This window comes from Schistocerca americana, chromosome 4 (assembly GCF_021461395.2).
Source record: "Schistocerca americana isolate TAMUIC-IGC-003095 chromosome 4, iqSchAmer2.1, whole genome shotgun sequence".
Taxonomy (NCBI): Eukaryota; Metazoa; Arthropoda; class Insecta; order Orthoptera; family Acrididae; genus Schistocerca; species Schistocerca americana.
The window spans coordinates 290550862-290695040 of record NC_060122.1 but is presented as its reverse complement, the minus strand read 5'-3'; the positions used below and the strand labels follow the sequence as shown (position 1 = coordinate 290695040).

Below are 144179 nucleotides of genomic sequence, written 5' to 3'. Positions count from 1 at the left end.
TCTAAATTTTTACACTGTGGAAGCTTTTGACATATATGGAAACTCCTCCTCTCATCATATTAGCTCTACTTACATGTGCAGCTAATTTGTACCCATTGATGCTAACCTTTTGCATATCAATGACAATGTGATGCTCAGACAGGCATAGTATATCTGTTACATTCTTAGTTTCTATATGTTCTAAAGAAAGCAGAAGCTCATCAATTTCATTCTTCAATCCCCCAATATTTTGATGAAATATACGAACATTATTTTTCACTTTATTTTTGTGAGTATCTTGAACTTTTTTAACATCTTTATTACTTGCCTGGCTGAGTTTCCCACTGGACACTGATCTTACACTAAAAAAGAGTTTCCACCATGAGATGTCGTTCCTCCCCCCTTTAAATTTCCTGCTATCAGCCCAGCCAGTTTACCCTTCCCTTTCTTGTTGAGGTGTAGGCCATGTCTAGTATAGTCCCACCTACAGAGTGAATCAACAGGAACCACACCAATGTGTGACCCTGCACCAGATCCAAGTAGCCGTTCCAACTCCAAATTAACTCTCCTGACAGAAGAGCTCAAATGAGGTCGGTCGTGGCGCTCCAGAACAGACACAAACCAACACTGGTATGACTCGATGTTGATGCAACCTTTGCCAGGTCACACTCTATGCTGTACCCCGGATCTCTGTCAATACTGTTGCCCGGCCCACCCACAATAACCACGGTATCTTCCTTAGTAAAGCCTCTACATAGTGAACCTAAATCCTCTGTAACCTGCCCCAGTCCAGCACTAGGTTTGAAAAAACTTGTGACCTGGTATTCTGACCCTAATTCATCCTACAGAAGTTGGCCCACACCCCAAGTTGCGAACTACCTAGCAACGAGACTTTCTTTGTCTTTGCAGACTTCCCTACGTTCTTATTCAATCTGCTGCTGAAAGCTTGTTGAGCCCTGTCTAAATCTACTTCTGTGAGAGGCTCATCAGTTTCTGACGGAGGCAACAGGTCAAACCTATTTTGTACATTAATAACAAAGCTGTCAGAAGAATTTCTTGGCCTGTTCCTTATGCCTGTTGCCACTTCCCACCCCTGTTTACCCTTCTCCCCCCTTAACCTGCCCAGTTCTCGCCTAGCCTCATCTAACTCAGCCAGAAGGGCAGCAGTTTTTCCCTCCTGTTCCACAATCTTTCTATCTCTACTGCACAGCCTACAGAACCACTGATGAGTCTCGCTCATTTTCCCAATTCCCACGTCACTACAATCGCCCCAATGAAAAAAATTACTACATCACACCAGACCCCGGAGCTAACGATTCTACGGCACGGTAGGCACTTTACACTCGTGGTACAAATCGATTTTAGTGACAGAAAGACAATTAAGTTACAGGAAAACAATGAAAATACGCGTACGAAAAATTAGGCCTACTCGTGACTATGTAAACAGTGTTTCAGAAGTTTTTTACTGGAAATTACTTAAGAGATGACGATACTCTACAGATATAAAGGGGCAGCAAACGTATTTGGCACACTAAACTATCAGTAAATGCACTTAAAATTGCGGAATGAGGTTTAATCTGAAGAATCGTAAGTAAAACCTAAAAACAGGAATACAAAAGGCCGACGGACTTCTATCCTCACTATGTGCCACTCTAAACCGTTATGGATTCGTTAAGATAATGAAACAGTGCTTCATTTCCTGCATCCATATTACTACACTCCTCGCACGACGTGTTCCATAATCATCTGCTGTCTTTAAATTTCTCTAGAAACTCTGTCCTTGAAGTTTCGTCGGCCTCGCACCCCGTCGTGTTTATCAGAGCAGCATTTAATCCCGCTTGCAGTGACAAAAGACGAACTTTTGTCAGGCGATCGGCGCGATATAACGAAAGTTAGTTAGTCGGTCGGTCGGTCAAAACACCAATATACGTCAAATTTGTCGGTCGGTTAGTGCTTCCGTGGGGCCCTTCTTAGGGACGAAGCCCGTACTGCTCACCGCTCACATACCAACTGCCACGCTGCTCGGAAAACGCTACCCCTTACCCCCATGGTTGTTGGTTGAAGGAAAAACTCCAAAGATTTTATCTATCACATAAGGAAAACCCTAACAAACGACAATGACAGATCAGTGTTGATCATTACGGAGAAAGGATTACTGGCACACACCAAAAATTAGACGTCGTCTACCAAATGGAAAGGTGGCCGAAACAGCAAACACCTTCCAAAATCCTCCTTTCAGAGGCACTCGGCGGCGTCTTCTGTAATGTCAGATTATTGAAAATATTATTTTGCGCCGGGACACATAGTTACTCAGCTGTCTAGCGGCACCCCCTTTATGTCGTCATTTTTTTGAGTCGATCACAAGGGTCATCCGCTTCTCCAAAAGGAACCAAGGGGCGTCACTTAACTGCTATTCAGACATATAGAACACTTATTCGTTGAGTTACTAACTCGTCGACCTCACTTTCCTTAAATTCACTATTAAATACTGGTTATATTTACAGTGTGCAAAATTCCGTTCATTACCTGCTTTATAAATCTAGAATACAGATTACTAAGTGCTTAACGAAGCCAATTACCACAGGTACTGCTTTGTAATTACCACAGTTCCTGTCGTTTCCTCCTACATTTTCATCTCTACCAATTTCTCTCTCCCTGTGATCCTTTCCTTTCCTGAACCCTGATCTCTCCCTCACACATGTCAATAGCATCAATTGATGCGACGCTAGGGTGCGTTTCAGAAACTAACTTCAGTCTTATCACTTGAAAATAACCTCATTTGCAGCTCTCTTAACTCGAAGCTGCACAATCTGTCTTATCCATATCAGTATAAGATTAGTGACTGTAATAAAATTTAGCTGAAATGGAAGGAATCAGATATAAAGAGGATCTGTAATCTTATTGAGAAAATATTAGCCCTTGTGTCATTGACCGTGTTATTTGAAACTGTAATAATGACAGAATAATTTGAAGGCATCTAAGTTTGTAATCAGCGAACTAAACGTTCGAGAAAACGAGTTTCTTACACCCAAACCTCCAGATGTCAGACACTCTGATGGGTACCAAACGTTGTTTGTCGATAGAGTATCAAGCAAAGCACCGATTTAGTTCGTGCTGTGTCTGTCGTCCAGTACAAACTCCGAAAAGTCGTTTTACATGTCAGGAAAATGTTGTCCCATATAACAGATCCATGCATAAAAAGAAATGAAGAAAAAGAAACTGTCGTCAGTGAGTTTCGGACTCAGGACTTTTGGTACGACCATCCGACGCTCTACCAACTCACCTATCAGTGATGTTCAGAGCAATAGCTCACAGACACTCTTTTTCTACACTTCGTAGTTCTGCTGTTACTTTTAATTTCCGTTTACGCATGTTCTACTGGACGAAAGACCACTGCACGAACTAAATCGGTGTTTTGGTTGATAGTCTATCGATACACAACGTTTGACACCGATCTGAGTGTCTGATATCTGGAAGTCTGGGTGTTAAATATTTTGGCCGTGAAATTTGTGACGGCTAAATGCATCTCTTTGTCATCGACATATGGCGAGAGTCCCACAGGCAATCTAAAGCTCTAATGAGAAAAATGGATAAATATGTTAATGAAATTACACTACTGGCCATTAAAATTACTACACCACGAAGACGACGTGCTACAGACGCGAAATTTAACAGACAGGAAGATGATGCTGTGATATGCAAATGATTAGCTTTTCAGAAAATTCACACAAGGTTGGCGCCGGTGGTGACACCTACAACGTGCTGACATGAAGAAAGTTTCCAACCGATTTCTCATACACAAACAGCAGTTGCCTGGTGAAACGTTGTTGTGATGCCTCGTGTAAGGAGCAGAAATGCGTACCATCACGTTTCCGACATTGACAAAGGTCGGATTGTGACCTATCGCGATTGCGGTTTATCGTACCGCGACATTGCTGCTCGCGTTAGTCGAGATCCAATGACTGGTAGCAGAATATGAAATCGGTGGGTTCAGGAGGGTAATACGGAACGCCGTGCTGGATCCCAACGGCCTCGTATCACTAGCAGTCGAGATGACAGGCATCTTATCCGCATGGCTGTAACGGATCGTGCACCCACGTCTCGATCCCTGAGTCAACAAATGGGGACGTTTGCAAGACAATAACCATCTGCACGAACAGTTCGACGACGTTTGCAGCAGCTCGGAGACCATGGTTGCGGTTACCCTTGACCCTTGACGACGACGAACCTGGGTGCACGAATGGCAAAACATTTTTTCGGATAAATCCAGGTTCTGTTTTCAGCATCATGATGGTCGCATCCGTGTTTGGCGAAATCGCGGTGAACGCACATTGGAAGCGTGTATTCGTCATCGCCATACTGCCGTATCACCCAGTGTGATGGTATGGGGTGCCATTAGTTACACGTCTCGGTCACCTCTTGTTCGCACTGACGGCACTTTGAACGGTGGAGGTTACATTTCAGATGTGTTACGACCCGTGGCTCTACCCTTCATTCGATCCCTACGAAACCCTACATTTCAGCAGGATAATGCACGACCGCATGTTGCAGGTCCTGTACGGGCATTTCTGGATACAGAAAATGTTTGACTGCTGCCCTGGCCAGCACATTCTCCAGATCTCTCACCAATTGAAAACGTCTGGTCAATGGTGGCCTAACAACTGGCTCGTCACAATACGCCAGTCACTACTCTTGATGAACTGTGGTATCGTGTTGAAGCTGCATGGGTAGCTGTACCTGTACACGTCATCCAAGCTCTGTCTGACTCAATGTCCAGGCGTATCAAGGCCGTTATTACGGCCAGAGGTGGTTGTTCTGGGTACAGATTTCTCAGGATCTATTCACCCAAATTGCGTGAAAATGTAATCACATGTCAGTTCTAGTATATTTGTCCATTTCTTCTTCGTGTGGCAATTTTAATGGCCAATAGTGTAGTAGAACAACTGACTGATTTAAATTAAATATATTTTACGATATCTACGTAAAATGTTATATATTGCAAAATGGGTACCGCACCTGTAGAGGACAAGACGTCTGATTATAACTAGAGCTAAAAGAGAAGTGTGTCTCCTGCAGGACAGCGAGGCAGACGTAAAGCAGTTATTCATTTATTTAAATAAAACATATCAGAGAGATTAGTTAATGGTTCTTAAACGCAGCTCACCGCTGCTTTATCGATGTGGGTGTGTTACACTAGCTCCCTCTGGTTGTCCACTAGACTCAGTAAATACCGGCGTACAGGCTGATGCCGCATTCCTTGATTTCCAGAGGGCGTTTGGTATAGTGCCGCCTAAAGAATAAAATACAAGCGTATGGAGCATGAGACCAGGTTTATTGCTGCATTGAAGAGTTCCTAGTAAACAGAACAAAGCGTGTCTCTCGTAACGGAAAGAACACTTCAGATGTAAAAATAATTGCGGGCGCACTCAAGGAATTGTCAAAGGCCCATTAATCTTCGCAACATACATAAATGATTTAGTGGATAACGTCTGAAGTTCCATGAGACTGCTCCAGGACTGTGCTGTCGTGTAGGCCTACAGAGAGGTCACAACGCCATAAAATATTGTAGCCTAATGCAGGAAGACCAGCAAAGAATCGACACTTGGTGCAATTGGCCCTCAACATAGAAGTGTTGAGCTGGTCATAAATAGGCAGAAAAGTCCATTATCGTATGATTACACTATTGCAAAACGATCCTTGGAAACAGTCACAGCCATGACCTCATAAAACTAACTGCAGGTAATGCAGATGCCAGTTGAGTTTCACTGGAGGAATCCTTAGGAACTGTAGTCCACCTACGAATCATGTAGCCTACCAATAGCCTCGTCCGATCAATACTTGAATATTGCTTGTCAGTGTTGGATCTGTACCAGATAGGAATGATGAAAGAAAGAGAGAAGATCCAAAGAAGAGTAGCATGTTTCGTTACAGGTTCATTCAGTAAGTGCGCAAGCGTGATGGAGATGCTTAGCCAATTCCAGTGGCATACGCTGTTGGAGACTCTTTCTGCATAACGGTGTGGTCTACTATAAAAATCCCGAGACCATCCGTGTCTAGAAGTACCAACCAATGTATTGTTTCCTTATATCTCATGAAAGCATTATCAAAGTAAAGTTAAGGAAATTCTAACTCCCACGAAGACTTACCAACAATTGTTCTTCCTGCGGACCTTTCCTGACTGGAACAGGAAAGTCGGGAAATGATGGTTTTTGTGTCATCTCGTTGTCACTGTATGCTGGCACCACGGGAAGCGAGGGGAGGACGTTGTTTGGCGGTCGGTATTCTCTTTCTATAAAACTACTGCTCGCGTGTATTAACAGGGTTCTTTATTCATAAGAAAAAGAAGTTACTTAACGAACTAAAAATGGCTGACATCGAAATAAGTGTCCAAGGAATAGATAAGCAACTGAAATCACTCAACAGAGGTAAGTCCACTGGACCTGACGGGATACCAATTCGATTCTACACAGAGTACGTGAAAGAACTTGCCCCCCTTCTGACAGCCGTGTACCGCAAGTCTCTAGAGGAATGGAAGGTTCCAAATGATTGGAAAAGAGCACAGGTGGTTCCAGTTTTCAAGAAGGATCGTCGAGCAGATGCGCAAAACTATAGTCCTATATCTCTGACATCGATCTGTTGTAGAATTTTAGAACATGTTTTTTGTTCGCGTATCTTGTCATTTCTGGAAACCAGAATCTACTCTATAGGAATCAACATGGATTCCGGAAACAGCGATCGTGAGAGACCCAACTCGCTTTATTTTTTCATGAGACGCAGAAAATAATAAATACGGGCTCCCAGGTAGATGCCATTTTCCTTGACTTCCGGAAGGCGTTCGATACAGTTCCGCACTGTCGCCTGATAAACAAAGTAAGAGCCTACGGAATATCAGACCAGCTGTTTGGTTGGGTTGAAGAGTTTTTAGAAAACAGAACACAGCATGTTGTTCTCGATGGAGGGACGTCTACTGACGTTGAAGTAACCTCTGGCGTGCCACATGGGACTGTTATGGGACCATTGCTTTTCACAATATATATAAATGACCTAGTAGATAGTGTCGGAAGTTGCATGCGGCTTTTCGCGGATGATGCTGTAGTATACAGAGAAGTTGCAGCATTAGAAAATTGCAGCGAAATGCAGGAAGATCTGCAGCGGATAGGCACTTGGTGCAGTGAGTGGCAACTGACCCTTAACATAGACAAATGTAATGTATTGCGAATACATAGAAATAAGGATCCTTTATTGTATGATTATATGATAGCGGAACAAACACTGGTAGTAGTTACTTCTGTAAAATATCTGAGAGTATGCGTACGGAACGATTTGAAGTGGAATGATCATATAAAATTAATTGTTGGTGCCAGGTTGAGATTCATTGGGAAAGTGCTTAGAAAATGTAGCCCATCAACAAAGGAGGTGGCTTACAAAACACTCGTTCGACCTATACTTGAGTATTGCTCATCAGTATGGGATCTGTACCAGGTCGGGTTGACAGAGGAGATAGAGAAGATCCAAAGAAGAGCGGCGCGTTTCGTCACAGGGTTATCTGGTAAGCGTGATAGCGTTACGGAGATGTTTAGCAAACTCAAGTGGCAGACTCTGCAAGAGAGGCGCTCTGCATCGCGGTGTAGCTTGCTGTCCAGATTTCGAGAGGGTGCGTTTCTGGATGAGGTACCGAATATATTGCTTCCCCCTACTTGTACCTCCCGAGGAGATCACGAATGTAAAATTAGAGAGATTCGAGCGCACACGGAGGCTTTCCGGCAGTCGTTCTTCCCGCGAGCCATACTCGACTGGAACAGGAAAGCGAGGTAATGACAGTGGCACGTAAAGTGCCCTCCTCCACACACCGTTGGGTGGCTTGCGGAGTATAAATGTAGATGTAGATGTTATGGTATAAGCTCTTCCGTAATATTCCACGTTAACCACATAGCTGGTGAAGTACAAGTCCCGCTATGTACATTACCATGGACGCAAGGTACCGACTGACTCTGAGCTGGAGGCTGAGCTAAGTATGACTGCGACTCCCACTGTGCTGCGACTGATGGCTCGACTCGTTGACTCACTGGATGACTGACTCACCTTCCGGTCTGCGGCGGCTATCCTAATACGGGCGGCTAAGAGGGCGTTGGTGGGACGTTTCTTGTGAGTCTGCCTTTGACCTCTTTCCTGATAGACTCGCTTGCTCAGGTGCTTCCTATCGATCTTTTCACAACCCCTTTGCCGCCTGGTGTGCTGGCGACAGCTTGTGCCAGCACAACGGGGGTACACAAAGTGTCATTCGCCACACGCCGCAGGGTGGCTTGAACAGTGTAGATGTAGATGTAATTCAACTGAAATTAATGGCGTTCTGAAAGCTTCTAAAAATACTAGAACATGGAGACTATGTTTTCTATAAATATTTCATTTATTTTTAAAATTGTGTGACTAGTTATATGTTTTATTCTTACATAAATATAACTTCTACAAAACCTGCTTTTATCTAAATCCTAAATTAATACCCTAAAAAATTTTTAAATACTAGCTAGTCAATCTAACTTCAGCATTAATTGGGGGCACCAAGGTAGCCCATTTTTAAAGCTTTTTGATTTTCATTTGTCTACATGTTTGTAGTCAGGAAATCAAGTATTTAGTTTGGCTGCTGATTCGTTCTGGGAAACACTCTTTGCCATAAAAAGTACCCTAAGTAGCTTGATGTCGCTCTTGACAGCACTCTTTCCTGTAAAAAACATCTTGTAAATTCCGCTGCCAAGATAAAAACTCGTAATGGCATTATTAAAAACTTGTGTGGAATGACATGGGGAGTTATATCAGACACCTTTCGCCCATCATCCATTGCGCTGGTCTTCTTAGCAGCCCAGAACTGTGCCTCTGTGTGGGTAAACAGCTGCCACACCGACTTTGTCGACGTCCAGTTGAACCACACTATATGGTTAATAACTGAGACAATCCGACCAACACCGTTTGTTGGCTTCCTTTGCTCAGCAACATCTATGCACTCGCAATGCATAGAAGTGAGGCCTTGCTTAGGGAATATCGCAAGCTACAGGAGAACCTGGAATTACCCATACAGTACGACATACCAAGTCTACGACGAAACTGACTCCGTTCAAGAAACCCATCGTTATGGCAAGCAGACAGGTAGATGCCGCTAAAATCAAGAAGAGAGGTCCGTGAAATCAGAACTGTCAACTTATTGAAAATCTTGGAGAGCAGCATTGCTTCTGAAAGTATAATTGTGATACTGCTGGCACAAAAGTAGACGGGACACTATGGGTCAAAGTGAACAGAGCTCGCACTGGGCATGGTCTACGTGCAGACTCACTTTACAGATGGTGTGCTACAGAGTCTCCAGCTTGTGAATGTGGGGCTCTGAACCAGTCAATCAGGCACATTAGAGATGAATGCCTCCTGTAAGGGGAATTGCAGCTACTTCATGAAAGCTGACGATAAAGCTCTTATATGGATTAGGAACTTAGAGATTCACATTTAGTTACTTTTATATGTAGTTTTGCCTTTCTGTACTCCTGTTACATGCATATACTAAAGTTACATGGGTATTTTTACACTGTATGTGAGCCATATGAATAAATAAATTAGAAAAACCAAAGCAGTGCTCAGAGCATAACTACAGAAAAGGTAGGTCTTTCTCTGGTCAACATACTCGTAAATTAAAGGTAGTAGTATTAGCAATAGTACCTCCAGGAATTGTTCGGTAGTACCTGCAGATGTTTCATCTAATAATAAACATCATGTCGGTTCTCAATCAAGCGTATGTGCTGATCGGAGGATAATACGTTCTCTTCAAAGCACGTCTGGAATCGAGTTCGAATAAAAATTTGTTACACTATGGCTTCGTGCGTTTATATTGTGTCCGAGGAGCGCTATGACACCCGGATCCGCTGACAGAGAGAGCGGGAAAATGGATGTCAGCCCCCCCCCCCCCCCCGGCAGTATCGCCAGTTCTGGAGCTTTGGATGATAAAACGAAATGAGCGTATGGCATAGCTACCCGGGAGACCCCATCTGGGTAAGTTCGGCCGCCAAGTGCAAGTCTTATTTCAGTCGACGCCACATTTGACGACTTGCGCGCCGGTGATGGGGATGAAATGATGATGAGGACAACACAACACCCAGTCCCCGAGCGGAAAAAATCTCTAAACCCGTCCGAGAATCGGACGCCGACCCAATTGCATGGGAGGCGAGTACGTTACAACCCAGCTAAGCAAGTGGTCAGCTGTGGATGATGGCGCATGATTACTAGACTGCTTGGCACGTGTTGTCTATAATTTACGGCAGCATCAGTGGTGGCCTTCGGAGGGACTTCACAAATTAACTGCCCAGCAAACACAATACTTTGCAAAAACTGGTAAACTAAAGGCTATTTAAGAAATTCTTTCATGTAGGAGATTTCTTGGCAAGTGCATTTGTCGGTATCTTTTATACCACAGACGGAAAGTTGCTATCATATATTGCGACTGACAAGATGTAGCAACTGATCTGGCGAGTCCAGTGCTCCTCTCAATTGCTTCAGTATCTTCCTTCAAACTGATCTGACGGAGATCGCGAATACATTTAGATGTACTCTGCTGTGGGTTGCACAAGCATTCTGTATGCGGTCATCTTTTAGTGTCATTACGCTAACCAAAATTGTTTTCTCATTTCGTTTCTGTACCGTAAATAAATCTTCAATCGAGCTCCCTTTCAGTAACCACCAACATCAAACGAAGTATGCATTTAAGAAATTAATAATTTATAATTTTACACACTGCCTTTTAAATATTCTAGTTGTAAACAATCAAAAATTAATAATGTTTTAATAGTGTATGACTGGATAATTTTGTTAGTACAGTATGCAAAATATTAATCACAAAACGCATGTATTTGTAGACAGATTGTGTTATGAAATATTTCGTACTTAAATTGGCAACGATAATTTGTGGCCTGCGAGATTAATGTAGAGTAGTTGTTACTACAACTAAGTTGCATCTAATCTCCATCACGTTGAGCGCGGCACCTGATTGGCACTAATATTAATGATTAATGAGAACCACCTCAGCTGTACTGTTAAGCATTTATTGTGCTACCTCCGGTTTCGTTCTTAGAACATCTTCGTGTTGCCTGCAGTTAAACAAAACAAGAAAATTTGGCTGAAGCAAAGCATCTTAACGATTAAACTAAGCAACTCAAACATCTAACAATCTTATACTAAATCCTCACCGAGTTGTGCCAAAATCATGACGTAAATGGTCTGGTTATTGTATATAATGCTAAACGCCAAATCCGGAGACAGTGATCACAAACATTCTGCTGACCGTCTGACGGAAGAATGGCGCGTGTACACTAGATCACACAGATAAGATCGCTGCAGGAGACGGGTAAACACAGTACTTGGCCACTGTCGATAGCGATAATGGACTGTGTGATTATAATCGCTATAAGCAAAGACGGAACCCTACGTACAGAAATGACATTTAAGTGTAAACAACAACTTCACAATTATTCAAAACAATTCCAAAAATAGATACAAATTAAGTCAAAGAAAACATTTTCTTCAGGCGACTGTTAACAGCATGTATACGCTTGGAAAAATGCATGACACAATGCAGTCTTATACAATTATTTATTTACGACCGGTAACGTTCAATGGAAATCCTCACGGTAGAAAAATTTTACAATGGTAACATCACATGACATATATTTCACCATATTTTAAGTTTAACATGGCCATAATCAAACTGTGAAAGTTTTTAATATAAGTTTCCAGTACCAAAGCAATGGTTCGATCAACAGCAAACAAAATACTGATTGTAGTTTTTTTCTACCATGAGGATGCTCAGTGATCGAAACGTGTAGCAAATAAAGAATTTTATAGGACGCCATTGTGTCGTGTGTTTTTGCAAATTAACAAAACAACCGTGCACAATAGCAAGGGAGCAGATGACAGTGCTTATAAAAAACTGTATCGTCAATCGACAAGTATGACAGTGCATGAATTATTATAATTTACAGGACACGGTAATTACGATCCCATGGGATGTTCATAACTCATGAATAAGGTATTTGCAAAAGATACATTGTCACTGAACACATGAAAGAGCTAAACTGTTGGGTTTCGCCGTATGTTCTTAATAAAATTACAATCAACCTACAATTATTTACAATAGAAGAGAGCCAAATGCAAGGGGATACACAAAGCTGTATCGTTATTACCTTCGAACAGGATGTCGATGAGACTATTAACTTTCTGGATTTAAAAATACGTATTAGTGACGGTATGCATGGCTTCAACATTTACAGGAAAGTGGCCACTACAGACAGTATCATTCTTGCCATCTCGTGTTGTCAGTGCATTCATAAATGTACGTACTGTAGAACCACAATATAGAGAATTCTTCGACTTCCTTTATCGGATCACGTTGTACGTGAAGAATTAAAGTCCCGAAAGTTCGTAGAGACGGAATCGATATGAGTCAACGATAGTCACAAAATGTACAATAGGAAAGTGCGCTGTTTAGTGTACAAGGATTACAGAGAAGTTACATTGAAGCATATTCCACCTCACGGAAGCAAAAAGGAATGTCGCAGACCTGTGCATGGGCGAAGTATCTGAGAAAACAGCATATATCTTTCGTAAACTAAGGTTAATATTGATTTAACTTCTAATAATACATTAAATTCGAGTCTTCTCCACAAATAAGACGTTGTCATTTCATCATTCTGGCAGGCATAAGCTAAAATATAGTCATTGCGAAAGATGTTATATTGGCCAGACGGGACAAAAAGTCGTCACATGGTGCAGGGAACATGTCAGTTTAAGCGAGAATAATACCCCGGCTTTTGGTGTGCACTTATGCGAGAATGATCATACTGTCACTAGTATATAAGATAACCTTAGTGTTCTCCACAAAACTGAAAAATGTACATGTATGAATATATTGAAAGAGCTGAAAGTATACACACTTATAGAGAGACAACCACAAGTGTGCTAATGTATACTCGAAGTAATTTGACAACTTGAAAGGGATTATTAATGACTTTTAATGTGCATGTCTTGCCTTGAACTTTACACACATTCCTTCCCATTTTCATATATGACTTTTAAGTTTTTGCGCTTTCTTCTGCACGTTAAGATAACGTTACAAGACATTGTTTTAAGGGTAGTGTATCTGCATTGTCCTACCGTACTCTGATGACACAAATCATGTAATATATTTGTGAATGCTTATTTGCGATTTTGCTTGATATATTTGATTGTTTTGTAAGTGTACCTCCAATTTATCACTCCTCAGTGTATGTTATTCTACTAAAAGTGCCGTTTCACCTTACTTATCAAGTTTATTTTTCAGCACTGTTTGTTCCTCTGATCGGAAACAACAAGAAACAAAACTCGTCTGCTTTAGAATGTTTAATTATAATTTTATTTCTTTGCATAATGATATGTTAAAATTGTCACTTTTATATGTCAGTTTCCTTTAGACTTTTACATCTGAGTCATGGCTGTCTCGTATGACTGGTACGTACATAGCGATCCGAACAGAAGAGTATGTGTACATGTCTGAATTGTTAAGTTCGTCTAACATGAGCCTTTTAAAAGTCTGGCTTTTCGAGCGGGAGCCATTGAACTCATTTCACCTGAAGTGCCATTTTTTATTCTGATATGTTGTAAACAGGTCTTATAGTGTTATCTACTCTATAATGGCGTCTACTCTAATGCACACACTGATAAAACAAGTTGTATGATAATCAGTGAAACTTACAGCAGGTATGTACACAGCTGAACAGGTGTTGCAGCAGAATTAAACGGACATGTCTTGACTAAACGAAGCGCTGAGGGGTGCTACGCAGAGTGGATGCTTGGTACAGACTGACAGCTGGTTTCTGACACTGAGCCCCCACCACACAAAACTGAGACTTATCAGAAAGTTAACTAGAAGTGATAATTCAAACATTCTTCTGGATGAACTTTGGTTTCTTGACACTGGTGCGGTCCTCTCACAGTCAACTGGAATGGCAATGCGATGATAAACGATTTTTAGTGACAACGACAAGAAACACGTTGGACTGAAGAAGTCGTTTTCACATCATAGTACCAACTACGGAGTTTGCCCTCGTGATTGGTGGAACTAATAGACCCACAAACAAGAGGAATCGGTTAGCTTTCCCGTGTCTTATCTGCATAATACGCACATTACACTTGTCTATAAGTTTGCACTTATGGGTCAGTTTCGTGGAGGACCATGTGCTGCTCAGTAAACCTACTAATACTGACATTCAGTTAGTACTTAATTTCATACGTAAACTTGTTGTGTAGAGCATATTCATTAATGTGCTTTTATAACGCTTTGTAAATGTAGAAGACTTTGTAAACTATCATTGTTTTGATCCATCTATTGATCACAGTGCGTACGCTAAAAGAATCCCCATCTCAGATTATGCTCTGGTTACAGTTCACGTTTAGAGCCTTTAGTATCCCACTTATACGAAAGAAAGATATCGTAAGTCTCTCTCAGAGATCGAGATCTATACACATGAAAATAACGGTTGCACTAGAGACGTATGAAAAAATATACTCAGAAAAATATGACGCAGACTAAGTTCATTTAGATGAGTCACTGACAGAAAGCAAGAAAGGCAATGATCCAAAGCGCCGTGGTTTGTGCGCAGTAGGAACCAGCATGAGGGAGTCTACCAGGCTACAACAGAATTGGTCTTGTGAAAAACTGATTTCTTGTTTCGTGCAGTTGACTTCCGGAAAGCATTGGATAAACTTAAGCACTGTAGTTTAGTTCCTAACATTCCATCCCTGATGACTTAATTGCGAAAAACATCGTGTAAAGTTGACAGAAAAATATGTGTGCCCACTGGAGATATTGATACTTCTATTTCTACTCATCTACGCAAACTATGGTATCCACAGCGCTTGTAGACTTGTTCTGAAATAATTTTTTTGTTTTGTTGTTTGTTCTTTGTACCAATTACGTGCTAGACGCTATCTTTGGTCACTCAGTATTTACAAAGTGTGATGGTGCGTGTGGTGCAGCACGACAGGGAAAGCCTGTGACTACTGGAGGTATTTTTATTTTATTGATTTTACTGTATCATTTATATTTTCGTGTATCACTTCAGTCAAAGACCTCCATAAAATAGTGAGTGATCTACTGAAATAAAGTTTTGTTTTCCTCTACTAGACAGTGCAAGACGTTACTCCAAAATAGTAACATAACACATAGGTGCGATATTAATCAACATAATTCCGTCTGATGACGGGAGGTAAACCTCCGAACCACTTTTTGGAAACACAGAAACAGAAATCGGTAAGAGTAAACGAGTTGCTCCATTCGAAATTTTACTTATGTCGAATTCAAATACAATACAGGGCTATTACAAATGATTGAAGCTCCATTCATTGACATATGGTCACGACACACTACAGATACGTAGAAAAACTCATAAAGTTTTGTTCGGCTGAAGCCGCACTTCGCCGGCCGAAGTGGCCGTGCGGTTAAGGCGCTGCAGTCTGGAACCGCAAGACCGCTACGGTCGCAGGTTCGAATCCTGCCTCGGGCATGGATGTTTGTGATGTCCTTAGGTTAGTTAGGTTTAACTAGTTCTAAGTTCTAGGGGACTAATGACCTCAGCAGTTGAGTCCCATAGTGCTCAGAGCCATTTGAACCAATTTGAAGCCGCACTTCAGGTTTCTGCCGCCAGAGCGCTCGAGAGCGCAGTGAGACAAAATGGCGACAAAAGCCGAGAAAGCGTATGTCGTGCTTGAAATGCACTCACATCAGCCAGTCATAACAGTGCAACGACACTTCAGCACGAAGTTCAACAAAGATCCACCAACTGCTAACTCCATTCGGCGATGGTATGCGCAGTTTAAAGCTTCTGGATGCCTCTGTAAGGGGAAATCAACGGGTCGGCCTGCAGTGAGCGAAGAAACGGTTGAACGCGTGCGGGCAAGTTTCACGCGTAGCCGTGGAAGCCGACGAATAAAGCAAGCAGGGAGCTAAACGTACCACAGCCGAAGGTTTGGAAAATCTTACAGAAAAGGTTAAAGCAGAAGCATTTCTTAAACAGGAGATTGGAAAACCGATGGATCGGTCGTGGTGGAGATCATGATCAACAATTCATGTCATGGCCTCCACGCTCTCCCGACTTAACCCCATGCAATTTCTTTCTGTGGGGTTATGTGAAAGATTCAGTGTTTAAACCTCCTCTACCAAGAAACGTGCCAGAACTGCGAGCTCGCATCAACGATGCTTTCGAACTCATTGATGGGGACATGCTGCGCCGTGTGTGGGAGGAACTTGCTTATCGGCTTGATGTCTTCCGAATCACTAAAGGGGCACATATCGAACATTTGTGAATGCCTAAAAAAACTTTTTGAGTTTTTGCATGTGTGTGCAAAGCATTGTGAAAATATCTCAAATAATAAAGTTATTGTAGAGCTGTGAAATCGCTTCAATCATTTGTAATAACCCTGTATTTTCCCGAATAATTACCCTCAAAGTGATAGTTCTAAAAACTCTTATTGTCTACTTGGGTTGTGACTACACTTTGTACTAATGAAGGTAATCATAAAGTTTTCATAAGTTAATTGTCTGAAACTAAAGGGCCACTAGTTAGACCGGGTGCCACGGGGAACTTTACACGACGGAGCGCGGGCTTTAAAACGTGTGCTCATAAGGGCTGACCAAATAATTACGTCTGCGTCTTTTACAAGTATTAAAGGGCCTTCAGCACAGTTTGAAAACAAATACATTTATTTTGCAAGGGACTTTATTCAAAGATGAACATAATCTCACCTTGAGACCTTGCGAATATGATGCCACTACAGTTCTTTTCTGTCACTGATGGCGTATGCGCTTCGTTATGATTGTTACAGCCTTAGTCATCTTCAGATCTGTTACAGCAGATGTAAAAGAAGAACTACAATCTCTTCCAGGAAAACAAACTTCCCAAGCAGCACAGGTATACTCTCTTATTAAAGCATGGCCGAAGAAAATAAAACCACATACTTAACAACATATAAAAAAGAAGAAAATTTATGTAATTACATGCCTAAATTTATTTTGTGCCGTAGAGTTTGGACGACAGTCCCTCAGAATTATTGATATCCTTGGAAGAGTCAGCCTTGACAAAATTATTCACCCTGATGTGCAAGATATATGAGACAGAAGAAGAACATAACAATTCCAGGTCGAAAGAATGTAGGTGTTGACAGATGTGAGTACTGCCAATCCATAAGTTTAATAAGTCATAGTTGCAAAACACTGACACCAATTTTCTTCCAGTTGATTAGAAAAACTGGCAGAAGTCGACCTCACGGAAGATCAGTTTGGGTCCAGACAAATGCAGGAACACGTGAGGTAATACGCGTTCTACAATGTATCATACCAGATATGTTGAAGAAGGACAAACCCACATTTATGCTATTTGTAGATTTAGAGAAAGCTTTTTACTTTGATGACTGGGCTACAGTCTATGAAATTTAGTAGGTAGCAGCGATAAAATACAGGGAGCGAAAACTTATGTACAACTTGTTCAGAAACGAGATTGCAGTTATAGGAGTCAAGGAACATGAAGGGGAGGCAATTGTTGTGAAAAGAGTAAGAAGGAGTTGTAACCTATCCCCAACGTTCTTCAGTCTGTACATTGAACAAACAGTGAACGAAATTAAGGAATAAATTTTGGAAATAGAAATAAAGTTCGGGGTGAAGAAATAAAACGGTTGACCTCTGCTGATGACGTTATAATTCTGTTAGAAACAACAAGGGACTTCGAGGAGCAGATGGAATGGAATGAATAGTGTCTTGAAAACATGTTATAAGATAAGCATCAACAATTGCGATACAAGTGTAACGGAACGCAGTCGAATTAAGGTGGTGTTGAAGGAATTATATTAGGTAATGTGTCACTACATGTAGAATTCTTGTCTTTTCGGTAAGATTTTCACCGTTTTCTCCACTGTTTCTCACATACTTCGGCACTCGATTCACGAAATACGAAACTAACATTTAACTTTCTAGTGACAGGAAAATGTCATATATCACACTTAAGAACAAATGTGAATATGTATTAAACGACATGTACTTGAACAGATCGACCCACATGGTACGAAATCCATCGTGTAATTTAATAAAACGCGAAAAATTATGGTTGAAGGAGTTTTTATTGAAACTTCCTGAGTAGTAGACGAGATTAGCTATTTGGGCACTGAAATAATCGATGATGGCCGAAGAAGAGAAGATATAAAATGCAGACTGGCCTACTACAGAAAAATACTGAGGACTGTGTGGATAGACCCGACAACTGATGAGGAGGTGGTTCTGCATCGGATTCGGGAGAAGGGAAATTTATGCCGCAACTTGACTAAAAGAAGAGATCGGTTGATAGAACACAGCTTGAGGCATCAAGAAACAGTCAGTTTGGTCATAATGTGTACGCTTTCATGGCTGGCGTCTTCATTAGTTAAAACTTCCGGACTGAGAGGCCGTGGTCGATCTGCAAAAATTCTTCTTCCTGACGGTTCGTTGCCAACTGCGGGCAACATCTTCCGAGGTGAGTCAACGACTGACTGCAGGGCCGTAGAGATCCCATTTATATAGGGTGCTGCAAATGTGAGCTCTATCCAAGTGGGGAGGGAAGTGGAGGAGCCCTGTTTCCTGGGTTTATTTAAAGAAATTGGAAGTTGAACTGAACAATATATCATTATGTCAGCTGACATTTATTTGGATTTCGTGTTGTGGGATCCTTCCACACCAACAGATCAGCACAGATTGAGTCTTTTATCGGCAATTGATCTTCTTGAATTTAAAAGAATCACTGTTACAGTTTTGATTAATGCCACGTTCTAAGATAATGTCGATCGTTGATTCATTGACACACCATGCTGCAGGATCATCACTAAGGAGGTTATTTCTTTTTGTAATGTCTAATTCGACACTTAGTTTTTCGTGAAAGTCGAAATCAGGAACAATTTGCTTTTCTTCATTTTTAATTTTTGTTTCGTTTGTATTTACTGCCTTTACAACAGCCGCAGTGCCAGAAATATCATCCATACTACTTGAACTCGAAGTCGAACCAGCAACATTTTTTGCGAAAAATTTATTTACTCTGCCAAGCGTTTTTAGAACATTGGCTTCTCGTTCTCGTCTTTCCTTCGACAATTTCCGAACTGCCACCCCTACTTAATTCTGCACGTTTGCTTTTTTCACTGTTATTCATGTTAAGGCACTTACACAATTGTCAACCAACAGTCAAAGCAAAAGAAAAAATTTGTAACAGGAAACAAAGAAAGACTGCGTCCAGCTCCAATCGTACTGCACCGCACATGAGCACAAAGCTTTTTACTTTAAATACGGCACACGAGCACAAAGACTTCCTTTAAACACTGAGCGATGAACTGGCCAACTGGGATTACTCGACGTAACTGTGCTATGAAAGAACGACAATGCAGATTAATTTAATTTCATTGTCGCCTGTTTCTCTGTTGTCAGTGAACAATAAAGCACGCCTACCGGCTAGAATTCGTCTCGTAAAGAATGCGGGACAGTCCCTTTTTGAGCTGGGACGCAAATATGTTCTGAATATTCTTGACACTTTCTAATTTTAAAAGTAAATAATTTTTGCAATTTCTTGCAGTGAGGTGTGCTGGATCGACTCTTATCCCACTTATTCTTACAACATTTTAGCGGTTTCTGTGGGCAGAGAAGACAGACTACAAAGTTTAGGTAGTTTTGTTGGCAGTTGATGAGGTTTGTTGACATTTGTGTGAACACTGCTGTTATGTCTACACGAAAATGCACGTTTTGTTCCAACATAAAATAAAAATAACCTTTCCTCGAAGAAAGAAGCTCAGTTAAGAAGATTAATAAAAAATGGTTCAAATGGTTCTGAGCGCTATGAGACTTAACATCTGAGGTCATCAGTTCCCTAGAACTTAGAACTACTTAAACCTAACTAACCTAAGGACATCACACACATCCATGCCCGAGGCAGGATTCGAAACTGCGACGGTAGCGGTCGCGCGGTTGAAGATTAATATAAAATTTGCACTGCCACTTGCGATTCGATTGCACAGACGGAACTCTGGTATCGTGCAGGCTGCAGCACAATAAATGAGACAAACGAAAGTTGGTTTCTTCTACTTTTTCGCCAAAAAAAAAAAATAACAAGGTATATAAATAAATAAAAATTTAAACTGTTGTGAAGTGTATTTCACACATTAATAGGTATTCCGCTTATGCTCCTTTCGTAAAAAATGTGTTTAAGAATGTAAAACATTCCCAGTATCAACACGTTTTGTTAAACGGGTGTCATTAAATCAAAGCTCAGATACTGAAGACCACAGAGCTTTCACATTGATTACAGTAATAGAGGGTTGAGTTGATACTTCCCCGTAATTTCTACAAGAAATTTGAGTAGGGTTTTACATACTGAGGCCCACACATGTTACAGTATTTAAGGAACTGCTCATTAGTTTATCACAGCTTAACAAGGCTCCCGGTATTTTCGCTGGGAAAATATGGTAGGGTTAAGTAGAAGCCGACAACATTATCGGAATAATAACGTTTCAAACATTGTATTGTAGACTGCCGTCCTGACAGCTTACTTCAAAATATTTTGAACAATCATGAAGATCGTACCAGACAGAAACCCAGTGTTAAATTTCCATTCAGCCACCAAGTAAACTACGTATATTTTTAAGCTTCAATTGTCGAATTTCGTTCTTAAGGCTTGTTTAAACTAGCAAGTTGTTTAACAGTATCAAAAAATTTTGTCGTTTGTAAGCGCAGTTATTTTAAAACAATGTCAATGTCCATTTTTTTTTCTTTCTCACTGGTCATACCGGACTCGAGAGTCCATTACCGCAGCAACGTATTTTCGCCATCTGTCCCGGCCTTGGGCTATTTCCTTCCATTCACCTTCAATACCTAGGCTCTTCAATCAGCCTTCACACTGTCCTCCCATCTACGCCTCGGTCTCCCCACAGGACGTTTTCCCTCTAAGTGCCCTCCCTACCAGTATTCTGCTTTCTGTCCTGCCCTCATCCATTCGAGCTACGTGACCCGCCCATCGCAGCCTACGTAATTTAATAATACTGATTATGTCAGGGCTTGAATAGAGTTCGTGAACCTCTTCGTTATGCAGTTTTCGGCACTCTCCGCTAATGTCATCCCTTCTTGCTCCGAAAATTTTCCTCAAAATTTTGTTTTCAAATACTCGAAACGGCTTTTCATTTTTCATAGTGAGAGACCAAGACTCACACGCATACAGCATAACGTAGAATTATAGTTTTGTATATTATAATCTTTAAATTCCTAGACAATATCCGTGATGAAAGTAATCTATTCAGTGAGAAGTAGCACGCATTTCCCGCCCGTAATCTCTTCTTCAGTTCGGATTCAATCTCATTTCTCCAAGTGATGCCCACGCCTATATACTTAAATGTGTTCACTTTTTCAAACTGCATGTCTCCAACTCTTAACATTTCCTGATCTACTGCTATTGGCATTCTAGTAGTAACCAGGTATTTACTTTTATGTTCACTTATCCTTAGACCTACATCTTCACTACCTTTGATTAACGCATTCGCATTTGCTGTTACAGATTCTTTCCTATCGCTAATGATGTTTACATCATCTGCATACCCTAATATCTTAATATTTCCATCTAACGCCACACCCTCTGAATTATCTGCTGCCATTCGTACAATATATTCTAGGATTAAATTAAAAAGTAGCGGAGTCAGGGCATCTCCCTGCTTAAGTCCGTTCTTTATACAAATTCTTCTGACTCCAATTTCCCCACGCGTACTCTACCTTTTGTGTTTTTCAAACTCGTTTCTATAAGTCTAACATACTTCTTTGGTATTCCAAGTTCCAAATGAATTCTATACAAATGTCCACATTAGGTTTCTCAAATACTGTCATCGCCGTGCCTGCAATTACTAAAAAATGGTTCAAATGGCTCTGAGCACCATGGGACTTAACATCTGAGGTCATCAGTCCCCTAGAACTTAGAACTACTTAAGCCTAACAAACCTGAGGACATCACACACATCCATGCCCGAGGCAGGATTCGAACCTGCGACCGTAGCGGTCGCGTGGCTCCAGACTGAAGCGCCTAGAACCGCACGGCCACACCGTGCAGTTACTAAAGGCACCTTTGGCTTTCTCTCCTTGAATTTATTTCTTTGACACTTGTCTCACTTCCTAATGTAATCTTCTACGTCTCGTTTCGTGCCTTTCCACTGCTTATAATTATTTATTCTGTGCATTACTTTTTGGCTATCCCTGCACGACCCACGGCCACATACAAATTCCTTATGTCACCGTTCCTGCGTCACGACCAGTACTCATACACACTTTATATTATTCCTGCACAGAGGAGGACCTTTTAATTAAAAGTCGCTGCCCGATATCTGCGGATAAATACGGCATTGCAATGCCTGTGTTGTTAAGAACAATGCAATGATCAATCAGACAAAATTCATCATATGAATAGTTTTCACATGTAAGCTTATCAAAATACACAGCACCTTCTGAGCTAAATGTTATTCCTTTCCAGAGAAGCAAAAATTTCACTTGAATCAAAGCAGACGGAGAGAGTAGTTTCGCGATCACGCAGTTGTCAGTCAATTAACAGTCATACCAAAGACTCGGATTATAGTTCAGTAATTACTTGTGCAGATCTTCCACCGATTCCGAGATGCAATATCGCACTGAAACATGAGCATCAAACAATTTAATTTTCCAGCATAACAGCTACTCTGCAGGCACGTTGGTTAAGAACTTATCTCACCAATAATAATGTTATTGCAACCTGGTGCGCCAGCTGAAAGTTCATACTGTTTTGAATAGTTACGTGAAACCTTTCACACAAGGAAGCCAATTTACAGAAAAGTTGGCTTAACAATGCGTATAACTTGTTATTAACCAATTGGGGAACTTTTGCAGTGTTGGTCAAGATACCGAGAGCATAATCCTAAAAGCCAGAAAAAGTTATTTCTTTCACCTTTATCCATGTGTCTTAGCGCACATACCTATTCATTTTGCTTTGTTAGAAAACACACGCAGCTGACATTACAAGAAAACACACACATTAGATTACACACTGTCGAAAATTACGTCGTCGATGTAATGTAAACTACTCCCACTCACTATATTTTTGACAGAGTCTTCTACTCTAGTAATTGTAATAATTTCCTCATTCCAAAAGTGTTACAAGAATTAGAACACCTTGGAAGTATGGTGGGGCACCAAGTGCATGACCGTATTATTCATCGTTATTTCGTTTACTTGCTCTACATCCGATATCTTGAATCAAATTTCAGTATTATTTACAAATTACAGTCAAATTTTTGTACGTATAAAGTACCTCAGAATTTTAACATTTCGTAATAAGACGCTTATAAGCATAAGTCATAAGCAACTGCCATTTTTTGTTGTCAGAAGTTGCTCTGCTTTGTACGCGTGCCATCTTAAAACGCGTTGTTTTTATTCAGCAAGAAGTGTCAGAGGCCAGCTTCCAGGCTATACGAGAGCCGGTATCACCGCTTAGTTTCTTTTGTATCGCAAGTTAACTGCTTTTGTGGTTACTGCCAACAGACATCAGTTACTTCAGAAAGCCTCACGCAACAAGTCTTTCTTACGAGATAAACGCAGGAGACCCATTAACTACTCCAGGGCAGCGGAAGTCCAATTAACTTCCATTCATCCTCTCAGTAGATCTATTGTTGTCCGAGGCAGGATCTGATTCATTACAATGGCAAAAAAAATCGTACACAAACTTGTATGATTTTGGGACAACCAGGAGATCACTGAAAAGTTTATCGTGATGGGAAAATGTTACATTAGTTTACCTCTTTTGAAAGTCAGATTACTGTTGATTTCATGACGAAATGTAGATTGGTGACACACGCAGTGGTTACGGTTACTACAAGCCACACCACAATTTGGGAAACGGGGCCAAATTTCTGGCAGTTTACTGTCGAGTTGAGATTTTCACACAAATGTTTTATTCATATCCTAGAGAAACCATTTATAGCAATACAACAATTTTACAAAAATTTATTTAAAAAAAATAGAAGTAACAGTACGGCAATCAACAACCTTTCAAAACACGCCGCTAACGACAATCAAGTAATTTACAGCAATGCAACAGTTTAAAAATTTCTTTTAAAAACGGCAATCAAGTCATTTATAGCAATACAAAAGTTTAAAAAATTAAAAAAAAACACAGAAGCTAACAGTACGGCAATTAACAACCTTTCAAAACACGCCACTAACGGCAATCACGTAATTTATAGCAATACAACAGTTAAAAAAAATTAAAGAACATTAGTAAACAGGCTACTAAAGTAAATACAGAAATGAGGTACGGTGAGGTAGTGAAGCTACCAACACCGCCATTAAAACAAAAAAAATCAAAGGTCTTAGCAAACACACGATTAATAGCAATAAAGGAATGGAGGAATTTAAAAAAGTTTTTAAACAAAAGTGTCCTGGAATATCATTAGAACATAACAGATATGACGGACCCGTGTAAGGCGGCCACAAATCACCCACTCAGGGATGCTCAGGCTAGGCAGAATACTGACCAAGTTAAATACGCCCGTAAACACAATTGCCACTCTCGGGCTGGTCACTGCACCAACTTTTAGCCAGCGAAAACTTGTAATAAGATGGCTTAACTTGCTGACAGAATTAGAGCTAACCTCGTGCAAGGAAACATTACACCACACAGTCCTGAATGAGCGGCCACGTGATCAACGAACAAGAAGCATGAATTTACTCATACCACACGACAGGATAGCGAAACAATTAAAACTGCCAAAACTACACCTCCTATCGGGCAGTAACGAGAGGAGGAAGAAAGATCACTCTCTTCTCTTCATTTACACCGGTTCCAGGGACAGGAAACCCGATTAAGTTTTGCGCTTAGGTGACATCAGCTTCCAGTACTCCTGCCAAAACGTGTTCAGACTTGCAAAACAACTTAGTTGCCGTTCCTGACGTGTGACACGTTGGCTCAAGAGTCTTCCTGGCATGTGGCCAGTTGTCTCAGGAGTCAGCAGAGGTTAAAATCCAAGTACTTTGAGGGCCAGTCCACCTGTATGCTTCCCAATATTCCTCAGCCCAAAGAACTATAGTTTTGTCCCTGTTGTACAGGTGTCTCAAAGGGAAAGGGGGGAGGTGAAGAGGAGGCACGTACTCCTGCCTGAAATGTAGAGTGCAGTGTTTTTACTCGTAACAGAATTCTCATACACTTCTAGAAGCGAATTCCCGTGGTTCCGCTTAAACACTCGTTTTAGCAATTGTTTGACAGTCACAATGTTCATGGAAAGTTATGCGATTTCTTTCGGCGCAACTGAGCTTTTGTACTGACCTAAATTCAAAGCAGAAGTGCTGAAATAGAGTCCTCAAACTTTTTCTTGTCGATTCCTCACACACGTTCTTGCCCCGCTACCGAAACGGTTTACTGTGAAAATAATCGTGAAATTATGTTTATTATTAAAGTATTAAGTATTAAAGTATTTTACTATTATTCGAGTCCCTGCCACGTCGTACAGACGGTGTGCGGACATTTGCCACGCTGGACATTTGCCACGATTTTACCTGCTCCGAAGGGTTGGATCCCTTGTCTCTCCCTCCTCCTCCTCCTTCCCATCGCTTACTGAGCCTTTCCGCTGGTTTACTTAACATAGGACCAGAATCTGCTTGCATTTTCCGCCACATGTCTAGAGAGAGTTTCGTTGTGGAAACTATTAAATGCATCTCGCATTGAAATCCGCACCAAATTTCGAGCCTCAGTAGGACTTCGCCAATCTTGGAGATTTTGCGTTCGTCTAAATTATACGTGCCTTTTTCGGCGCTCCTGCAGCAGCTTTCTGCCGTGTTTTGTGTACCATGGGGGATCAGTTCCGTCTCTTATTAATTTATGTGGTATGAATCTCTCAAGTGCTGTTGATACTATTTCTTTGAACTTAAGCCACATATGGTCTTCACTTACATAGTTTGGAACGATTGGAGACTGTCTCTTAGAAAGACGTCAACCGAATTTTTAGTTGCTTTTATAAAAGATATATTGCGCATTCAGTTCTGGTGAATTTCTTTGTTACGGATTTGAGCCGACACACGACTGTGTGTTCACTAATCCCTGTAACCGTCGTGATGCTCAGGATTATTTGTAGCTAAGAGGTCAAGTGTGTTTTCGTAACCATTTACAATTTGAATGACTTCGTGAACTAATTCTTCAAAATGATTTGAAAAAAAAGGCATTTAGAACAATTACGGAAGTTGTTTTCTATCTACACTAGGGTCTGAAAATGTATTTTTGTCAGCATACGGAAGGTAGATTGAAGTCACTGCCAACTATAATTGTATGAGTAGGGTACCTATTTGTGATGAGACTCAAGTTTTCTTTTCTTTGAACTGTTCAGCAACTGTTTCATCTGAGACAGGGTGTCGGTAAAAGGAGCCAGTTATTAATTTATTCCGGTTGTCGAATATAACCTCTGCCCATACTAAGTCACAGGAACTATCTGCTTCAGTGTCGCTTGTGAGCTGGAACACACATTACATTATTTTTAAGTTGTGCTTCTTGTTTCTGTTGTAGTGCAGATCATTACAATTACGGCTTTTCCCTCCAAAATCTTGAATGCTTTCTCTGTGAGCCTGTAAATACCAGAGCTAAACAATGTAGAACAACAACGTACGTTACAAGCATAGCATCCTGTATTACTTCATTTCCGTATTTCTAACATTTTAAAATTGTACGTCGACTTTAGATGACATGTCAGTCATAGATGTTCTTATCTCTATTTACTGAATGTATTTTCAGCCATGTTTTTAACATTGTCCCGCTACACTTTATTAACTAATGTTTCGCCGCAAGTGATATCGCGTTTTAGAGAGTAAATTAATATGGAGTATGTCGTTCTTCTTTTCAAACGTTCACATACCCATTTCTTCTTTCCTTGTTGTCTTTTGGGCATGCAGTTGTAGTAATTAAAGTAGGCACAAATCCAGTGATCAAAAAGAAATAGTTAGCCTCCATTCGCATTCTCTTTACATCGTTCCTTTCTTGTTGCTCCCATGGCGATAGACTGTTTCTATCGCAATCAGTAAGCGTGAAAGGAAGCTACCATCCAGACAGAGGGATCTATATTTATACTTGGCAGAAATAATTACATACTCACATAATCGTCGGTATTGCTTTCGTTTCCCAAAAGTTATAAATATTTCGATTTCGGGAAAGAAGCTCTATATTTCGGCAAGATGTCAAAAAAGAAGGTCCCTTACGTTCTGGTTGTATCGAGTAAGACGTGGAGACGGCGGTTTGAAAGCGGACAGAAGTACGAGGAAGGGCGTCCCTTACCTGATGGATCGCTACTCAAGCTACCTGGCGAAGATACTTTCCTAACATGTTACTTGATTTCATCTAGGGATCTTTTCACGGTCCGTGCAAACTTTTCTTGCTTCAGTAGAATGCGTTTGGAAATTAGAAATCTATAACCTCTTCGTTTCAACTCGACACGCGTGTAGTATTTGTGTGCTTACTTTTATGCAAGGAAGATGTTCTCGATCTTCTTTACAACTTGTCTGATTTTAGTTACGAAACTAACGAGGAAAGTTACTGAAATGTGTCGTTAATTACTGCAAGTTACATGCATTTTACACTGACGATCCTTCTTACCACATGGCATACTCAAGAGAAGGGTAAGTGCTCTCGGTAACACGGCCTTCATTCAGGAATGTGTGGCTCTTTCGGACAGAGTAGCGCAGACGCTCTGAATGAATTAAACTATGATACAGGACATCCAAAAGTTTACCTGCAGCCTCCTCACGCATGACTTGATTTAATAAGTAGTAAAACGCACTGTCTGAAATACATTAATCTGTAGTAAGAGGGAAATATTTTCGTCCACGTTTCAAGCGAAACTGAAAGTTTAATTTAAAGACCAAGGAATATTTAACAAATATCGTTTTTACAACAAATTGTGAAGTACCCATTCTCATCGCCACAGAATATTCATTACTAGTCTGTAAAAAATACAAAGGAAATGAATAATCGACATTGTAAATATTCCAACTTACAGTATAACCTTTCTGTTCCTTGTGACTACCCTCAGTTACTGTACTACAACCAATTACAAAAATGGTTCAAATGGCTCTGAGCACTATGCGACTTAACTTCTGAGGTCATCAGTCGCCTAGAACTTAGAACTAATTAAACCTAACTAACCTAAGAACATCACACACATCCATGCCCGAGGCAGAATTCGAACCTGCGACCGTAGCGGTCGCTCAGTTCCAGACTGTAGCGCCTAGAACCGCAAGGCCACTCTGGCCGGCCAACCAATTACACAACAGGAAGTAAATCTGTGATGCGTGGCGTACTGTAAATGGCTTTCAAACAGCAAATAAATAAACGAGTAAGAAAACTTGAAATTTCTGATTTTCTTCTTCTTTAATTCTGTTGCGACCAAGAACTATCAGGAAAGCAGCTTTTAAACATTAATGAAAATCATGATAGTGCTCACATTTCCCACTCCCCACGCGTCTGATGGGCTGAGGAAAGGAAATGCCTGATGTTCCCAGTCCACAAATTGTGGATTGTATTCCGTGACAGCTGATAGAAGCTCGATTTAATCTATGTCTCGTCGAGAACGAGACAACAGATATCACAAATCGATATATTTTTTCCGAGATGCTGTTTCACTGATTACGAAGCGCAAATTTAAAATCCTAAGCACGAAGAAAACTCTGAGAGCATGATTGGATCTGTTATGATGTTTTAGTCAGACGTTGGCGGTCTGAAAACGAAAAAGTGTGGTCATCACGAGTTACACGAAGTGGAGAAAAGGTGACAATTGCTTGGGAAAAAAAGCAAGAGAACAGTCGTAAACACCGCGAAGGACGCACTGTTTAAGGTTAATAAGAGAACTTCCGCTGAGTTTGACTACTGGGATAACGACTGCTGATGACTAGCAGGTTTTTCCAGCGAGAAACAAGTACGAAGACATCAGCCGCACATATTTTGAAGCATTCAACAAACTATATTTTGGCATGGATATGAACTCTTTTCGATAAACTTTCAGAGTTCTGTCATTTATCGGTACTGACTGATTTGATGCAAAGAAACCATGATGTCCGTTTACTCATCGTCAAGTAACTAAATTTCGCTCTGCTTGTCACTTCAGAGTACTTCCTTGTAGTAGTGCCCATGTATGTCACATATGAAAATGCGTGGACTATTGGTATTCGCTGTTCAAGATGAATTTCAATGACCCTCTTTCCCTTTCGCTGTGATGCGCATTTGTGTCATCGATGAATTAGTAGTAATTTCTAGGGCCACCTCACAACCTACATATAGGGTGTTCGAGATATACCATATCGGCTGCCCTTTTTGCCGAAAACAGTAGGTCCTGTCTTCTACGGGTAAAATGTGTTTCAGGCAAACCGATAATGACGAATCGGAGGAACTTATATTGCCTTGCAACGCTGAAAAAATGGGGAAAGCGAACTTAGCTTCAGAATTTCAAATTATTCTCAGTACAAAATCAGCACCATTGAAAAGATTTCTGATACTGAACATTTTTACCGAAGAAAGATATGCAGCACCCAGAGCACCCAGTTATTATTCAGATAATCGATTATTTTGTTGCCTTTTAATTGTTTCGAGTGTTTACACATCCATGTGCAGAAGTTATTTAGTGTATTATCTAAAACAAATAAGAGGTCTGGCACTTTTTCCAACACTCGCATATTATTCTTTCTCTTCATAGGTGTGGCTATCGAAATATTAACACAATTAAGAGTACTTTTCATGACTCCTGCAGGTGCGGCTATACTCCGGCAGGAACTGAAATTTATTGTACTATCTCTCTCTCTTTTATTTTCTTTTGACTTGTATGCTTCTACCTGGTTTATTTCAACTTCGTGGATACGAACTGGTACACGAGGGATACTATAACATCTGTGTTCAAAGATTAAGAACTGAAACAACGTATTCAGAGCTCTCTAGGAAGGCTCCTTTGTACCTACACGCACAGATACATCTTTGGGACGTTAGTGTAGGAGGTGTCAATTTCAGCTAAGTAAAAAATCTGCTCATTTTGCACGTTTGTTAACGGGTATAAATCGATTTACAGTTTTTATTCTGTGTGAGGCCGCGTGTGCCAGTTAAGTTCAGTTCGGCATTCTAGACTCTAATATTTTACTGTTCGTGTAATTTTTCCATTACCTTTCATTGATCATGTCAAGGCTTATTTATTTTCAAACTTTGTGAGTACCCTTACAAAATCCGTACGGTACTATACCCTCCGTTGTAAACTACATTTGTGCTTCTTAGAAATGTTGGCAGTAGTATCTTCGTTCAGTTGTTGCCCCCCAATTTAATTGAGTATTTACGTGATAAAAGGACTGAGAATTTTCTGACAGTTATGAATGTTGCCAGTAACGTATTCCGTAGTAAATTGTAAACTACAGTTGTATATTCAAACTTTGACTGCGATGTTGTTGTTGTTGTGGTCTTCAGTCCTGAGACTGGTTTGATGCAGCTCTCCATGCTACTCTATCCTGTGCAAGCTTGTTCATCTCCCAGTACGTACTGCAGCCTACACCTTCTGAATCTGCTTATTGTATTCATCTCTTAGTCTCCCTCTACGATTTTTACCCTCCACACTGCCCCCCAATGCTAAATCGGTGATCCCTTGATGCCTCAGAACATCTCCTGCCAGCCGATCCCTTCTTCTAGTCAAGTTGTGTCACAAACTCCTCTTCTCCCCAATCCTATTCAGTACCTCCTCATTAGTTATGCGATCTATCCATCTAATCTTCAGCATTCTTCTGTAGCACCACATTTCGAAAGCTTCTATTCTCTTCTTGTCCAAACTATAAACTTCCATACATGGCCACACTCCATACAAATACTTTCGGAACCGACTTCCTGACACTTAAATCTATACCCGATGTTAACAAATTCCTCTTCTTCAGAAACGCTTTCCTTGCCATTGCCAGTCTACATTTTATATTCTCTCTACTTCGACCATCATCAGTTATTTTGCTCCCCAAATAGCAAAACTTCTTCACTACTTTAAGTGTCTCATTTTCTAATCTAATTCCCTCAGCATCCCCGGCCGGAGTGGCCGAGCGGTTAAAGGCGCTACAGTCTGGAACCGCACGACCGCTACGGTCGCAGGTTCAAATCCTGCCTCGGGCATGGATGTGTGTGATGTCCTTAGGTTAGTTAGGTTTAATTAGTTCTAAGTTCTAGGGGACTTATGACCACAGCAGTTGAGTCCCATAGCGCTCATAGCCATTTGAACCATTTGAACCCTCAGCATCACCCGACTTAATTGGCCTACATTCTATTATTCTCGTTTTGCTTTTATTGATGTTCATCTTATATCCTCCTTTCAAGACACTGTCCATTCCGTTCAGCTGTTCTTCCAAGTCCTTTGCTGCCTCTGACAGAATTACAATGTCATCGGCGAACCTTAAAGTTTTTATTTCTTCTCCATGGATTTTAATACCTACTCCGAATTTTTCTCTTGTTTCCTTTACTGCTTGCTCAATAAACAGATTGAACAACATTGGGGAGAGGCTACAACCCTGTCTCACTCCCTTCCCAACCACTGCTTCCCTTTCATGTCCCTCGACCCTTATAACTGCCATCTGGTTTCTGCACAAATTGTAAATAGCCTTTCGCTCCCTGTATTTTACCCCTGCCACCATGGACTGCGATATGATTTCAAAAAATCAATTTCCCTAATTGCAGTATAGGTACTTATGTAGTTAGTGCAATATTTCCATATTCCCCGCTTATTTTCTTTTTTTTAAGAATTTATTGTAAAAAAGGCGCCTTCTTTTTGTCTTACAGCGTGTTGTTTTTGAAGTGATAACTTCAGATTTCAGTACATACTCACTACACAGATATGTGGGTTTGATCGTATGCGTGAAATGCATGATATTGCGGTGCAGCAAATTTGTATTATTTCACGCAACATGATAACACATTGAATGAATGATAAGTAAGTATTACTACTAACAGAAGTAAAGGGACAGTGTCTGAATTAATGTTTTTGTAAAGCAGAAAGAAAGTAATCTAGTAAGATGTGAAATGTGTCATCGTTTGTTTACTACAAACGTAGGTGTTCATTATTCTGAATCAGTGTTTGAAATTGTATAATCACTACATAAACTTAGCTCTTACAGAGTCAACTGCAGCAGGGTGTAATATTGTTTTCTGCAAATTACCGTATACGACTATCGTCGTGTAACTCTGTGCTTGGGTACTATGAACGTCACATTTCTTGCAGATATATTTAGTTAGGTAAGTGTATATAAGTGTTACATTGAAGAGCCAAAACATTATGACCACTTGCTCAATAGTTTATTTGTCCGTCTTTGGAACGAAATATACCACTGATTTGCGTACGTGGTGATGGTGCCCGATAGCGACCCACATGGGTTCCATAGGATTCACATCAGTCGAATTTGGTTGCCGAGGCATCAAAGTGAGTTTTCTAAATGCATCTCAATTCACTGTAGCATGGTTCTGGCTCCGAGACACGGTCAATATTAAACTGCTGAATGGTGACAACACCGTCGGGGAAGACATCAGGCATGAAGGGATGCCGGTGGTTCACAGCTGTCAGCGCGTCTTCGATTACTACCGCAGGTCCCATGCAAGCGCAGGAGAATGTCTCCCATAGCATAATACTGCTCGCACCAGCCTGCATACGTGGCGCGCTGCACGTTTCGAGCCGCCCTTCACCTCAATAACCGCGCTTAGGGAAGCGACCGTCGGCCTAGTGTAGCAAAAATGTGATTCATCCGAATAGCCGACACGGTTCCCTTGATCGAAGGTCGAAATCTGATGGTCCCATGCCCACTACCATAGTGACTGACGATGTCGTTGGTTCAACATCCGAACACGTATGGGTGGTCTGCTGAGGTGGCTCCTTATTCAACAACGTACGATGAACGGTGTGCACCGAAACACCTGTGCGTGCACCAGCATTGTGCTGTTTCGGCAGAGATGCCTCAGATTATCATCTACCCTACTTTACACGGCGGACAAGCCTCCGAACCCCACGTTCTGTGACGTCCAACCACTTAGCACCTAGTGGCAGTTTCACTGTCCTTGTCCGCCTTTGCATATATGCTCACGAATGTAGCAAGTGAGCATTCGACCAGCTTCGCTAATTTCGAGTTACTCGTTCTCGGACTCTGCGTGATAATAATAATCTGGCCCTTGTCAAAGTCGTTTCTCTCAATGGATTTCCCCATTTGCAGTCATATCTTGGCGAGGCTGACCCCCCGCCAGTGTCTGCTCCGCTTTCGTCTATTTGCTACTGCGCCACGTGCCCGCAAAGTCACTAGGCGGCATCCAACGAGGTCAAGTTTTAGCATATGAGTTTATACCCCTTTGTTTGCAGATTACTGCCGGGAATACTTACTACTAGCAGCCAGAAGTGCGACGACGTAGGACAACAGTATCAGAATAATGGTTCCCTTTTTGTTGCTGTAACGTCAACAAGAAACGACAGTTTTACTAGAGATTATCAAGAAGCCTAAAGGACCGCCACACACGAGCGACTGATGGCAGCGATCCGCTGCTTGGGCGATTAGTCTCTTCGTACATCACACGTGTGTCGGCAAATCGCAGCAGTCGGTCGCTGATCACATGGAATTCCCACATACGGTTGCCAGACTTTGTAAAACAAACAAAAAAACCGGGGTGACTACTAATTATTTCTTTATAACAATATTTTCAAAACTAAAGTACACATACATATCACACAAAGATTACATGGCCTTTCACATATTTAGTAGAGCGCACAAAATATTAATAGTGTAAAAGTATACACCTAAGAACAAAAAAAATGCATATTTATCATTTTCAAGGGCTATTCAGTGAGATTAAGACTGATTTAATTTATTTCACTGAACTTTTGTCATGTTTCAATAACTGAATATCAGTTTTTCACAGAAGAGTCCTTAATGGATCTTCTTCGCATCAAAATTTTTTATTTGAAACTAATTTCCTAGCGAAGACCAACGGATTAAGAACACACTGCGAACCACACTTGAATCGGACTGGAGATGCCAGAGAAAGCTATGTAAATTACTATCGTTGGTTTAGAAGCTCAAACGTTGCCAACTACATGAAATGCAGTAGAACTAAATAAGCTATAAGGAAGTCATTTTTCAAGAAGATAAGTTTTAAGATTATACTTATTCTATAAAATATATTTGTAATACACTTCAACACAAAAATGGAGAATTATTCACTTTAAAAATAAACTGAGGAAGAAAAGTTGGGCGAAAAAACGGAAGAATCCGTTTATAACAGTGTCTGGTAACCCTAATCCCAGGCAGTCTGATAGATCGCACAAACGATTCGTGTGTGCAGTATGGCTGCCTTGTTGTTTAGCAACAATGTCTGGCGATATACTCAAGGGTGAAATTCATATACGGTCTTCTGATAATACCACCTTGGTTCACTGCCAGGCTACTTGAAGCGCTGCAATTTGTTAATGATTTCAAGTTTTGTTGTAGTGAGATCTTTAGTCTTCCATATATAGTAAACAAAAGTTGGTTTCATCGCATTGTGCCTCTAATTACGGCTTATTATGTGTAGACTCTCTCTGAACATTGTAAATGTGTTGCTCGTATTGTGCTTACTTTTTGCTGGCATCAGTAATATTAGGTGTGGTAAATGATTCCATATTTGCTTTCGTTTCGTATGCAAGCAGCTGGTGTCATCATATGACTATTGTACCGGGTGATTACAATTAAACTTTCCCAATTTAACACGTTATAACGCGTAAACTAATTACCGTACGAGTATCAGAGTTGGTAGCGTTTATGTCCAGAGTATGTGGTGCGTGATTTCCATGCGTCACAGGGTCACCGTCCAGTTCCAACTATGGCCACCAGGTCTCGTGACCAGTCATCGTGATTCATGGTCTCACACACCTCAACAGTCGCATTGCACTTTTGATGAGTCAATATGAGCTTGGAGAAAACGAGCAGGGCGTTATTGGTGAAGCTCTGTTATCAAAACAGCAGTAATGCTGCAGCTGTACTTCTAGAATATAGCCGGCTGAAAGGATTACGGAAGGGTCCTCTTTCTCCACCGGCTGTGCGGAGTATGATGTAGAAGTTTTCGAATCGACTGGAGAACTGGGCGTCGCTCTGGGAAGAGGCCGACGACCGGTTGCACCACAGGTGGCTAATGAAACCGTTGTTGCTATGAAGACAACGCTGCGCGAAATTCCCGATCATCAGGCACTGCGCGTGCTTTGACACGACAGTTGAACATCCCGTGGTCTACTGTACGGAAGGTGCTTCGAACCATTCTCAGGTGGTATCCGTACAAGATCCATATCGTACAGCAGCTTGCACCACACGACACACAATGACGTGTTCTCTCTCCAGTTTCCCGTGACGATTGAAGTTGACGAGGGATCCTGGACGATCCTATATACAGACGAAGTTCCTTTTTCACTGATGGGTGAGGTGGACAAACAGAATTGCCGAATGTGGGGAACTTCACCTCCAGTCACCACACATGAAGTTCCTCTGTATGATGAACGTATGATCGTATGGTCTGGCTTCACGGGTACGTTCGTCATTGGCCCATTCTTTTTTGAACAGGTTGGCGCTCAAAGACAAAGTCATGCAGTGTGACTGGCCAGCATTACTGCGATATGTTTCGCCAGCATGTCATACCCGCCCTGCAGAAGAGAGACGCATTGAACTCAACAGTTTTCATGCAAGATGACGCCCCACGTCACATCGCTCGTGACGTTCACGTGCTTCTCCGAAAACACGTTTAGAAACGATCTAATTATCAACCGATCGTTTCCAAATGCTTGGCCTGCACGATCATCTAATCTCACTCCCTGTGATTTCTGGTTGTGGGGCTACCTAAAGGACAGGGTTTACCATGGGAACATTCACACTTGTGCTGATCTGAAGCGCAGCATTTCAAGAGAGGTACCCACGGACTTGCTTCACTCTGCTTCGCAGGATGCAATCCTCCGCTTTCATGGTATTCTGGACACTGATGATCACCTTTTGAGCCCCTTTTGTAGCAGTAATGCTACAGGTATGTAAAGGAATGATGTACCGTAGTAGTACATTAAAAGTATTTCAATTGAATTGATTCTGCATTAATTCTCTTCCCCAGGTCCTTGACATTAATACTATCAAGTTTGGTCCTCGTACGGTAATTAGTTTCCGTGTTATAATCTGTTAAATAGGAAAAGTTTAATCATAACCACCCGGTATATTTGTTTCTACTTACCAATACATGTGCTCAAATGCATTGTAAGTATATTGGTCGTACTCCACTTTATCTTTGTTGGCGTCTTTTCTCAGCATTTTCTTGCATTTAATGGAAAACTCCACGATGGTAGGTTTAACAGAATTGGTATTCAGGTTTGTTACATCTTGTCACAGAATCAACGGTGTTGCTTCTTGCCACTGAGTACGATTTTGGATTGGATTGTTTGGAGGAAAGAGACCAAACAGCGAGGTCATCGGTCTCATCGGATTAGGGAAGGACGGGGAAGGAAATCGGCCGTGCCCTTTCAAAGGAACCATCCCGGCATTTGCCTGGAGCGATTTACGGAAATGACGGAAATCCTAAATCAGGATGACCGGACACGGGATTGAACCGTCGTCCTCCCGAATGCGAGTCCAGTGTGCTAACCACTGCGCCACCTCGCTCGGTCACTGAGTACGGTTAACTGTCTTAGTGACGAGAGAACTTTTGCTTTCAAATGCTAAAAATGCAACAGTACTTACACAAATGTGTTCACAAGTTGTGAACAAGTACTACAAACAATACACTTTAGCAGAAATCAGTGTACTAGATGCATCCCCTCATTCTAGTGTAAATTTCGGAGTTCTTCATTGAATGCGAGCAAGCACAAGAAACGGATGCGAATAAATCTAAAGCAGTTGGGTGCGGAGTGACTTCCTAACCCACATCTGTGCGGCGAACGACATCTGTGCGGAGGCCACGGGTGAAGAGAAGACACCTGCCGCCGCTCCCGTTATGGAACAGACGGCGGAAGAACACAGCTCGACGGACACACCGAAGAAGAACACGGGTGCCGCTGCAAGAACGCCGAATCCCATCGATTCTGAGCAAATCTGCTCCGACGAGAGGGCTACCAGAGCGATGAAGACGCTCAAGTGCATTGGCCACGTCGTCCGCTACACACGGAAGACTCAACCGTTGCCCCCACTGAGGCTGTCACCGCAGCCAACGAGTGAGGAGTGGTGCCGCTACGCGGCCAGACATCTCCGAGCGCTTGGCTTCGACACTCGTCCACCAGACACGGATGAGCGACCTGGGCCTTCCCCCGCGCTTGACGCAGCGCGACAGGGGGCTCTTACAGCCTAAACTGCAACACACCGTGCTGCAGCACCGTCACGGACTGATCTCTTATGACGAACATACGGCATCACATGGTATCCGCTTGCATGATACCTAACCCATCCTTGCTTGACCTATCGCAGTCAACAAGATTCCGCTACTGCTCTTACTACCCGACCTAACTATCGCAGAGTTTTTTTCCCCCCCTTGGCGCTTGCATTGGCACTTTTTCCCTCTGCCCTTCAAACCGCTACCCTTCCTTCAACTTTCGACCCAGTCTGTCTCCAGATGAGCGCGTATTACTGGTTAACCTTAACCAGACGTACGCAGCCATCGCAGTACCCACATCCTGAGAGACCTCACTTTAGAGAAAACTAATCCTTATTCAGAGGTGGCAGTAGACCTTTCGCGTTGGCAATCATACTGGTGTGGCCGTGGAGGGGCTCCACCTCCTTAAACAAAAACAAAAAAACAAAAACCAAAAAAAATATATTGCTGAAGCCTTCCAAGGGAGCATCAGGAAACGGTTGACTACAGAAGGAGAAAGGAATACAGTAGAAGACGAATGGATAGCTTTAAGAGATGAAATACTGAAGGCAGCAGAGGATCAAATAGGTAAAAAGACAAGGCCTAGTACGAATCCTTGGATAACACAAGAGATGATGAATTTCATATATGAAAGGAGAAAATTTAAAAATGAAGCAGGAGAAAGGGAATGCAAACGTCTAAAAATGAGATTGACAGGAAGTGCAAAATTGCTAAGCAGGAATGGCTAGAGGACAAATGTAAGGATGTAGAAGCGTGTATCACTAAGGGTAAGATAGATATTGCCTACAGGGAACTTAGAGAGACCTTCCGAGAAAAGAGAACCACCTGTATGAATACCAAGAGCTCAGATAGTAGATCAGTGCTAAGCACAGTAGGGAAAGGTAAAGGAGTATATAGAGGAGATGAACTTGAAAGCAATATTATAGAAAGGGAGGTGGATGTAGATGAAGATGAGATGGGAAGTATGATACCGTGAGAAGAATTTCACAAAAGTCTGGAAGATCTAAGTCGAAACAAGGCCCCGGGAGTAGACAACATTCCGTCAGAGCCACTGATAGCCCTGGGAGAACCAGCCATGACACAAGCCTTCCATCTGGTGCGCAAAATGTATGAGACAGGCAAGGAAAAAGTTGGCGTCAGATGTGAAAATTACCGAATTATCAGTTTAGTAAATCATGGTCGCAAGATCCAAACAAGAACTCTTTACAGAAAAATGGGAAAACTGCTAGAAGCAGACCTCGGGGAATATCTGTTAGGATTCCAGAGAAATATGGGGTTACACAAGGCAATACTGAACCTACGACTTGATATGTTAAGGAAAGGTAAACCTTCATCTATTGCTTCTGTAGATGTAGAAAAAGCTTTTGACAATGTTGACTGGAATACTCCCTTTAAAATCTGAAGGTAGCAGCGGTAAAACACAGGGAGCAAAGGGCTATTTACAATTTGACAGAAATCAGATGGCAGTAATAATAATCGCGAAGTAGTGGTTGAGAAGGGAGTGAGACAGGTTTGTAGCCTATCCCCGATGTTATTCAGTCTGTACATTGAAAAAACAGTAAAGGAAACAAAGGAAAAATTTGGAACAGGAATTAAAACTCAGGGAGAAGAAATACAGACTTTGAGGTTTGCCAATGACATTGTAATTCTGTCTGAGACTGCAAAGGATTTGGAAGAGTAGTTGAACAGAATGGACAGTATCTTGAAAGGAAGATATAGGATAAACATCAACAAAAGCAAAACAAAGATAATGGAACGTAGTCAATTTAAATCAGGTGATGCTAAGGGTATCAGATTAGGAAATGAGACACTTAAAATAGTAGATGAGTTTTGCTATTTGAGAAGAAAAATAACTGATGATTGCCAAAGTAGAAAGGATATAAGATGTAGACTGACAATGGCAAGAAAAGATTTTCTGAAGGGGAGAATATAGATTTAAGTGTTAGGAAGTCTTTTCTGTAGGCATTTGTCTGGAGCGTAGCCCTGTACAGAATTGAAAATGGTCAATAAACAGTTTAGATAAAAAGAGAACAGGAGCTTTCAAAATGTGGTGCTACAGAAGAATGATGAAGATTAGGTGGGTAGATGATCTAACTAATGAGAAAGTCTTGAATAGAATTAGGGAGGCAAGAGATTTGTGGTACAACTTGACCAAAAGAAGGGATCAGTTGATAGGACACATTCTGAGACACCAAGGGATCACCGATTTAGTATTTGAGGGATGTTCGAGGAGGGGGGGGGGTGGTTGAGGGAGCCTAATAGATGTATACAGTAAGCAGATTCAGAAGTATGTAGGCTGCAGTAGTTATTTGGAGATGAAAAGGCTCGCACAAGATAAAGTAGCATAGAGAACTCCATCAAACCAATCCTCAAACTCTGGAGCAAAACAACCACAGCATGAGGAAGTGCTTGACCATTACATGAAAGTCTGTTTTACTCAATACGAATAGTGGGCATCACCCTACTCTGACCTGAATGTCCAAGACCATGGGAGATTCGCTGAGATCCTTCATGGTCATCAACCTCATACTGTCATCCATCTCATCGCGTCACAATGCGTTGGTTGCCTTCTCAGTGTCAGTAGTATTGTATGGGAGTTCTGTCCTTGTCTTACACCATGTGTAAGGCCACAATCAAAGCTGTAAATGTCATTCCAATCAACAACCCTTTCCACTTGAAACATCCCCTTAGAACATTTATACAAGACTGTGCTTAAACTGAGACACAGTATTTTTAGTGCAACGCAATCTAACTTTCAAAAATCCCTACAAAATAATGGCCCTGGCTAACATTAACCTATACCTTTCACAAATCACTTACCTCACAAAAATCTTCGTTGCTCGAACTACTGCAATACAGCAAGCGCTACTACTTCCAGCTAAATAAAAGATTCAAACTACGGAAGGCACTAACTACTGATAGGCATAGTTAGCAAATGAAAGATTTTAATAGAGAACAAACAATGTATTTACCTTAATAGTCATCAAAAGTCATAATATATATAGCAGTTCATGACATCCAGTCTTACAAATTTCAAAACTCCGCCATTTCTCTCACCACATCCACCACTGCTGGTGGCTCACCTCCAACTGCGCAACGCTATGCGCTGTTAACATCCAGCTGCCCAACACTACAATGGCAGACAACAATGCAAACTAACCACAGCACAGCCAGTGATTTTCATACAGAGCGCTACGTGGCGTTACCAATAAAAAAACCTAAACAGCCTACTTACATATGTAAGTAGGCTGTTTAGGTTTTTTTTTATTGGTAACGCCACGTAGCGCTCTGTATGAAAATCACTGGCTGTGCTGTGTGCAGTCGGTGGTTAGTTTGCATTGTTGTCTGCCATTGTAGTGTTGGGCAGCTGGATGCTAACAGCGCGTAGCATTGCGCAGTTGGAGGTGAGCCACCAGCGGTGGTGGATGTGGGGAGAGAAATGGCGGAGTTTTGAAATTTGTAAGACTGGATGTCATGACTTTTGATGACTATTAAGGTAAATACATTGTTAGTTCTCTATTAAAATCTTTCATTTGTTAACTATGCCTATCAGTAGTTTGTGCCTTCCGTAGTTTGAATCTGTTATTTAGCTGGCAGTATTAGCGCTCGCTGTATTGCAGTAGTTCGAGTAACGAAGATTTTTGTGAGGTAAGTGATTTGTGAAAGGTATAGGTTAATGTTACCCAGGGCCATTATTTTGTAGGGATTTTTGAAAGTTAGATTGCGTTGCCCTAAAAATACTGTGTGTCAGTTTAACCACAGTCTTGTATAAATGTTCTAAGTATGTAAGCCTTATAGTCGTTACGTAATCGTGCAACTAACAAGCAAGAATGTACAAATAACAACACTGTGTCGTCTGTTCACTATAACAATGCATTCGTAATTTCTGTTTAAATAAGTTCTCTTGGTTCTTGATTGGATATATAACTTCAAACATTGTTGCGTGGTAACAGTTTCTAAGTCTGACAATGCATACTAGAAATGTGAAGTGAAAAGTTTTAAGGCAAAGACAAAGTTAAAAAGCAGATTCTCTCTCAATAAACGGTTTTACATGTGAAATGTGGTGCAATCCTTTACTCTTCCTAGTACGCAGATGTTCAACTTGAACGGAATTATCATGCAGATACGTCGGTAAGGTATACTGGAATTTTTCTCAAGGTTAGCGTCTATGTTATTTTTCTCTGAGCCAGCTGGCGCATGCGGCTGCCTGCGGTGCGAGTCATTGTTCCTTTGTTGGCGCGCGTCGTTATTGGAATTAGGAGACCTAACTTCTACAAATTCACCTTGCCGAGAGGGCCCTGCCCTGTTTGAATCCTGCCAGTTCTGATGAAATTCAGGTCTGTCGTTACGATCATATCGTCTGTCGTCGTCATGTCGGTAGATTCCATAGTTTCTTTCTTCTCGGTCACGTGGTGGGGAATTTCTTCCTGAATCGGAACTGCGCGCTGGGCCATTGCATCTGAAGTTATTCTGTCTCCCTTGATAATAATTATTTTGGTTCCCATATTGTCTGTTTATCTGATTGTCTCTGTGATAGTCATTACTGCGGAGAGGTGAACTTTCCCTGTAATTATTACTACTCTGCCAACGGTTGTCATACGGGTGGTGTCTGTTTTGGTCACGATTTACGTTGTAAGAATAGCCTTGTTGTGTATAATTTCTGTCATCGCGAAATTGTGACAGATGTGACATGTAATTGTTGTGCTCCTGTTTTCGCTTTCCGCGATTGTGTCAATTTCCAGTTCTTCTAACAGTCCCTGAAAAGCTTCAATGTCGTCTTTGCAACGTCCTGCTAAAATAATATGTCGTAAATGTTCAGGCAGTCTGATTAAGCAAATGCGGATGAGTTCTGAGGGGCTGTATGGGTTTGAAAGATACTGATTCTTATGCAACATGTCTTCAAAATATTTCATAAGACTGGAAAATTCAGATTGTTGGAAATGTTTCATCATTATGATGCTATGTTTTACTCGGTCTTGTGTAGCTTGAGACCAACACGCTGAGAGGAAGGCATGGTAAAATTCTCCTTCACTGTGACAATCGTGAATGACTGATCGCATTCTTACAGCTGGTTCATTCTCTAAATAGCCACACATAAATTCTAATCTGTGCTCTAATGACCAGTTGGGAGGAAAACAATGAGAGAATTGATGGAGCCATGCTTTTGGATGAATTTCGTTGTCGGAATTCTTAACTGTTTTAAATTTACTTGTAGTAATGAACAGCTTATAGTCAAAATCATCATGTCGGCGAGTCGCATATCGGTCATTGTTACGTCTTTTCGGCGGTTCCATTTCAAAATTCGGTGCACCTTGCCAATTTCTTTCATAATTTCCGAAATGCGCTGTGTTATTATTTTGCGGCTGTTCGGTATTTCTATGTCCCTCTTCCCGTTTTGGGGCGCGAGTGTCCTCTGAAATACGTAATTCTTGTATTACCTGTGTCAACTGATCTTGTACTTCCCGGATTTCTCTTTTGTGCTGTGTATTGATTTGATTTTGATTTTGTTTGAATTGTCTAATTTGTTCATACTCTTCAGTGTCCGTGAAGGCTACAGGTCTTGTGTCATTCAGATCATCATCTACCATTGTAGATAAGTTAGTGAAATGTTCTGAAAGTTCGGCTACTTTATCCGATAGCGAAATTATTTCCTCTGTGTGTTTTTCTGAACCAAGTTTCAGAGTGTCCATTTGTGTTGAAATCGTATCTACTGTGTCCTTTAAGTTTTCCTGAGTTTTTGCGAGTTGCGTAACCGAATCGGTAGATGCAACTGAGTCAGTTTTAGCTTGCAAGGTGTCGTGATTTTCATGAACAGTAGTTTGCAGTTCTTTTATGGCTGCTTCGTGATTCTGTATGGCATTTTCATGCCGCGAAAAAATAGGTTGAAAATGCTCACAAATTTGTGTTTTTACGTCATTACAGACTTTTTGACATTTCGATTCAATGTTATATAACTCAGTAGTTAAATCTTAACGTGTTTGTTCAAGATTTTGTTCCATTGTGTCTAACTTTTGAAGCTTTTGCTGTGTCTGTCTCTGATTTTGCTCCACTGTGTCTAACTTTTGAAGATTTTGTCCCATTTGTTTCTGATTTTGTTCAAGCGTTGTGTCTAACTTTTGTAGCCTTTGACCCATTTGTTGCATTAACTGTAATAACAGTGCACTGGTGTCTGAAACATGTTCCTCAGTGCTATTCGGCAGTGCATTTGAACCGGCAATCTTCGCATTTTGAAAAGGAGAAAATGTGTCTTGATTTATTTGAGAAAACGGTGAGGACGCAAAACCTGAATCTACAGTATTTGCAAGATTGTGTCCTGTCATGTCGGAATCCTGAGGCGAGCTGTTGCCGACCGATCGATCGATAATGCTTCCCTGTTCACTAATTGTTTCACTGCCTACACCATTATTTGCAGCCCGCTCCATTTCCCTATGCACAATTACCAAATTACTACTTTGAACATTAGTTAATTCATTACATGGTGACGCTAACACACTGCTTTCGTCTTCACTGTCATTTCTCAGTTTACTTTGGAGCCTAGTATTACGTTTTTGACACGCCATTATTGTCACAAGATTTCAAACGACAACACAGAAAAACACAATTTGAAGAGCAAAAATAAGAGAACACATTAACATAGCACTGAAAATAATATCTAGTTAATTGCAAGCGCAGCTGCGAAATATTTGGTGCAAATCTACATGCATGTCACAACTGTTTGACTGTACAACAATGAAAAACTACAATTACAAAGAAAATTCTCTCTACAATTACGCGCTAGCAATAAACAATAGCTACATTAATTACACAAACTACAAGAAAAAATCAGAAGATTCCAGTGAGGTATCCTCGGCTAAGGGTCGACATATGAAACATCCCCTTAGAACATTTATACAAGACTGTGCTTAAACAGACACACAGTATTTTTAGCGCAACGCAATCTAACTTTCAAAAATCCCTACAAAATAATGGCCCTGGGTAACATTAACCTATACCTTTCACAAATCACTTACCTCACAAAAATCTTCGTTACTCGAACTACTGCAATACAGCGAGCGCTACTACTGCCAGCTAAATAAAAGATTCAAACTACGGAAGGCACTAACTACTGATAGGTATAGTTAGCAAATGAAAGATTTTAATAGAGAACAAACAATGTATTTACCTTAATAGTGTTGAAAACTCATAATATACATAGCAGTTCATGACATCCAGTCTTACAAATTTCAAAACTCCGCCATTTCTCTCCCCACATCCACCACTGCTGGCGGCTCACCTCCAACTGCGCAACGCTACGCGCTGTTAACATCCAGCTGCCCAACACTACAATGACAGACAACAATGCAAACTAACCACAGACTGCACACAGCACAGCCAGTGATTTTCATACAGAGCGCTACGTGGCGTTACCAATAAAAAAACCTAAACAGCCTACTTACACACTCTTGGCAGTCATCTTCTCAGCAAAGGTGGCGTTAAAGTATCATTCTGCCGTCACCATCTGTGCCATTGCAGCCCTACAATACGACAATCCATTTCACAGTAGATCGTTTGTCTTTCGTTTCTTCTAGGATTGCCACATCACTACTTCATATCTCCACATCAACTTCACTTCAGGACACAATTCTGCTGTCCTCTCGGTAGCCACTGTCACAACTGACAGTCGTGCTGAGTGGCACCAGGTCACAGTCACATAACATCATCATTGCCATCTTTAACCTGGGTACATTAGGATAATGGGGCCCCTATGACCTTGACAGTGTACTATTTTGTTAGAATAAACAAAAAAGTAGATAAGTGAGGTTCTAGATGTATTTTTATTCCTTTATAGTCACATTAAATGAGTAGATAATATAATCCACAAAAGTAACTCTTTTAGCATTCACAGGTTAGTGCTTAAAAATCTATGTTGATTAAAGACGTATCCTTCTAGATTTGAGATGAGCGAAATCGTTAATCATTTCTTCAAAATTTGTATTTTTGAACATATCAAATTCTATGGACATCAGTGATAAAGCGATTAATCTCTCGTGAAGCATTGTACTTCGTAATTCATTTTTTATTCCTTTTAATTTGGTGAAGGAGCGTTCCGCGCTGCAGTTGGTTACCATCATGCTTAAGAAGATCATGAGTGTGATATCTACATTCGGAAATGTGTCTTCAATTTTGTTTTCTCTCAAAAGGTGATATATTTCCAATGTACTATTAGTTTCCCCGTTTCTAATATGAACCATTTTCAAGTGTTCTGTTACATGCAGACATTCCGTTTCTAGCTCTTGCTCATTAACGTCTTCATAATAAATTTCTGAAAATTCTTTGCAACTCTGTCTCACCTCTTCAGAATTCAGAGTTTTCATGCGAAAAAATAAACCAAAATGTTGACTGATTGTCTCATACGAACTTAATACCTGTTTTAGATGAACGTTCAGGGTATCAATTATGGGAAGAAAGGTTTCTATTTTGAATTTCTCTTTTTCATTCAGTTGGACTGACGGTGCAGAACCATCAAAAAAACACTGGCGTGAGCTTCTACGTTTTGTTCTTCGAGATAGGGCCTTGTAATCAAATTCTGGGTTTCTTTCTTTGGCGGATGATTCAAGTCATCAAATTTATCCCTGAGATAAATGATAAAATCATCTAGGGAAGCGAACAAATTGGTTGCAACGTGCAGTGTTATTGTTTCTTTCCGAAGATAATCACTTGTTTTGTCTATTCTTTTCAATATAAAGCTCCTAATTTTCGTTAGTGCAATAAATTCTAGCTCTCCCGTTTTTCTGGACAGACAAGGCCTTCGTCTCTAGTTTCTCTTGCCTGTCCTGTGTCTTCTGCGATGGACATCAAAGTTTCTATAATTAGTTTGTGACCTTCATGCAAGGCGCTTACTGCATCAGCTCAGGCTGGCCATCTGGTTATTTAACCTAAATATTCTGTCAATATATTCAATCGGAGGGTAAAGGTCAACAAAATGTTGTACACCTTCTGAACCATTTCAAAAAACTTTGTTGCTTCTGCACACCCAGCTGCTTGGGCACCTACCAAGTCTAGTGAATGTCCCCCAGATGGTACAAAGGTGGCATAATCACATTTCTCATTGATTCTTGCTTGTAGACCAGTGTACTTCCCCGACACGTTTGAAGCATTGTCGTAGCTTTGTCCTCTGCAATCTTCCTGGGAATATCACGGTTAACTAAAAAATTCAAGATGGTTTCCGATAAATACTCAGATTTATGGTCTTTAGTAGGATTTCATTGCCACAGCGAAATGGAAGCCCTCCCGATGCCAAAAATTTTACAACAGTTACAATCAGTTAAGTACATTTCTCCAGTAATTCACTTTTTTGATGTTGAGAGAATACGTCTATGTCTATTCTACCACCCGCTTCACTTCGTGCCAGATAAGCATCATAGATTGCCTGTGTGATTAATGTGCTTCCAATCATTACATCCACCTGGAGAGCATAGATTTACATGAGAAGGGTTAAATAAGCAGCATGAAAAACAAAATACAGAGTTTTCGGAGGGCGAGTACAACACCATTTTCTTTCGACGCTTTCATTGTTCTTTAATTTGCGAATAAATAATGCTTTCTTTAAATACCTAATGACTGATTTATTACCATCTTTGTAGGTTCTGGATTCCTCGGAAACGTCAGAATCTTTATTTTGAAAATATAGAGGTCCCTTACGAATCAAAACTTCGCGATTTCTTTCTGCAAAATTTTCATGAAAATAATCAAAATGGCTCTGAGCACTATGGGACTTAACATCTGTGGTCATCAGTCCCCTAGAACTTAGAACTACTTAAACCTAACTAACCTAAGGACATCACACACATCCATGCCCGAGGCAGGATTCGAACCTGCGACCGTAGCGGTCACGCGGTTCCAGACTGAAGCGCCTAGAACCGCACGGCCACACCGGCTGGCTGAAAATAATCAGCAGGATCGTGTGATATTTCTCCTGGATTGCAAACTGTTGTTCAACTTACACAGTAGTCAGTGTTCGTGAAGTCACCGAAGTTGTTACACTTTCGTCATAGGGACGGTCGCTTTCTGGTTTAGTCTCTTTTCCTAAAATGGTGGAAATCTGAAACTGGTGTAGAACATGAACATTCAGAAATTCCCGCAATTTGTAATCGATACGACTCGTCATTTGGAAGATTTATTATTTGATTGCTACTTACAGAAGTTGCTCCTGTAGTAGTTGTAAAATATGCTGTTAATTTTGGTAATTTTTCAATTACTTCCCTCTGCTGTATAACTCTTTTCCTTCCTGCAGATCCGCTGGGATATGAACATTTCGACATTTAATTTTGTAATTCAGTATTTATTTTTACACCGAAAATAGTCGTTAACACAAAACGGAACAGGTAAAGAATGATTACTCAAAGGATACCTCAGAGCACAGACAGTAACAACTACAGACAAAACAAACGTCACTACACCGCAGACAAATAGTGAGAAATTCACAATCGTCGAGTCGGTTTATTTAAGTCGGTCGGTCACGTTTAATTTCAAGTCGCTATTCGCTCCGTGCAGAACTGTGCACTGCTCAAAGGTAATACGCAAGTAGGTATTGTAGTAAGTCATTATCGTTCGATTTTTTCGAAGTAAATTTCTTTTTCAGTAATAAATATCGGTGATCATTTGGTGATCTGGCAGGAACTACGGGGCCTCTATCGATAGGCACGTGCCCGGAGTGCCCTGTGGGAAAGAGGAGCCTGAGCATCATTCTCATCGAATATTAGCTGAGTGAGGTCAGCATCCATTGCCACATAATCTCGCTACTCTCAGAATGCATTGAACTGAAACCTCCACCAGCAGACTGGACACCCATCACAGCCCAACTTCTTTCTCCTGGCTGCAGCTAGAGCTGACCAGCATAGCTCATCGCTCACTCACTACTTTAGGTGGCGTTCCCCAACATAGTGTTACAGGCAGGGCCGGCGCAAGCCCAAGTGCCGCCCCTGCGAGCTGCTAAATTGCCCCCCCCCCCCCCCCCACACACACACACACCCTTTTTTTTTTTTTTTTTTTTTTTTTTTTTTTTTTTTTTTTACAAAACATTTGTGGAATTTTATTTAATCAAATCTGTAGAAAATGACAGCAATCAATCGCAATTTTTGTCTTTACTTTTCAGATCTACCTAGGTTTCAGCCACATAACTCAAAGCATTGAGAACACTGTCCCGAAATCTATGTAGATCTGGAAAATAAAGACAAAAATTGCGACTGATTGGCGAAATTCTCTACAGATTTGTACAAAACAGTCGCTGGGCGCCAGCTCAAAAATGGAGTCAAACCTGATTGAAGAAATCTAACTAATTTTAATAAGACTTGTGAATTTACAAAAATGTTCAAATGTGTGTGAAATCTTATGGAACATAACTGCTAAGGTCATCAGTCCCTAAGCTTACACACTACTTAACCTAAATTATCCTAAGGACAAACACACACACCCATGCCCGAGGGAGGACTCGAACCTACGCCGGGACCAGCCGCACAGTCCATGACTGCAGCGCCTGAGACCGCTCGACTAATCCCGCGCGGCATGAACTTACAGTTAACGTAAATAAACATTTTTCAGTGGTTGCGAGCAGATGATGTATTCAATGGGAAACAAAGTATATTTACAATTTAACGATAATTTGGTTTGAACAATAATATTTAGAATAACTATTTAGTGCTGAACAAAATAGAAACAACACAGTACATAACCAAGACACTGATCATAATATAAAAATTAAAAAAATGCCAGACAAATCGAACCTTCCTGGCTTTTGCTTGTGCAAACTCTTTCACACGATCTGTGTAATTTAAGTCCGCTGCAAGCTCGTGCTCAATCAATATTGTTGCAAGATCATTCAAACGAGTTTGGCTCATCGTTGATCGGAGGTATGTCTTTATCAATTTCAGTTTTGAGAAACCCCTCTCTCCACTCGCAACTGTCACTGGGAGTGTTAGGAGAATTCTCAGAGCAATGTTAACATTAGGGTAAAAATTATGTCTTCCTATAAATTTCAGAGTCTCTTTTCGACCTATTCCAGATTTCAACTGTGTTGAAAGCACTTTTAGTTCTTCTCTCAACTCAAGTGCATCAATGTCGCTTGACTCATGATCTTGCAAAATCGCTGCGAGGTTTCTACACTTAGTGTCCAGACTGCGAAGGAGGTGCATTCTTCAGCTCGCCGATGTCGTAGAGAAAATCAAAATAATCACAATGACATTTCAGTTGATTGAAGCTCTCATCCAAAGATTTGGTTACTATATCTAAAAAATTATAGTAGAATTCAATCTTGTAACGTTTTGTTGGGTCATCTACTGTATCGTCCCTTCCTTCATAGGTAAAGTGTATTGGATTCTTGCTTCGTCATCTGGAAACGCTTAACCGTGGTAACGTTAGGTCTTCTAGCTCTAATTCTGTAGCCAATTCTTTGGAATCCGTCAAGGAAGACACAAACTTTTCTTCTGTTCTGCAGGTCTCAAAATATGCTTTCGTTTTTTCAAGCATTTCCACGGCCTCAGAAACATTTATGTCAGTGGTCTGGAGGGTCTTACTGACTACACTGATGTGAAGCAGAACGTCGTGCCAGATTACCAGAGAAGTGAGAAAGGTGTAATTTTTTATTTGATTCGCAAGTGAAGTTGCTTCGTGAGCGGTCGTGCCATCGAATTCTTCTGATATCTGAACCAGTGCATTATAAACGCCTCCCATTTGAAACCTCAGGGGAATAAGTGCATCGATGCGACTTTCTCACCTAGTATCGCTCAGTGGCTACAGCGACAGGTTAGGCAGATACTTCTTCACGACATCCCAACGTCGAACGAAGGACGAGAAGAAGTCATACAAGGTTTTCACTGTCGAAAACAGAAACAGCATATTTAGAAGACATAGCGACATCGTTTACAACAAGATTCAATGAGTGACTGCTACATGGTGCATAAAATGCTCTCTTGTTCATATCTGAAATTCTTTTCTGGAGACCAGACTTCTTTCCTTTCATGTTTGCTCCATTGTCGTATCCTTGCCCTCTCATATTACACAATAGGATTTTTTTATCTACCAAGAACTTGAGTACAACCTGCTTCAAAGTGGAGCTTGAAGAATCGGGCACTGGAAGAAATCCCAGGAAATGCTCACGAATTCGGACATCGTATACCCCGTCGAGTCTTGTCTCCTGGACGAAACGTACCACAAATGTCATTTGCTCAGCTATTGAAATATATGGTGTGCATTCCAGAATTATATTGTAATACTTTGCAGATTTCTTCATTAATAGAATGTTGTTGGTTATAGATGATCCAATAAGATGAATTATTTCATTCTGTGATTTTCCAAGGTAATGATGACTCTTGTTCTCACCTTGCTTTGTTCTGCGCAGGTGCTCCATCATCACAGTGTCGAACGAGTTTCAAGAAGTTTCCGTTGTCAGGCTGAAAGAGTGTTTCTGTACTTCCTCTCAAAGGCAGACATTGCCGACCCAGGAAATGAATTATTGCTATTAAGCCCTCAAGAACATTTTTCGAATATTCGCTTTAGTATTCAGAAGTCTTTGATGATGGGTGTCGGCAGTTCGTGACTTTTTCAGTCCCTCGGAAAACACGATTCACTTTTTATGTGAATTCAAATGGTTGGTAGACTTCCCGTGACTTTCGAGATACGAAGCAACCTGCCGCCAGTCGCTTATACCGTTCTTTACAATTTTTACTGTAGATGATGAAAAAAAGTTCTCAACAAAAGCAGAACACAGCATCCTTGCTCTTTGAGTACACCAACCAATGTCTATCTGCTTCTTTCTTCAAAAATGGTTCAAATGGCTCTGAGCACTATGGGACTCAACTGCTGAGGTCATTAGTCCCCTAGAACTTAGAACTAGTTAAACCTAAATAACCTAAGGACATCACAAACATCCATGCCCGAGGCAGGATTCGAACCTGCGACCGTAGCGGTCTTGCGGTTCCAGACTGCAGCGCCTTTAACCGCACGGCCACTTCGGCCGGCCCTTTCTTCAAAGAATAGCTGTAGTGCACAGGGCTGAAACGCCGGTTGTCCGCGTTTTTAGGACATTCTTCAGCTTCCTTAATGCACTCGGGAGGACCTCGCATGACCAAAGTCTTTCGAATGCAGTCGGTAATAATTTCCAGCCATCTTCCGCGATCTGAGTCAATCGTGTCTTCCGGTTTAGGCTCGCCTTCAATCTCTTCTCCGGTGGTAAGTACCTCGGCTGATGTTCCTCCGGTATTTTCCGAATCGGGTCACCTAATTTCAGTTCTGCCTGATGCTTCAATCTCAGAGCTTTCGTCACATAGTAGGTCTTGAGTCCAGACGAGGTCTGTTGAACATGTTGTGGATGGCACACCGTCAGCATTGCTACTGTATGCGGTGGTCACGGTACTGTGTTCGTCAACTTTCTGGTCATGTCCTGAAGATAAAGATGTAGCTGCAGTAGCTCCACTAGTTTCTGTACTTTCAGGATCTATTTTTTCCACTCTCGCCGCTGCTAGGTCGTTCTCTCTTTGGCTTGAAATATCGTTGTAGTGCATCCTTTTGCTTCTTATCGTCAACTTCCTTCAGCGCCCGTCTTTTCCTATATTCACTGCCAGACAGTCTTTTTCTACCGTCGGACATGTTTCGAACCAGCCTGTGAAGAACGATTACGTGAAACTAACTGTTGATGTTAGTGTACCAACTTTATTTGCAACGCACTTTGCAGACAATTTCCTGATATTCCATTGCAAGTAAACGAAAAATTATATTGCTGTAGGATACACTGTTCAGGAGATAATAATGCAATAAATACACACCCGGGCATCGACGGGTACTAATGCTAGTCGAAATATATTAACTCACAGCACTGCGGTTGTTCGTGTCAAAGAACTGACACTCTTCATCTGTCGTAATTTCCATGTGTCACTTCTTTCGTGTCTGATTATGGAGTAAGGAGTAACAAATTAGTCATCGCCGTATCACTTCATTTTTCTTCGCTTTATTTTCATTCTAACTATTGGAACGACACGTGCTTATTTGCCGACTTGTGCAATACTAATTGTACATTATATGAAAAGCACTTACCTATTACATCCCAAGTTGCAAGAAATTCGGACGCACCAATTCTTCTGTTCTTACGAAACGCAATGAAAGTGCTTCTCACCAATCTTGGCTCCCTCGACCAACAACCGAAACGAATTCTGTAGTTTTCGTTGCAGAAAACGCAACAATACCCATTGCCTGGAAAGGCGAAGTGGTGACGCGGCAGTGCCAGGAACTAGGTCACGTGACGAGGTACAACATGGCTACGGTTAAACTAGCGGCCAAGAAGAAGAAGCAAGAAGCTCACAATAAGTATGTGACCGATGATATGGATAAATGTATTATTAGGCAGCAATTTCTATGGCATTACGAACAATAGAAAGAAATACGAACTTTGCGAAAACCGCACAACTTTCGTCAAACAGAAATGAGCTTCAAAGCTAGCAAGAAAACCCTTCGAAGCAATGTTCTGTCTATTTTAGAAGGTGTCAAAATTAACGTTTTGTTTTGTGGGCCGGCCTTTGTGACTGAGCGGTTCCAGGCGCTTCAGTCTGGAACCGCGCGACCGCTACGGTCGCAGGTTCGAATCCTGCCTCGGGCGTGGATGTGTGTGAAGTCCTTAGGTTAGTTAGGTTTAAGTAGTTCTAAGTTCTAGGGGACTGATGACCGCAGATGTTAAGTCCCATAGTGCTCAGGGCCATTTGAACCATTTTGTTTTGTGCGGACGAGAGGGCATTGTTGCTAAAAGACCATACTTTCTCAGGTTTTCGTCAGAATCAAAGCGACCAGTCGTTTACTAAGATGAAACATGGATTCACACGCATTATACAGTAAATAAATGTTGGCAAAGTGATAGTGTTCGAGTAGTATTGTAAACAAAAGTGCCGGTCAGAGTTTAATTATTGTTCATGCAGGCGAAGACAGGTGTTTCATGGCTCAAAAACCAAAACGTCTGACTCATCACTCAGAAACGGATAGCAAAAATTTTCAAAAATACGACGAAACCCACCTTATGCCAGGCATATTAGCAGTGTCTTTATCCCTTGCAATTACTCGCAGCGTATTTATCCATTCGAAATACTTCTAGCCATTGTGGGTGTTGGGCTTATTTGACTGTAGTAATGTTCAACCATTTTTTTCCATAATGCGGGAAGAGTAAAATACTCGTAAACTGCCATTGAAGAGCTTAGCAAAATTGCTTCAGGCTTAACATGTAGCCGCAGTATCGAACATTGCATTCGAATTTCCAAATTAAATTTCGTTTTCTGCAAAATTACGAGGGGCGTTCAGAAAGTAAGCTCCGATCGGTCGCGAAATGGAAACGACTATGAAAATCCGATAAAGCTTTGCACAGATGTGTTGGGTAGTGTCTCTAGTATAGCCCCAGTTAGCATCACGTCGCTCTTCTCATTTCTGAGCTCGGAGTGAGTGCGTAAAGACGTCTAGAAAATAGTGTCTGCCGCCAAGTACGAGGGCCTGGTGAGAAATTTCGCCTGAAGCTATGCAGCTAACATTACATAACTGTCGTGCTGTTTCTTCTTCAAGACAATTCTCAGCCGCATTCTGCAGGGGCATGAAGATGCTCCTGCATCGTTTTCAAATGGAAATGTGAGATTACCCACAATACAGTCCGCAATTGTCTCCCCCTGAGTTTCATCTCTGGTCACATGAACCGCTGTCTTTGAAGACAACATTTTGACACAGACAACGAGGTGTAGGCCAGCGTGGAGAATTGGCGGAAAGCACTGGCGGCTGCCTTCTATGATGAGGCTATTGAACAGTTGGTAAAACGCTATGACTAAAGTCTAAGTCAGAACGGCGACTACGTAGAGAAGTAGCTGAAAGGTGTAGCTAATTGTTACAAGTAAAACATTTCTGATGTTCACTGTGGTTTCAATTTGGCAATCAATCGGAGCTTACTTTCTGAACAGGCCTCGTGGTTGTGAGTAAACGCACGGCGCATAACGGACTGGCAGCGCTCCACTCGTAACAATACTGGCCGCTGGCGTGTACGCCAGACTGCTTCCCCCTCTCTGTTCCTCCGGCGTAAACACGACGGTGCTGCCACGTTGGCGAGGAAGAAATTAGTCCTCCGCCCTCCCCTTATTCAACAGGGGCGGCCGGCAGGTAGTCGAGGCGCCATGCCACAGTTCCCGAAGCCGGTTACTCCGAGGTTTGGTTTCGAATCCCCTCTCGGGCATGAATGTTGATTTTGTCCTAAAAAAAAGTGGGGGGCAGCAGAATTGACACCCCTCGGAAAGTGCCGTCCCGTGCGGCCGCACGTTTCGCACGTGCCTTGCGCCGGCCCTGGTTATGGGCCCTTTGCTGTTCCTTTTCTATGTAAACTATTTGGGAGACAATCTGAGCAGCCGTCTTACGTTGTTTGCAGATGACGCTGTCGTTTATCGATTAATAAAGTCATCAGAAGATCAAAACGAATTGCAAAATGATTTAGAAAAAGATTCCTGTATGGTGCGAAAATTGGCAATTGACCCTAAATAACGAAAAGTGTGAGTTCATCCACATGAATACTGAAAGGAGTCCGTTAAACCTCGATTACACGATAAATCAGTCAAATCTAAATCCGGTAAATTCAACTAAATACCTAGGAATTACAATTACAAACGACTTAAATTGGAAGGAACACACAGAAAATGTTGTGGGAAAGGCTAACCAAAGACTGTGTTTTATTGGCAGGTCACTTAGAAAATGTAACAGATCTACTTAAGAGACTGCCTACACTACACTTGTTCATTCTCTTTTAGAATACTGCTGCATGGTGTGGGATCCTTATCAGATACAATTGACAGAGTACATCGAAAAAGCTCAAAGAAGGGCAGCATGTTTTGTATTATCGCAAAATGAAATGATACAGGATTTGGGGTGGACATCAATAAAACAAAAGCATTTTTCGTTGCGGAGAAATCTTCTCACGAAATTCCAATCACCAACTTTCTCTTCCGAATGCAAAAATATTTTGTTGACACCGACCTACACAGGGAGAAGACATCACCATGATAATATAAGGGAAACAGAGCTAGTACAGAAAGATATAGGTGTTCGTTCTTTCCGCACACTATATGAGATTGGAATAATAGAAAATTGTGAAGGTGGTTCGATGAACCCTCTGCCAGGCACTTAAATGTGATTTGGAGAGTATCCATGAAGATGTAGATGAAGTATTTGACATTCAACTGAAAACATGCAGCAGATGACAAATTGTATGTGGAGACTGGCTCACTATTCAATGGGTTTAGTAGGATTACGCAAATTCGTATTGTGTACCACATCTCTGTCAGTTACCTCCATGAGACAAAGGCATAGTTTGCACTGGACTTACGAAAATGGTTTCTCATAGGCTGCAAAAGTCCATCTTGCCTGAGAGATTAAGCTGTTCTCCGACTTTGCTTTTAGTCAACAACTGGGATCTCTGCTGCTGTGTTAAATGACTTTTCTCTTCTGCATTTCAGTAATGAACTCTACTCTACACCTTCAGTTCACAGTAGAGGTAAATGTCATATGAAATTTTTGGCTGGAATATCCCACAGTGGCCCTCAGGTGATTGTGTAAGGACTGGTTAAAAAAGGGGTAGTTTAACAGCTACATCATTATATGTCAGTTGTAACAACAGCTATATAAAGACAATGAAGCGAATAATGGAAAGGAGTTCCTTTTGAAGCTGCCTTACTTATCTGAGCTAACTATGGACCACATTGTATGTTTGATTGTAATTTCATCGCTCCAGCCCATTTCATTTTACACATTGATGTCCTCATAAAGTAGGACAAGTCATTTTACTTAGAACATATCCTACTCAGTTCACATTTAATTTAAGAAATATAGTACACAATGTGTTATAACAAATTAACAAAAGGTAAAGCTGTCATCAACCCGAACTCTGATTTGAACATCACAGTGGTTTACTACAAGTGGTCTTGGTGGAGATGGTATGTCCTTGCTTTTCTCCAACCATTGAACTGATTTTGGAGAAGACAGCAAACATGAATGGGTGCAGGTGGTCCACAATAACATACATGTAATCAACAGCTTTCACAGTGCCTTTGACTACAATTAGTTGCCTGCTGTACCAACAGGTGGCATTCAATCTTGCAATGGGCAGTGGTCATAATGTTAAAAAAAAATTCTGGCTTTCAGTGGGGCATCGTTTGTACACTCCACAATATTTCAACAGTGCACGTGTCAGTCATCCTCAGGTGATCCGTTGAAGACTAATGAAGACTTTATGTAAATAAAAAACCAGATTCTGCAAGCGGACCCATGATGTCAACTGGTTGCTGTGTCATCCTCTGCCATATTGGCATCACTTGGATGCAGTATGGAGAGGCATAATGTCAGTCCTTGTTGCCTTCGCAGTGTACTCTGTTCCAGTCATTCCACCAAGAAACAAACCCTATCTCTGGCAGTACCAGAAACTGAACCCGTGGCCTCTGCACAGTAGTCCTCTATGCTTGGAGAGAGAGAGAGAGAGAGGGAGAGAGAGAGAAGGGGGGGGGAGATGGAGAGAGAGGAGAGAGAGAAAGACAGACAGAATCCTCTTGGCATCCTTTAGTAAGTTGTGTGTGACAGCACAGCTCCTAAATCATAGTACAAGAAGTCAGCAGCTAGTAGGAATGATTGGCCTGTGGATAATGTGCACAAACCTGACCATCATGCACAACATGATCACAGAGAGGCAACCAGGGAGAAGGAGAGACTTCTTTCTCATAAAGTAAAACTGAATGATACTCACTGCTGTTAAGGTAAATTTTGGAAACTAACTGACATCAGCAGAAATATCCAGGTTACCAAGTGCCACTGAACTCTCCTTAATAAATTCATATTTCCAAGTACTACAGAAGGTGGACAAAAATACAGTAACAGCATAAAACACAACACATTACCATGTCTAATAAAGTGTAAAAAAACCATTGGGATTCACAACAACTTCCTGTCTTGGAAATGATAAATACAAGTCCTGTGTGGTTTTTAAGGGACTCTTATACCACTCCCCCAGCAAATAGTGCAAGTTCAGATAATGATGATGGAGGTGGATAGTGATAGTGCACCCTTTTCTCCAAAGAAGACAACAAATGCTTAATAACATTGAGACATGCTGACTATGCTGACTAGGGAAGATGCGACAATTCACACTTGTGCTCACAAAACCAGACCTGGATGATGAGAGCTGCATGAACAGATGCCCTGCCATCTCAGGACACAGCATCACCATTGGGTAACAAACACTGTACACTGGGATGGTCCTCATCAGTCAAAATGGCCACATAATCTTTGGCAATAATGCAACCTCACAGAGTAACCATGGGGCTCATGGAATATTGCAATATGGCTGCCTAAATCATCACCGTACCCCCACCATGTTTCATTCTTGGTATATAGGCAGGTCAGTAGTTGAAAAAAGTGTGAAACAATACTCAACTGACCAAATGGCATTCTTTCATAGCTATCCTTGTTTTGAGGGCTTCAGCAAGACATTGTCCTGTTACGAGCATGTGCATCACAGATGAGTGGTTTAGGAATTCAAGTTCACCCAGCAATTGTCTGCTTCTGGGGCTCCTTTGTTTTTTTTTTTTGGTGCTGACTGGATTCATGATTGTGATATTCAGTTCTACAGTGACTTGCAGCTGTTGTCCTCTTATTTTTCATCGCAATCCTCTTCAGTGATCATCCGTCATGATTACTCAACATATACTTTCATTTGCATTGTGACTAGGCGAATTATGTTTTTCTGCTTTCCATGTAAGCAGTGTAAATATTCTACACTTTTCCTCTTAAAGCATCGAACACTTCAGCTACCTTGGTTACGGAAGCACCTATCATACAAGCGCCAACAATTTGCCAATTCACTTAGCTCTGACATAATACACTCATAACTACAAAGACTATTTTTCTGACCATGACTGACACTTTGAGTGTACTGAGGATGTTGCTCAGTGCTGTTCATGGTCAAACACAACAGTGCAACCTTGCAGGCTTGACTAGCATCTGCATTTATGTTCAAGCATGCATTCCTCAGAGTGTTTCCATGTTTTTGTCCATCCCCTGTATGTATGCGGCCCATGCACTTAACAGACTTCTTTGGAGCAAAAGTAACCATATAAATGGGAAAAACAGCCAGAGCCAATTCACTTAGCTCTGACATAATACACTCATAACTACAAAGACTATTTTTCTGACCATGACTGACACTTTGAGTGTACTGAGGATGTTGCTCAGTGCTGTTCATGGTCAAACACAACAGTGCAACCTTGCAGGCTTGACTAGCATCTGCATTTATGTTCAAGCATGCATTCCTCAGAGTGTTTCCATGTTTTTGTCCATCCCCTGTATGTATGCGGCCCATGCACTTAACAGACTTCTTTGGAGCAAAAGTGACCATATAAATGGGAAAAACAGCCAGAGCCCATTGGTATAATGATTTCTGCATACTTGGTTCCCGATACTGAAAATTACAAAAACTAAAAGAGTAATCATAAAAAATATAATATTTTTTACACTATGTGGCAACCATGAGTCTTGCAAACAATTGAACAAGTAGCTTGCTTTTCCCAAATGTTGTTGCTTCAAAGATGCAGTGACAAGGTTGTCTGGTAGGTGACACAATAAAATAATAGTTTACACATGCCAGATATCACTGAAAATTGCCTGGGGTGACTGCTGTCAAGAATTCTAATATCTTTACAAACCATAATTTGTGTTTAAAATCTGGAGATTCTGTGATTTAGCATCTAACAAAACTTGTTGACAAGTATTGGCTAATATATTTTGAGAGAAGATGCATCTTTGCATCACAAGGTATGGGATCTGTGTGAACAACAGCTTCTGTTTTATTGTCGTTTTACTTGTAAAATCACAACAGATACATAGCATGCAGTTCATCTTCTTGGCTTTGGCCATACGTGTTGCCCACTAATTATGTGGGATTGATTGACTCATGTGCTTCCAGTCTCTCCTGCTCAACTTCTAAAGCAGCCATAGGAATAAGAAATGGATGTACTACCCTAGAAAATTTAAAAAAAAGTACGCTTTTAATCAAAGCTAGTGTCAGCTGTGCCAGTATTTTGTATGTCCTAGGTCTTGGGTAAAAGGATGATATACAGGGTGGTCCATTGATAGTGACCGGGCCAAATATCTCACAAAATAAGCATCAAACGAAAAAACTACAAAGAACGAAACTCGTCTAGCTTGAAGGGGGAAACCAGATGGCACTATGGTTGGCCCGCTAGATGGCGCTGCCATAGGTCAAATGGATATCAACTGCGTTTTTTTTAGATAGGAACCCCCATTTTTTATTACATATTCTTGTAGTACGTAAGGCAATATGAATATTTTAGTTGGACCACTTTTTTCGCTTTGTGATAGATGGTGCTGTAATAGTCACAAATGTATAAGTATGTGGTATCATGTAACATTCGCCAGTGCGGACGGTATTTGCTTCATGATACATTAACCATCTTAAAATGGACTGTTTACCAATTGCGGAAAAGGGCGATATCATGTTGATGTATGGCTACTGTGATCAAAATGCCCAAGGGGCGTGTGCTATGTATGCTGCTCGGTATCCTGGATGACATCATCCAAGTGTCCGGACTATTTGCTGGATAGTTACATTATTTAAGGAAACAGGAAGTGTTCAGCCACATGTGAAATGGCAACCACAACCTGCAACAAATGATGATGCCCATGGCTAATTCGCACATCAGCAGCAGACAAATTGCATGAGATTTGGGAACCTCAAAAACTTCGGTGCTGAGAGTGCTACATCAACATCGATTGCACCCGTACCATATTTCTATGCACCAGGAATTGAATGGCAATGACTTTAAACATCATGTACAGTTCTGCCACTGGGCACAAGAGAAATTACAGGACGATAACAGTTTTTTTTGGATGTGTTCTATTTAGGGACGAAGCGTCATTCACCAACAGCAGTAACGTAAACCAGCATAATATGCACTATTGGGCAATGGAAAATCCACAATGGCTGTGACAAGTGGAACATCAGTGACCTTGGCGGGTTAATGTATGGTGCGGCATTATGGGAGGAAGGATAATTGGCCCCCATTTTATCAATGGCAATCTAAATGGTGCAGTGTATGCTGATTTCCTACGTAATGTTCTACCGATGTTACTGCAAAATGTTTCACTGCATGATAGAATGGCGATGTTCTTCCAACATGATGGATGTACGGCACATAACTCATGTGCAGTTGAAGTGGTATTAAATAGCATATTTCATGACAGGTGGATTGGTCATCGAAGCACCATACCATGGCTCACATGTTAACCAGATCTGACGTTCCTGGACTTCTTTCTGTGGGGAAGGTTGAAGGGTATTTGCTATCGTGATCCACTGACAACGCCTGACAACATGCGTCAGCACATTGTCAATGCATGTGCGAACATTATGGAAGGCAAACTACTCACTGTTGAGAGGAATGTCATTAAACATATTGCCAAATGCGTTGAGGTTGATGGACATCATTTTGAGCATTTATTGCATTAAAAGGTAATCATGCTGTAACAGCATGCGTTCTCAGAAATGATAAGTTCACAAAGGTACATGTTTCACATGTATCACCAAAATAAAATGTTCAAACGTACCTAAGTTCTGTATTTTAATTTAAAAAACCTACCTGTTACCAACTGTTCATCTAAAATTGTGAGCCATATGTTTGTGACTATTACAGCGCCATCTATCACAAAGCGAAAAAAGTGGTCCAACTAAAACATTCATATTTCTTTACGTACTACATGAATATGTAATAAAAAATGGGGGTTCCTATTTTTAAAAATGCAGTTGATATCCGTTTGACCTATGGCAGTGCCATCAAGCGGGCCAACCATAATACCATCTGGTTTCCCCCTTCAAGCTAGACAAGTTTGGTTCTTTGTAGTTTTTTCGTTTGACGCTTATTTTGCGATATATTTGGTCCAGTCACGATCAATGGACCACCCTGTATAATCTGACATAGTTCTTCTAAATCCAGAAGAGCAAATTGTCTGATATTAAAATGCAAGAGTCTTTTATGAAGAATTTGAAAGCTGTGAAGGCATAGTGTCCAAAAATATTTCCCACTTGCAAACTGCTCACTACCACAGTGTGGAGAGAGCAATAAAACACTTCAGTGCTGATTTTATCATAAACTGGACAAGATTGATTTCAATGACAAATCAAGTGATACTGTGTAGTTGATACATTTGGGGAACCTAAACAGTGTTAAATATGAAGATCAGTGTTACATAGCCTCCTGTCAAGTGACAACAGAATATGGATAATGTATTGTTCTATTCATCATTTTCACATTCCTATGACATTAATCCATTCTTCCAACATTTTTTGAGGGATTGTAAAACTTGAGACTGATTAACCTTGTCCTTCTGCCAGCTCTAGTAGATCTTTTGTTGACTGTGAACAGTTTTATTTCTGAGTACATTCCTACACATCAGATATTTTTACTTTGTGTTTTAGTACATTTTTAGAAACTGTTTGATGAATTTTGTTCCTTGTTCTGTAATTTGCAAAACTAATTACGTTAAAAATATAATCCATTTCCACTAAACTCTGTCTATATGAAATGTAATTAAGTTTTTCTATTCATGCCTTATTTAGCCTTCTACAAAGTATTACATAGGTGACAGTACTTACCTTCCACGTTTTTTATCAGTTCTCTCATGAGACATTCTATTCTTTTGAAAACTGGATATCTTAAGAAGTTAATGTAAACAAAAGCCCAACTGTATATTTAAATGTAGAAATAAAAGGAGAGCATTGTATTGATGTTTTAGTAGTATATTTGCAAAATGTGCCAATGGCAGTTGAAACACTAATACAGAATTGTAGTTCTATATTCAAGTGTTTGTTATATCATCAGTGAATCATGATATTTCTTCATCCTTAAGAGATCAGTTTCAGTGACTTCAGTTCCTCCTTAAGTTGTTTCTTCTCTTGCTCTGAGTATCCAACCAGGGGAGGACGTGGCTCACCCACATCAATTGGAGTCATCAGATTCATGGCTGCTTTCATTGCAGGTACCCAAACACCTTTTTCAAACAACAAAAATTTTAATTTTTCCAGTATGCAGTATGCAGTAGGGCTAAAGTAAGTAAAATGGCAGACTGATACACACAAGATCTTTGAAATAAACTGCTGCAGAATAACAGAGGAAAAAAGAAAATCTTGTAATTTCCAATTTTAAAGATGTCATCTAAAGATTTATTTACTCAATTTTTCTTTGGATCTAGGATTATACTGGGTACTGGATAACTCTTCAATTAATATACATATTTCTTGAAATTTTTTTAACACATCATTTTAGCAAAAAATAATATTACATTTATATACTACCCAATATTTTATAACTGTATACACTTTCGAAATACAATCGTAATTGAGACAACAGTTTTATTCTCCTAGATAAATCGTTCACAGTTGATTTGAAACAGTTTCTGTCCATAATTATTTTTGTGGATTTGGGTAATGTGTTGTACAGTTTGATGCCAGGATGGAGTATGCCTTTTGTAATGATGCTGTATTTGTATGTTGTACATACACACCATTTATTTCTTTTGTATGGTAGCTTTGTATAGATTTGTTATAAGTAAAGCTTGGACTGCTGCTGTTTAAGTTTTCTTTTACAGTAATTCTATTTTCTGGTATGTATATACGTCGAAGTGGTAGTATTTTATTTTTCTGAAATAGCTGCATATATGATGACCATGGTCTACTCCTTCCATTAGTCTAATAATCTTATCCTGTAATCTAAATCATTTCAATTTGCTCCACAATTTCCTCAAAGTACTGTTCCATTTTTCAATACTGAGTGAACATAAGAAAAATATATGGTCTTGAGATTATTGTATGATCTGCAGCTCCTTGGTATTCATAATGTAAAACATGCTTTGCTTTTTCTGATTATGTATTCTACCTGTGTGTCCCATTTCTCATTATGTTCTAGCCAAGTACCAAGAAATTTTGTACTTCGTGTTTTTCCAAATGTCTATTTATTTCAGTATGAGGATTAACTGGTGTCCTATTCTTTGTGGTGAATATGAATATGTCCATTGCAATAGCTTTTTTTCCCCAGATTTATAATCAAACAGTTTGTGTCAAGTATTCTACTGTGTCTTGGAGACAGTCTTAATGTTGCTTTCAAAAGTTTCTTTGTTATTTTGCATGATTAAGATGTTGCTGTTATCTGCAAGTATTGATTAAGCCATTTACTTCATGTGATGGTATCAAAGTGTGTATTTGTTGGCATGTGAAATATTGTACCTACCTGCTCAGTTTTTGATACCAGGTATGTGTGATGTGCTACTAATAAACAATCTTCTTATCTGACAACATTCAGTAAAACTTGATTCCATCTTTACAATCAGAAAAAATATGAAAAATTGGCTTCAAAACTGTCAGCATCAAATACACAAATGGTCTCTTGAAAGAGCTAGAAAGCTAACAGTTTTGATTATGCTAGTACTAAAAGATAGTAATTCATAAATACATTTTATTTTGCTAGTGTGCAAAGTACGCAAACAGATCAAGTGAAAAATATTTAACAGAATAATCAAAAGAATATGATAAATAATGAAAGAGGACATGAAAGAAAATGTGTGAATGCATTTAAATAACACAAATTATCTTACCGTATCTCGTCATGGCTTTAATAGCCTGGTTTAGTATCATTTGCTGTTTATGGGCCTCATGTGCATCACCTTTCTTAATACTCTCAAAAATTTTCTGTGCTGGCCCAGGAAGCATGTTGAGTGTTGTAGCTATAGTAGAATTATATCCAAGAGTAGCTGCACCTGCCAGAACCTGTTCAAACAGTTTTACAGTAGGATTAAAATAATTTGATGTAACACATTCAGTCACTTAATTATTAACACAATAAACCAAAGAACATTTATATGCCTGGATAACAAGAAATGTTGCCACTTTACAAGAACAAGTCAATAAAATAGATAAATAAAAAAGTAAAATAAAATAAAATTTGATAGAACTATATGTGTCAGAACTTGATATGATGATATCAGTTGGTCTCTCAGGTGAGGAAACAGGGAAACTGATTTTTCACTATGCACCCTGACCACACACTGCAAGGTGGCTTGAAAATTACAGATGCAGTAGGCATAGATTTTACAGTGGTTCAAAGATTGAAAAATAGTCTTATACATATAGAAATGTAAAATTTTACACTGCAAAAAATGCAGAAAAATAGTATCCCATAATATCAGTGAGTCACAACTGGAATATATCAACTCGTACAATCCTTGGATGTAATGGTTTGTGGAGATTTGAAATGAAGTAATCACCTAACCTCAGCCATAGGTAAAATGCATGGCAGACTTCAGTTCATTGGCAAGATATTGGGAAAATGCAGCCCCTATATATATATATATATATATATATATATATATATATATATATATATATATATATATATATATATATATATATATATATATAAAAAAAAACAAAGATGAGGTGACTTACCGAACAAAAGCGCTGGCAGGTCGATAGACACACAAATAAACACAAACATACACACAAAATTCAAGCTTTCGCAACAAACTGTTGCCTCATCAGGAAAGAGGGAAGGAGAGGGGAAGACGAAAGGAAGTGGGTTTTAAGGGAGAGGGTAAGGAGTCATTCCAATCCCGGGAGCGGAAAGACTTACCTTAGGGGGAAAAAGGGACAGATATACACTCGCACACACGCACATATCCATCCACACATACAGACACAAGCATATATAGGTAGCTGCTTATGATGCACTTTTATATTCCATCTCTAAATATTGCTCAAATGTGTGGGGCCTATAACAAGTAGGACAAATAGGGGATGGTGAACATATATAGTGAAGGACAGCATAAATGGTCACAGGTTCATTGGACTCATAGGGGAGCATCATGGAAATACTGAGAGGCCCAACATAGCAGACACTTGAAAATAAATGACAGATTCTGCAAAAGCTCACTTGCGAGATTTCAAGACCCATTATTGAGCAAATAACCTAAAGATATACTTTAGCCCCATTTGTACCACTCCCAGAGCAATGCAAAGACAAGATTATACTAATTACAGTGTGCACAGAGTCATTTAAGCAGTCATTCTTCTCATACTCCAAAAGTTATGGGAATGAGAAGACACCCTGACATGTGATACTATGCTAAGTACTCATTGTTATGCACTTCGCAGTGGTTTGCAGAGTACATATGAACCTAGATGCAGATTTAGTATAAAGTTCAACAAAAATTTTTGTTTCAGTGCCAATAACCAACCATATTTTTCACTGCATAGAAGGGGAAAATAAATATATAATAATCTGTGCAGAGACATTCATTCTGTACACATATTGATAAAAATGGATTAAAAATTGAATATGAAATAATAATAAATAATTTTTTATCCATTCTATAACTGAAGAATAAGCAAGGAAACAGTTATTTATTTAGAAATTATACTCCAAAACACCATCTGTTTTTGGTTACAGTATTCAAAGCCAGATATACTCTTGCTTAATGCTAAATATATAGTTTCAACAATAATTAATAATTAAAGAGTGCTTCTACTTGAACATTTTTAATTATTCAACATAAAAACAATAATGCACATACCTGGTCACATCCTAAGAAAACACTTACATCACCATTGTTTACCAATAAACATTGTATTGCTTCTTCTATATTTGTGTTTGTATACTTTGCACCTGCAAATGTTGGTATTTCCTTCAAGGCAGCCTCCAAGAAATTTGGAACACTGACTGAAACATCAATCAGTTATTAATCACTAACAGACATTTGCACTGAACAATTGCATTAAATTTGGCTGAAAGATTTCAGATGTGGAATATATGTATAGAAAGAGTCACATTAAAAGATTACACATACATTCAAAGCTATAGCATAACAAATGTCTTGTATATAATATAATGGAGTTTAAGAGTGAATCAAATAATTTTCTTTTGGCCAATTGTTTCTACTCTATTCAACAGCATCTTCACAAGGGCTCTGAAAATTAGTGGGTCTTGTAATGCAATTCACATTGACACCATAACAAAGTCATATTTGTGCACCTTTGACTTCTTTCCACATCCTATAACTGTTTCTCCATTGCAGTTTGATCAATATAATATAATGTAACAGAGTAATCTATGATTATTTTATATTAGTCCTACAGTATTTTTTGCAATAGATTCTTCTACATAGACATCAGAGATTAAAGTTTCATAGTTGGGTTAAGAAGTATGACATCATGCTCTTGCATACAGCATTTATCACAGGGCAGTTTTCCACAAAAAAGGAATTGGCTGTGCTCTTACAGTTGCCCTATTCAGCCAGTTATGGTGCTTGAATTCCTGAAAATTCTAATATCCTTGTCGTGTTTTCAGGCATCTAAACAGCTAGATACCCATTTTGGCACTGGAAGAAAATTGCTCCACTGTGCAGAACAGGCGTGGGCCGGGGATTGGACAGATAGCAGGGAAGGCATTGGGAAAGGTGTCGTAGTGATGCATGTGAGAGTGTACAGGGACATTGTGCAAACAGGATAATGATGGACTGCTAGGTGCTGCATTGAGAGGCTGTGCAGTGGAGGGAGACAGGGGGGATGGGGGGGGGGGGGGATAGGGAGAGGAGAGATGGAAACCAGAGAAAGGGAGAGGACTGCACAGATGCAGTGGGAATGTAGAAGGCATGGATGAGGCTGGAGGGGAGCAGGGAAGTGGATAGAGGCACATCAGGAACAGAGACCGGCAAAGCTTGAGGCCAGGATGGTTAGGGAACTGAAGATTATGTTGCAAGGAGAGTTCCCAAATGTGCAGCTCAGAATCAGGGATCAGTCGAAAGAGCAAATCAAGATATTGAAAATATGTTATCAAGTTGGATGGAAACAAATGAAACTTCAAAATGGTCTGAAGGGCTGAGGTTTGTGCAAGCAATGAAAAATAGAGCTTATCATGAAGGGATCAGATGTTCACCATATGAAGCCATGTTTGGGGTTCCAATGAATATGGGCATTGTGACCTCAGCTGTTCCACGTGATTTAATAAAAAATATAAACACTGAAGAATACTTGGAAATAATGTTAAACACCACTTCCACTGACTCACTGGAAGTTGAAAATGACGGCCAAGGAATTGATGCCAGTGAATCAAATACGGAAACAGAAGAAACAGAGGCAGAAAGTGCAGCTGCAGCAGGTGAGGAAGCACCAGAGACAGGATTTGATGACAGTTAACAATGAGACATTGGCACCAGATGATGGTTGTGATGAGATGCTGACAACTTTTAAAAGTGTTAATAAAGTGAAATAGATCTGAGAAGCTGCCAAAGAAGATCTTCAATTGGAGGCAAAGAAAATGAAAGCAGCCTCATGTAACAAAATTTCAAAATCTTCAGTTGGACAGAATGTGAGAATTAAAGTACCAGATGCAGACAGGGCAAACATTGATGCAAAATCTGTAATAGCAGTAGTGATAAATATTCAGGATGATGAATTTTATCAACTCGGTACCAAAGCTGGTAAAATGAAGTCACTGTACACTAGGAGTAAATTCATATTGTGCAAGGAAAATTTTATAAACGTTGAATGTTATGTAATTTGAAATGCCACAAAAGTCAACCTTGTTGTAATAAAAAGTAATATTCACAAGGTAACATTTTTTACATTTTTCAATAATGTGGAATAATCACATCGGAATGCAAGAATGTTTAAAATACATAAATCTACAATAAGTACAAACTATTTCACCCAGAGCTCACTGTTGGCCAAGCATTAAAAAATTACAGATTATGACCCTGCCGTCAATATTTATACTTCAGTGTGTAATGCATATTAAGGAAAACTATCCAAGTTATCAACAGTATGACATGCGACATAATTATAACACAAGAAACAAGCAGGACCTAGTTTCTTTCCGATGTAACTATAAAAAAACACAAAAGTGCTTCTTATACAAGTCCATAAAATATTTTAATGCCATACCCCAACATATCAGGGATCTTCCAATTCAACAATTAAAAAAAAAAGTAAAAGAATTTCTTCTTGAGCTCAGAATTTATGAAACTGATCAGTTTTTATATGCTTCTATATATGAGTAAGTCTGTAATTGGCTAAATTTACTATGCAATATCAATTTGTACCAGAAGTTTCTCTGTTTTGTTTTAGTGTGAAGGTACCATAATTATTTGTGTAATATTTATATTGTGTAATATTTTTCTTGTTTTTGTAATTATTTGTGTGACATTTATACTATGTAATACTGACTTTTGTAATGCCTCAGATGATCTCTGAGGTCTCTACAACAATAAAAATCAATCAATCAATTGCTAAGCTGATTTTTTTAAAATGAATGCAGTGTTACCAGTTGGTATGGTTATACTCCAAGATTTACCAACGTCTCTCGGTAAAAGTTCAAAATCTATGCATATAATGAGAAATTTCAGACTTTTACCACACCGTGATAGTAAGTCTTAGGTTTCACCAGTTAATTCTGGGATTTGCCAATCATGTTACTTTTACAGTAACACATATATTGAAGATGTTAGAGTGCATCAGCATAGCATTTATTTGTGCAAAGAGCATTACATTTTCATCTTAACTTAGTGTTATTGTTTCCATAATATCATGTCAGAAATGTGTCTCTGTTTGGTATTATGCCAATTTATAAAGTTAGTGTTTCATTATATGATGTTTTAACATTCTACATCTTTTCTAAAATTACATAACATACATCCAAAACTGTACAATTATTGCCTTGCATACAACTCATGGCTACACACTTTTTAATTTTTATACATACTTGAAACCCATAGAAAACCATTCGACTTTAAATGAAAGTACAAGCTCCCAGAATCATATGCAACGTAAAGAAACAAGATTTGTGTCACCCTCTATTCCCAGTATTAAAAATACTGAACATTACATGCCTGTACATATTTGAAATGACAGTCCCTACAAGAAAATATTTAAGAACCTCCAGTGCATACCAGGAAAATAGCTTTGTGCACAGTCATGGAACAAGAAATGGCAATAACATCTATGTCTCCTATGCCAGGACATCAAACTATCAGAAGAGTGTTCTTCAGAGAGGTAGACAATTATACAATCACTTTCCTAACAACATCAAATTATCAAAAGAAGAAAGCTTGTTCAGAAAAAAGCTTAACTCATTTCTGATGGATCACAGCTTCTGCTCTGTACATGAATTCCTCGCCAATTGAAGGGGAAACTTATAACATAAAATTATCAAACATAATGATACTATACAAATATTACACACACACACACACACACACACACACTCATCAAACTTTTGCAGAGCAGTCATTTGTGATAAATTCTATTCTTATATACATTTAATCTTTATCTCCTCTGTATTCATTATTGACTTGTCCTGTGTCTGTACAAGATGTCACAGGTCCAAAACTAAATAAATGAATAAATATGCACTTTCTGACAATTTATACATTTCCCAATAATTCATCTTCCTGTTCATACTCCCTACACCCTCAGTCATCCTGCCTCCCCCATCCCAAAAAAAATCTTACTCCCCTTCCTCTCTTTTTCTTTCTATCTCCTTCTATCTATGTATCTATTGGTCCATCTATGGTGAACTTTATATTGTGTGTGTGTGTGTGTGTGTGTGTGTGTGTGTGTGTGTGTGTGTGTGTGTGTGTGTGTGTTCAAAGTGATTAACACTTACAGTTTACACCGGTATAAGCTGGTAAATGGTAGTATAATAATGGTGTTTTTGGTGCAGCTTTTCCAACTTCTTTCAGGTACCTCACCAGGTCCTGAATTGAAGCAGGGCGATTGAAAAGTTCAGGCAAACAAAGCAGTCCAGAAACTCCAAGGTCCTCACAGTGTTTTGCCTAGAAGAGTCATACTTACATGACATAAAACCTGCATCATTTATCATACAAAACAAATGAAAAATATAGATAATACTGTGCTTAATTTGAACATATGTAATAAAGCATTTTTCGATAAGAAGGAATCATTCTGAAATATATTCACTCGCTCAGACTGTTAGTGAACTATGAGCTGATGGTATTATAAATTACATTGCACTTCTAGCTATTCCATGCTGTCATATAGAGCTTAATAAGGATGTACATACTGTAAGAACTTGTGATGATAAAAATATGCACTGTCTTTTCCATATGACAATTCAATTAAACTATCCATTACAGGTACTGGTTGTACCTATCCAACTTATTTGCTTCTAGACAGTAATAAAATTATTCTTCGTGTATCACAAAGGAAGAACAGTCAAAACAGTGGCGTCTTATCTTAGTACAACAAGTACACAGGACACCTCTTAGTTTGATTTTGGATTTTTTTGGAACAGTGAAACCCAACTGTTTAAGGATTTTTACACTGGACATGGCTCTTGATCTCTAATAGCCAATTGTGTAATACTTATTTCACAGTTAAGTTGCAGCATTGTTGTTGTTCTAGCCAACACAGGCTCATCTGAAACTCGGCCGTGGACTGACTGTCTCAGGACCATAAATCAGGCCCTTATATATCATCACAATAATAGGTACTGAAACTACACGTTGTTTAAAGTTAAATTTATAGAAATTACAATTAAAACTTAAATCATTCAATTAACTGAATACATTGAAAAATTCCATCTTTTTTACAGTTTCTTCTACTACAAGGTTTAGGCCAAATTATTTGTTTAAATGGTGAAATTAACATATATAGTTATGTAAACAATACTTCTGACAAAACTGTTAATTACTTTGGAATTAATGAAGGGCTGGTTTTGCTAACATCTTTTCGAATAGAGCCAAATAGATCCTTTAAGAATGCTCTTGCTTCATCTCCCAAATGTTTATAATTAGTACAGAATTTATATTTGTTTATACATCAACAATAGAATTTAAGTTTTGAAACAATTACAGATTTCACCCTATAACAAAAGATACTAACTAGGAATAGTCGAAATAAATTCAAAAATCAATTACATACCTAATACTAAGCACAAAATAAGATCTGGTGTTATATTCCTTAAAACTAAGGGCCAATCTTTCTCTTTTATGAATAATGCAGATTATTTTCACATATGTTAATGGTAATCAGTTAAAATTGAAAAAATCAATTTTAAGGAGGCAGATGGCAAAACAAAAGGGGAAGTAAAAATATCCCAGCTTGCTTCATCATACAGTTGTTTTTCAGTGTTTCTGTCTGTCACTCAGTGCTTCCTCTGTGTGGTGAGTAACAATCTCCCATTTCCATACTGTTGTTATGCTAACTTTCAGGTTGCTAGCTCCTTCGTCAAGTAACAAAAAGGGATAATCTGGGGAATTTTAGAAAGGAGTGATAGGCCACTCAGACCCAAAGATGAGAAAGCTCCATCTGTTGTGAGGATAAGGACAGACAGTGATGAAGGGAAGGTGGATATAGCATACAGCACATTGGTAAGCCCTGTGCCAGCAACAGTCCAGAGATAAAAGAAATACAGTGCAATTAAGAACTAAGAGGAAAGTAGAATGGGAATGGGGGAAAACCAAAAAGAGGGACAGAGATAAATGATAGGACAGAGTGAAAAATAAAGCTGAGTAAGAGGAAGAGAAGTGACATGAATGCTTCAGTTAAGAACTAAGAAGAAAGTGAGAAAGGAAATGAGGATATGGGAGAAAGGGAGAAACATGAACATAAAAAATTAAAAAGTAACAGAGTAAATTATTGAGTAAATAAATTAAGAAATAGTAACAAAAAGTGAAAAGTAAAAAAAAAGAGAAGGTGAGAGAGCATGTTAATGGAAGTTAAATCCAGGAGGATGGTGGGATGTTATAATACAGTATATTGGAGGACTAAAATTTTCTGGGTTTCTGTCACTGATCATGTAGATCATATCAAGCAATTGGCAGCAGCATTTATCCTCCTGAATTAAATTTCTTTCAGGCAAATTTTCAATAAATTGAGACAGTTCTGTGTCAGTTGCAAGGTGCACCACAGAAGTCAGCAGGTGCAGCTAGAAGTTTGACAACAGTCTGAGACTGTCAGTTTGGATGTGCCCACAGTCTCTTGCCCATGCACTGTACTGGTTGGTCAGCAGCTTCTAGAGACAGGCCCAGTCAGCTCTAACTCTGTTTCCTCCTCAGTTCATGCTTTCAGTGAGGCAGCAGAAAATTGGAAGGCATACGAACACCACCTATGGCAGTACTTTCATGCCTTCCACATTCTGGATGTGAAGGTATGTCATGGACTGTCTTTGTCATGGATTTCTTTCCCCTTGTATCGGGTGTTGCAGCAGTTGGTCCCATTGCAGAAACCTTTGCCTTTGTTGTTTGACACTTACATTCATTGTTGTCCTCCTATTATCACTGCCAAACACACATCGTGACAATGGAGTTGAATTTCACCGATGCAAGAAGGAGCCCCATCAATCTTGTCATGACCCTCCACATCCTTAGTTGCAATGGACACATGCCGATGTCATGATTCATGATGTTATCATCCACTCCACCCCAGATGAAGAAGTCCAGCAATGGGCTGTCCAGTTGAAGAGGTTTTGTCAACTGAGCAGCCATATGAGGTCTACCATACTGCTGGTCTGCAACTAGTGGCCTTGTGCAATGTTGTGACGGTACAGGGTGGCCTGGCTGCATCCAAGGAGGATGACATCATGGCAATATAAACTGACGAATCCAGCACCTCCCTCACAGTGTGTGGACAGCATTCCAGCCACTGCTCTCTGTTTTTATCATGTGTGTTCTTTTACTCCAAACATGACAGATCAAAGTGTCCCCAAGATTGAGCCATCTGTTGTAAGTGTCAGAAAAAAGGTCACTTTGCAGTACTCTGCCACTCAGCTGCCCAGATTGCAGCACCAAAGATCATGGATATGAATATTCAGGAAGTGTTATCGTGGGGGCCAGTTCCTGATCATGATTCCAAAAAGCTTTTTAGCAAGATTTTGGTTCTTTCACAACAGCTGTGCCTGAAGGTAGACACCAGCATGGCAGTTTCCCTGCTTAAAGCCCAAACATATTCAGACCTCAGCTCTCTGCAGTTGTCACCAGTAAGCAGGCATCTTGAGCGATACAGTAAACAGCAAATCCCTTTGCTTGGTCTATTCGTGGCGGGTGGAGGTCACCTATAAATCAGTGATTCGATCTGTTACTTTTATTGTCATTCACAACGCTAGTTTAGCAAACCTTTTCAGGTTTCATGCCTTTCACACCTTTGGCTTTTCGATCATGAACTCCATGCAGCTGGCATCTGCTGAGATCCACTGTCAGTCTTCGGAATTTCTGTGCTCAGAATTTCAGGATGTCTTTGCAGAAAGCCTATGGTGCACCACAGACTTTCAAGCCCACATAACCTCGAAGCAGTTGGCTCAGCTTAGATTTTTTCATGCTAGGCAGAGGCCCCTGGTCCTCTCCTCCTCACACCAGCCACTTTTGCCTGTATCCCCAGGCCTTTGGCAACTGGGGATTGCTCGCTCCTCTCACCTCTGGGGCCTTCATGGACATGGATGCTGCCTCCAAATCACAGTCATTTGCAACTTGCCCCAGGAATCAGCAACTCTCTACCTGCCCTCCCCCCCCCCCCCCCCCCCCCACAAGGGGGGAGGAGTGTAGTGACCCACATAGATCCACACCTGAGATCCAGGTATACAATTGTAGGGTGCACCACAGAAGTCAGCAAACACAACTAGAAGTTCAAAAACCATCAGAGGCTTCCACTTGTGGATGCACGCACAGCCTCTAGTCAGCTTTTAGAGAGGAAGATGAGCTTACGGGCATACAACAGCAAGGATATTAGTGGGCTTTTAGAGATGGGCCAGGCCAGCTCTAACTCATTTACATGTTTACCTATGCATATGTGTTATCAGATTGTTACTGTGAACCACTCCTTGGCTAGTGTACCCATTGTAATAACTTGTTTTCTAGACTCAATAAAGTTGTTGTGTCAGTCATCATGTGGTGTTCTCTTGTGCAGTTAGAACAGACTTGATATATCAATGTTAGCTTCAGAGATAGTATAACTGGTTTTCAGGATTCATTAGATGTTATGTCAACTGTTTAGGATAGAGGAGAGAATTGTGGCTCAAATGTGCTTGTGCTTAACAATTGTCAAATGAGAACATCCACTAATGCTGTTGCATGCAATCATTTTCTGTTTAATAGTCTCACAATATTTGTTAAAGGTGAGGGTGTGATTGAGCACTATTATAACAGCTTAGCTTGATATCTTATTTTCTAATTGTCAGCTCTGCACTTACAGAGTTTGAGAACTAAGTGAAAAGTGTAAATTTTGTTCTGCACTGGCTTTTGGCTGTGATAGTAAGTCTATAGATCTTATTGAGGTATTGAAGCACTTCTCTTAACTTGTTCACCACTATTTCAGATTTTGAGGATTGAGCAGTTTATATTGTCACACCTTTGTAAAAGAAAGGTAAAATTGCTCAAGAGAATCTTCCATTCTGCAACACAGTGTGCACTGTTTCGAAACTTGCTGTCAGTTTAAAGGTGTGTGCCAAACTAGAATGCAAACCTGAAACTGGGAAGGTTCTGGGTTCAAGCCTCAATCCAACAGCCAATTCTAATGTGGCAGGAAGTTTGAGACAGTTACTGATTATTTACTGATACGCTGGTAACTTGTCTGGCAGCACAGACCAGCATTCTGATCTGAGCTGCCAGAGACGGCAGTCATGTGTGAATGACATGAGCTTGCTTGTGTCAATGAATATGTGTGTGTGTGTGTGTGTGTGTGTGTGTGTGTGTGTGTGTGTGTGTGTGTGTGTGTGTGTGTGTGTTTCCTTTTCTGATGAAGGCTGTGGCTGAAAGCTAATGTTTAAGTGTCTTTTAGTTGTGCCTCTCTGCAACTTAATGTGTAACCCTTATGGTAGGTAGCAATCTAACTTTTCCTTATATTAGGAAAAGATAACGTTCTGCAGTGTTACCTTCACACAACAAAGAGGAACAATTTCACTTTTCTGCTTTAATAATGTTTACGTAATAAATTCATATTGGTAGAGTAGTTGAAATATTCAGGAAGGTTAAATTACAAATCTTACTTATGTCACTCTGATTTGGATTTGCTGTAGATAATCATATTAGGCTATTGTTGTTTCATTAAATACTACAGACCAAGTGTATTCGTGTCCAATGTCTATTGATTTAATTACTGAATGGATATTAAACCCACACAAAATAGAAAAGAAATTACTTATGTTAACAGAATGGAATAAAAGGTATTTAAAGATTACCATATGAAGGACATCCTTCATACAAGCTCCTCCAACCTGAACCATGACAACTTGTTTGGTGGTTTTTGCAGCATCTACCCATGCCTTTGTAACTGCTTTCCTCTCATCAACAGTCATTGACATTCCTTCTCCACTTGTTCCATTTACTACAAACAACAACATATTAATGTAAGAGAGAGAACCAAGCTCCATAAACAAATATATACAACAATTGCATGCAAGCACAAATACAGTGCTGTAAAATTTTGAAATCCTTGAGTAAATATGTGCTACTTAATTACACTACAGAGAATATTACAAAGGATTCTCTTTGTAGACTAAAAAAGTAAGCTGTGGAGTTCCTATCTATTCTAAAAACTATTTATTAATTTTGTTTCTGAAATTTCTTTACAATTGATACATACATCAAAAATTCATTAATTAATCTTCAAAACACAGAGTGACATGACTTTTATAATTCAAATGTCATGAAATACACTCCTGGAAATTGAAATAAGAACACCGTGAATTCATTGTCCCAGGAAGGGGAAACTTTATTGACACATTCCTGGGGTCAGATACATCACATGATCACACTGACAGAACCACAGGCACATAGACACAGGCAACAGAGCATGCACAATGTCGGCACTATTACAGTGTATATCCACCTTTCGCAGCAATGCAGGCTGCTATTCTCCCATGGAGACGATCGTAGAGATGCTGGATGTAGTCCTGTGGAACGGCTTGCCATGCCATTTCCACCTGGCGCCTCATTTGGACCAGCGTTCGTCCTGGACGTGCAGACCGCGTGAGACGACGCTTCATCCAGTCCCAAACATGCTCAATGGGGGACAGATCCGGAGATCTTGCTGGCCAGGGTAATTGACTTACACCTTCTAGAGCACGTTGGGTGGCACGGGATACATGCGGACGTGCATTGTCCTGTTGGAACAGCAAGTTCCCTTGCCGGTCTAGGAATGGTAGAACGATGGGCTCGATGACGGTTTGGATGTACCGTGCACTATTCAGTGTCCCCTCGACGATCACCAGTGGTGTACGGCCAGTGTAGGAGATCGCTCCCCACACCATGATGCCGGGTGTTGGCCCTGTGTGCCTCGGTCGTATGCAGTCCTGATTGTGGCGCTCACCTGCACGGCGCCAAACACACATACGACCATCATTGGCACCAAGGCAGAAGCGACTCTCATCGCTGAAGACGACACGTCTCCATTCGTCCCTCCATTCACGCCTGTCGCGACACCACTGGAGGCGGGCTGCACGATGTTGGGGCGTGAGCGGAAGACAGCCTAACGGTGTGCGGGACCGTAGCCCAGCTTCATGGAGACGGTTGCGAATGGTCCTCGCCGATACCCCAGGAGCAACAGTGTCCCTAATTTGCTGGGAAGTGGCGGTGCGGTCCCCTACGGCACTGCGTAGGATCCTACGGTCTTGGCGTGCATCCGTGCGTCGCTGCGGTCCGGTCCCAGGTCGACGGGCACGTGCACCTTCCGCCGACCACTGGCGACAACATCGATGTACTGTGGAGACCTCACGCCCCACGTGTTGAGCAATTCGGCGGTACGTCCACCCGGCCTCCCGCATGCCCACTATACGCCCTCGCTCAAAGTCCGTCAACTGCACATACGGTTCACGTCCACGCTGTCGCGGCATGCTACCAGTGTTAAAGACTGCGATGGAGCTCCGTATGCCACGGCAAACTGGCTGACACTGACGGCGGCGGTGCACAAATGCTGCGCAGCTAGCGCCATTCGACGGCCAACACCGCGGTTCCTGGTGTGTTCGCTGTGCCGTGCGTGTGATCATTGCTTGTACAGCCCTCTCGCAGTGTCCGGAGCAAGTATGGTGGGTCTGACACACCGGTGTCAATGTGTTCTTTTTTCCATTTCCAGGAGTGTACATGTTTTGTGATATTATGTAACCACAGTCATGCTTATTTTATTATCAACTGATGTAAGCAGATTATTCAATAAACTATTTTTGCTTATGATCACTTTTCGTCTTCACTTGATTTGGGCCTCCTATGTACTATGTAAATAACTACATCTGATTTAACTTTCAGCTTTTCCAATATTTTCCATTCAATCAGAGTGTGGTTGCTTATGAACTCCTCATCCTTTTTCTCCAGTTTTCTTTTTTTGTTTACTACACAGAGGAGATTCTAAAACCTTCTTTCAAAATGTATCTCTATTCAGAATTTCATATTCTTCAGTCTTCATCTCTTTCAGAATATTTATGATCAATCACTTTTAATAAATAAATATAGGCTTCATAAGGAAAACCAACAATTCATAACTGGCATAACAGTTAGTTATATTAATTACTTAATTCATCCAGTCACACATGTTCCTTAAATTCCATTATGAAGAAAGTCACCAAGTATGTGGAATGAGTCAAGTTTTACATTAACAGACAAAACTAGTCACTGCTGGCTGCTTCTGTAAAGTATGCTAAAAACAAATTATCACCAGTGTTGGTCTTCTCACACAGATAAGTGTGGGATTGCTTCTGGATTACTTTATACATGTACTTACAAGACAAACAGCTACTTTGAAGAAAATTTTCCTATTCACTAATCATTTGCTGTTTTCATCTTCTACTTATAACAAACCATTTGCTTTCCACACAATGTTGAAAGCAGAAAATCCAGGATGGAATGTAACAGTATTATGAAAAGGAAAGTTGCTACTCACCATATAGCAGAGATGCTGAGTCACAAATAGGCACAATAAAAAGACTGTCACATATATAGCTTTCAGCCAGTAAGGCGTTCATCAGAATAGACAGCAAATACATACATACACACTCACAGAAATGCAACTCACACACACACACACACACTTGACTGCAGTCTCAAACAACTGAGGCCTTAGTTGCCTGAGACTATAGTCATGTGAGTGTGTGAGTTGCGTTTGCATGAGTGTGTATGTGTGTGTTTGCCATCTATTCTGACAAAGGCCTTACTGGTCAAAAGCTATATTTGTGACAGTCTTTTTGCTGGGCCTATCTGTGACTCAGCATCTCTGCTATATGGTGAGTAGCAACTTTCCTTTTCATAATATTTTTACAGAATTTTGTAGAATTAAACCTTTTAGACATTAGCTGTATTGCCCCAGAAGATTACACCATAGGGCATTATTGAGTGAAAGTACATGAAGTATCTCAGCTGTCTCTTCTGCCTGTCAACACAATTAGAGTTCTAAATGTAAAGTAGGCATAACTGAGCTGTTAGGTTAACTTATCTACATCCTGGTGCCACATAAGTTTATTATCCATCTGAACGCCTAGAAACATCTCTCCTGGAACTTCAACCATTGTGTACCCATTGTTATCTAATTCTGGTACCTATAAGTTTGCAGTTAAGTATTATGAGTTTTTCTTTAATTAAGGGTTAAATTGTTAGCTGTGAACCATATGTTATCATGTTCCATTATTATTCTGGCTGCATCTAACATTTATGTGTTTAGGCTCTTTATCAATATAGTTGAGTCATCAGCAACTCCACAGTTTTTCAAGAGTCTTCCAGTCTACCAGTTAGGTCAATAAAAGGAATGGACAAAGCAGTTGATATTGCAGGATGCAGTATTTAATATTTCCACCATTCTGAATTTAGTCTTGTTTCCATGATACGATTTGTTGATGTGATCCTCTGGTTTCTATTGCTAAGATAGGATTCCATACATACAAGGGGAATGCCATTAACACCACATTATTCCTGAATAGAATTTTATGAACTATACAATAAAAGGCAACAGAACAAGATAACAGGAAAAGTCAAGAGGGCATTTTTTCTTGTTCATTTCTACAAAGTCTGAGTTCTTAAAAGCATATATTGCATTCTCAGTAGAGAAGCCTTTACAGAAGCCAAATAGAATTCCTGTTATGATGTTACTCTCAGAGTTATGGTTCAGTATACTGTTGTAAGCTACTTTATCGAAAATTTCTGATAAATAGAAAGAAGGTTGATGGGTCTTATTTTCACTTTTGTGAATGGGTACTACTACTGCATACATGTCGCTTGGCAACTTCATTTTTAATCGTTGACAGGTTGTAAAGGTAACTCAAGGGGTTAACACATGATTCAGCAAAACTGATGTCTGGTGGTGGAGTATGCAATGCCAATCTAAGTAAAACTAATGGATCTGTCTGTGATGGACAATTTTTGGTACCTGTGTTTTCAGCTACTGCAAGGAGGAATTAATTGGATTTAGTTGCCAGTGACTTAAATTGAATGTCATCTGCATCATTGTTACTATCGTCAATGAGTGTATATCATTTCTCCTATCAATTTTATTTGTTTCATGCCTAATAACACTTGTCAACAGCCGGAATCTGAATCCACCTTTCAAAATGTTCCTGCAGTTAATATTTTTGAGTTTTGTGAAGCATATACGTACTTTCAGGCATTCAACCATTTCAAAGAAAAGTTTCCTAAATTGAGTGAAGCATAGCTGTAATAAGGTATATTTGGTGGATCACAAACAAGAAAAGTGATGGAAGATCCACTCATTGATATCAAACTCACAATTATCTAATTAGCCACTGGTCACCTTACAGAGCAATTGTGAAGGACTTTTTTGGGTAACAGAAGAGATGATAACTATGTTTCCATTATTAATGATTTGTTCTACAGCTGCTAGAACATGGGATGCAGAACGTCATTTAAAATTCACTTTTAACATTCCCACCTTGATTTATTTTCAGAAAATTTGGGGGCCATAAGCGGCGGGCAGGGTGAATGCTTTCATCCAGATGATTATACAATGGAACACTGTTATCAATGTCACTGAAGCTCTTAGATGATGAATGATTACTGCTGTGATGAAATGACATATGAAAGAAGAGCACCATTGTCACATTTTTTGAATATCAAAGAACATTAAAATTGAAAATAAATTTAGCACTCATATTGCTGTCATGTCCTTGTATACAGTTTGTCTGGGTACAAGATACTTTGATCCAAAATGTTAGTCAGCCTTTCTCTCAGCTTCCACTGTAATTATCTGACCCACTGCCAAGGAAAACCCAGTTCGTAGTCTTGTAAGAATTTTTTAGGAGAGAATTAAATTTCTCCTCTACTGAGTGTCCTTGTCAACTTTTCTTCCATTGTTCAGTCCATAAATTTCTCTTAATAGGGTAACTGAGACAACATAATTATGTAAAACTGTATGTTTATCTTGGTAATGTAACACCTTTTTCTCCTCATTTTTAAGGGGGGATTTGGAAAATCTGATTGCAGTTTGCATACATCTTACATCAGTAGATGTACGTATTTTCTCCACACACAAAGAATTATCATGTTAAAAGTAATATTTCATTCATTATCCTAAGTAAAAGTTGAGAGAGTAGTGTTTCATTATTGGGTACCACCAAGGAAAAAAAGTACTGACAGAACTCCTTAGAAAGACTTAAATTATGGCTGACGGAGAGTTTAATAGCACACCAACCAGAAACTTCAGATTAAGTGCCAGTTTAGTTTTGCACCATCTAAGAAATCTGAATTGATAGTATCTTAATTATAGTTTTGACAAACATATAAAAGTGCTGCCTACATTAATTTCACTCCTCTCTTTGGTTGGATTTTGTAATATATTATATAATTAGACTATAAATAATTGTATTTTGATTTATTATGAAATATTAACAAACAGGGGAGTGTATAGTGAAAGTGAGAATTCAGAACTGATGTAATTCAATATTTGTTTTCATAATTTAACAGGTACAATTTATTTAATGAAATGGTTCTACAAAGTTTAAGTGCATAACATGTTCATCAATAGTGAATTTTCTGTAAAACTGTAGGTCAGTGGAAAGTGTAAGAATATTTTCTCATTAAGTAGGAAGAAATTGTGGTAAATATGATTCTGTTTTTATCTAGAAAGGAGGTTTGAAAGTGTTTCTATCTTACAGAGCATTATAATATTATATCAAATGACTCCCTTTTTTTCTTGTGTGAATATGTAATACCATTTTTTCTGACATAAAAGAAATTCTAAGTTAAAATCAACAAAAGACCAAACAGAACCACTACAGACTGCTGAGTATATGAAATTAAGTAAGTGTTAAGCATAGGGGAGAGAGGCCATGGGGTTAAAAAATGTCTGAAAGGGCACAAAGAACATGTGTGGTGCCTCAAGTAATGCAAAAAGCCAGTCATAGCTGAACATATCCTATTGTCAGGACAAAGATTTTGTGAATGTTCACAATTTATTAGAAGCACCTTACAATGTAAACAGAAACTCAGAAAGGCAGTCAAGATTCTCAAACACCCAAACAGTTTTAATTGTATGACATCCTTAGGCTCCTGATGGCATGGCTGCCTCTCCTTATTGCTACAAGGATGATACCAGAATACACAAAGATAAATGCAATTTGCACTCACATCCCATTCCCCAGGCTCTACTACAGCAGTGAACAATTCCCCAACCACAGCAACACTAACAGCCTATCATGAACATTTACACCAGTAAATGTTGGAAATACTCCCCTTAAATTCCCTGAAATATGATAGTGCACATACGTGTGCAGCCAGTTTCTGTGAGAAGGCTTCAAGCTGAATGTCAAATCAAAAGTTTTCTTGCAAGAGTGAAGTGGTACCAAAGCCAGAGAACTTTTAATCTCACAGCGAATGTAATATGATAAAACTAATTTGAATTGTAAGAAAGAAAGGGATAAATTGCATCACATTCAAATCCAAATTCGAATTCACCTAGTGTGTTCTATTCCTTTTTTTTTTTTACATTTAGATGTGAGATTTACTTGATCCAGTTCTTCACTCATTATTTTGTTGCTATCAAACGGTTTCTGTGTGCTTCAGTGTTTTAACACAGAAAACACAATACAGCAGAGACAATCATTTCATTAACTTGTAAATGAAAAATTTATCTTCCACTCCTTATATTCATGTTCCATTGGTATACACATCAGTTAATTCAAAATTCCAAGGATACAGCGTATACATGGGGTTTACATGATGATGATTCAAATTTTCAGGGGTGATGGAGAAGACTAAGTGTATAAAATTGAGGTAAGTGACCCTGATCTGTAAACGACCAAGTCAAAAGTTAGAAGCAAAAATCGTTCTGATATCTCTGATAGCAGACCTCTACTATTGAAAGCTCTATGCTTGCTATATTTGGGAAGGAAACAGTATGGATCAAATCAATAAAAAACGTCCAGTAAAGATGGGCTCAAAAGTGCATACTTTAAGAGCTATGGGCACTTTTTCATATTTGCTACTGTGAAATACATATCTTCTACTGAACAAGAGCTCATAGCTCCTAAAGTATGCACTTTGGAGCCCAGTTTCCTGGACTTTTTTCTTGTTTTGTTCCATTTTACCTGCTTCCAAAATATGTAAAACAAAGAGCTTGCAGAAGAAGAGGCCCACTGACAAAGGTATCAGAATGATTTTCACTTATAACTTTTGACTTGGTTGTTTCTGGACCGGGGTCCATTACCTCAGACTGATACATTTATCCTTCTCCATTACCCCTGAAAGTTTGTAACACACCACAGAATCACCCTGCAGGTTAAGTGTTGCTATCATTTGCACATAATTTCTCAGTTGCCATTCATGAAATGATTGCAAAGGGCCACAAATATCCCTGCCATACACTGTGCACTTGTAAACAATGTAGATACATTTGATAATATTAGGGGAACTATGACTTCTGAAATTTTATATCTTTCATGTTTTCAAAATTACTTTGAGTACTATACTGTGACTGCCCAGCAATTAAATTTCATGTAATTTGATGTAATTTACATTTCCCTCCTTTGTACTTCTCAAACAATGGTGAAAGTGAATATTAATGAAAAAATACTGCACAGAATAACAATTATCTCATTTAAATGAAATGTGAACTTACCCAAGACAGCATTAATTCCAACATCAGAAAGATATTTAGCATATTTTGGTATGATATCAAGATTGACACTCTGTGCACTGAAAAAAAGTCAACAAATTAAATTTAAGTCTGTTTAAAACACAGCACAATGAGTATGAATGCAAATATGTAGCATAAAGTAAATTCTCTGTATGATCATGTGCAATAATAACCAATGCAAACAGAGAATATTGTTACCAACCTGTCTCTCTTGAAAGGAGTCAACACTGGTGACATCAACCCCTGGAAGTGGTACTTCTGTAAACATAATCATAATTTGACAATCATGTCACCAAACTTTGATCAGAAAAAATTTGAAAGATTACTTTGCTTTATCAACAAATTAGCACCATTTGTCAAACTTTTTTTTTTGCATTTTTGAGAAGGTTATAGCTTAATAATAGCAATGTTAAACTTTACAGTTGTATTCATTTTCAAGCAATATATTGTAAGGCAGTGACAACCTCTATCACAAATTTAATGGTAGCAAAATGTTCACAGCAAAAACAAACTGAATAACTCACCAAAATTATTTCAGCACAGTGACATAGGAATCTCTCATGATATACAATATATTTCTAAGGAATGTTTTTTTTTGGGGGGGGGGGGGGGGGTGGCAGCAGAAGCTGTATCAAAATAGATATCAAATGCTGAACTTTCACTTTCAATGACTAATAGAGTATACCTGACTTTGATACAAAAACAGCTAGATTTGTAACTGCTACAGCAGCATTATACATGAGAAAGAACTAAAAGATCAATATTACATTGCAAGTTTTTGGTAAGAAAATGACTATTTGTTGGAGCACACCAAAAAAATCATTCAAATTGCAGTACCAGTATATCTTTTACAAGCCAATATCTTTGTGTATGTCTTGGTTAAAATAGACAGGCAGAAAATTTTGCAAATATTAATGTAGGAAAAATTAAAGAAAAAAATGTGGACAGCTTATAAGCAATTGATTTTTATTCAAAATTTTGACACTCCAGTGGTTTTTAAAAGATAAACCTCATTAAAAAGGACAAATTCTCAAATTGCAGAACTGCCCTCGTGAGAAACTGAATTGAAGATAGCTGTTAAATAGGAGAGAGTGTGCTGCTGTCAGCATGGTGAACATGTCTTGTCACTGGGATGTCATCAAACCCGATACTGGCCTTTGGTGTTAGAATCGAGTGTGGGATGGGCAATAAACACAATATCAGCGCATCTTACCAGGGTCAGATGATAAGTTCATGAAGCATGGGACACTCCATCTTCAAGGTTGTGCAAGCACTAGAATTTTCACATACTGCATTTTTTTCAACAGAAAATATTATATTCAGTGATCAAACATTAAATGCTCTGAATAGTTGCATGTTGCCCACTGGGATATTTCGTGATCTCTCAAAGACATTTGACTGTGTGAATCCTGAAAGTCTTCTAGATAAGCTTAAGTATTGTGGTATGAGCAGGGCAGTGCAAAAATGGTTTGATTCATATTTAACTGAAACAATGCAGAAGGTTGAAATTAACAGAACAGATAGTCTGCAAAAATCAGTAGAGATCTCTAACTTGGGGGGGGGGGGGGGGTAATCAAGAAGAATGGTGTCCCACAGGGTTCAGACTTGGGTGCCCTATTGTTCTTAATATACAGGGTGAGTCACCTAACATTACCGCTGGATATACACTCCTGGAAATGGAAAAAAGAACACATTGACACCGGTGTGTCAGACCCACCATACTTGCTCCGGACACTGCGAGAGGGCTGTACAAGCAATGATCACACGCACGGCACAGCGGACACACCAGGAACCGCGGTGTTGGCCGTCGAATGGCGCTAGCTGCGCAGCATTTGTGCACCGCCGCCGTCAGTGTCAGCCAGTTTGCCGTGGCATACGGAGCTCCATCGCAGTCTTTAACACTGGTAGCATGCCGCGACAGCGTGGACGTGAACCGTATGTGCAGTTGACGGACTTTGAGCGAGGGCGTATAGTGGGCATGCGGGAGGCCGGGTGGACGTACCGCCGAATTGCTCAACACGTGGGGCGTGAGGTCTCCACAGTACATCGATGTTGTCGCCAGTGGTCAGCGGAAGGTGCACGTGCCCGTCGACCTGGGACCGGACCGCAGTGACGCATGGATGCACGCCAAGACCGTAGGATCCTACGCAGTGCCGTAGGGGACCGCACCGCCACTTCCCAGCAAATTAGGGACACTGTTGCTCCTGGGGTATCGGCGAGGACCATTCGCAACCATCTCCATGAAGCCGGGTGGACGTACCGCCGAATTGCTCAACACGTGGGGTGTGAGGTCTCCACAGTACATCGATGTTGTCGCCAGTGGTCGGCGGAAGGTGCACGTGCCCGTCGACGTGGGACCGGACCGCAGCGACGCATGGATGCACGCCAAGACCGTAGGATCCTACACAGTGCCGTAGGGGACCGCACCGCCACTTCCCAGCAAATTAGGGACACTGTTGCTCCTGGGGTATCGGCGAGGACCATTCACAACCATCTCCATGAAGCTGGGCTACGGTCCCGCACACCATTAGGCCGTCTTCCGCTCACGCCCAAACATCGTGCAGCCCGCCTCCAGTGGTGTCGCGACAGGCGTGAATGGAGGGACGAATGGAGACGTGTCGTCTTCAGCGATGAGAGTCACTTCTGCCTTGGTGCCAATGATGGTCGTATGCGTGTTTGGCGCTGTGCAGGTGAGCGCCACAATCAGGACTGCATACGACCGAGGCACACAGGGCCAACACCTGGCATCATGGTGTGGGAAGCGATCTCCTACACTGGCCGTACACCACTGGTGATCGTCGAGGGGACACTGAATAGTGCACGGTACATCCAAACCGTCATCGAACCCATCGTTCTACCACTCCTAGACCGGCAAGGGAACTTGCTGTTCCAACAGGACAATGCACGTCCGCATGTATCCCGTGCCACCCAACGTGCTCTAGAAGGTGTAAGTCAACTACCCTGGCCAGCAAGATCTCCGGATCTGTCCCCCATTGAGCATGTTTGGGACTGGATGAAGCGTCGTCTCATGCGGTCTGCACGTCCAGCACAAACGCTGGTCCAACTGAGGCGCCAGGTGGAAATGGCATGCCAAGCCGTTCCACAGGACTACATCCAGCATCTCTACGATCGTCTCCATGGGAGAATAGCAGCCTGCATTGCTGCGAAAGGTGGATATACACTGTACTAGTGCCAACATTGTGCATGCTCTGTTGCCTGTGTCTATGTGCCTGTGGTTCTGTCAGTGTGATCATGTGATGTATCTGACCCCAGGAATATGTCAATAAAGTTTCCCCTTCCTGGGACAATGAATTCACGGTGTCCTTATTTCAATTTCCAGGAGTGTATTTCGTAAACCACATCAAATACTGACGAATCGATTCCACAGACCGAACGTGAGGAGAGGGGCTAGTGTAATTGGTTGATACAAACCATACAAAAATACACGGAAGTATGTTTTTTAACACAAACCTACGATTTTTTAAATGGAACCCCATTAGTTTTGCTAGCACATCTGAACATATAAACAAATATGTAATCAGTGCCGTTTGTTGCATTGTAAAATGTTAATTACATCCGGAGATATTGTAACCTAAAGTTTACGCTTGAGTACCACTCCTCCGCTGTTCGATCGTGTGTATCAGAGAGCACCGAATTACGTAGGGATCCAAAGGGAACATTGATGGACCTTAGGTACAGAAGAGACTGGAACAGCACATTACATCCACATGCTAAAACCTTTTTATTGGTCTTTTTCACTGACGCACATGTACATTACCATGAGGGGTGAGGTACACGTACACACGTGGTTTCCGTTTTCAATTACGGAGAGGAATAGAGTGTGTCCCGACATGTCAGGCCAATAGATGTTCAATGTGGTGGCCATCATTTGCTGCACACAATTGCAATCTCTGGCGTAATGAATGTCGTACATGCCGCAGTACATCTGGTGTAATGTCGCCGCAGGCTGCCACAATACGTTGTTTCATATCCTCTGGGGTTGTAGGCACATCACGGTACACATTCTCCTTTAACGCACCCCACAGAAAGAAGTCCAGAGGTGTAAGATCAGGAGAACGGTTTGGTCAATTTATGCATCCTCCACGTCCTATGAAACGCCCGTCGAACATCCTGTCAAGTGTCACGGAATGTGCAGGTGCACCATCATGCTGATACCACATACGTCGACGTGTTTCCAGTGGGACATTTTCGAGCAACGTTGGCAGATCATTCTGTAGAAACGCGATGTATGTTGCAGCTGTTTGGGCCCCTGCAATGAAGTGAGGACCAATGAGGTGGTCGCCAATGATTCCGCACCATACATTTACAGTCCACGGTCGCTGTTGCTCTACCTGTCTGAGCCAGCGAGGATTGTCCACGGACCAATAATGCATGTTCCATAGATTCACTGCCTCGTGGTTTGTAAAACCCGCTTCATCGGTAAACAGGTAGAAATGCAACGCATTCTTTGTTAATGCACTCGATGATTAAAGTCATCACCATGTAATTGCTGATGTAGCGGTACATGAAATGGGTGAAATGTATGCAGTATGCAGTATGCACATGACACTACTTTGACTCAGTCCACCGGCTCATGCAATGTCCTGTGTACTCATGTGTGGGTTCATGGCAACAGCAGCTAACACACCAACTGCACCCGCTTCTCCTGTGACGGGCCTGTTACGGACGCATTTGCGAGCTACAACCATACCTGTTGCATGCAGTTGGCGGTAGATGTTTTGCAATGTGCGGCACATTGCATGATCTCTGTCTGGGTACCGTTCTGCATACACCCTGCAGGCTTCAGCTGCATTTCGTCGACACTGGCCATAGATGAGTATCATCTCCGCCTTTTCAGAGTTCGAATACACCATGGTCACAATTCCTACAACACTACACTATCACAGACGTCTGGTAACACGGTGTACTACAGTTGGTCTGCGTGCGGAGACGAATGCAGAATAACAATAGCAGCAAGCGCTACATGCGGACACTGCGACAGCTAGACCAAACCACAACAGTGCACTACAGCCACACTCGTAAACACGTTCGTCATTGTAAATATGTGCCTGCAGATGCTGCTCGCCGACCGTGGCCCATGTTTGTTACAACACGCAACTGAACGTCGGAGGTTTCAAGCGTCAACGTTAGGTTACAATATCTCCGGATGTAATTAACATTTTACAATGTAACAAACAGCACTGATTACGTATTTGTTTATATGTTCAGATGTGCTCACAAAACTAATGTGGTTCTATTTTAAAAAATGTAGGTTTGTGTTAAAAAACATACTTCCGTGCATTTTTGTATGGTTTGTATTAAACAATTACACTAGCCCCTCTCCTCACGTTCGGTCTGTGGAATCGGTTCGTCAGTATTTGATGTGGTTTACGAAATATATCCAGTGGTAACGTTAGGTGACTCACCCTGTATATTAATGACTTGCCACTCTACACTCATGAAGATGCAAAGCTAGTTCCTTTTTATCATGATACAAGTATAGTAATCACACCTAACAAGCAAGAATTCACTGAGAAATTGTAAATAATGTCTTTCAGAAAATTATTAAGTGGTTCTCTGCAAATGGACTCTGACTAAATTTTGTTTCCCAAATAGCAAACCTCACCCACTATCTTATGTGCTTCATTTCCTTTTCATCCTTTTTTGGAGGTGTCTCTAATTCAATTGCTCATGAGCACATAGTGACAGAATGAATTCATTCACTAATTATGATTAGAATTTAAAAAATAACTATCATTATGCAGTATGAAAGACATTTTGGTGTTTCCTGCAATGAAGTCAGTGAGAAATTCATATACAACCTTAGGAATGTATCAGGGTTGTGTGTTGGGACTTTGCTCTTCATGTTGGTTATAAATCATATGGCAGACATAGCCTTGGACTTTCTGCATATGATACAGCTATGTAGAAAGAAGTACTATCCAAAAAACAGCTGCACAAACATTCAGTAGAATACCGATGACATTTCAAAGTCTTACAAAGAATGGCATCTTGTCATAAATGTCAAGAAATGTTAAACTGAACACTTCACAAAAACAGCAAACTTAGTTTTCACTGATTACAGTATCTTCAACTTACATCTGGAATCAGGCAACTCATACAAATACCTAAGTGTAGCAAGAAGTGCAATGATCACATAGGCTCAGTTATAGATAAATCTGGTGGTAGACTTTGGTTCAATTGCAGGGAACTGGGAAAATGCTGTCAGTCTACAAAGGAGACTGCACACAAACCACTAGTGCAACACATCAAAAACTATGGCTCATATGTTTGGGATCCATACTAAATAGGTCTAACAGGGGATACTGAAAGCGTACAAGGAAGAACAACATGAGTAGTGACAGGTTCATTTCAACCACATGACAGTGCAATGAAAATGCTGAAAAACTGGGACTAGCAGACAGGTGAATGTAGATGTCAACTACTGTGAGGAAGCCCACTTGCAAGGTTTCAAGAACTAGTATTAAGTGAGGAATCTAGAAATATAATACTATCTCCTGCATACTCCCTATTGGGGCCACAACTATTAGATTAATTAAATGTGCACAGAGACTTTTAAGCAGTCATTCTTCTGACAGTCCATACGCCAAGGGAAGAGAAAGAGACCCTGATAGATGGTAGAATGGGAAGTAACCATTGCCATGCACTCCATGCAGCTCCAGTTAACAATGACGTGCTTAGAGCTAAATGAAAAGTCTGTTTATTACTAGATAAAGACATTATTATGAAAATGATAGTTGCTACTCACCACATGGCAGTGATGCTGGGATGCAGATAACACAACAAAAAGACTGTGAAACAAAGCTTTTGGCCAAACATGCCTTCATCAGAATTAGACAACATAAACACACACACTCATGCAAACCCAACTCACACACACATGATAACGGTCTCTGGCTGCCAGTCCTGTTTGGCCAAATGCTTTGTTTGACAGTCTTTATGTTGTGCCTATATGTGATTCAGCATTTACGTTATATGGGAGTAGCAACTATCCTTTTCATTATATTGTCATTATTCTATCCCGAATTTTCCATTTTTTTATTGTTAGATAAAGTCTTAAGGAATACATTGTGCACTCGTTTAGGGTATTGTGTAGAAATACCAGATAGCAGGTGGTGTAATTAAACTGACAGTGTTCCAAGCACTGCAATGCAGGCTGTATACATTGCAGAACGCTGGAACATGGTAAGTATGTTCATTAGTCGGTGTACTCGAGGAGTATGCACAAATAATAATAGATCCACTTTCTACCACCATGTGAAACTATGGCATTGTAAGCAATCAGAATGTGGTGTGGGTGCAGGAAAAGGGGAGGAACGATGAAAAACATGATAAGGATGGTTCTGGCTTGTTTATTAGGATATGGTCACAAGTTACAACATGTGTTCAATATGGTCTCCTGACTTAGCAACATTCTGAATTCATAATGCAGCACATTCAACAGTTGCTCTTAGCATGTCCACTGTAATCAGAATGACATTTCATTGTTTGCTGTCCTCCATATCAGGAAGATTCATTCATGATAGATATGATCTGTCGCACATCCGTACAACCAGAAGTCACAAGTATTCTCGTCAGGAGATCTGGAAGGCCACCATCCAGAACTTGCCTAAAGATGATGCGATCATTACTGAAGGTTTCTTGAAGTAAATCTTTCACCTGGTAAGTGAATTGTGGTGTCACCCCATTTTGCATGAAAGTGGTGGTGTGGACACAGCTGTGCTCTTGTAAAGCTGCAATCACATGTTGCATAAGGTGTTCCTTATGATGTGCAGGAGTCACTGTACACTGAACAGACCCTGACAGGTGTCATCTTCTTGAAGAAAAGTGGACCAGGAATGAATGAGCTTTGAAGCCACACTTCATAATCATATAAGCTGAGTGCAGTGGATGTTCCTGCACAACATGTGGTGGAGTAGAACCCTATATGTGTCAGTTCTGTGCTTTCATGGCACCATGCCTCATCCATCCAAAGAATATTCTGTGGCCATATGCCATCCATTTCCATACATGCCAAAAAAAGGACAAAGTTACAGTGTTGTACTCTGGGGCTTCATTTGGTGCACAGTCTGAATCTTGTAGGGATGCCAGTATAAAATGTGCAGCAAAATCTTTTTAACTGTTGGTCAGTGGAGAGACAATTCCCATGACACAGCTCAAATACTGGCTTTAGGATCTGAGGCATGTGCTGCACCATCAGCCATAGCTATCACAACTCCATTAACAACTGCCATGAGAATGTGATTCCTCCCTCCTCCTTGGCCACCACTTAATTAATCTGTTTCTTTAAATTTATTGATCATATTCCTTCTCAATAGCCATTGAATTTCATGGGGGAAGCTCCTACCTTCTTTACCCTTTACACCAACAGTCACTTCACAAAAGAAATCAATGCGCATCACCAAATGACAAACAGCATACTGACATCAAAACAGGAAACATATCACATTCTGACTCTTTAGAGCACCATATTTTCACCTGGAGGCAGAAAGTGGAACTATTATTTTTTTCAGCATACTCCATGAGCAGTCCGACTAATATATATACCTATGATGTTTCAGCATCCTATGATTTATACAGGCCACACTGCAGCACTCAGAATCTCACCCAGCACATAAAACAACTTGCTGAATTAACTAAGGAAATTTGAAACAAACAGCATAACATGAAGTGTGATACTATTATTTTAGGATGTTCTGGAATCAATTTTGGGACAGTGTCCATTAGGCACAGAGGGCTGTAGTAGTGCTTGTAGCATCAGTTTAAGCCAACAGCTGTACATGTTACGTCAGTTTGTTAAAAAATGTCTAAACAATCACTTTGCTGCTAGACACCTAAGAGCACTGAAACTGTATAAAAAGTTAGCAAAAGCAAGTCATGGGGGGACAGTTTACCGTATCCTCATGCTACCACAAAAAGTTCAGTTTTTCCACCCATCACAACAAGAGACTCAAAAACAGACTCTTGGAAACCCAGCGTCCGTCTATGGGCACCAACCAATTAGCCTCACCAACATGCCCTGCAAACAGCTTGAAATGACGGTAGCCTGCCGATTTCTCAAATCACGAGGCCTTTTGTCCCCCCAATCAGTGTTGTTTCCATGAGGGAAAATCCACAACCAGTCCCGATAAGGTTGGAAACAGCAATCTGACAGACTTTTTCTATATGACAACACTTCATTGCAGTCTTTTTTAACTTACAAAATGTATATGAGACCATTTTGCACCATCACATTTTACTCACCCTCCATGACAGACTTTCAAGGCTTCCTACGATTTTTGTTTGAAAGTTTTTATCCCATGTTGTTTTGGGTTGCAGTTGGTACATCGCACAGCTCCCCATGGGCACAAGAGAATGGCGTCCTGCAGTGCTCCCTGCTGACTGATACTCTCTTCCTTATCGCCATCAATGGGCTAGAGATATTTCTGTTGGCTGAACGTATGTCGATGACTTTTCTGTTTGGTATGGTTCCCCATCTATAGTCTCAGTTGATCATCAGCTCCAAGGCGTCATTTGAAGAGCCTACACTTGTACCCTTCCCCCATGGCTTCCATTTCTCTGCTGCTAAAGTGCAAGTCAAGTGTTTCTGTCATCACACTATGGTACATCCTGACCCAGAGCTCTACTTGGGTTCCCAGAGCTTGGATGTTGTTGCACAATCCTGAGTTTTGGGACTCCTCTTTGACAAAAAGTTGTTTTGGTTGCCTGTATTCACCATCTAAAAACTAGTTTCGCGTGAAAGCTTAATGCTCCCTGATTCCTTGTCCACATCTCTTCGGGTGCAAATCGTGCTACTCTGCTCTGTATTTACTGGGCACTAGTCTCATCTTGATTGGGCTATAGCTGCCATGTTAGTGTTCAGTGGCACCTTCAGCCTTGAAATTGTTGGTCCCAGTCCATTATCATGAAGACAGTCTTCTTGCCAAAGTGGTGATATTCCCTCTTCAGTTTTGGTGGAGCCAACTCTTGCTTATTTGTGCGGTCACTATCCATGTATTTCTTAGTCATCCAACTTAGCAAGTTATTTCTGCATACAAAGGGAATCAACCATGAATATGCTTTTATGTCTTGTACTGGTAAGAAAAAACAGGAACATTTAACATTTTTATGGCAGAGCTGATGGCCACTAACACTGCCCTACTTAAACGTACCTCCGTCAACTGCACTTTAATTTTTAGTGATTCTCTGTGCAGTCTCCACTCCAATGCTGGATGTTACTCTCATCACCCTGCAACATCTGCTATTTTCTACATCTACATAAATTCTCCACAAGCTTACAACATTGTTTTGCTAACAATAACACAGAGTAAGCACACCACTTGCAGTTACAATACTCAAATTATGTTGTAGAGTCACATATATTTACCACACATTTCTTGTACAAATGTGCCAAATTTGTTAAACCACGCTGGAGTGTTGTGAAAGGAGTATACTGGGGCACACTTTTATGTGGCACCAGAATAATAACTGTGGATCCCAAGTCATCTGGATATTCCAGGGAATGAACAGGCTCACTATTTAGCTTGAGAAGCGATTACACTCCCAGCTTCCTCTTTGACGATCCCACATGTAGATTTGCAGATGCAAATAAGACTTCTCCTTACTCAGAGATGGAGTAACATCTGGCAGGCTATTGGCCAACCTAATAAACACTGCATTATCAAGGAGACTACCGCTGCAAATCGCTCCTCCTTCCATTCCTGCCAGGAGGAATTCACCATCCTATGTCACCTCCACATCATACATAATTAATCCATAATTTTATTTTATGTAACGAGCCACCCTCACATTGTGGTTGTGGAGGCTTACAGTAGCTTAAATGCTGGTGGAATGCCAAGTTTTTCTGGCCCCATGCTCAACACGGTCTTCCAAATTCTTTGCCTCTATTATTGATGGATGTATCATGGGCAGTTGAGCTGGTTCTCCATTTTCTCCATAGAAGTGTTTTTTTCTTACCAATGAAGTTTCCAACTACTTTCTGGATGGGTGTGGGGTGGTTGGTGTTGGAGTATCTCCCAGCACATACTGGATCTAGGGGACTATCTGCCCTATCTGTTTGACCAGTTGCCTTGATCATCCCTCTTTTATTGTTTTAGTTGCTTTTAAATGAGGTTAGCCCCTTTTTCTACACCATCCTTCTGTTTTAGGGATGGTACTCTGATGAATAGTGGGTGCTGTCCCTCTTATTAATGCCTTGACTGTAATAGATCGGGATTGTGACAGCTGTGGGAGGGACAGTCCCCATCGCTTGCACAGCCCATGGGGGTAACTCATCTGGCACCACTGATGTGTTGACCTGATCATTTCTCTCACCTTGTTTTATTATTGATGGTCCAACTGAAGTTCATTACGTGTTTAGACTTCTCATTTTTACTATTAGACTCTCTCGACTAGAAGACATTCTTTACTCTGTAACTGTCTTCACCCTTCACTGGCTTGGCAGGTGGTCAGCTGTAGGTGGGGTTCCTCTCACCAGAGATGAGTGCTGGGAGGCCCTTCAGTTGCTCTGACCAGCCCGATCTGTACGTTTTTACTCCTCCTTAAATTATTGCTTTCATTGCCTAGCTCTTAGCACTCCTACATACTTTCATAACCTGAACAAATTTCTAGCATACGTCTCTGACTCCAGATGAACTATCTCTTGACTGAGGGACTGATGACCTCTCTCTCAAGTACTTCTACCCCCATCACACAATCCACTGCAGGCCATTATAGTTGCAACACCATGAAGACAGCTGGCAACAGATGGCAAATTGGTGTGAAGTGTATTGCATGCTTGGATATATGTAAATGATTATATCAATACAACCAAACAAAGTAGGTAGTATTAACACTGCCTACATTCTTCATACAAGGAAGTATTACGCAGTGGGTATCTCACTCAGAAATCGGATTTGAGTGTTGGTTATCTGTGAGAAGATCATGTGCCTCTCGGGTGCAGAGATTTGTGTGAGGCCTTGCACTGTCATCGTTTGCATTTTCGTGGTGATGAACACATTGAAATCGTTTCTTCAGCTTCCTGTGGGGAGTCCAATACATTTCAGAGTTGATCGTTGCACCATGAGGGAGGACATCAAACAGAACAACCCCTTCAGAGTTCCAGAAGACAGTCGCTATGACTTTAACAGCTGACAGTGCAGCTTTGAACGTTTTTTTCGGAGGAGAGATGATGTGGCACCACTGAATGGATTGCTGTTTTGTTTCTGGTTTGAAGTGCTTCATTGACTGTGACGATATTCGACAAAAAATTGTCACGATCAGCATCGTAAAGCGCGAACAACTCTGCTAAGATGGTTCTTCGTTGTTCTTTGTGGTCTTCTATTAGGTGGCGAGGAGCCCAGTGGGCAGACACCTTTGAGTAACGCGAATGGTGGACAAGTGTGTCAGCACTAGCAACAGAGACGTCCAGTTGAGCAGCGAGGGGTCTGACTGCGATCTATCGATCACCTCGAATGAGAGTATCCACACGTTTCAACATTGCAGGAGCCACAGCTGTGTATGGACGGCCGACACCCAGGAGACCGGACAGGTTTGTGCGACATTGTTGCAATGATGACAAACGCCTCGCCCACCGACTCACGGAGCTTTTGTTCACTTCAAGGTGTCCGTAGGCATTCTGCAAGCGCCTATGGTTATCTGCGATGCTCTGGTTTTCCACCAAAAGCAACTCAATGACAGTTCTCTGGTTGGAACGCATCTCCGTTACCGACAAAATTGGTTCAAATGATTCGGAGCGCTATAGGACTTAACATCTGTGGTCATCAGTCCCCTAGAACTTAGAACTACTTAAACCTAACTAACCTAAGGACATCACACACATCCATGCCCGAGGCAGGATTCGAACCTGCGACCGTAGCGGTCACGCGGTTCCGGACTGAAGCGCCTAGAACCGCACGGCCACTCCGGCCGGCGTTACCGACACTATTTTAAAGACTACGTAGAGGGTCACCAACCAGCGGAACTTCATGAAACCATAGGGGCTGAAACGCGAATATTCCATCATGTCCCACAACAAATTCCGCGTTTTTTCAACTGAAATTGGCAGAGAAAAAATGTGTTGCGTTACTTATTGGACGTCCCTCGTACTTTGAGACAGAACACTGGTTTGTTTGCAGCAGGCAAGTATCCATATAGAAAGTGCAACAACGTCTGGTACACCACAGACTGCCAGAACGGCTACCACTGTTGCAGCTGCTCTTTATGCAACAGCAGAAAGAGGCATGCCAATGGTGACACACGGCACGCAGCGGCACCTTGTCATCTCTTCCGACGAGTGTCCATTCTGCGTACAGTAACATAATAGACGTATCCCTTTATGGAGGCTTGAGGAGAATGGGCTCAGCACATCACGTCTGGTTTGCGTAGCACCTAATATGGACGGGAGCGGTACGTTTCTGACGAGTTAAGGCCGGTGGCTGTGCCCTGTTTTCGAGGTTTCCGTGAAGTTATCTTTCAACAACATAATACAAGAATATATGTAGCCCATGCTGTTCTGGCTTCCCTCGATATATATGGTATTCGAATCTAGCGCTGCCCTGCACTGTCTCCAGATCACTCATTCATTGAGAACATCTCATTGATCGGTTGGTTGATTTGGGGGAGGGGACCAAACGGCGAGGTCATTGGTCCCATCGGATTAGGCAAGTATGGGAAAGGAAGTCGGCCGTGCCCTTTCAAAGGAACGATCTCGGCATTTGCCTGAAGCGATTTAGGGGAATCACGGAAAATCTAAATCAGGATGGCGGGACGTGGATTTGAACCGCCGTCCTCCCGCATCCGAGTCCAGTGTGCTAACCATTGCGCCACCTCGCTCGGTGAGAACATCTGACCATGGGTTGCCTAGAGACTGATATACCACTGCTCGCCATCCACTTCGAGCGATAAACTCTGATACAGAGTTCAGGCAGCGCGGAATGATGTACCCATGTCTGTCACTCAAACCCAGTTTGTTCGATGCCTAGAAGTGGCAGCTCTGCTTACTAAATTTTGCACTCCTAAATCATATACACATGTAACTTTTTTTTCACCATACAGTATTCAGAGTGGTCAGAAAGAGTATGGCAGTCTCACGATAGGTCGTACTGAGAAATAACTGTTAAGAAAAAAAAAACTACATGTTGCGCCGTTTCCAAACTGATTAACATCGAAGTTAACCAGTCAGTCCGCTGTGCGCGCAAATTCAAGCGGCTCGTCAGAGACTATGTCGCCAAACTTCTTCGCTTGGTTTCCTAAAACCGAACAAGAGAGCGATATAAAAATTGAACATTGGAAAGTAGTATGGATCAAATCCGATCCAAAGGCTGAGCAGTCTCGTGCGCTCATTCTGCGGTATGAGAACAATTGATACTATCACTGCAGCGCGCGTGCCGACCTGAATGGCTAACTTCAATGCCAATTAACTCGGGAATGGCGCAACGTATTGAACTTATTTCTTAACAATTACTTTTCAGAACAACCTACCGTGCAACAACACCCTACACGCTTTTCAGACTGTTTCTGGCCATCCTGTATATACAGTAAGTAAAATTTCGTTGTGGCTCAAATGGTTCAAATGGCTCTGAGCACTATGGGACTTAACAGCTGTGGTCATCAGTCCCCTAGAACATAGAACTACTTAAACCTAACTAACCTAAGGACATCACACACATCCATGCCCGAGGCAGGATTCGAACCTGCGACCGTAGCAGTCGCGCGGTTCCGGACTGCGCGCCTAGAACCGCGGGACCACCGCGGCCGGCAAATTTCGTCGTGTTCTACCGACTGAGCTACCCAAGCACGACTCACGATTCGTCTTCGCAGCTTTACTTCGGCCAATGCCTTGTCTCCTGCCTTTCAAGCTTCACAGAAATTCTCCTGTGAAACTTGCCAGACTAGTCTTGCCGGCGTGGTAGCTCATCATGTTCGGCCAGCCGTTTGTCTGTCCTCTATAATAGAAAAACTGACTGAAAGATTCAACAATGAACTTGACGGGCTGTCTTATGACTTCCGCCCAGACCAAACGCCGAGAACAATAACAAACAACATGGGGGAAAAAACGACGTTCGAGCAATTGCCCGCTAGTTTCAGTCCGGCACACAGTTTTAATCTGCCAGGAAGTTTCACATCAGCGCACACTCTGCTACAGAGCAAAAATTTCATTCTGAAAATTTCAGTAATGGTTATCCTTCTTGGCATTGCTATTTTCACGGCCACCAGCGTAACTACAACAACGGTGAAGTTAACGGGGGCACCAGGCTACAAGGTCACTCCGTCCCTAGAGTTTATCAGAGTTACGTAAATTCTTATCTGTCACTCTTCAAACGCAGTCCTAGGCAACAGTAAGTTATGTAATTAATGATATAAATACTAGACGCTATCTTGAGCCGTCATATCTCATCCAGGAAAGGCATCGGAGACAGTAAGCATTGTTCTGCAAGTAAACAACAGTGAATACAACCCAGCAACGGGCACAACAACGTTGTTCACAGCTGACAGTTGGTTCGAACAAAACAGGATTAAATTCTACCATGAATTTGTAAGAGTCATTCTGTCTTCTTTCGTTCAGTATTTCATAGAAAGCGTGGCGCAACAATGATAAATCCTGGCCTTGCACACGATAAATAAAGCGCCGAACAAATAGGCCTAGTCATCGGTTCATCATGATCTGTCGTTTTCTGAATCAAAAATCATACCTCCTGTATTTCAGTTTCGTCAGGAGCCAGTGATCAATTTCTCTGCCTATCCTAGAATACCAAGCGGGAAGGAGTGCCGGTCCCCGGCACGAATCCGCCTAGCGGATTAGTGTTGAGGTCCGGTGTGCCGGCCAGCCTGTGGATGGTTTTTAAGCGGTTTTCCATCTGCCTCGGCTAATGCGGGCTGGTTCCCCTTATTCCGCCTCAGTTACATTATGTCGGCGATTGCTGCGCTAATACTGTCTCCACGTACGCGTACACCATAATTACTCTACCACGCAAACATTTGGGTTTACACTCGTCTGGAATGAGACGTTCCCGGAGGGTTCGACTGGGGGCCGAACAGCGCAATAACCCTAGGTTCGGTGTGGGGCGGTGGTGGGGTGAGTGCACTGCTGTGGCCTGTTGTGGGGTTGTGTACCACTGAGGGCTATGGCGGCGACGAAACCTCTCCGTTGTTTCTAGGTCCCCAGTTCAATACATACATACGCAAATCCTAGAATATGTGAGCAGTGTTTCATCGATAATAACAGCCTCGTCGAGTGAACGTTAAACCCTAAATACGCTTTACCTTCCTTTCACTCACGGTATTTTCTTCGTTATTACCAGTCAAACAGCAGAATAAATTTGAAATTATATTTCCTGTTTTAAGTACATTATAGGCAGCAGGCATTTATAATAAAGTGTTAGCATTAGACGTTTGCTGATTCATGAACATAGTTTCTCAATAGTTTTGAGTTTTGTTTTGCAGGAAATGGCGCTTCGTTCTTTCCATCCTTGCCCCTTCACGAAATTAATATGAGTTTCCGTACGTTAAGCTCAATACATAGAAACGTTTATGTTAACAAAGGGAAAAAACGATAGCGGTGGGTTTTCAGTTCTGTTTAATATTTATCCTCGTATCCTAGAAACCACTGCATTGGGCAAATATTGCTTGCATGAGAACGTGATTTCCCATGCGATTTCGTACACGTCTAATTTCAGCTGCAATACACTACTGGAGTGAAATATTTATTAATAATCCTCTGAAAAGACAGTTTCTCAAAATTAGATAATTCCTCCAAGACCTGCACTCGGCCTTGCTTGGAGTTTATGAACTGCCAGTATCTCCGTAATTCTTTCGTGCCGACAAAAAACTCCTCAAAATCCTTGTATATCATCGAACTTTTTCATCCTTTTCGGTCCACTGTGTCTACTCCACGCGTACGAGCGGCCGACCTACTCACTGATAGGTTCCACGACCGTCTCGTGAGCTACTTCCATCGTAAGGTACCGCAGTACCAGGTGAAGTGGTACAGTAAAGAGATTGCAGTCATGTTTCGAAGGAGCGGGATACAAAAAACACGTCCGACTATCCTGGTTTCGATTAATTCTGTGTTCCTTAATCACTTGAGATGAATGCCGAAATGGACTCTTAACTACCTACAGGGTGGCGCACGAAATGTGTTGCCATTTTGTTTTTGAATATAAACTTTATTGTCAATACAATCTGAAAGGAACATATACTACAATGAGATTTGTTCTAACTCAGCACATGCTCAATATGTCCACCATTTCGTCTCCTAACTTCCTTCAAACGAACACTGAAGTTAGTGATTACCCTACGCCACATATCTTCCGTAATTTCACTGCAAACTTGAAGAATAAGTCTTCTGAGCTCCATTAAATCACGTGGACGTTTCGGGAAATTTTTTTCCTTTTGGTACCCCCAAAGAAAAAAGTCACATGGATAGAGGTCTGGACTATTGGGGGGCCAATTTTGTCCGTCACTGAAGCGACCTGGAAACCTAAGTGAAATGATCCGCATGTCGAAATGCTCGTGTAAAAACTCCAACACAGTGTTTGCAGTATGTGGCCTTGCTCCATCTTGCATGAACAACTGCGTGTTGAATGGCGAGGCAGTAGCAAGAAGCTGTGGAATGAAGCTATTGCGAAGCATACTCAAATAACGCTCGCTGTTCACAGTTTCTTCAAAGAAAAAGGGTCCAATAAGTCCGTGATAGGAAATTGCCGCCCACGCTGTAATCCTCGGAGCATAAGGTTGTCGTTCATGAAGCACTTGTGGGTTTTCAGTGGCCCAAAAGCGTACATTTTGTTTGTTAACCACACCGTCTAAATGAAAATGCGCCTCGTCTGAAAACCAAACGTTGTTGAGAGTTTCTTCCCTATCCTCAGCCCACTGAGCAAACATTAGTCTGTGCTGCTTGTGTTCTTCAGTGAGTTTCTGTGCACAGGTCATCTTGTATGGGTACATATGGAGGTCACTTTTAAGAATGCGTTGAACGGAGTATCTGGATACTCCCAGTTGCACTGCTGTCTTTCCACATGATTTCCCGGGACTTCTCTGTAAAGCAACTCGTACCGCTTCAATATTCTCCGGCGAACAAACAGGCTTAGGTCGAGGTCGCTTCGCTTCCAATACTGTTCCTTCCTGTACAAATTTATGGTACAACCTGTGGATGGTCTTCTTGCAAGGGACCAATCGTGTGTTAAACTGTTGTCGAAAACGCCTCTGAGTCACAACAAGGCTTTTCGCTTCATGAAAAAGTAACATAATTGCCGATCGTTGCTCTGTCGTCAGTCTTCCATTGTCAGCCATTGCTGCTTACTAGTCTCCTAGCGGCAATATCGTGAATTACACGTCATTTCGTAACTCATTTGTTTTTCCAAGGTCTGCTGGTACTGCTGTAGAGATCCCAGCGGGATATCTAATGTGCGTCGTAAATTGTGAAAGAAACAATTGGTAACATATTTCGTGCGCCACCATGTATTTGTTAACTGCGAGTGGACTATCTCCCATTCAATCGTAGGATTACTGAATCAGAGACATAACACTCGCAATTCAGGCAGTAGTCAGCGTTATAGACGGTGTCCCAAGAGGAACGGTCAGTTTCCGGGGATATGACAGGAACGATCATTTGAAACCAAAATTGTCTACTACACATGGGCTCTGGAATGTTTACCTTAAGAGCTACGAGCCCTTGTTCATTTTCGCTAATGTGAAACACATCTCTTCTACTGCAAGTTCTCTGTTTTCTATATTTTGGAAGGAGGTATGTGGACCAAAATAAGAAAAAATTGTCTAGTAAACACTGGCTCTAAAATGCGTGTTTCGTGGTAGCGAAGGTGGACAAGTGCTAGTAGCTCTTAAGATTTGCGCTTTAGAGACCGAGAAAGCAAAGAGTTTGCAGTAGAAGAGATTTGTTTCGCAGCACCTAAGACAAAGATAGTGCTCATGCTCTTAAGTTATGCATTTTAAAGCCCACGTTCACCAAACTTTTTTTCTTCGAATGATCGTTCCTATCACATCCATAGTGACCATTACTCCTGGGATACACACACAGAGAGTATAATTATATTGTGGATGCTACTCCTAGGACACACAGCCAGAGAGTATAATTATATTGTGGATGTAGCCGAATGTGTGTGTCCCCCTTGGACGCCAGTCGGGCAGAGCCACTGAGGTCCTGCATGGCACAGGGTACAGATACGGAAGCCGTCGTACGGCGCTCTTGTAACCATCGGTTTTCCATTACAGTCGCGGGCTCCCGTCCGACGACAAGAGCAGCGGTATCGTATAGCGATAAACCGCAGCCTCGACAGTTCGCGATCCTGCCGCTATCGAATTCCGACAGGACCTAGTAGCCGTTCCTCCTTACGTGATGCATAACAGCATCTTCTCACAAACAATGTTGAAATCTGATTTCTGAATGAGAAACACGGTGCATAATTTGTCCTCATATACAGAATGTCCGCCTCGATGGCTGAATGGTTGCCGGCACGGTAGCTCAGCGTGTTCGGTCAGAGGGTTAGCTACCCTCTGTAATAAAAAAGCAGAGTGAACGGCTCAACGAACACCCTGAAGGGGGGTCATGGGACGTCCGCCTCGAACATACAAAACGAGCAATATAGAACAAAAAATGAGATCAAGAAAGAAAAAATAAACGGCCAGCGCGGCAGAATGTCACGCAAGGGGCCCGGGTTCGATTCTCGGCAGGGTCGGAGATTTTCTCCGCTCGTGGACTGGGTGTTGTCTTATCCTCATCATCATTTCATCTTCATCGACACGCAAGTCGCCGAAATGGCGTCAACTAAAGAGACTTGCATCAGACGACCAGTCTACCCGACGGGAGGCCCTAGCCACACGGCATTTCATTTCATTTCATATACAGAACGCAGATGATGTTAGTCCTACTTAGAGTGGGAGCCACATAAAACCTAACTACTTTAATGAGTCATAACATTTGGACCAATAACTGGACACATTTGTAATTTTGGGAGATGATAATACGCAGTTGGGAGATTACATACGTACAAGGTCCTCACAGCAAATGCTGGAAGTACTCTCCACCAGCATCGATGCTCAACTGTGCTCGTTTTACCATATTCTCCGACGTTCTATCCTCGCCCATGTTTCTTATTTAGTGTGTTTTGGCCTCACGGAGTTTTGCAGTTGTCCGTGGTCAATGCTTGTACACTCTGCTATTAAGGTACCTCCACAAGAAAATAATCAGGGACGATAAGTCAGTTTGTCGGGAGGAAGGGGGAAAGGATTTTTTTTTTTTTTTTTAGATTATTCGATCACCAAAGAAAATGGCTACAAATTGCGGATGTGCGACGCGTTGCTCTATCTTGGAAATAGCCGTCAGTAAGTTCGACAACATCCAGATGCTTTACAAATGTATTGAAGATGCCCGTGCAAACTGTAGAGTCTTGTGCCGTATCAAAGAAAATGGGGCCAAAAGTCCTGGAAGCTGACAGCGCGCATCACATTCCAACCTTTTCATCATGCAGTGGTGTTTCGTGGCTAATAGGAAATTCTGCGTCAGCCCAATATCTGCTGTTTCGTGTGTCGATGTAGCCTGAGAGATGGAACTATACCTCATCTGTGAACGAAGTTATGAAGAGAATGTACGGGCGTTGAATAAGAAAACCTTGAAACCACCGACACTAACGCATTCTTTTTTCAAGGTTTGTTTCTTGTAATGCTTGCATCGTGTGCGGTCTGTATGGTCGCAATGCTGATTTTTCCGCAGCTTTCTGACATGTGCCATATGAAACGTCTCCTGCTTGCTCAATCGGCGCAATGATTTCCATGGAGAGCTCTCCAAGCGTCTTCCAACATTATGAATAACCTCTGCACTCAATGATGATCTGTGTTTACCAGTGTCCCTATTTAGTGCACCAGTAGTCTCTAGCTTCCTTACAATAGGTAAAATTGTTGCCTTTGTTGGAACATAGCGCACATTGAATTTTCTCCGGGATGCTCGTTGTGTTGTACCCAATGAGTCTGTCTTCCAGTATGTTTCCACAATAAAAATCAACTCTCGAAGTATGTACTGCATGTTTCTGCCAGCTAAAGACTGCGAACAAATCACTAATTTCCTCGTTATTGTCACACGGCCCCAATTACACACTCACAGACTTCACCGCAACGAACGAGGCTACGAGTGAACTAACACGAGCCGAGCAAGCGGGCATTATACCGGACAAGGACCTCAAGAGCAAAAACAAAATGCCCTGTACTTTATGTGGCGCTGAAATGTTAATCATTTGCATACCCAAGCCTTTAGTACACTTCATGCCAGTTTCATGTTTGTTGCACGCCGTCTTCATTGTGCTGCAGTGTTAATGACCAGTGATGTATTCTTCATGTCTTGTGGCTATCCGCTTCACAAATGGATCCTTCGCGTTTTTATAATGATACACAGGGTGTGAACGATTTGACTTCTGCCAGATAATTTGCCATCCAAACTTTAAACCGAAATCAAATGCACAACATAAACTTCACACAATACACTGCGAGATAGTACGCACTATTTACGCTCCAGAGCAGTTTACGTTACAACGAAATTGGAGAAAGCAAACATGGAGAAATAAACTTGCGCAAGTTTTTGTTCTAATGTAAACACCGCAGTAAGTGATAGCAGACGTTGGGGAATTTACTTGCTAGTGGACACTAGCCTATAGATCTAACGGAGAAAATCATTTGAACAAATGCGGTTCCTGTCTAGTTAACCATTCCATCATAATTTTAATAAGTGTCGAGTAATACACGTTTTCTGCAATTTCGGTTGTTGCATGTAGAGAAACTAATATGAGCTTTGCACAGTAGAGCAGCAGTTAAGGCACTTCCATGCGTGAATCCTTCAGAAAATGCGTGATACGCGTCATATAGGATTTGTCGAACTGGAAAAAGCGTTAGACAATGTAATATGGTGCAAGATGTTAGGAATTCTGAGAAAAATAGGGGTAAGCTGTAGCGAGTGACCGATAATATACAATACGTACAAGATCCAAGAGGGAATCATAAGAGCGGACGACCAAGAACGAAGAGCCCGGATTTAAAACGGTGTCAGACAGGAATGTAGTCTTTCACCCCAACCGCTCAATCCGTATATCGAAGAAGCAGCGATGGAAATAAAAGAAAGGTTCAGCAATGGGGTTAAAATTCAAGGTGAAAAGATGTCGATTGATACGATTCGCTGATGACATTGCTATACTGAGTGCAGGTGAAGAGGAATTACATGATCTGCTGAATGAAATGAGCAGTGTAATGAGTACAGAATATGCTTTGAGCGTAAATCGAAGAAAGACGAAAGTATTGAGAAGTAGCAGAAATGGCAACAGCGTGAAACTTAACATATGGGTTGATGGTCACGAAGCAGATGAAGTTAAGGAATTCTGCTACCTAGGCAGGAAAATAACCGATGATAGACGGAGCAAGAGGACGTCAAAAACCAGACTAACACTGCCAAGAGAAATCTACTAGTATCAAACATAGGCCTCAATTTGAGAAGAAATTTCAAGAATGTACTTTCGGAGCACAGCATTGTATGGTAGTGAAACATGGACTGTGGTAAAACCGGAAGAGAAGAGAATCGAAGCATTTGAGATGTGGTACTACAGACGAAAGTTGAAAATTAGGACTGATAAAGTAAGCAGTGAGGAGGTTCTGCGCAGAATCGGAGAGGAAAGGAATATGCTGAAAACACTGACAAGAAGAAGGAACAGGATGATAGAACATCTGTTAAGACATCAGGGAATGACTTCCATGGTCTAGAGGGAGCTGTAGAGGGTAAAATCTGTAAATGAAGACAGAGATTGGTATACATCTAGCAAATAATTGAGGACGTAGGTTGAAAGTGCTACTCTGACCCGCCAGGGTAGCCGAGAGCACTAACGCGCTGCTTCCTGGAATCGGGTACGCGCGCCGGCCCCGGATCGAATCCGCCCGGCGGATTGACGATGACGGCCAGTGTGCCGGCCAGCCTGAATGTGGTTTTCAGGCGGTTTTCCGCATCCTCCTAGGTGAATACTGGGCTCGTCCCCACGTCCGCCTCAGTTACACGACTCACAGACATTTGAAACTCATTCGCACTATTTCACGATTTACACTAGACGCAAACAGCTGGGGTACACTAATTCCGTCCCGGGGGCTATGGGGTGGCGGCAGGAAGGGCATCCAGCCACCCCTTAAAATTCACCATGCCAACTCCGTACTTAACCTGCGACCCTGCGCACAATGCGGGATAAAGGCAGTAGTGAAAGAAAGTTGAAAGTGCTACTCTGAGATGAAGACGTTGGCACAGGAGAGGGATTCGTGGCAGCCCGCTTCAAACCAGAGGGAAGATTGATGACCCCAATAAAAGAAGCGTCACATTGTCTATCCATTTTTTTCGCTGAGTTTATTGCGATAAAATACATACGATGGAAAATTTTAGTAAGTGTTAATGAACGGAACTGTGTTTACCCGTAGTAAACGCGTTCCGACGGAAACAGCCATCAGCGCCGAAGCCGAGTATACAATTTGGCCTACTGGAGGATGGGGTAGTCAGTTATCACGAAACTAAGTCTAGCTACTGCAAGCACAGTGCCTAAAGAGATGGGAGTTTTCCCGCGAACGTATTAAACTATTGCTGAAATATTGTGTGAAAACGTACCGGTCGATCACGATCGGTAAGATAATCTTAAATTGTTTATGCTATATAGTATATTGAAAATACTTTTAACTCGTTATTGTGTTAAACAATTGCATCTATATCGTCAGTAGATATCAGCCGAAACCTTCTATATTAATTTTCTAGTCAGAAATATTAATTTGTTTAAAGCGAACATGTAGTGGACATCAGCACAAACAGACATACTTAAGAAATGCTGCAAGGATTCCACTGCTGTATTACCGTGGATTAATGACGATTTGTTTATGTTCGCCAAATTTTTGCACGAAGTCTAGCGGAATGCAGCTTTCCGAATTGATAATTTCGTCGCTAACGAAACCCGTTCTACGTAAGGAAGTCGGCTTTTTCTATGGTAAATTACGATTAGTGCACGCACCGACAAGGACAACAGAAGAGGGAAGTAACCATGGAGATGACAGGCGCTCGCTTACCGTGAGCTCATGGCCAGCATGCGCAGACACCAGACTCCGATGCGTGGCACCTCGCAATGCCGCCGACATGTGTGATTGAGTCAATAATAGCGCGGCGTGCGGGGGTACAAATTGCCTATCGAAGTTGGAGGGCTCCAAACGATACGTATCCAACGTGCGATAGTAAATCGATTATGGAAGTCTCGTGGCGCGCATTATGAACAATTATTTGGGATCGTTATTCTTATCAGCTTTCCGTTTTTTCTTCAGTTCGTGTACATTACATTCTCGCCGTAATTATTTGTGATTCCATTGGGAAATCGACACGGTTTCTCTTGATAGCGAGTGTAATGTCTGCTGCTTCTCACGTTTCTCCTGCGGACTGCCTGACATGGGAAACTATAATTCCATGCATATCCAGCATAGACAAATGTTTGGCTTTTTCCCGGAAATATGGACTTCTGCCGGACGAGAAAAAGAGGGACTGTGTTCACTGTGGTGCTGCGAAGATTGTAAAACTTCGTAAGAGGAATGTGGACACCGAGATTCTGTTGCAATTTCATTGCGGACTTTACGGAAAGCGAACCAGCATCAGGAAAAATACGTGGTTTGAGTCCTCCAAATTATCGATTCAGACGAGCGTAATTCTTGCGTCGTGCTGGATTCGAGATTACACGTTGCAAGCCACAGCATCAAAAACTGAGTTTTCGGCAAATACCGTGTGTGACTACTCGGGTTTTGCCGAGAAGTGTGCTTCGTGGTCGTGACAAATGACAGTGTGCCAATTGGTGGACCGAATAAAACAGTAGAAGTAGACGAATCTCTTATTGCCAGACGAAAGAATCAGAGAGGACGACCTTCTAAAAGTGAAGTAGATCATATCTGGGTTTTCGGTGGGATAGAAAGAGGGTCCCGGAAGTGTTTCATAAAAATGGTTCAAATGGCTCTGAGCACTATGGGACTCAACATCTGAGGTCATCAGTCCCCTAGAACTTAGAACTACTTAAACCTAACTAACCTAAGGACATCACACACACCATGCCCGAGGCAGGATTCGAACCTGCGACCGTAGCAGTCGCGCGGTTCAGGATTGAAGCGCCTAGAACCGCTGGGCCACCGCGGCCGGCGGAAGTGTTTCGTTGTGAGGGTATTGTCCCGAGACAAGGTGACTTTAGTGGGTCACATAAAACGTTTCATACTGCCCGGAACAAAAGTCATCACAGACGGGTATGAGTCGTACCAGACTCTGAAAGCTGAAGGTTTCGACCCCGAATTCGTGAACCACTCTGTGGAGTTCGGAGTGGGCGAACGCTTCTAGGCGCTACAGTCTGGAACCGCGCGACCGTTACGGTCGCAGGTTCGAATCCTGCCTCGGGCATGGATGTGTGTGATGTCCTCAGGTTAGTTAAGTTTAAGTAGTTCTAAGTTCTAGGAGACTGATGACCTCAGAAGTTAAGTCGCATAGTGCTCAGAGCCATTTGAATTGAACTCTACGGAGTTCGTCTCTTCAGATGACGCCAGTGTCCATACCAAGAATATAGAACGGCTGTGGAAGTCTGTGAAGTCTACCATAAAAAGAGAAGGGCGTCCAGGACAGAGGGACGATCTGTACTTGTTCCAGTACCTGTACTTGCACAACTTGCGTTTGCAGGGGAAAATCGACGCATGCGACACTCTGCCGATATTCCTGCGCGATATTGGCAGAGTTTACCCTGGGTACGGGAAAAAAGGAATTGCCCCTGTAGCTTATAAATCACGCGGACTGTCACAAGACGATAACACCGACGACGAGTAAGGTAAGTTCACTCCTCTGAATTTACAAGTGCTTCTCTAACGCTTTTGTTTTTTCGTTGCTGTAGTGACAACTTGAAACATACTCGTAACGCGCGCCACGAGACTTCCATAATCGATTTAGTATCGCACATTCGATATGTATCGTTTGGAGCCCTCCAACTTCGATAGGCAAACATTCTTGGAAATTACCCAATAATAGCGCGGGGGGCGGGGGTACAAATTCTCAGATACCCACTTAGGTTTCCGTTGTCTTCGAGACACTTCAGATGAATGATGGGATGGTTCCCCCAACAAGGTCGTCATCGTTTGAGCTAGTGCTCCGCCGGTAATGAGTACGGCAGCGACGAGACGTTAAGCTCCATCCTCTGATATTTGCTCCTCACGTTATTAGATTTGCGTGGTTGTTTTATTTTAGTTTCACTCTTTACGTCGCACAAGGCGCGTCTTTTCTTTTTTTCTTTTTTTTTAAAGTAGGGTGCTTCATATTCTTAAAGGAGATAGCACTAGTCAAAGGTAGAAAAAAAATACAAACATACGCCCAAAAATGAGTACTTGTTGAGATACGGGTAATTCTGCTTGCGTCGGTAGTCAGTGGTCCATTCTGTCTTCCTGTTGACGTTCGTTAGCCATTTCCTATTGATTTAATGTCACTTGCATTAGCGATGGGTTCGGTGTGATACAGAGAACACAATTTTACTGTCAATATGTATGACTTCAGAATTATTACCACAGTTAATAGTGAGACAGTTAGCCTTGAATTAACTGGCGATCTTGTTATTCTAGCTCATCATACTCGTATACGGGGAGCTCTGTTTGTTAGTCCAACAGAATGGAATGAGCGTACAGCATCGGTGCCGGGAGGCCCCATCCGGGGAAGTTCGGCCGCCAAGTGCAGGCCTTATTTCAGTAGACGGCCCATTGGGCGACTTGCGCGCCGATGATGAGGATGAAATGATGGTGAGGACAACACAACACCCAGTCCCTGAGTGGAGAAAATCTCCAATCCGGCCGGGAATTTGCACGGGAGGTGAGCACGCTACCACCCAGCCAAGCAGGCGCGCGGGATTAGCCGAGCGGTCTCAGGCGCTGCAGTCATGGACTGTGCGGCTGGTCCCGGCGGAGGTTCGAGTCCTCCCTCGGGCATGGGTGTGTGTGTTTGTCCTTAGGATAATTTAGGTTAAGTAGTGTGTAAGCTTAGGGACTGATGACCTTAGCAATAAAGTTCCATAAGATTTCACTCACATTGGAACATTTTTTGAGCTAAGCAGGCGGACTAGTCCAAGAGAATCTGGCGACCAGTCGTTTCGTGGAGAATGGAGAAATGCCTAAACAGCTCAACTATTTTAAACAAAAGTTTAGCACTAAATACAATATTGTTAATTTAGAAACTTAAGGAATCAATCTGAGACATTGTCACGTAGCAGCAGGGGGCCACAATAATGCCTGTTGCCAATTATAAATCTATGTGTGTATGTACGTGCCTTCGAATGATGGCAAAAATCAGCAGTAAGGACACTCTGTTCCAGTACATACTAAGTAGTAAACTTAAAAGAGTCAGCACCTTGTTATCCATTTATTATTGATTGTGTTTCTCTCTGCTTTGACCTCTGATACCGAGCGAGATAGTCCAGTGGCAACGCGCTGGATTTGTATCTATTCAAAGCCTTATCCGATCACACAGATTCTGGTTTCCAGTAATTTTGCTTGAAGCAACAACTGCGATGGTTGCTTTGAAAGAGAGCTGCCGATTTCTTTCCCTAATCCGAGCATGCTTCCGTCTCTAACGACCTCGACGTCGACAGGATGTTAAAACCTAATCTCCCTTCCCTTTGACTGTGATTCTGTTGTCAGACACAGCACTTAAGGCTACATTTGACGTCATTCAGTCAGTACCTACTGTTTCAAGGTTGTTCTGGCATCAGAATAAGATTGGTGATTTCGTGGGTGTAAACTACGTGAACACTGAAACAGAGCCTTGTTAGTCCATGCAAGAAACTGCACACATTGTTTTCTGCTCTGGCTTTGCCAACGGTGTTAATCGACAGACACATGACAAGTACGCTGAACGACACAGTCAGCGCCGCATTCCACCTGAACATAAATGTTCGCAAGATCGTTCCAGCGAGTTGCAGACGTAGGATCGCTAGCAACCAGGACAGTGGATCGTGGTAAACTCATACAGCTTTCCGACGCGTACATGATCATCCGGAAACAAATAAGCGAAAAGCTGTAGCATCTGAAGGTGTAAAACAAGCTCTTGCGTCGTCACTTCAGCCCGAGCAGTCACTTCATGCATATCACTTACAGCGCGTCAAAGCTCGCAGGCCACAAGACTACCATGCCAGGCTGAAATTCTCCCAATAGATTCTGAGAGGGAGCATTGAAAATCGATAGTTCACAACTTGTACACACACACACAAAAAAAAGTTTTGCGCCACCACGGTTCAGAGAGTTCCGGAACCTCTACAGAAAATTGGAATAGAGATCAACATAATCATCATTTCCCCCCTTTTTATTGCTCATGAAAACCACACATTGCATGTTGTACCACCATACAGCGAGACCTTCAGAGATGGTGGTCCAGATTCTTGTACACACCGGTATCTCTAATACCCAGTAGCACGTCCTCTATCATTGATGCATGCCTTTATTCGTTGTGGCCTACTATCCACAAATTCATCAAGGCACTGTTTGTCCAGATTGTCCCACTCATCAACAACGATTTGGCGTAGACCCCTGAGAGTGGTTGGTGGATCACGTAGTCCATAAACAGCCCTGGCATGTTCGATAGGATTCATGTTTGGAGAACGTGCTGGTCACTCTAGTCGAGCGATGTCGTTATCCTGAAGGAAGTCATTCGCAAGATGTGCACGATGGGGGCGCGAATGCCTCACCAATATGCCGCCGATATGGTTGCACTATCAGTCGGAGGATGGCATTCACGTATCGTACAGTCGTTACGGCGCCTTCCATGACCACCAGCGGCGTACGGCGGCCCCACATAATGCCACCCCAAAACAGCAGGGAACCTCCACCTTGCTGCACTCGCTGAATAGTGTGTCTAAGGCGTTCAGCCTGACCCGGTTGCCTCCAAACACGTCTCCGACGATTGTCTGGTTGAAGGCGTATGCGACGCACATCCGTGAAGAGAACGTGATGCCAATCCTGAGCGGTCCATTCGGCATGTTTATGGGCCTATCTGTACCGCACTGCATGGTTGTCGTGGTTGCAAAGATGGGCCTCGCCATGGACGTCGGGAGTGAAGTTACGCATCATGCAGCCTATTGTGCACAGTTTGAGTCGTAACAGAACGTACTCTGGCTCCACGAAAAGCATTATTCAACATGGTGGCGTTGCTGTCAGGGTTCCTCCGAGCCATAATCCGCAGGTAGCGGTCATCCACTGCAGTAGCAGCCCTGGGGCGGCCTGAGGAAGGCATGTCATCGACAGTTCCTGCCCGTCTGTATCTCCTCCATGTCCGAGCAACATCGCCTTGGTTCACTCCGAGACGCCAGGACACTTCCCTTGTTGAGAGCCCTTCCTGGCACAAAGGAAGGGGGAGGAAGCCGTCCGACCACCCTCAGTCATTAACACTGCCAAATCTAAAATAACATGCCGACCCCGTGAAGACGCAGAATAAGGCCAGAAAGGAAGAAAAAGTTAGAACTAATTTAAGAATTATTCATCTGATTTTGTGCGCCAGTTTCTTATTGTGTTAACCGATACCTTGAAAAGATCAATGTAATTAGTGCTGAATATTACGCAAGTCTTAGAGAAAAAAATGAATGAAGAAACTCATGATAATAGGCCTGGAAGCGAAAAGATAAAAAAAAGAGATTTCTTGAAGTCTATCAAAATTCCTCCAGCACAGGAAATACTGAGACACTTTAAGCACGAAAGATTGAAATGTCCTCCATAGACACCGTATTTCGTTCCCTTTGACATTCACTCATAACGACATCAACAGAAGTACATGGCTGAGAAGCGTTTTGAGTACAAAGAGGTGGTTATGGCAGTCATATATTCTTGTTCTGCAGACCTTTTAGAAACGCTCTTCAGGGACATTGCTTACTTGCTGGAACAATGTTGGAATAAGTGCGCTGGCCTGAACGGGGACTACACTGAAAGACAACCCCGTCAGGATATGAACATTTCACCTTGCACTCATACAAAAGTAATCTGCAATCCGTTAGACTATGATAATGACTGGTGGCTTTCACTAACTGTACCATAGTTTGACATGGAGTACGATTGACGTTCATTCAAAAGGTCATCTTGATTTTGACAGCGACCATTTTTTCCACCGTTGTCGAATCAGAGCTGTAACCAATTACTGCAGTGTCCATGCGACGTTGATCTCCGACAGTCTGTCTTCCTTATTACATACTGGCGCATCTACAGCACTATTAAATACCCCACTCTCCCAAGGACAAGCGTAATATCTGGGAGTAGAAAAAGAACACAGACCTTATAAATAGAGTTTATTGAATTCGAATATATACTTGGCACCATGTTCTAACTAACGTTTAAAAAATTCTTTTTCTTCATCATTAAAGAGGTTTCCACGTTAGGAGGTTCCTTTTCTTGGGATGCCACTTATCTGGATACGTTGCGTCTAAAGGTGAACGATCTTCATGTATTTTGATGACGTTCCAGTTGACGTTATTGGTGCAATGATCAAGCAGGTAAACGACCATTATAAAACTCTGCATACACACGTCCATAGCATGAAGATTTCTTTCACTGATCCCTGTAATTGGTCAGCGCTCGTTGTCAGAAAACGTTACAGGGCGAACGACCAACTTCAATAACTCGACCTCCAAACATATTGGCATTTGAAACTTCCTAGTAGACTCAAAATATGTGCCGCTCCAGGAGTCGAAACTGGAACCTTGCGCTACCCCGGAAATTCACTTTCCATTTGAGCTATCCAGGCACGACTCACGCCCCATCCTCACAGCTTTAAGTCCCCCAGTACCTTATCTCCTACGTTCCAAACTCCACAGAAGGTCTCCCGAACACCTTGCTGAAGCAGCATTCCTAGAAGAAAGGATATTGCGGAGACATTAGTTGCGGGACTGTCTCTAGGATGAATCTTGATTTTGACAGCGACCATTTTTTCCACCGTTGTCGAATCAGAGCTGTAACCAATTACTGAAGTGTCCATGGGACGTTGATCTCCGACAGTCTGTCTTCCTTATTACATACTGGCACATCTGTAGCTAGGCTCAATACCGTTTCTTCCAAATCCACCAGAAACAAACGCAAAACAATTTTATTTAAAAAAGCGGATAAAGTGTCACTAGAAGCCTACCAAGAGACAATCTCCATTCCTTCCGAGCAGACTATGCAAATGTAGAGGAGATGTGGCTCAAATTCAAAGATATAGTAGCAACAGCAATTGAGAGATTCATACCTCATAAATTGGTCAGAGATGGAACTGATCTCCCATGGTACACAAAACAGGTCCGAACGCTGTTGCAGAGGCAACGGAAAAAGCATGCGAACTTCAGAAGAACGCGAAATCCCGAAGATTGGCTAAAATTTACAGACGCGAGAAATTTGGCACGGACTTCAATGCGAGATGCCTTTAATAGGTTCCACAACGAAACATTGTCTCGAAATTTGGTAGAAAATTCGAAGAAATTCTGGTCGTATGTAAAGTACACAAGTGGCAAGACGCAGTCAATACCTTCGCTTGCGCAGTGCCGATGGTACTGTTACCGACGACTGTGCCGCTAAAGCGGAGTTATTGAACGCAGTTTTTCGAAATTCCTTCCCCAGGGAAGACGAATGGTATATTCCAGAATTTGAAACACGAACAGCTGCTAGCATGAGTTTCTTAGAAGTAGATACCTTAGGGGTTGCGAAGCAACTCAAATCGCTTGATACAGGCAGGTCTTCAGGTCGAGATTGTATACTGATTAGGTTCCTTTCAGATTACGCTGATACAATAGCTCCCTACTTAGCAATCATATACAACCGCTCGCTCACGGATAGATCTGTACCTACAGATTGGAAAATTGTGCAGGTCGCACCAGTGTTTAAGAAGGGTAGTAGGAGTAATCCATCGAACTACAGACCTATATCATTGACGTCGGTTTGCAGTAGGGTTTTGGAGCATATACTGTATTCAAACATTATGAATCACGTCGAAGGGAACGATCTATTGATACGTAATCAGCATGGTTTCATAAAACATCGTTCTTGTGCAACATAGCTAGCTCTTTATTCGCACGAAGTAATGGCCGCTATCGACAGGGGACCTCAAGTTGATTCCGCATTTCTAGATTTCCGGAAAGCTTTTGACACCGTTCCTCACAAGCGACTTCTAATCAAGCTGCGGGTCTATGGGGTATCGTCTCAGTTGTGCGACTGGATTCGTGATATCCTGTCAGGAAGGTCGCAGTTCGTATTAATAGACGGCAAATCATCGAGTAAAACTGAAGTGATATCAGGTGTTCCCCAGGGAAGCGTCCTGGGGCCTCTGCTGTTCTTGATCTATATAAATGACCTGGGTGACAATCTGAGCAGTTATCTTAGGTTTTTCGCAGATGATGCTGTAATTTACCGTCTAGTAAGGTCATCCGAAGACCAGAATCAGTTGCAAAGCGATTTAGAAAAGATTGCTGTATGGTGTGGCAGGTGGCGGTTGACGCTAAATAACGAAAAGTGTGAGGTGATCCACATGAGTTCCAAAATAAATCCGTTGAAATTCGGTTACTCGATAAATAGTACAATTCTCAAGCCTGTCAATTCAACTAAGTACCTGGGTGTAAAAATTAAGAACAACTTCAGCTGGAAAGACCACATAGATAATATTGTAGGGAAGGCGAGTCAAAGGTTGCGTTTCACTGGCAGGACACTTAGAAGATGCAACAAGTCCACTAAAGAGACAGCTTACACTCCACTCGTTCGTTCTCTGTTAGAATATTGCTGCGCGGTGTGGGATCCTTACCAGGTGGGATTGACGGAGGACATCGAAAGGGTGCAAAAAAGGGCAGCTCGTTTTGTATTATCACGTAATAGGGGGAGAGTGTGGCAGATATGATACGCGAGTTGGGATGGAAGTCATTAAAGCAAAGACGTTTTTCGTCGCGGCGAGATCTATTTACGAAATTTCAGTCACCAACTTTCTCTTCCGAATGCGAAAATATTTTGTTGAGCCCAACCTACATAAGTAGGAATGATCATCAAAATAAAATAAGAGAAATCAGAGCTCGAACAGAAAGGTTTAGGTGTTCGCTTTTCCCGCGCGCTGTTCGGGAGTGGAATGGTAGGGAGATGTAGATGTAGAATCTTTCACACTGTAGCGGAGTGTACGCTGTTTTGTAACTGTCTGTCAGACGGAAACTACACTACTGGCCATTAAAATTCCTACACCACGAAGATGACGTGCTACAGACGCGAAATTTAACCGACAGGAAGAAGATGCTGTGATATGCAAATTATTAGCTTTTCAGAGCATTCACACAAGATTGGCGCCGGTGGCGACACCTACAACGTGCTGACATGAGGAAAGTTTCCAATCGATTTCTCATGCACAAACAGCAGTTGAAACGTTGTTGTGATGCCTCGTGTAAGGAGGAGAAATGCGTACCATCACATTTCCGACTTTGATGTAGGTCAGATTGTAGCCTATCGCGATTGCGGTTTATCGTATCGCTAACATGACTGTTAGCAGAATATGGAATCGGTGGGTTCAGGAGGGTAATACGGAACGCCGAGCTGGATCCCAAAGGCCTCGTATCAGTAGCAGTCGAGAAGACAGGCATCTTATCCGCATGGCTGTAACGGATGGGGACGTTTGCAAGACAACAACCGTCTGCACGAACAGTTCGACGACGTTTGCGGCACCATGGACTATCAGCTCGGAGACCATGGCTGCGGTTACCCTTGACGCTGCATCACAGACAGGAGTGCCTGCTATGGTGTACTCAACGACGAACCTGGGTGCACGAATGGCAAAACGTAATTTTTTCGGATGAATCCAGGTTCTGTTTACAGTATCATGATGGCCGCATCCGTGTTTGCCGACATCGCGGTGAACGCACATTGGAAGCGTGTATTGGTCATCGCCATAGTGGCGTGTCACCCGGCGTGATGGTACGGGGTGCCATTGGTTACACTTCTCGGTCACCTCTTGTTCGCAATGAAGGCACTTTGAACAGTGGACGTTACATTTCAGATGCGTTACGACCCGTGGCTCTACCCTTCATTCGATCCCTGCGAAACCCTACATTTCAGCAGGATAATGCACGACCGCATGTTGCAGGTTCTGTACGGGCCTTTCTGGATACAGAAAATGTTCGACTGCTGCCCTGGCCAGCACATTCTCCAGATCTCTCGCCAACTGAAAACGTCTGGTCAATGGTGGTCGAGCAACTGGCTCGTCACAATATGCCAGTCACTACTCTTGATGAACTGTGGTATCGTGTTGAAGCTTCATGGGCAGCTGTACCTGTACACGCCATCCAAGCTCTGTTTGACTCAATGCCCAGGCGTATCAAGGCCGTTATTACGGCCAGAGGTGGTTGTTCTGGGTACTGATTTCTCAGGATCTATGCACCCAAATTGCGTGAAAATCTAATCACATGTCAGTTCTAGTATAACATATTTGTCCAATGAATACCTGTTTATCATCTGCATTTCTTCTTGGTGTACTAATTTTAATGGCCAGTAGTGTATGTGTTGAAATGGGGCTCGAACGCAGAGCTTTATACCGTTTTAAAATTTCAACAACTGAGTAAAATGTAAAATAAAGCCAAAAAATAAGAAAAGCTCCACCAGATCTATAAATATTCACCCAACATGGTGGAGTTTGCTGCGAGTAACTGGCTGCAAAGAATGCAAAATTGCAAGAAAAAGTTCGCAAGTCTCACAAAAGGAGCAACACTAATCGAAGAAAAGAATAAGTACGAAGAGAATTCTGAATTGTCCACACGTCTGCAAAATAACAGGCAAAAGCGTAACTGAAATAAAAATGAGAGAAAGTAATACTGGTTCAGAACTGATACAGCACCGATGAATAGCGACAAGAGCCCATTCAAAACTTAATCAGGTACTTTCAATAGCTGCCGGCATTGACTACTGAAATAAAAAAAAAAAAAAAGAAACGGAGAGATAATGGGCCGGTTTTTCTCATCCCAGAGAATCTAATCTGTCTAAATGATAAACAAAGATCGCCGCTACTGAATTCTCAATTGAGGAAAATCCGACAGATAACCCTATCGCTCTGAAAGTAAGCTACAGACAATTCATCGTAATAACGACGCTATCTGCGTAGATCTCCACAGCTACTGGAAGTGTAATCGCTTGGATTTATATTAACCACTATTGCCCCTAGAACCCCATTGATCAATAAAATGGGACGCTTTGCGAAGAAGAACAGAAAGAAAACAGGACTATGAAAAAACTGGAATAAATCAGAAAGTGTCAAGAATCAAACCGTGCGGCGTACAACTCTGTAACAACTGTAACGAATGACCCCAATTCTCAAGGAATCAGCCTTAAATTTAAAAGTAACAAATGCTCCTACAAGGTCTTTGCATCATTTCTGCTACTTCTAATTACCTTCGTCTTTCTTCAGTTTACGCTCAGTCGATATACTGTACTCATTAGATTGCTCATTCATTCAGAAGAACCTGTGATTCTTCTTTAATTTCAGTGAGGATAGCAATGTCATCAGCGAATCTTATTATTGACATCCTTTCACCTTGAATTTTAATTCGACTCTTGAACCTTTGTTTTACTTCCTGGGTACATTTCTATTCTGAAAGCTTGACAGCGAACCAAATTTGATTTAGGCAAGACCACATCTACATTATAACTACACAGCCGAGAGACGTTTAGTAATAAACAAACCTGAACCTATTTCCCCTTCTTTTTGTTTTTTCAATGCCGTCAGTATTTTGCTTTGATCACCTGACGAAAGAAAAATCCTTGGCAGGACTGGAGATCAAACTCTGGTCCTCCACTCATGGCTCTAACACGTAATAAAAATGCCTAAGTATTAAAACTATTTATGTCTCACCTCTTTTGCACCAAACAAATCAAAGGTAACCAAGGAGTTATTATCCGGAACGACCTTGAGTCGAACTAGCACATAAACTGTAGGTAAAGCGGTGCCACTAATAGTTCTTCGGAGAAAAGTTCAGCTGTCATCAACCCGAAAGTGCATTACTAGTCATTGTCCTATTGGAGATGGTATGACGTTGCCTATGTCAGACTTTCAAACTGCCGTGTGTACGGGGTCCTGCAGCTTTAACGTGTGTCCGAACTACGGCGCAACTAGGCATTTGTCACATTAACAAACAAAAAATCTTACGAAAGCGTAATCCATACACGAAAGAGGTGGCTTGCAAAACACTTGCTCGATGGATTCTTGAATATTGCTAATCAGCCTCGGACCCTCATCTAGTTGGATTAATAGAACGGACTATTCACGTCGGTGTGTAGAATGTATGAGACTGTCGATGTACCACCAGACTTTCGGAAAAGCATCATCCACACGATTCCCAAGATTGAAAGGGCTGACAAGTGCGAGAATTATCGCACAATCAGCTTAACAGCTCATGCATCCAAGTTGCTGTCAAGAATAATATACAGAAGAATGGAAAAGAAAATTGAGGATGTGTTTGATGACGATTATTTTGGCGTTAGGAAATGTAAAGGCATCAGAGAGGGTGTTATGACATTGCGGCTGATAACGGATGCGAGACTAAAGAAATATCAAGACACATTCATACGATTTGTCAACCATTAGAAACGTTCGACAATGTAAAATGGTGCAAGATGTTCGAAATTCTGAGGAAAATAGGAATAAGCTATAGGGAGGGACGGGTAACATATAACATGTAAAAGACCCAACAAAGAACTAATAGAAGGCCAAGAAGGAAGTGCTCAGATTAAAAAGGGTGTAAGACAGGAATGTAGTCTTTTGAATCTATTGTTCAATCTATACATCGTCTGCCCCGATAGCTAAGTGGTCAGCGTGACGGATTGCCGTCCTACGGGCCCGGGTTCGATTCCCGGCTGGGTCGGGGATTTTCGCCGCTCAGGGACTGGGTGTTGTGTTGTCTTCATCATCATTTCATCCCCATCCGGTACACAGGTCGCCCAATGTGGCGTCGAAAGTTATAAGACCTGCAACAAGGCGGCCGGACCTGCCCCGTAAGGGGCCTCCCGGCCAATGACGCCAAACGCTCATTTCCAATCTACACTCCTGGAAATGGAAAAAAGAACACATTGAAACCGGTGTGTCAGACCCACCATACTTGCTCCGGACACTGCGAGAGGGCTGTACAAGCAATGATCACACGCACGGCACAGCGGACACACCAGGAACCGCGGTGTTGGCCGTCGAATGGCGCTAGCTGCGCAGCATTTGTGCACCGCCGCCGTCAGTGTCAGCCAGTTTGCCGTGGCATACGGAGCTCCATCGCAGTTTTTAACACTGGTAGCATGCCGCGACAGCGTGGACGTGAACCGTATGTGCAGTTGACGGACTTTGAGCGAGGGCGTATAGTGGGCATGCGGGAGGCCGGGTGGACGTACCGCCGAATTGCTCAACACGTGGGGCGTGAGGTCTCCACAGTACATCGATGTTGTCGCCAGTGGTCGGCGGAAGGTGCACGTGCCCGTCGACCTGGGACCGGACCGCAACGACGCACGGATGCACGCCAAGACCGTAGGATCCTACGCAGTGCCGTAGGGGACCGCACCGCCACTTCCCAGCAAATTAGGGACACTGTTGCTCCTGGGGTATCGGCGAGGACCATTCGCAACCGTCTCCATGAAGCTGGGCTACGGTCCCGCACACCGTTAGGCCGTCTTCCGCTCACGCCCCAACATCGTGCAGCCCGCCTCCAGTGGTGTCGCGACAGGCGTGAATGGAGGGACGAATGGAGACGTGTCGTCTTCAGCGATGAGAGTCGCTTCTGCCTTGGTGCCAATGATGGTCGTATGCGTGTTTGGCGCCGTGCAGGTGAGCGCCACAATCAGGACTGCATACGACCGAGGCACACAGGGCCAACACCCGGCATCATGGTGTGGGGAGCGATCTCCTACACTGGCCGTACACCACTGGTGATCGTCGAGGGGACACTGAATAGTGCACGGTACATCCAAACCGTCATCGAACCCATCGTTCTACCATTCCTAGACCGGCAAGGGAACTTGCTGTTCCAACAGGACAATGCACGCCCGCATGTATCCCGTGCCACCCAACGTGCTCTAGAAGGTGTAAGTCAACTACCCTGGCCAGCAAGATCTCCGGATCTGTCCCCCATTGAGCATGTTTGGGACTGGATGAAGCGTCGTCTCACGCGGTCTGCACGTCCAGCACGAACGCTGGTCCAACTGAGGCGCCAGATGGAAATGGCATGGCAAGCCGTTCCACAGGACTACATCTAGCATCTCTACGATCGTCTCCATGGGAAAATAGCAGCCTGCATTGCTGCGAAAGGTGGATATACACTGTACTAGTGCCGACATTGTGCAAGCTCTGTTGCCTGTGTCTATGTGCCTGTGGTTCTGTCAGTGTGATCATGTGATGTATCTGACCCCAGGAATGTGTCAATAAAGTTTCCCCTTCCTGGGACAATGAATTCACGGTGTTCTTATTTCAATTTCCAGGAGTGTATATATCGACGAAACAATGATGGAAATACAACAAAGGTTCAAGAGCGGAATTAAAATTCAAGGTGAAAGGATGTCAATAATAAGATTCGATGATGACACTGCTATCCTCAGTGAAAGTGAAGAAGAATCACAGGATCTGCTGAATGAATGAACAATCTAATGAGTACAGTTTATGGACTGAGCGTAAACTGCAGAAAGACGAAGATAATTAGAAGTAGCAGAAATGAGAACAGCGAGAAACTTAACTTCAGGATTGATGATCACGAAGTAGATGAAATTAAGTAGATTCTGCTACCTAGGCTGCAAAATAACCCATGAAGGACTCAGCAAGGAGGACAGACACAGCAGACAAGCACTGGAAAAAAGGCATCCCTGTCCGAAAGAAGTCACTAGTGCCAACACAGCCCTTAATTTGAGGAAGAAATGTCTGAGAATCATTTTATAGTAGTGAAACATGGAATGTGGGAAAGTCAGAAAAGAGCAGAATCGAAAAATTTGAGATGTTGAAAATTAGGTGGACTGATAAGGTAAGGAATGAGAAGGTTCTCTGCAGAATCGGCAAGGAAAGAAATACTTGGAAAACATTGACAAGAAGAAGGAACAGGGCGGTAGCACATCTCTTAAGACATCAGGAAATAACTTCCATGGTACTAGAGAGAGCTGTTGAAGGATCGTGCAGTCGACGCGACAGCGTTTCGGAAATTCCTGCGCCAGACGCTACAAGAGAGATGAGCACAGCAGAACGGTGTACTGTTGAAATTCCAACAGCGTCTGTTACACGAAGAGTCGAGCAAAATATCACTTCCTATCGCATACGAGTTGCAAAATGACCACGACAAAAATACCAGAGGAATAAGAGCTCATAAGGAGGTTTACAAGCATTCCTCTGTAACATATAAGTATATTTCCGTCTCGTTTTTATATTTAATTACGGCGCATAAAGAAGTGAAACCGGCCATGTGTTAAATGAAACACTTTTCGATCCAGATGGAATTAAACTTTTACATTACTAACAGTACTGCGATCGCTACATCGCAGTGACAATATCACCAATGCAATCATTCTTCCCAACACCATTCATGAACGGAAAAGCGAAAACTAGAAAATGTAGTGGTACCAGAAGTACCATCCGCCGCACTCCCTGAGGTGAAAACGTGAATTTTCCAGAAAATATGATTGCATATCAGTGTAACTTCGTATACATACACGACATCGGAGGGCATCAAAGTGATTAGAGTTGCTATTTCTTGTTACAGGTAGGACGGCTACCAGGTTTCATTAATTTTGTTTGTGCTTTGTGTTATTCCCAGGCCTAGTAGCATACGTATGGGGCGCGAAAAGCGTCAGATGTTGAGTAATCACTGTAAATGACACGGAAATGCTGTGTACGCATGTGAGACAGCATTATCAGCAACTGAGAGAGTTTAAAAGGGGCATCATTGCGTGTCTCTTTTTGGCTAGCTGGTCGAAAAGTGCAGTTTCCAGATCTGTGAGGCTTTAGGATGTGAGTGTCCCGATGTTAGGCTGCACGGGAACGAAGGGGGCAGTCACACTTGTCATCAAGATTCTGGTCGACCAAGTCCGACCACGACAAGGGAGGATCGCTATATCGTGCACCAAGCACATTGTAACCCCTTCATATCCGCACCTAACAACCGAGAGCACGTAATGGGCTCCCTGCAAATCTTGGCTCATCCCACATCATTGATCGAAGACTAGGAGCAGCTGACTAGGAAATTACCATCCAATGCGTAGACTGCCACTAGGATCATTACCCGAAGGTTGCCTTTGGAGTGGTGTCTTGACCGGGAAGCATGAAATTCTGATGAGTGGGTCACGTTGTTTTCAGCAATGAATTACAGTTCTGCACTATTCCGGATGTCCATCGTCGGTGAGTATGACAGCGATATGGGGAGATAGGTCCTGTTCTTCCAGTGTTTAGGAGAGGCCCAGCGGTCTTAACACCTGGAGTCATGTTGTGGGGAGCCAGTGGGCGTTTGTCAGGTCATTGCTAGTAATGATTGAGGGAACTCTTACAGCACAACAGTATGGCTCTGAGCACTATGGGACTCAACTGCTGAGGTCATTAGTCCCCTAGAACTTAGAACTAGTTAAACCTAAATAACCTAAGGACATCACAAACATCCATGCCCGAGGCAGGATTCGAACCTGCGACCGTAGCGGTCTTGCGGTTCCAGACTGCAGCGCCTTTAACCGCACGGCCACTTCGGCCGGCCACAACAGTATGTCACAGACATTCTGCATTCCCAAGTGTTACCTCTGATGCGACAGTATCATGGTGCCATTTTTCAACAGGACAATGCTCATTCGCACATGACACGTGTCACTATGAACTATCTGGGTGATGCGGAGGTCCTCCTGTAGCCAGATAGATCCTCAGATCTGTCTCTGTTAGAAAATGTGTGGGACTAGAGCAGATGTCAACTCCGCATAAGTCATCAAGGACCAGTTACAACAGCTGCAGGCCACCTAGTCTCAGGAGAGGATACGATTGCTTTATGACACACATCCTGTGTTACCGTAAGCTGTCGCCAGCGCACCGGTCGGCAAAGATGAGGCGCGGAGATCGATAGTAGGTGCTGGATCGAGTGCGCCTATCACGAATGAGGCCAGAAACACACCGACAAGCAGCACGTCGTCAACGCCCTCTCAACAGCATGTATTTAGGCCGCCGCCGCTGACCAGAGGGCTCAGTCGCTCGGCCTCAACACACAGACTCACTCCTTCAGATTGGCGTCTGTCAGGCCACGCGCAAACGGGTAAAGTTCATCGCAGACTATGACAGTACATAGGGAACAGATTAGTGCCTATAGTGGGAGTAGCAGTGAAACTAAAGTTTGTAATAACCAGATTAACAATATTGTCTGCAAGAGGACTATAACTGATGAGCTTATACCACAACACATGGATTTTATACCAGTTAAGTAAATGTTCATGTAAATAAAAAAAGCACTCCGTCTTCAGGCCACAAGTGGCCCATTGGGACCATCCGACTGCCGTGTCATCCTCAGCTGAGGATGCGGATAGGAGGGAAGCGTGGTCAGCACACTGCTCTCCCGGTCGTTATGATGGTTGTCTGTGACCGGAGCCGCTACTATTCGGTCGAGTAGCTCCTCAATTGGCAACACGAGGCTGAGTGCACTCCGAAAAATGGCAACAGCACATGGCGGCCCAGATGGTCACCTATCCAAGTGCTGGCCACGCCCGACAGCGCTTACGAGAACCGGTGTATCCAATGCGGCAAGGCCGTTGCCACTCACGTAAATAAAGAACCATATTAATCCATGTGTGTATTTATGTTGTAGAAAGAGAATACCGGCCACCCATAACAACGTCCTCTCCCTTCCTTCGTTGTGCTACAAGACTCTACACATCCCAACAGAATTAGTGCGTGCATACTGATAAGTGGGCAGAAATTGCAAAGTTCTTTGTTAAGTCGACTCGAATTTGTAATCACTGAGATAACATCACATACCCTCTCAACCCATGAAGTTTCATTTCGTTTCTTCCTCCCCTTCTGGGTGCTTCGTTTTTTTTCCAGGCAGTATCCATGCAGATCTTAGCGTTAACTGTACCTCTACAGTCGACAACAGCATAGATATACCAGTGAAACGAAGAGCTGTGTTGGCTCACTAAACTTTGCCAATGCTATCAAGAGAGATGTTGATGCAGAGGAACCACACGCTCAATTACTATGAAAACAAAAAAATGGTTCAAATGGCTCTGAGCACTATGGAACTTAACTGCTGAGGTCTCCAGTCCCCTAGAACTTAGAACTACTTAAACCTAACTAACCTAAAGACATCACACACATCCATGCCCGAGGCAGGATTCGAATCTGCGACCGTAGCGGTCGCGCGGTTCCAGACTGTGGCGCCTAGAACCGCTCAGACACTCCGGCCGGCACTATGAAAACAGCTTACGGAGCTGCCATTATGAACAAGTCATCTTAGAATTCAGTTAGTGTAGTGTAAGCAATTGGCTTTATATCGTGACGTCTGAAAACGCAAAAGTAAATGAAACGTTTATGGTCTCCCGTGATTAACAGCCAAAACTTGACAGACTCTGTGGGTCTTTCTATTGCTGTGGTCTCAGCTGGTACAGTATATCAGTTAAAATCCTGAATACTATTAGTAGTGAAGAGTTATTTTGTCTCTGTAATGCAGACTGATGAGTAATTGAGTTAGAGGCAGCTGCCACTTTACAGGGATGCTTTGGTATAGCATGCGACTGCGACATCACCATCGTTGCCGTGGCTGAAGCCGCTAGTACATGCCCCTGTGGCAGAGATAAATTAGTAGGTAACTGGTCCGAAAACCTTTGGTGGAACAAATTTTCATCACTAGAATTTGGCCAGCAGGGGAAGGAGAACTTGTTACATAAAGTTAACTGATTACCAGAGTCTGCGCCAACGTCATAGTATTTTATCGGTGGAAGTTACGATACACTGTATGAGATCACTTTTCAATTCGGTACTCAACAGCGAGAACAAATGAATAGCAATCTTCTCCCAGCGGGGTACAGAAGTCAATAACTTTCCATACCGTAGGGCCTAGACATTAGCACAAACTTTGGAACGCCATCACCGGGTGTAAGAAGCACGGAAAAAAGTCGCTGCGAGGGACGAGCCGTAATGTTTGTTGATGCATTGTGATTGATGAGTAAAGCTGCGTCGAAAAGTACACATGCGATTGGTACTTCTTTCCCACTAACTACAGGTCAAGCTGATAGTGGTATTAGTACATGATGGTTGTTTGTATGGGATGAAGTAGATCCCCTGATACATCCGGACGAGATTGAGACACTAGTTCCGTTCAGTCATCCTGAACCGAATTTTCTTGGTTCTCCCAAATCAATTGTGAGGAATGTTTCGTTGCATTGCTTTAAGTTCACAGCAGATTTCATGCCCAATTTTTTTCAGTCCCAGCTAGTGCATTATCTCTAATGATATCCGCTATTTTAACCACAGTTGCAGGTTCGACGTCCATAATGATAAAGATAAATATAACGAGCTCATAGTCGACGGGAAGTTAAAGGCTGGTTTCCTTTTTCCCTTACCTTACCTGTCGGTCTTTCTCATAGGTGAGTCATACAGATACTAGAGACAGACGATATAACTTGCGAGACAGTGCATCATTTTGTCAACCTCTAAATCTCGTGGATGGTTGTTGAACGTCCGTTGATCAGTATTAGCAGCTGTCATGACTTTCCCCTTCGTACATCGCGAGACTGAGTTCCAACTGGTGGCGTTGCTTGTACGTGACGCGGTTAGGAAATATACAAAGATAGTTTGATAAGCTGGTAAATTTCAATGAAAGAATGGAACATATTTGTTGTGTCTTCATGGTTGGTAAGCTTGGTTATTCCAAGAATCGTATAAAGAATTCCAACAATGTACTGTATATAATTCATCGTCTGAATTGTTCAGTATGTCCACTTGATTGAAAATGGAGAAAACCAAGTTTCGTGCTGTTACTAAACATTTTCGTTTGAAGGGTTGGACTACTGCACAAACCAAAACAGAATTGGACGACGCTCACGCGAGCTCTGTACCATTACTAACGACCACTTACTTTTTAATTAATGAATTTCAACGTGGTCAGAGAAACATCGAAGACGATACGCACTCCAGTCGTCCAGTTAAGGTCTTTACGAAAGGAACCGTTGACGACCTCCATGCTAAAGGAATGCAAGTTCACCAAATAAAAATTCGTGAGATTGCTGAAACTGCAGTCATCTCAACCGAATGGGTGCGTAATATGCTGGATGGAGAATTGGCTATGAAGAAGCTGTGTGCAAGGTGGGTGCCGCGATTGCTCATAGTCGACCAAAAATGCATCCGGCACAACATAATCAACACGATGTCCGGCGATGTTTAATCGCACTCTGCAAGACATTTTGCACAGATTTGTGACTATTGATGAAACCTTGATCCCTCATTACAATCCAGAATGATAATGGCAGTCAAAACAATGGACAAAGGCTGATGAAAGAGCACTGAAGAAGGCAAAAAGCATTTTGATTGCCTAGGATTACTCCTCGCAGATTACTTGGAGAAAGGCTGAACCATAACTGGACGCTATTATGCTTCATTATTCGATCATCTGAAACTTGCGTTGGCTGAAAACAGTCCAAAGTGCTCCTTAGTCAGGATAATGCAGCATCACACACGTCAGCGATAACAATGGCGAAAGTGTGTGAATTGGGTTTGAGTTGGTTCCTCATCCGCCCTATTTTCCACACTTAGTCCCAAACAACTTCGTTCTGTTCCCTACCTTGAAACTTCGGCTTTCTGGGAAGAAATTTTCATCAAATGAGAAAATAATTTGCAGTCAACGAGTATTTTGCAGAGTTTCCCGATGGGATGAAAAAGTTGGAGAATCGATGGACAAACTGTATATCCCTCAATGGAGACCATGTCAAGCAGAAGGTGAGTTGTTCACGAAACAAACTTTTTTCTTAGTCTTTTACAAGACTTATCAAATCACCATCATAGAACCAGAGACAAATAGGTTATCATTCTTCATCATAAGCAACAAATGGTACATTGTTATAATCTAGCACCTCGGAACGACTATCTCGGAAACAGCGAAACTGCTCGACTGTTCACCTGCTGCTGTCACGAGCAGCGATGGAAACTGAGTGAAGGACGGTGGAATCACGAATAGGTGGCAAGGTGTTGGACGTCCACGCTTCATCACAGGAATTGGTGGTCAGGGGCTTGTCAGCTCTTTAAAGCACAGGATACGTACTGGCGATCTGTGGCAGATCTGATGACTGAATATAACGCTGGTGGAGGCACAAGTGTTTTGGAACACACTTTTCAGTGCACATTGTTGATCATGGGACTCCACAGCAGATGACCTATATGTATTTCCATGTTGACCGAACGACATCGTCAATTACGATTGTATTGGTCACGGGACTATCGAGAATGGACCATGAGAAAAGGAAACATTTCACTTGGTCTGATGAAGCACATTTCTTGTTACATCAGATCGATGGTAGTATCCGGATACGCCATTATCCAAGTGAACAACTGCTTGAAACGTGGATGCAATCTGGTGGAAGCAGCTTTATGTTATGGGAGACATTCACCTGCGCTTCTACTGGATTTGTGGCAGTAATAAAAGGTACCATGACAGATGTGGTCCGTTGAACATCATTGCAGACCACCTGCTTGACGTCTTACCTAAAGGCGGTCACATCTTCCAGCTGGATAACTCCCCATGTCACAACGTTAGAAACGTGTTACACTGGTTTGAGACGCATGACAGTGAACTCAAGCTGATATATTGGCCGCAACATTCTCTGGCCTGAACTCGACGGAACACATCTGAGTTGCTACCACTTGCAGTTCTGCATCCACACACCACTGATCCGTAATGAACAGGAAATGTGAAACCTGTGCGTACACATCTGCTGCCACATACTTCCGGAAACCTGCCAAGTACTTGTCGAATCTATGACACGCAGAATGGCTTGAATGTTGCCTTCCAAAGGTGGACCAAGGAGCCATTAAGCAGGGGGCCGCAATGTTTTTGCTCATCGGTGTATATCAGTTCCAAAACTCTGACCGAAGTTTCGGATAATGAAGTAGCATGAATACTAAGAGTGTAGAAAATGGAAAGAATCTCTAGAAAATTACAAGCTGTATTTAACACAGGATACTTTTCAGTTTCTTCCCATGTGGATGGGTTTTTAGCCTGATCAGTGGGAGAGAACGTTCAAGCCTGGAAAGGTGCCAATTCACGGGCTGATCATACCTGTTGTCACTAACAAACTTGATAATACTCGTGGGTCCACAGATAGTACTGGTAAACTACAGGAAGTTGAGTAAGGTAAGACAGAAAGGGAAACTTACGGAAAGACTGAATTCCAAGATGCAGGCGGAAGCGACTCAAAGAAAGAGTAATAACACCTCCACAATTACACGACTGAATAGCCACAATCTGTAGATTTGTCTTCACAATCGTAAGGCCCAGTCAAACACTGATAATGGGGCGTGTACACTTTTACATCTAAATCAATACTCCGCAAGCCACCATACTACGTGTATCGGAGGGTACCCTGTACCATTACGAGTGATCTCCTTTCCCGTTCCACTCGCAAATAGATCGAGGGAGAAATGACCGTCTGTATGCCACTGTATGAGCCCTAATTTCTCTTATCTTACCTTCCTGGCCTTTAAGTGAAGTGTGTGTTGGCAGCAGAAGAATCGTCCTGCAGTCAGCTTCAAATGCCGGTCTTCTAAATTTTCTCAGTGGGGTTCCTTGAAAAGAACGTCGTCTTCCCTCCAAAGATTCCCATTTGAGTTCCCGAAGCATCTCCGTAATACTTGCATGTTGATCGAACCTACTGGTAAAAGATCTATGTAGCCTCTGAATTGCTTCACTGTCTGTCTTTAATCCGTCCGATTGGGGATCCCATACACTTGATAAATAGTCAAGAATGGGTCGCACTATTGTTCTGTACACAGTCTTCTTTTTAGATAAACCACACTTTTTTAAAATCATTCTAGTAAACTGAAGCTGACCATTCGTCCTCCCTACTACAAACGTTACATTGTTCTATTTCTTATTGCTTTGCAATGTTACACCTAGATATTTAATCGCCATGACTGTGCCAAACAGCGCACTACTGATGCTGAATCAAACATTATGGGATTGTTCATTCTACTCATTTGCATTTATCCTCCGTTGCTGGCGCGGATGGCACTCGTCATCCACATGACTTCCCCGCTCCATTTTGTTCGCCAGGGCTGTATTGAGTTCGCGCCATTTTCAGTATCTTTCTGTAAACTCTTCGGCCGTTAGCTCCAATCATTGTTGTCTCTCAGTTACGAAAGACACGTTGTTTATGAAACATTATTATAGTCTGGAGGACACTTGTCATCCGCGCGAGCTCTGCTGCCACAATCTGAAACTAAGTAATTCTGTATTACTTTATTGCTTTCCTATATTCAATCGATCTTTCGTGTGCGTAAATTTAGACGTACTGAAACTGATTGCAATTACCTTCCATGTTACCTAGTATTCTTTTTATTTTTACATTGTGGAAGAAATCTCAAAGGCAAAAAACCTCGGACAGAGTTTAGTAGAGATCCTAATGTATGGTTGGAATGGTTCAATGAGCTGATGATGAAGATGCTCACAGTGATAGCGCTGACTCTGAGACTAAGGATTCTGCTCATGAAACCCGTCATGATTCAGGAACAGAACAAGAAGAGTCAGAAAATGATGAATATGAATCACAGGAAGAAGTAACTCAAGAGGATGCATTTTTTACGGAAAGATGGAATAACTAAACGGGGGAAAAATAAATATCCTACCAGTGTTAGAAGCAGATCTTGTAATTTTATTACCGATTTGCCTGGACCAAAAAATCAAGCTCGTATAAAAAAGGCGAAATAGAAATTCTGAATTTGTTCTTGGATGAAAACATAATAAGCATTAACGCAACATGCACTAATATGTACATCAATTAAGTTCGTGGTAACTTCTCTAGGGAAAGGGACGCTAAAGAAACAGATGCGATAGAGATCAAAGCTTTCATTGGTTTGTTATATCTATGTGGATCTTTGAGATGAGAAGTTCTGGTAACAGTATATCGAAATTGTGTGATAACACAAAGGGAAACGGATTTGAATCATGTTATTTATGCATAAGTGAAAACCGATTCAGGTTTCTGTTGAGATGTCTGAGGTTTGATAATATCCGTGATAGAGGTGTTCGCAGAGAGATTGACTAGTTGGCTGCTATCAGAGCTCTCAGAGAGGTACTTGAACTATTCACGAACAATTGCCAAAAATATTTTTCACCTAGTGAATATCTTACTGTTGACGAACAGCTTTTGGCCTTCAGAGGGAACTGCCCGTTCAGGCAATATGTTCCTAGCAAACCAGCAAAGTATGGGTTAAAAGTGTTTGCTTTGGTTGACGTAAAACCATCTTACACTTTGAATTTAGAACCGTACGTCGGTAAGCAACAAGAGGGACCATGTAATGCCAGTAATTCAGCTGAAGACATTGTTTTTCGAATGGTCAAACTGTTTCAAACGTTAGAATATATTATACTGTGTACAAATATTAAATGCATTATATTTAGAGTTAATAAAAAAATCATAAAATCAGTCATAAAGACCGTTCAAAGTGTACAAATAGACCGCTTGCTTTGTGGATGACACCAGTTATCCGCGCGAGTAACGACGTCACGAAATTTCGCGTGAGTAACGGAGGATTAGCTTGCATTTTTCTGCGTTTTCAGCTAGCTGCCATTCATCAAACCAACTGGAAGTTTTGTCTAAATCATCCTGTATCCTCCTACAGTCACTCAGCGACGACTTCTTCCCGTACACCCCAGCATCATCAGAAAACGGCCGCCGATTGCTGCCCGCCCTGTCTATCACATCATTTATGTGTCTAGAGACTCTTAATGATACCTTTGTCTCTGATGAACACTCGCCGTCGAGGACAACATATTGTGTTCCATTACTTAAAAAGTCTTCAAGGCACTCACACGTCTGGGAACTATTCCGAATGCTCCTAGCTTCGGTAACAGTCGTCGCTGCGGCACCATGTAAATGCTTCCCAGAAATATGGGATCTGCCTGTTTCCATCCACAGTTCGCAGTATATCATGTGAAAAAGGGAAAGCTGAGCTGCGCACGAGCAATGCTTTCTAAAACCGTGTTGATTCGTGAACATTAGCTTCTCGGTCTCAAGAAAATTTATTACATTCTAACTTAGAATGTGTTCAAAGACTGTGCAGCAAACCAACGTTACGTATACCGGTTTGTAATTTTGCGGGTCCGTTCTTTTACCCTTCCTATGTACAGGAGTCACTTTGACTTCATACTGTGTAAATTATGACGTTGTCAGGGTTGTGAGAGATTGTTGTTATTATGGTTGTTTGAAAGCCATACTAAAGGTATTTAATAATCACTGATGTGTACAAATTATTATTATATTAAAATTTTTATAAATGTTCTTGTTACTAATGAAAATATTACTACATCAAACTGTTTTTTTTTTTGTTATTATTTAGAAAACAATAGCCATCTGCGGCACGTTAAAAGCGGAAGCGAGTGACAGATGACGGAAAATTATATTTCGGGCTTGGGGGAGAGGAAGGAAATAACACAATGGGAAAGCCCCTCTCCACCCAGAACCAAACCCTGGAACCATGCCACGGGTTCAGGTCCTCAACTCTCCAGATATCTTGTAGACCCCACGTCACAATGAGTCGGCAACGTTATCACCTCCTTCACAACGCATGCAGTGTGTAAACTGCTTCTTGATCGCTAAAACAGGAGGAGAGCAGAGCACACGGCACAATGACTCCTAGGATGAGAGCATAGCATACGAATATCTATGGAGTGAGCTTAGGGTACTAAATCGAAACGAAACAGTCATGTCATCTTGTTAAGAAATAATTGTTTACATTTTCCGCTAAGACCAGAACTTAATATTACACATAATTATATGTCCTGTTTTCATACTTCCATTTATTGATAACGGCAATGGTGCTGAATTGTTGCAGCTACAGATGCAAATGGAAATTCGTCTATGAGGAAAAATTACTTTTCGTAGGTAAGTAGCACAGAAGTCTAATAATAGTCATCATACAAGTAAGGAGCCCTTTACATGTTGATTAATGTCGGGAGATTCTGTAATGAAGGCATTAAATCATACGGCTAACTTATGTCACTCTATGGACTTTGGTGCCCACATATTTATGAGGCAAGTGGTGGATAAATTTTGTAGTGCGGGATTGTACAGACAATCAATATGTTTGAATGTACAGTCAGTCTCACAAGAAAGTGTACACCGTTATCTGTATGAAATAAAAGACCCTATTATATGTTTGCATGAAAATACATGTTATTACTAATTGCACAATTACCTAATAGTTAATCCAGTCACCGCCACTATCGATTACAGCTTAGCACCTTAGCCCTGTCCGCCCCGATATCTGAGTGGTCAGCGTGACAGATTGCCGTCCTACGGGCCCGAGTTCAATTCCCGGCTGGGTAGGGGATTTTCTCCGCTCAGGGATTGGGGTTTTCTGTCTTCATCATCGTTTCACCCTCATCCGGCGAACAGGTCGCCCATGTGGCGTCGAATGAATACCTGCGCCAAGACGGCCAGAGCTGCCCCGCAAGGGACCTCCCGGTCAATGACGCCAAACGTTCATCTCCATTACCTTAGCCCTCTCTCCGGTAAATCATCCATGTTTCCAACCTCTAAATATGGATTGACCCGCTTCGCAACGAATGTCTTTGACTTTCTAAGAATTTTAGCAGCAGCTCCATATGAAAGCTTTGGTCCCTTTGGATGTTTTACGACGAACATTGGCTCGTGACGCTTCAGTTATTTTGCACTCATTTTAAACTGCAACTGACAAAACAAAGCATTCAACTCTCACACTGTATAAAAGCGCATTGATTACAGATTCGAGATGCTGCCAGAGATGTCGCGGCGGACGTTACATTTAAAATTATGGCGTACACTTATTTGTGGAACTGTCCATATAGACTTATTAGAGCATTAGTCGCCTGTAACTCAGATTTATATATGATCATCTGAGTCATTTCATCCGTATTACACAGTTTTACAAACCACTGTACTTATTTTATAGTAATCACAAAGGTCCTATGACTTGATGAATGATTATGTGTGATTAATGTAATTACTCGAAGGATGTACAAAGACTGAAAAGATTGTATCAGAAAATAAAAACAGAAGACTTTCATCCTTGAAAATATTGCAGATTGTGGTAACTCGCCAATCTGACGTGTGTCATAGCTCCAAGTTCGAAGTTTTCTGGCCACTTTCACTTTGGTGTCTAACTCAGCCATTTCGCAATGCCACCACAGCAGAATTCATTAAAAGAGACACAGAACAACAGTTAAACGTAATGCGAAACCAAAAAATGGTTGTGGCTATCCTTTCTTTCCGTATTAAAAAAAAAAAGGCTACACATTACCTTGATGCAAAAAAGGAGAAATACCCTCACTCCACCATCATTTCAATTCTCAAAAGTTCATTTTTGCTACGTAAGTCAGTAGAATTCCAATTTTTTTGCTTATTATCACTGTTCGTCATACATGATAGACATACACATTAAAGACGTATAGTAACTATTATGTGCTCATGAAGGTTTTATATACTGAAGTCTGATTTCCTGCCATTGTAGCATGACAAATTGTAGTTAAAACGATGCATTTTGGAGAGGTCCTTCATGCGGTGCAAAACTGAAACTGCATTTTCGTGATATGCAGGCATAAATACAGAAAATAGCAAATATGACAATACCTTCGGAAACCTTGATATCAAGTTGGGGGCTGTGTATTTTATTTCTGATGCTAATTGTCGAGGAGGGAAGGAAAGTGGCGTCACAAAGTTAGAACGACTTTAACTTTCGTGGCGTGGGAAAGTGACGTCATAGTGTGTTACCACAGGAATCTGGGTTTTTACACACACAATTTTGGTGGCGCCACTCTAGTGGCTACCAAGTGGCGTCACTTTTGTTGCATGTAGGAACTCAGCTTTAAGCCATCCTCACACAGGACATATTGCTCATCACAATGCATGCCAAATGTGGTGTCAATCGTAGATGCTGCATTCTCTGAAATGAACTGCTACATCTCATACAACATGGTTCTCATCATATTTGCAACCACTGCACTCTCTAGAGGCAGTTCCCGACAGCATCCCATGCGCAAGATTCTGGACTCGTCGATGGGATGAATAGCTAATTGCTGGTAGAGGAAAACTTTGTACTTCGAAATAATGTCTCTGTTATATTTTCTTTGCACCTAGTAGTTTTCAGACGCCATCTTTGTTTAAAAAGTGTGACAATTTATGTGTGATGTATTGCGATAGAGAAAAGAGTCTGCGACCACTAGAGGTATTCTATTTCAGTTGTTTTATTTTCACAGTTACATTCACATTTAGTTTTTAGTCAAAACCTCCCCAAAAACCATTTCTGATATAGTGTTTTGTTTTTCCACTAGACACTGTCACAGGTTACCCCAAAGTCGTAACACAACACACACACGTCACATTAACACATACAAATCCACTTGACAGTGAAGGTTTAAACCTTTGAAACATATAGTGTATATAAATAAACAGAGACTGGTAACAGTAATCTTGTTTCTTTATTCAGCACTACATAATGTTGTGAAGTGATCTGAGATTCATAGTAGTAGAACTTATTCGATAACTCGATTAAATCTCCATCTCATTTTCGGTTTTAAACTTAATATACAATGAGGTGATAAAAAGGTATGGAATACTTCCTAATATAATGTCAGACCTCCTTTTGACTGGCGTAGTGCAGCAACTTGACATTGCAAGGTCTCAACGAGTCGTTCGAAGTCTGAACAGAAATACTGAACCATGCTGCCTCTGCAACTGCCCATAATTGCGAAAGCATTGCTGGTGCATGATTTTGTTCATGAACTGACCTCTTGATTACATCTCAGATATGTGTTGGGTAACCTGGATGAGCAAACCATTTGCTCGAACTGTACAGAATGCTCTTCAAACCACTGGCGATTTATCTGCTAATAAACATGCAAGCAGTCGCTTTTTTTATGATTCACTGAACTGTAAATATGTTTTCGAGCCACTGCAGGCAAATCATCAGACGAAGTGTATCTAGATGCTAGTAGCATCAGCACTGCATCTAGCTACACTTGGTCCACAACATAATGTTCTTGTAACACCGCCATTTGATGATGATCCTGTAGGGGCTCGAAAACATGTTCATGGTTGGATAAATCGTAAAAAAGAGACTGGTTGCATGTTTATTACCAGATAAAACGCCAATTTAAATCACAGTTGCTGTTCGTCATTCACAACGGATACATGGAAATTCTTCAAACCAATCGTGAACAATGTTGCCCCAGTGACATGGCACGTTGTCATCCATAAAAATTCCATCGTCATTTGGGAACATGAAGTCCATGGATGGGTGGACATGGTCTCCAGGTAGCCAAACATAGCCATTTCCAGCCAGTTATCGTTTCAGCTGGACCATAGGATGCAGTCCATTCACAGCCCATACCATCATGGAGCCACCACCAACTTGCACAGTGTCTTTTTGAAAACTTGGGTCCATGGCTTTGTGGTGTCTGCACCACACTGGAACCCTACCATCAGCTCTTACCACCTTAAATCGGGACTCATCTGACATGCCACAGTTTCCCACTAGTCTAGCGTCCAATCGATATGGTCACGAGACCAGGAGAGGGCTGCAGGTGATGTCATGCTACTAGCAAAGGCACTCACATTGGTCGTCTGCTGCTCCCGGCGGTTAAGCCGAATTTCGCCGCACTGTCCTAACGGATACATTCATCATACGACCCACATTGATTTCTGCAGTTATTTACGCAGTGTTGCTTGTCTGTTAGCACTGACAATGCTACGCAAAGGCCACTGCTATTGGTCGTTAAGTGAAGTCCATCAGTCAGTGCGTTGGTAATATTGCGAGAGGTAATATTTGAAATTTGGTATTCTTGGCACTCTCTTGACATCGCGGATCTCGAAATATTGAATTCCCTAACGATTTTCGAAATGGTATGCCCCTTTGTCTAGCTCCAACTGTCATTCCACGTTCAAAGTCTGGTAGTTTCTGTGTTACAGCCATAATGGTCAGAAATCTTTTCATGTAAATCACCAGAGTACAAAATGCTTCGCCAATGCACTGGCCTTTTATACCCTGAGTACACGATAGTACCGCCATATGTATATGTGCATATCGCTATCCCATACCTTTCCTCACCAGAGTGCAGTTAAAGAATCGCATCTAATGTCACTTTACAGAAGTTAATATCCCTATTCTCATTGTTGTATTGGCCACCAGCTCTCCAAAGTTACGTACTTAATCATACAGATTTCAAGATCGAAATTTGTTTCGTAATTTCATTTTAATGGAAGAGGAGATTTTTTCAGTGCTGCTCAGCATCACTAAGAAAGATATTTACCGGCATAAGAAAGAAATTTACCGGCAAGATACAAACATAAGGCAGTCCATAAAACAAAGAGATATGTATATTTATTTCACTGTAAGTTTCATTGTATCAAAATCTTCGGCCGGTCGTTGTGACCGCGCGGCTCTAGGCGCTTCAGTCTGGAACCGCGTGACCGCTACGGTCGCAGGTTCGAATCCTGCCTCGGGCATGGATTTGTGTAATGTCCTTAGGTTAGTTAGGTTTAAATAGTTCTAAGTTCTAGGGGACTGATGACCACAGATGTTGAGTCCCATAGTGCTCAGAGCCATTTGAACCATTTTGAACCACCAAAAACTTCCAGTGTATAACTTTTGTTTACTTCCTGATATAGAATAGAAGTAACGTTAAAATTTCGGGCCACTGGAGAAACATTCCAATCGTTGGAACAAGAATTGTAGCAAATACATTATTTATAATAAATAACATAGCTTACTGCATATAATACTTCTGTTAAATTAATAAGAAAAAACCGAAACGTGTAAAAAAGGTAAAAATACTGGAATGAGCTTGACACGAACTACTACCTTTCTCTATACAGCTCACGTAACTACCCTGTGGCTTCGACATGACAGTCCGCGGCTCAGTACATGGTACGTACTATGTAATGGATGCATCTGGAACTGTCATATTTGATATTTAATTACAACAAATTGTACCAAAAGGACGAGCTTCTAATAGATCATCACTGTCCCATAGCACGGAAGTGGTATATTTTATAGCACACAAGTTATAACACTAAAATCATTAAATAGGGGAAGCCTTTAACTACTGGTATATAGTCACCTATCATTTTGTTATAACAGATCCTACCTAAAACGACGCGATTTTGAGAAATCCTCCATTTTTCTGATGCTTTGAAATAGCTAATATTCATAACGCGTACACTATACTGAAGAAAAACACAAAATATGGAAGTTAATTGCAAACGATGTGGCGGCAACTAAATTCTGCTTCTAACGTAAAGCCAACGTTGTGTCTCATTGGCCATGTTCTTCTCCACGAGGCAAAAATCTGACATGCCAGATTCTTCATTGCGCGCTTTGCAGTGTAGTCGAACGCGGACATCCACGCTGTCGCGTCACCAGCTCCTTGTCCAATTGCGTTTTCACGTCCCGTGAGAGGACAGCTTAGACTGTATTTCGAGTGGCACCGACAACTGTCGGCAGACTCAGTTGCCAGAGGCCGCAAGATAACATCGGCCGACAGCTTGGTCTCAAGGCATCTGACCTCCTCCATCAGTTTTTGGAGGGATCAAGGAGGTCAGCTTAGAATCTGGTCTACTAAGTAGTTTAGAATCTATGTTAACCTCCTTGGGCCGGATGGATGACACGACGCCTCTGTGCTAGGAGACCACCGGTGCATTGCAGCTATTAAAAAGACGGCGAATGCATGTGAATGAGCTATATCTATCTCGAAAAGAACTTACTAGAATAAATTAGAACAAATTAGAATAAACAGACAAGTTTTACGAATATGTGAGATGAAGACAGATACGCTCTATTACATACCAGAAATGATTTGTGGTGATATTGAAGAGCAAGATTACAAACACTCCGCAACACGGACATGTCAATTAGTGCATATAAGGCAAACATACATTTTTAGAATAAGATACTCTAAAAATCTAAATCAATGAAAAGCGGAAACACACACCACGTTCGCAAACCACCCCATATAACACAATCACCATCTTACTGGCATAAAAAGATCAATAAGCAGGAATAATAGTTTGTAGACAGTTAATACCCACCTACCAGGACCCAAAAAGGATCCACTATAGACAGTACCTAACTTTAAGCACAAGATACGTCACCATATTCACTTGAACAAATTACTGTCGAGATTCTGTTATAATTTACGTGTAAAATTTCCAATACAGATTTTTGCCTACTTTGCTGCGATTTCAGTTCACAGATTCGGTGGTGTATCCCAATTACGGTATTTCTCACACCTAGGATGCCACAGACTACTCCTTTCTTGGACTAAGCGCATCTGTTTCTCTCAGTCTATATTTCTTGTATGAGGAAATCTGCTGATGCCACCGAAGAAACTGATATTGACATCACCGATTGTCATCCGAAGTATCTCCGTTCGGGCAATGAGACTGGCTGGGTTGTGGCGGCCGATGTCGGTCGTCGGTGAAATCCGCCAATGCCGGTGCCCATGTGACCAGAACTTAACAGCTGACACGACGGGACGTACCGTTTTCCATGTATTCCACGGTGTTTTGCACAAAATGGATGCAGATACAACCAAAACAGTTTGTTAATTAAGCGAAAAGCATCGTTCCAATGGCCTTTGCGTTAAGCAGACACCTAGTTACATTGACAACAATGACTTATTCTTACTTGCTAGCAGTAGCCCCTAAATTTTATAAGTTTAGAATTGCGCAGGCGCCAGTTCGAACCTTAAAAAGCACTGATTATCTTTTACGAACAGCGTTCCTCCGAATTAATATAATGCATACCAAGCAGCATATACAAAATTGTAATTAAACACGTAAGCTTTATTAATGAACTGTGGCTGATTTTCGGATTTTGGAACTCATTGAACCTTATGAACGATAGATGCAAGTACATTCAGATATGTTTCTGATGTGATCAGTTCACATCGACGATTGTAGAAAAACTGTTCGGAAAAATTCATATATTTTAGCAACTATTTCATTAGTACTTGTTCTAATTCTTCAAAAACTACCCAATTCCCCCTTCCTTTACAGAAATATTTAACAATGACCGTGTAGCACATAGTGTAGTTTCTCGCTCGTACTGCATGTTTCATTTTCTGCCTCTGATCGTCTAAAACTGTATTAAGTGCCGTACGTGAAGCGTCGTGCAAAAAGCATGTATAAATAATTTACTCATAATCAGCAGAGTAAATTTCCGTTCTTACCATCCTTGCCGTCCTTACGAGACCCCTTTCCGTAATGAATTGGTACAGCCTTTAAGAGGACTGTGTTTTATATACATGCATTTAACGCACTGATAGTACTGAAGGTCACAGTGGAGTGTAAACAACTTCTTCCCAACTGATAAATGCCGATGTTGTACCTACCTACGGAAAAGACTAGCAATAAAATAAGTGTATTTGAACAATACTCAGCCTAGTTGTTATTCGAAAATGACAAGTTACACACTGCTATAGAACGGCACGCGGCGAACTTGTGTAAAAACATCGTCGTACACGCACAACATCCAGTCAGAGATTTTGTTTGAGTGCGCATGGTGCTCGTTCTTATGCTTGTGGTGTGTCTGGTGACGAAATAGTTTTACTTTCCACCCGGACTTTTAACTCCATCGAAGTACTGTATAATATAATCCCTGAAGTCTTCTGTCTCTAGCTTGCAGAGATTCTACACAAAAAACTACTATTTCATCAAATATGAGACTGAAATAAAGCCGTAGGAAAATTACAGTATTTAAAATGAACACAAATCGGTAGAGTATGAATAATTCGCATTTGAATTGTTCTACGGACGGTACTATATAGCAGCCTTTGATACGAGCGGAAATCAATGTTAAAGTAATTTAGACTGATGGTAAAGCTCTGCGTTTGCGTGCTATAGTGCGCCTGAACTTTGTCGGTATTTATTACCAGTTCCTCGTCATTCAGCAGCCATGGCTGAGCAGACACCGCCACTTTAAAACATATATCTTTTTAAGTACTAGATTACAATATACATTACAATAATAAGACAATCATGTTGCAAAGTAACAGAGTTGCTGCTGTTTTCATTGGCACTGAGTTGCAGCTCAGGTAGACACCGTTCTATCACCAAAAAAGTATTCTTCTGTACTGTACCAGTGTTGGTCTTTTGGTATAAACAATAATTGAATCCTAAATTGTTCAACTGGTTATGACTGAATATCCTTAGGTAGAACATTAAATAATTTTTAGGCCACCTTTCAGAAACTGCCCTGTGTCTTAATTAATTGATAACTTGGCCTGTCTTTATAGTGAGTGATGTATTGATGAACTTCATTTCTCTTTCTGTAGGTCTTATGATCTGTAAGCCCAGAAGCTTAACAGCTGCTGTGTCACCCAGTGCTTCAGTCTCACTTAGACTCCATATCATCCTCTTTGTTTTGTCATCATCAATTTCCATCTAGTTCTTGGCCTCACTGAATGGGACGTCTGCTTGTCGAACAGCTTGAAGTACATTCTCCCCTTTTGAGAACGAAGTTGTGTCGTCTGCAAACTGCCAGGTGTGCCCATTGGAGCCTATGTCATTAACGAAAATTAAGAACAACAAGGCCCCTATTATGTAACCCTATGGCACATGATGTTTCTCTCTTCATTTCAACTGATTCTGCTACTTGTACTGATACAGCGAGTCATCTGTTATTTAGGTGGGATTTGAGAGTATGTAGAACAGCTGCACCAGTACCATATGATTTTAGCTTGCTGAGCAGGGCCATATGTGGGATACAATCAAATGCCATACAAAGGTCATGGAGTACCAGTGCTAAGAACTCAATTTCAGCAAAACCCTGACTTTTTTTGTAAGCGTCAAGTACTGTTGTTGTAGTCAACTTACACTTCCGAAAGCCATGCTGTGTTTCGTAAGGTTATTTCCTTCAAAACAACTTAATAGCTGCTCTCTCATTATGGACTCTGTCACCTTTAGTACATGACATGGATGAAATTCAATGCTTGTTTGTGACTCCATAGTTAAAGAATAACACTGCTGTGGGTGAATAGTCAGTACACCATCATACACAGTATCTGTTCATGTTTTGTAATTGTATTAGTAATGATGTGTTGGAATTTTAAATAAAATCATGATTATTATACCCAGAAAGGGCAGCCTTTTACTATTATTGCCACATATGTTGTAGCATATGAATTGAATAATTGATCTGACTCTTTGCAACGTCAATACATTTCACATAGTTTTCAGCACTTTAATGTGCTGATTGCATTATCGTACGCAAGGTGACCATAAAAAGGCTCAACATTAACATACTTATTATCAAACATAGTGCATATGAGCATGAGTTGTTGAGCACTCGTAGTTTTCACATATAAACAGTTTTGATGTTTTTACTGCTCTCAGTGTGTGTATTATTTTAAAGTAGCAGTACCTATTATTTTTATTGAGGCAATTGTAAATATTGTTAGATAGAGGGATGGTACCTGTGTACCCAAACCAACTAGCGAGTTTAAAACTTTTGGAGAGAACTAACCTCCAGTGACAGATTTGCTCAATGTTCTTATAAGTAAAGTGATTCAAACTCAACATAACAGTGTGCTAATGTCCCCATTGCTATCTGCCTCTAAATCTAAGTTGTGGTGACGGTCTGATATTTAGCATAACCTGAGGTCTAGGTTAGGTTGGAAGCCAAGTTTCATTGATAAAATCAACTAATGTGATTACAAAATAAAGACTGTGGTAACCGACTGATCTGGAACTTAGCCAAAGGCCTACATTCATTCCATATTCAATGCACTTTTGGTTATAAATAATGAAAACTGTGAGACACATTCAGACCACTGTATTACATAATAGACAAATCTCAGATTCCTATTTTGGTTCGCGTATTGTGCATCAAATATGAAAAATGAAAAGGGGGGATGGGCCACTATGTAATTCTTACCAAATAACCTAGAGGATAACTGAAGTAAAGACTGAAGGAGAAAAACCCCAAGAGAAATGAATGGTGCATGACAAAAGGGAAAAGTTCTAGTAATAACTAACAACAGACTATCTTTCAGAAACGCAATGAAATGCAACTTTGAGATTATCAAAATGTATGAATGGCCCCTGTCTGGCTCAAAAATATAGCAATTTAAGATATCAGCTTACTCTGCTCTTGGTAAATTATACATAGTGACAAGCTAAAATCATATGCCAGATCTGATACTTGTGCTTGCAACCAGTGCCCAAGGATGCCTCATGAACCAACTGAAAGCTACATACTGCTCCCCATATATTCCAAGACTAGAAGAATTTGATCTGAAAATAATCCTGCTGCTGTAGGGGAGCCAGAACATCTTGTTGTATCCCCATTTCAAGAAGTACTAGTATTGTCCATCATGGAA

The 144179-nt window shown here is 41.6% G+C and overlaps 1 protein-coding gene across 2 annotated transcripts; it reads right to left on the bottom strand.

Annotated features, from left to right (window-relative positions):
- Nucleotides 1-62255: 62255 nt before the first annotated feature.
- Nucleotides 62256-141345, bottom strand: LOC124613320 (N-acetylneuraminate lyase-like). 2 transcript variants are annotated; one of them, XM_047142017.1, is made up of 8 exons: nt 141274-141345; nt 83801-83856; nt 83581-83657; nt 75710-75855; nt 70184-70352; nt 66096-66241; nt 64122-64293; nt 62256-62522 (listed from the first exon to the last, which is right to left on the bottom strand). In XM_047142017.1, the coding sequence occupies exons 1-8, from the start codon at nt 141310-141312 to the stop codon at nt 62377-62379; spliced, it is 951 nt and encodes a 316-aa protein (XP_046997973.1). In that variant the 5' UTR covers nt 141313-141345; the 3' UTR covers nt 62256-62376. The 2 variants fall into 2 exon arrangements, with proteins under 2 accessions (XP_046997973.1, XP_046997974.1); XM_047142018.1 differs by lacking the exon at nt 141274-141345 and adding an exon at nt 141030-141201.
- Between the last annotated feature and the right edge of the window lie 2834 nt (nt 141346-144179).

Bases quoted from the DNA above. Each gene is read 5' to 3' on its own strand.
- LOC124613320 (XM_047142017.1), bottom strand. From the start codon at position 141,312: ATGTTTTTACACAAGTTCGCCGCGTGCCGTTCTATAGCA. The intron at 75,856-83,580 runs GTAAGTTCACAT...TGTTGTTTGTAG, and splicing joins TGGAATTAATGCTGTCTTGG to TAAATGGAACAAGTGGAGAA. The intron at 70,353-75,709 runs GTAATCTTTAAA...TGACTCTTCTAG, and splicing joins TGAAGGATGTCCTTCATATG to GCAAAACACTGTGAGGACCT.